This window comes from Oncorhynchus mykiss, chromosome 13 (genome assembly GCF_057628025.1).
Source record: "Oncorhynchus mykiss isolate SJ-2025 chromosome 13, ASM5762802v1, whole genome shotgun sequence".
NCBI classification, from domain to species: Eukaryota; Metazoa; Chordata; class Actinopteri; order Salmoniformes; family Salmonidae; genus Oncorhynchus; species Oncorhynchus mykiss.
The window spans coordinates 21,402,501-21,516,516 of record NC_143034.1 but is presented as its reverse complement, the minus strand read 5'-3'; the positions used below and the strand labels follow the sequence as shown (position 1 = coordinate 21,516,516).

Genomic DNA, 114,016 nt, shown 5'->3' with positions numbered 1-114,016 from the left:
GTACATAACACCACTGTACCTAACACCACTGTACCTAACACCACTGTACCTAACACCACTGTACCTAACACCACTGTACCTAACACCACTGTACATAACACCACTGTACATAACACCACTGTACATAACACCACTGTACATAACACCACTGTACATAACACCACTGTACATAACACCACTGTACCTAATACCACTGTACCTAATACCACTGTACATAACACCACTGTACATAACACCACTGTACATACCACTGTACCTAACACCACTGTACATAACACCACTGTACATAACACCACTGTACATAACACCACTGTACATAACACCACTGTACCCAACACCACTGTACATAACACCACTGTACCTAACACCACTGTACCTAACACCACTGTACCTAACACCACTGTACCTAACACCACTGTACCTAACACCACTGTACCTAACACCACTGTACCTAACACCACTGTACATAACACCACTGTACATAACACCACTGTACATAACACCACTGTACATAACACCACTGTACATAACACCATCAACTGTTTCTATGCCCTGTAAACATTCCTTACTAATTTGCATTGTGTTTAAATGCAGCAATTACATGCACATACATTATGCAACTTGTTGATGGTGGATGTGTAAAAGTTACTAAAATGGCAAGTTGTGTGAGCACAGCTCCAGGTGTCTAGAAACAAAATACTTGTTACCTTGGAAACGGTTGCCATGGCACCGTTGTGTGGGTTATTGGCAGCCTTGACAACAAGAGACTAGAGTGACACTTGACCTCACATGCTGAATGAGAGGAGAGATTGAGATAGGGATGGAGGGATAGAACAAACTGATAACCACTCATCATCGTGATCATAACTCATTGTCAATATCCACAGCTGAGAACCATGGGTACGCACACAATCACACAAAGGCATTGGGGCATACATACACACACGGTGCTCACGTCGGAGTTATGACGAGGAAAATGTTAAGGTTTTAGTGGTAAACTGTACCGTTTGGCGGTTTCCTCTAGCTAGCCTATTATCAGGAAATTAAACGGCATGTCTCTCCAGTAGCAACATGCTCTATATAGCTGGTTAACTCTCAGACCGTCGACACAGACACAATCATTGTGGATGTCAAAATACAACACTTTTTAATTTGTCACATTGAAAATAAAACTCATTACAATATCACAAAGGGCAACCAATTGCAAATCATTGGCAATTTACTAAAATAATCAGATCAATAATACTAATTTGGACCTACTGTTTATGTCCCATCCTACCTCTCCCTTTTAGTACGTTGTCTCTAACAAAGGAATGATGCAACATGTCTTCAGGGAGATACCGTAACCATTTCCACATTAAGAAAAAGGACCTGGCATATTCATAGAAAATATTTCAGAAACCACTTGAGAGTTTAGACTGTTCCAGAAAGCAGGATCAATGACTTAGCCAGCTAACAGTCCCAACAAAATCCAACTTGAAATCGTCATGGTATAATTGACTTGACAACCAACAACAACCCATATTCAAGTTTAGCTTTCTAAATATAAAATAAAGATATATTTAACTGCATATCAAAGTTAGCTGGCTAACTTAACAATCCTGCTTTCTGGAACACCCCACTAGGTTACTCTGCATAAACACACTCAGAGTCACACCGAATATACCCCAATGGAATGACCCAACACTATGGTATTGCTGTACACTGTGGTATTGTGTATCTCTGTACACAGGGGAGAGTAAAAACTAATTGTGGTAAAACCAAAACTAACCCAAGAGCAGCTACTAACTGTATAATCCTACCAGTAAGCTAGGAGCCATGACATCTGACCGCTAAAATGAAGTCTGTATGAATTAAAATGGTAATGAGTAGGGGAATAGGTTGACTTAACCAGAGTCATATATACCTCTAAGGTCACATCCCAAATGGAACCCTATTCCCTATATTGTGCACTATTTTCCACCCGAGCCCTACGGGAGCAGGTCAAAAGTAGTGCCCTACATAGGGAATGGGGTGCCATTTGGGGCGTAATCTATATAGGGCTCTGGACTGAACTATGGCTACGCAAGACAGTCTCGGTGGACGCCAGGTCACTAGTGTGGGAGATGTGCGGTGAGGTAAAGGTCAGAGGTTGCTTACCAGGCTGACTACATTGTAGGCATCTGCCAGATCTCACAACGTCTGGATAGTTGGTTCACATATCAGCTAACCACATGACACAGCAATATGATGCCCAACTGCAGTTGATGACGTGGCACGCAACTATTGGTTGATGCAATGCGACGTCTGCAATGTAGTCGGCCTGGAACGGGACCATCATCTTGAGCTGAAGACTGGCAGTGATTGGTGACAAACAGACGAGCGCCACCTCTAAATCAGCTTCCTGTTCCAACGTGAGGTCTTCCGCCCCGGTGAGCCTGGGCTACTGATTGGCTGCTTCACAAGCGTCTATCCAATCACTGTACACATCCACAGGCTCTGACAGATCTTAGAGAGTAAGGTAAGGACATGTAACTTATATACACACTCAACCTAGAAAATGTTAGCAACAGGAGATTGGAGTAAATGTGACTTGCATGCAACTGTCTAGTCATTGGTGTACTTACATTTGAGCCATTTATCAGATGCTCTTATCCAGAGCAACTTACAGTCTAACTGTGCTGTAGGCATTCCTGATGTTAAAATACCTATAAAACAGTCTTATAATAGCCAATCCCATTGGAATTGGGCATTACATCCTTAGGAAATGACCATTGCTGCAGCCTGATTGATTACGTATCAACTAGTACGGTTACATACACACTATAATGCGATTATTGTGGATAGTCAGATTAATATAATAGTTTGATTAAAAACTGCCTATATGCCCACACGTCTTGTCTCAAGAAAATGTCAAATGTTTCATACCCTCAAACACCAAGTTAGTCATACCTCATTTCAAAGTAGGCCATTATCACTGTCAATGGTGAATGGTAATTCTTCACGTTTTACTGGTGAAATGTTCAGACTGCCTGTCAATCATTTGATCTCAATCAGTTTCATGGGAATATGAATTGAGATCTTCTTGAATTACTGTTTTGTGACCAAATGGAAGCAGATGGTGTTAAAAAATGTCTTGTTATTTTGCATCAAAGCATTGCCTGAGGCGGGCACACTGTTGAGTCTTACATACAGGACTACTCAGCTTCAGATAAGAAACGACAGAAGAGGTGTTTCTGGTGTAACATTACAGGCCTGGTAAAGCAGCCTATATGCCATTATATTCAGATCTGCTATGTAAAACACGAATTACACATTGCGATCCTGCGAGACATTGACTTCGCTTTGTTCTAACGTTACTAAACGAGCACCATTGTGAGAAGTGATAATCTTCCATTTGTAATAAGTGATGAGAAGGACTATTAGTTGTCGGCTACATCTAGAGTGATTTTGAGCACTTAGAATCTTGGTGCTGAAAGGACAGTGGTCCTCGTGTCGTTCTGGGGCCCGTAGAGTTATGACCATCGTGACGGGCACACTGTGAATGTGGATCCTAGCTCTCGTTGGTGTCGTGGTAAAGGTCCATGTGGTGGATCAGTTTGTCTGCATACGCAATAGAGGGGGGCACGTTTCTGTAAACTAAGCACTCAGTAGGTCGAGTTCAAGTGCATTGTACAAGACTGTTTTGAGGACAGACGTTTTAGCGAACCCTGGTCAAGTTTTTGTCACGTCGGATTTGGCCTCTCAAAGTGGTCACGCCTCCGACCGACGGGCCTCTACACACACGCCTACAGTTCATCCTTCATGCCACCGTCAGAGAGAAAAACAAACACAGTAATACCACCATTTAGGCTACCTACCTATAGGCTGCTATAGACTACATATTGATTTAGTTTGTCATTCTATCGTTTATGGGACTTGTGGTCATTATAAATAAATAATATTTAGGCCTATCAGAGTTAATTTGACCATGCAGCCCCGTGTTCTCAATTTGAAAAATGTGAGGGAGATCCGCAAAAAAAGTATTAACATACTAACTTGAAATAAATAAATATTATTATTTTTGTATTATTACTTAGAATTAAATTACGAAACAAAATATGCCTTATTAGGCTATGCAATCATTCTACAGTGCCTTGGAATTCACTTTTAGAAACATGAGTTTGGCTGGTCTTTGGTTTGAGGATCATGCGGTGAGCTATGAAACTCTAGTCTGTTAATTTAACTTGTACTCCCATGCCCTAATCACAGTCTACACACATCTATTTTGTAACAATATCTTGGAATAAAATAGAATATATTTGAAAATGAGTTTCCCAAATGAATAGTTTACAAATGCATATAGGCCATACTTCCGTAGTGACTAGTTCAGTTGTGCTGAATATTGACAGTTGATAGACAACTTTAGTACTGTTCCAAACTTAAACTATCCTTCTTTTTAAAATGTTTAAATAGCCTGTAGAGAAATCACGTCGTCTCCAGTGCTGCAGCATGCGCTCAGGTGTTGTCCTGCTCTGTTGTGGTGTTAACAAAAGACTCTGATCGTCTCCAGTGATGTAAAATGATGTAGAATTTCATGAAATGTTTATAAAAAGCCAATTTGGTCTCATACCAAAATAAGAGATTCATGCAGTGCTTTTATTATAATGCATATCTTTTCACCCTCCTTGTCCGTGGAGGTCTGTGAATCCACCACCGTCAGGGTACTTTGTCATGTACAAAGTGAAGAAGAGTTTTTATAAAAACTGCATATGGGGTGGCAGGTAGCCTAGTGGTTAGAGCGTTGGACTAGTAACCCAAAGGTTGCAAGATCGAATCCCCGAGCTGACAAGGTAAACATCTGTCGTTCTGCAGTTTAATATCAAATTATTAGTGTGCATGTAAACACACTCAATGTGATTATGAGAACAACAGCTGTTGTGTGAGTTCAATAGACTTCAAAGGATACAGGTAATGGGGGTTTGGAACTCCTCCAGGCAAACTGTGCATGATATTATCCCAGTATTTCTGGTCCTTTCCCTGTTGGCAATACAAGAAAATCAAAAGTTTAAACAAAGTATAAAAAAATAGTTGCATCATTAAAATGTCAGAGCTACAGCCTGAGGTGCACTACCTCCTAGAGAACTACACTAACATATATAACATTACACACAAGTATGTGGATATCCCTTTGAATTAGTAGATTTGGCTATTTCAGCCACACCCGTCACTGACAGGTGTATAAAATTGAGCACACAGCCATACAATCTCCATAGACAAACAGTGGCAGTAGAATGGCCTTACAGAAGAGCTCAGTGACTTTAAAGATGGCACCGCCATAGGATTTCCAACAAGTCAGTTTGTCCAAATTCTGCCCTGCATGAACTGCCCTGGTCAACTGTCAGTGCTGTTATTGTGAAGTGAAACATCTAGGAGCAACAACAGGTCTGCCGCGAAGTGGTAGGTCACACAAGTTCACAGAACGGGACCACCGAGTGCTGAAGCGTGTAAAACCCATCTGTCCTCGGTTGCAACACTCACTACCGAGTTCCAAACTGCCTCTTGAAGCAACGTCAGCGCAATAACTGTTCGTCGGGAGCTTCATGAAATGGGTTTCCATTGCCGAGCAGCCACACAGAAGCCTAAGAGCACCATGTGCAATGCCAAGTGTCGGCTGGAGTGGTGTAAAGCACGCCGCAATTGGGACTCTGGAGCATTGGAAACACGTTCTCTGGGGTGATGAATAACACTTCACTGTCTGCAGTCCAACAGGCTAATCTGGGTTTGGTGGATGCCATGAGAACGCTACCTGCCCCAATGCATAGTGCTAACTGTAAAGTTCGGTGGAGGAGGAATAATAGTCTGGGGCTGTTTTTCCATGGTTTGTGCTAGGACCCTTAGTTCCAGTGAAGGGAAATCTTAATGCTACAGAATACAATGACAGTCTAGACGATTCTGTGCTTCCAACTTTGTGGCAACAGTTTAGGGAAGGCCCTTTCCTGTTTCAGCATGACAATGCCCCTGTGCACAAAGTGAGGTCCATACAGAAATGGTTTGTTGAGATCGGTGTGGAAAAACTTGACTGGCCTGCACAAAGCCCTGACCTCAACCCCATCGAACACCTTTAGGATGATTTGGAAAGCCGATCAAGCCAGGCCCCACAGCAATGCTCTAACATCTAGTGGAAAGCCTTTTCAAAAGAGTGTAGGCTGTTATAGCAGAAAAGGAGTGGACCAACTCTATATTAATGCCCATTGATTTTGGAATGTGTTGTTCGACAAGCAGGTGTCCACATACTTATGGTCACGTAGTGTGCTTTTGACCAGGGCACATAGGGTTCTGGTCAAAGTACGTATGGAATAGGGTGCCATTTGGGAGGTAACGTCTGTGTATGCTATCCTTGATGCAGTAAAAAATGTAAAACATTGAACAATGAAGCTTTATGCAACATATTTTTGAGTGCTAACCCATTACACCTCTTCCTTCGCGGAATTTATAGGTTTTACGCACCAGTCAAACCTTTGGAAGAGCGCGATGGTTCTCTTTTGATTTGCCATTTGGGAGATAGCCATACTGTACTTTATTTCTTTTTTCTTTAGGGAACAGATCAGCTTTAATATTGCAGATAGATTGTAGCTTCCATCAATGTATACACACACACACACACACACTATACTATAGGTCGACCGATTAATAGGTATGGCTGATTTCAAGTTTTCATTATAAAAATGGGTAATCTGCATTTTTGGATGACGATTATGGCCGATTACATTGCACTGCACGAGGAAACGTGGCAGGCTGAACACCTGTTACGCGAGTGCAGCCAAGTAGCCAAGGTAAGTTTCTAGCTAGCATTAAACTTCTTATAAAAACAATCAATCTTCACATAACCACTAGTTAACCTAGTAATATCATCAACCATGTGTAGTTTACTAGCTTGCCCTGCGTTGCATATAATCAATGCGGTGCCTGTTAATTTATCATCGAATCACAGCCTACTTCGCCAAACGGGGGATGATTTAACAAAAGCGCACTCACGAAAAAAGCACAATCATTGCAGGAATGTACCTAACCATAAACATCAATGCCTTTCTTAAAATCAATACACAGAAGTATATATATTTTTAAACCTGCATATTTAGTTATTTTTTTATTATGTTAGCAGGTAATATTAACTAGGGAAATTGTGTCACTTCTCTTGTGTTCATTGCACTCAGAGTCAAGGTATATGCAACTGTTTGGGCCGCCTGGCTCATTGCGAACTAATTTGCAAGAATTTTATATAATTATGACATAACATTGAAGGTTGTGCAATGTAACAGCAATATTAAGACTTATGGTTGCCACCCGTCTGATAAAATACGCAACGCTTCGTATTTCACTGAAATAAACGTTTTGTTTTCGAAATTATAGTTTCCGGATTTGACCATATTAATGACCAAAGACTCGTATTTGTGTTTATTATACTATAATTAAGTTTATGATTTGATACTTGATAGAGCAGTCTGACTGAGCTGTGGTAGGCAGCATCAGGCTCGTAAGCATTCATTCAGCACTTTACTGCATTTGCCAGCAGCTCTTAGCAATACTTGAATCACAGCACTGTTTATGACATCAAGCCTATCCACTCCTGAGATTAGGATGGCAATACTAATGTGCCAATTAGAACATCCAATAGACAAAGGTATATGAAATACAAATGGTATAGAGAGAAATAGTTGACACGTTATAATTCCTAATAAACTTCTTAACTGGGAATATTGAAGAACTGGGAATATTGAACCACCAGCTTTCATAGGTTCTGAGCAACGAACTTAAACGTTAGCTTTTTACATGGCACATATTGCACTTTTACTTTCTTCTCCAACACTGTGTTTTTGTATTATTTAAACCAAATTGAGCATGTTTCATTATTTATTTGAGAATCATTTTATTTTATTTCATTTATGCATTATATTAAGTTAAAATAAAATGTTCACTGTTCATTCAGTATCGTTGTAATTGTCATTATTACAAATACATTTAAAAAATTATATTTACAAAATAATAATAAATAATATATATATATATTTTTAAACGGCCGATTAATCGGTATCGGCTTTTTTGGGTCCTCCAATTATCGGTATTGAAAAATTATAAAATCGGTCGACCTCTACATGGTACCAATCAAAAGTTTGGACACCTACTCATTCCAGGGTTTTTTCTTTATTTTTCATATTTTCTACATTGTAGAATAATAGTGAAGACATCAAAACTATGAAATAACACATGGAATCATGTAGTACCCCCAAAAAAGTGTTTAAAAAATCTCATTATTTTGATTTGTTTAAGTGCCAAGAGTGTGCAACGCAAAGTGTGGCTACTTTGAAGAATCTAAAATATATTTTGATTTGTTCACTTTTTTTGGCTACCACATGATTCCATGTGTTATTTCATAGTTTTGATGTCATCACTATTATTCTACAATGTAGAAAATTTTAAAAAAATAAAAAGTATGCATATATAAACTCAGCAAAAAAAAGAAACATCCCCTTTTCAGGACCCTGCCTTTCAAAGGTAATTCGTAAAAATCCAAATAACTTCACAGAACTTCATTGTAATGGGTTTGAACACTGTTTCCCATGCTTGTTCAATGAACCATAAACAATTAATGAACATGCAGCTGTGGAACGGTCATTAAGACACTAACAGCTTACAGAAGGTAGGCAATTAAGGTCATAGTTATGAAAACTTAGGACACTAAAAGAGGCCTTTCTACCGACTCTGAAAAACACCAAAAGAAAGATGCCCAGGGTCCCTGCTCATCTGCGTGAATGTGCCTTAGGCATGCTGCAAGGAGGCATGAGGACTGCAGATGTGGCCAGGGCAATAAATTGCAATGTCTGTACTGTGAGACACCTAAGACAGCGCTACAGGGAGACAGGACAGACAGCTGATCGTCCTCGCAGTGGCAGACCACGTGTAACAACACCTGCACAGGATCGGTACATCCGAACATCACACCTGCGGGACAGGTACAGGATGACAACAACAACTGCCCGAGTTACACCAGGAACGCACAATCCATCAGTGCTCAGACTGTCTGCAATAGGCTGAGAGAGGCTAACATTGGAGTGATGGTTGCTGATAATGGGCCTCTGTACACCTATGTAGATATTCTATATATATATTTTTTTTTTAAATCAGACGTTTACAAAAATCAGACATTAACAATGTCTACACTGTATTTCTGATCAATTTGATGTTATTTTAAATGACAAAAAAAAATTTTTTCCTTAAAAAAACAAGAAAATTTCTAAGTGACCCCAAACTTCTGAACGGGAGCATATATACACTTAATATACTGTACTTTGTTACTTACATTTTCACATCACATGACTTTTCGTGATTGCAGAACGGACAGGTGAATTGAGTGTCCAAATTTCCAGTAAGCTTCTTCTTTGGGGGGGGCTTTCTCTTGGACTTGCGGCGACCCATATTAGGTAGTCTTCACGTGTACCGTAACGTTAGCTAGATAGTTGGCTAAACTCTGTGGAGCAAATGTACATCAAAAACAAATAATGCAATTTTGTAACGGAATGGATCGCAGTCGTTCAATCAACTCAACGTTTTGTAAACAATATAATCCTGCTAGCTAGCTAGGTGCATGTAGCTAGCTAGTTTAGCTACTACAACAACAACGTGTGTTGTCATAAACTCAGTCAACTCTCCAACATCTTTCCTTGCCGATTGTATAGTATCATGAAACCGAATGGTTCGTTATTAATCATGGAAAGAACAACATTATATATAATCAAGCTAGCTTCTATTATATCATTTTTCCATTAAACCATGTATTTGTTTAGCTACCTTTCCTAAGACCACACTCCGGCTTTTTAGCGAAGAAAGCAAGCAAGGAGAACCGGAAGTTCTTCTTCTTCTTTAAAGTTACGGTAAACTACACCTATTGGTGTATTGCCGCCACCTAATGTACGGAATATTGAAACAAAACACACAAACAGTCCCAGAAATCCCCAGGCACACACACAAAGATGCCTATTCTCTCCGATTTCCTCTCCGTTTGTGCTGTGTAGTTGAAAACCACAGTAATAAATGCTATAAAGTCCACCTTAGTATGCAAAATGTCATGATCCCTCTGTTAACACGGAACATATTGTTTCTACTACTACAATCACTTTTTCAACTTCACTCCTTCCACTCGTCTCAATGCCTCCAGATACATTATGGACAGCCCTTATTCTTGCCCATACGTCTCATTCACCCTAACAGGACACTTCAGAAATTCGGGTGCATGTTCACCACTACAATTGCAGCATTTAGGCTCAGCTGGCATAGAATACACCTCCCGTCCACATACACTTGGCCAAATAATTTATATTTATCACACTGCATGTGTTTGGGCATGAAGGCTCTTGCAGGAAATCCCATATAACCCAAATACACGTGAGAAGGGAGAGACTCTTCATTTAAAAAAATTAACACAATAGAATGGCTGGATGGAGTGGGTTTCCGCACCCCATCTTTCAACGCGGGTCCGTCGTTGTGCACCAACCACTTGACCCAATTCTTCCTTTTATATCCTTTGCATTTACTTCTAGCGCCACCCCAGAGATAACACTCATCGACGCCACCTCATCCAACGCATCCACAATTTTAATAGAGACTTCAAACGGATCTCCCAGGAAACAACCTCGAGCCAAAACCCCTATTCCAACCAAAAAAATACTCAGAACTAGATTTGGATTTACTAGGTTCCACTACCACTTTACTTCTCTTATTTCCTTTTGCATTCATCACTGTAATCAAATGATTCTCCTCTCCACTCGACACGCCATCTGATTCAAACAGAACATCTGCTTCCGCCATTTTTCCTCCTGCCTTCAGAACCGGATGTTAACATGAACAACTGTCGTCATCTTCTTCTTTGTCTTCTTTAAGTTTTATTGGCGAATCGCAACCAACTGATAAGTGCATACACATACACCAACTGTACAGGTGTGTGAATCCTTTCACGACCTATCTACACCACTATATTCTCTTAACTAACCCTGCATTTCTAATACTATAAAATTATTCCCTACAAATCTCACTAATCCCATCATCCCCATCCAACCTCTCTGACCCTGTCAAACAACCCCTCTTTCTACATCATACGTGTCACCAAATAATGTAACGACCCTGGGTTTATAAGCGCGGAAATCGACTCTGCCGTTTGAGCATGCTTTTGTGTCACAGTCGATAGCGCGCCGAACCTCGGGCTAGAAGGTCGAGGGTTCGAGACTTGCTCCCTGCTGTTTCATTAAATTCATTACAATAATAATACATGTTGAACCGTTTTAACAACTGTCTACTGATTGGTGGAAACGTTGCAAATATCCCGCGAGTTTTAAATTGATTGACAGCTCTAGAGCACTGGTCGACGTTCGTCTTCGAAGTCCACTCAATTAAAAGTCCATCGTGAAAACAGATGCACGACGGCGGTGAAAAAAGTCAAGGTAGCTAAAGTGGTTTAAAATAAGAGTTCATTCTAGCACACAGCATGTATGAACTGAGAAATTATGCTTACAAAAATAGCGACTGCATGAAGGTAGCTCAGACTTGCAGAGATAAGATAGTTAGAATAAACTAATTTAGCTGGCTAACTGTCGAAGTTACTATAGCCTCTTGCCTCTGCACCGGGCTGCAGTAGTGGTCCATTATTTGCTAGCGATGTCATTGTCCTTATAAAGCTGGTGAAAACGAGCTCCGTTCACAAGTTAATGGCTGTTTTGCATATCCAACAGACCTCAACTATCATTAGCTGTCAAGACTTCACCCTAGCTAGGCTAATCCTAACCAAGAGCTGAAAGGCAGGGGAAAAGGTGGGAAGGCCTACTGTATGTAATTTAGCGCTTCCATTCAACATTTTCATGACAACTTCTCCCGCTGCCCACAGATGTCAGTGGTTCAGATGGTGAAGATCGTGGGTCTGGGGGCTGTGGCCCTCACTCTCAGTGTGGAGTGGTTGGGCTGGCTCTTCTGTCGCCTCTGGCCCCGGAAAATATCCAGAGGGCCCCTGAAAGAAGTCTTCTTTTTCCCTACAGAGGTCGCCTGCACAGAGCGTCTCTTCACTCCTAACTCACCATTGTAAGTAATAGAATGCGTTCCAAATGGCACCTTTTACCAGGGCCCTGTAGTGGCCGAGTAGTGCATACTAGTGCCCTAGGGTACCACTTGGGATGCCAGTACAGTCAACATTAACTACTCACCATCATATTCATTAATAATATATCTATCCAATGTCTCTAAGAATGTGGCTGTTTTTTGATAGACTTTCTGTTGATTTGAGATGTTTTGCTATGGGATAGGAATAATGACTCAATGAGTGACTACTATACAGTAGATACACCTTCCACAGTAACTCCTTCTCTCTCCCTTTCCTCTCCCTCTTATCCTCCTCTCCTCTGCCCCCATCATCTTCCCCTGTCCCCATCATCTTCCCCTCCTCTCGCCCTCTCCCCATCCACCCCAGCCCCTGCCCCTGTCCTTTACCCCACAACATCAATACCTCCTTCACCCGTCTCCTGGTCCACATCCTGTCTGCCTCCTCCTCCTTGGACCTGTGTGTGTTCGCCTTCACCAACCTGGACCTGAGCCGGGCCATACTGGCCCTCCACACCAGGGGCATCCCCATCCGTATCCTCACTGACATGGACTACACCCTCATCACCGGCTCCCAGATAGGGGCCATCCGCAGAGCAGGTAGGCTGATGGCAGAGGCCCAATCCTAAAGCAGTTATTGGAATCTACCACCTAGCTATGTACAATCCCCCTATGCACTGACATCACTCATCTGCAAATCAGGTTGGGCCAGGGGTTCCCAAAGTTTTTCACTCAGGCCCCCCCTTCCAGCATTGGGGGACATCCCACGCGCCATGTCTATTTCTATGGGAACAAGCACTGTTCATGACACACTGTTCACCCCCCTCTTGTTGACGGGGAGAAAATGTTACAGGTTTGTTTGTTTTCTGCAATTATATACATTTTGCCTTCTCTAATATGTATTCATGTAATCTTTGTGTGACTCAAACATTACAACAAAATCTATGGGCTAAAAAACCTAGCTAAAAAATAATATAATAATAATAATGCAGAGTCTGAAGTCACTTGATCTTATTGATCAATCAATTCAGTCAATAAAGTTATTGCTGGAGAGTTATAACTAGATCCCAGAATGGTTCCTGGTTATAGCCTAATCATAATTCATGTGATTTACAATGTGGTTTTATCATGCTGCTCTGCACTCTACTTCTTCAGTGTAGTCAGTTACACACTGTCCATGCTCATAATGCATAGATAGATAGTGTGTGCATCTCAAATGGCACCCTATTCCCTATATAGTACACTACTTTTTGGTCGGAACTAGTGTAAGTGCAAGATGTGGGCAGAAAAGCTAATTGTGAATAAAACAGGTTTTTAACCAAATACTGTGATTGCTATTTGACATGTGATATAGATCAAACTCTTGGGCGGACTGTTGGAATCATAGAAATGGAATGATTTACATTAAGAAGAAAAGTGGAAAGCAAAATGTTCTTGTTTGGAACAATTGGTTGACTTAACAGAACAGCATGCGAACTAAGTGAATCTAATGGCGAGGAGGAGGAACTGCACCGCTTGAGTGACGGGGCGGAGCTTGGTGTGTGTGGGAAGCAGCCGCAAGAGGAGACAAATCACAGAGTAAACTATAAAAACAAACAAGGCTGAGATGCAAAAATATTGCATGCGACATGGATCTCTTGCGATATGGAAATATTTCGATGTGAATTCGATGAATTGGGCAGACCTACTATATAGAGAATAGGAACACATTCAGAATGCCATTTAGGAGAATAGGAACGCATTCAGAGGGATGATAGAATATGTTGCAAGCGTGGTCTGGCCCTAGTGGGCTTGCCAGCACAAGCACAGACGAGTCAGAAACCTGTGGATTTGCACATGGAATTTAGACTTGGGAGCACCAATGCAGCTCTGATAAATACATTGAATAGCACGTGGTTACATCTGTATTGTGGTTTCAAGTCCCGTGTGCTCAGGCTGTAGTTAGGCTACATTTTAATCATTTGAGGAGCGAGCATCACAAGCAAAGTAATTTTGTATCAATTTACTTCTCCCACGAGAACCATTAGCACAGGCAAATCTGATTGGGCTAGCTGTATCAAAGCCTCTGCCATAGAAACCAATGGAGCATGGCTTTGTGTCTGTGGTTGCACAACATTCACCTACACAATGCAGAAAAATCACTTGTCTCTAGCTCAACCCGTTCAAAACTAAAGACATATATTTTACCGGAGCTACACTGAACAAAATAGAAACGCATCATGCAACAATTTCAAAGATTTGACTGAGTTACAGTTCATTATAAGGAAATCAGTTAACTGAAATAAATTAGGCCCTAATCTATGGATTTCTCATGACTGGGAAAACAGATCTGTTGGTCACAGGTACCTTAAAGGTAGGGGCATAGATAAAATAAAATGACAGTATCTGGTGTGACCACCATTTGCCTCATGCAGTGCGACACATCTCCTTCACATAGAGTTGATCAGTCTATTGATTGTGGCCTGTGGAATGTTGTCCCACTCCTCTTCAATGGCTGTGCGAAGTTGCTGGATATTAACGGGAACTGGAATGTCCTGTCGTACACGTCGATCCAGAGCATCCCAAACATGCTCAATACGTGACACGTCTGGTGAGTATGCAGGCCATGGAAGAACTGGGAAATTTTCCGTATCCAGGAATTGTGTACAGATCCTTGCGACATTGGGCCGTGCATTATCATGCTGAAACATGAGGTGTTGGTGGGAGATGAATGGCATGAACATATGCCTCAGTATCTCTGTGCCTTCAAAGTGCCATCAATAAAATGCAATTGTGTTCGTTGTCTGTAGCTTATGACTGCCCATACCACAACCCCAGCGCCATCACTCTGTTCACAATGTTGACATCAGCAAACCGCTCGCCCACACGACGCCATACAGGCTTTCTGCCATCAGCCCCGTACAGTTGAAACCGGGATTCATCCGTGAATAGCACACTTCTCCAGCATGCCAGTGGCCATCGAAGGTGAGCATTTGCCCACTGAAGTTGGTTACGACGCCAAACTGCAGTCAGGTCAAGACCCTGGTGAGGACGATGAGCACACAGATGAGCTTCCCTGAAACGGTTTCTGACAATTTTTGAAGAAATTCTTCGGTTGTGCAAACCCACAGTTTCATCAGTTGTCAGGGTGACTGGTCTCAAACGATCCCACAGGTGAAGAAGCTGGATGTGGCTGGTTGGATGTACTGCCAAATTCTCTAAAACGATGTTAATGGCGGCTTATGGTAGAGAAATAAACATTACATTCTCTGGCAACAGCTCTGGTGGACATTCCTGCAGTCAGCATGCCAATTGCACGCTCCCTCAACTTGAGACATCTGTGGCATTGTGTTGTGACAAAACTGAACATTTTAGAGTGGCCTTTTATTGTTCTCAGCACAAGGTGCGCCTGTGTAATGATTATCATCTTCTTCATATGTCATGCCTGTCAGATGGATGGTTTATCTTAGCAAAGGAGAAGTGCTCACTAACAGGAATGTAAACACATTTGTGCCACATTTTTGGGAAATAAGCTTTTTGTGCCTATGAAAAATATCTAGGCTCTTTTATTTCAGCTCACGAAACATGGGACCAACACTTTACATGTTGCGTTTATATTTTTGTTTAGTATACATATTCTATTTCTAGCACGGATTTGCGGGACGCTCTTAAAGGGTTAAATACAGTGCTTGACTTGGGCAGGAGCTGAGTACTGGTACCTCAAATGTTCTACTGCTTGAGCTCACGTTCCCCTTTATAGAATATATGTTCAAAGTATTGTGGCGCTCCTCCACCTAAATAGAAACAGTACCGGCATGCAAAATGAGTACCTGAACCTATTTCAAGTCAAGCACTGGGTACACAAATAAATCATCTTTATTAAGGAACTATGAAAATAGTTCAAATAAACGCTATTTAATTAAAAAAATACAGTTTGGATCAGTTAGATTGAGTTCATTACTACTAAATACATTAACTGGGACATTTTAGATGTGCTGCAAAATTATTTATCCCATCAAGGTGTGCCACATTTTTTTTTTTTAAGAAGAAAAAAAAAGGTTGGGAACCACATTCTTAGACAGACAAATTATGAATGGCACAAGCTGTCTGTCTGTCTCTCTTTCTGCTTCTCTCTATTTGGAATCTCTGTGAGGTCCGACTCTGTGGGAGGTGTGACTCCACCACAATGCACCACAACTGTGACTGTATTCATAATATAGCATGGCCTCTCTCATCCTTTGTATTCCCCTTCCATTCCCCAGGCATCTGTGTGAGGTGTGACTCCGGCGCCGTCCACATGCACCACAAGTTCGCCGTGGTGGACGGCCGGCGCCTAATCACCGGCTCCCTGAACTGGACACTGACAGCCATCCAGAGCAACAAGGAGAACATCCTGGTCACGGAGGAACCAGATCTAGTCCTGCCCTTCATCACTGAGTTCCAGAGGCTCTGGGATGTCAATGACCCGGCTAGGAGACACCTGCCATCCATCGCTGAGAAACCTGCTAGTTTAGTACTATAGAGAGACAGAGAAACATGGCTGAAATGTTTGTATGGTGCAGTAGCTGGTGGTTACTTTTGGTACGGTGATTATGTAGAATGTTTTTTTATATTTTCCATTTGTGAGAAACCTGCTAGTTTAGTATTATGGATAGAAAGGTGTATGGTCCTTATCTGGGACAAACCTGTCCAAATAAAAACAGTATTTATATAAGTGTAGTGTGGTACATTAGGATTGGGCAGTACTGGTCAAGTACATGATGTATAATTTGGGTAGTTTTATATTTTTTTCAATCTCAGATAAACCTGCTCATCCACATCTTATCAGAGAAACCAGCTTTCTTCGTAATGTAGATAGACTGAGAGAAACATGGCTTTCATCTGTAGTAATCACTGCTTTAGACTGGTGTGGGGATGATGTAGAATGGGTAGTTTGATATTTTGTACTTGGAAGTTTATAGTTTTACATTGTTTACATTGAGGTATTTTGTTATTGTACACAATGTTGTATATATTTTAATACAAAGTCATTAGAATTGTTTTTTTGTTTTGTTTAATGTTATATTGGATAACTAAAAGATACAAAACAAATTCCTATGTTAAATGCTATATTTAAAGTAAGATTTGATTACAGTATTTAGATAAAGATAGAAATAGTGAGAATACTTAATGTTAACTCAGTCCATCCTATGGCTTATCATTAAGAACCAGACCAGTATGCCTAGTCAGAACAATTGCACTGAGAGATAAGTGGTGCATTGCAGTCACGCAGAAGATATTTGTAATGCTTCTCAGAGCACACAGCTCAAATTAAAAATCCACTCTACTGCAATATGGCAGGCCTCCTGCATCTCAATCCCCCAGAATCTGTGTCCCAAATGACAACTTATTCCCTATATAGTGCACTACTTTTGACCACAGGATCAAAAGTAGTGCACTAAATGAGTAGGGTGCCATTTGGCCTTGTGCCCAGGATCTATAGCGTACTTCCTTTTCTCATGCAGGAAGGAGCATTATTTATATGATCAGTCAGAGCCCTGGGTGGTACATGCCAGTCAGCTAGACCATACCTTTCATATTGCTCTGTATCAGCTAGACTGTACAGTATGCTAGACTGCCTTCATCACTTTGCTGTGGGGATGGACATTCAGAAGGCTGAATGAAGAATGATGCAGCATTCAGGTGCTAGTTGGAACTTCTCAGTAATACATAAGGCCCTATTCAATCAGAACTGTAATGTGGGTTGGGTATCCTCCATGATTAGATATAAATACATTCCCACGGTTTAGTTAGTGGTATAAATATATCAACATGTGTCTAATACACAGGGTTTCACCATTCTGGTAACTTTCCCCAAATTCCCCGGTTTTAAGGAAATCCTGGTAGGAGTTTTCCAGGATTTCTTATTCCCTCCTAATTCCAGGAATTTCCAACCAGGATTTGTGGAAAACCGGGGGATTTTGGTAAAGACACTGGCATTTTGAAACCCTACTCATATGCCTACATAGCACACTATCGCTGATACTAAAGCTGATTGGGGTTTTCTTTTAACTACGTTGATCCTTGTATGTATTCTCATCTATATCGATTTAATATTTAGTAATATAGGCCTGCAATATTTCAGTAACTGTTGTAGAGGAAAAGGTGGAGAATCTTGTATTTGTTTGCCTGGTTGACTATACATTCCCTCTGAACTGTAACAATGTAAACTTTGTTGAACGAGAGGGGGAGAAAATAAGAAAACAAACAATACATCAAAAAGCAACAATGTTGAAATGCACAACGCGCACCCCTGTGCGCACGGCACTCGTTAACTACCTTTGAAGTTCAGCAAACGGGCAACACTACATACAGAGGTTGCGTGAACGTGGATTCATCGCTGTGCTCTGGGTCGGTCTGTCGGTGACACTGGATTAATATAGGGAAACTTCCGCAGCCTTCCATATCGCAAAAATCTACGGAGGAACGAGCATGAGATCCGGGAGTACCGTACAGTAGGCGAGAGGAAAGAAAGACATCGAGTTGGAACGGGAGGAGGGAGTGGACGAAAAAACGATTCACACACTGGATTTGAGGTAAAGAACCCGACAGTATTTTCAGGAGCATTTCTTATGAGGTTTTGTGTTTTGGTTATTTTCTTATTTTTCATGTTGTACAGCAATGAGATATTGGCCATATGGAAGCCCGGAGATGCATCCCTTTCATGATTGTCAAACTCAAAAGTTATGGGTGTTTTTAATATTTTTTCGCAAAAGGCTACAATCAGTTTAGACTAGGACCGCTCGTGTGGTTTTGGGACAGCTGTTGCCTTCTCTATGTTAAAAGCTTTCAGCAAGTGCCTACAACCAGTATTCTCATTATTTTGTATGCCATAGGCCTACTATATCAAAGTAGAGTAGACTAGGCCTATTTGTACAGATCTATTACCGTCAACTAAATACATTTATAAAATAACGAATGCTGTTGGCCAACTTGAATTGGGAATTTATTGCCTTACTGTTTACTTTTTGAACAGTTCAACGGTTTACATTTGTATATTAGTCTTCTAGTCTATTGGCCGTACATGCATGAGATTTTAATGTTTGCGTCCCAAATGGCACTCCCTAGTGCACAACTTGAAATAGGGTGCCATTCGGGATATACATTTGGAACAGGGTGCCATTCCGCAGACAACCATAAATTGTTTGGGTCATCATATCCGGTTGGGAGGAATTAAAAGCGTCCCACCCATCACCTCAAACAAGTGACCTCCTTTACCGTTTCCATCCACATAAACAAACAAACACACCCCAGCTATGTGGTTGTGATCAGAAGTAGTGCACTCTAGACTAGGGAAAGTAGTATTTTTAGATATGCCCACTATGTACAGTGAGTGGAATGTTGCATCATGTTCTGATTCCTTCCTTCCTGCCTTCTACCACCACTGTGACTCAAGTCCCTCTTCTTCTGGGTCACATCACGTACACCTTGTCACATAGAACAATGATTCCAGCCTCAGGTTGGAACATACTGAAATAGACTTGTAATGTTCACAACTGTTAATAGTGGAATATGTCATTTTTACTTAATATACCTCAATTTTAAAGGGAAATGTGTAGTATCTTTGCTTTTGAATGTGCCTTTTGAAGGAGGGGAATATACCTGTGTGGTTTTATGATTGATAAAAAGGCCTACATTGAAATTGAATGCGTTGATATGGGTCAATTCTCCCCGTAAAAGCCACAAACATAGATGCCAACATGACCAACATGAATGCAGTCAGAATTGAGATCTAAGTGCTATTTTGGCAACAGTAACATGCACTGGTTTCTTCTAGTCGTGTTACTGTATTCAGTGTATGTGTCTGTTGGGTCTCTGTAATGCTTAGTTTTTGTTGGCCAGATTAGTTTTTATGGCCCTGGATGGTTTGTGCTGAGCTGGTTGCCAAGGAAACGGTCTTAATCAGGCAAAGAGCACTGCTCAGCTCAGTGTCCCTCATATGCTCCAGGCCAGGAGAGACAGAGAGATGGAGGAGAGCTAGAGAGAGAAGAAGTGGACATTCTGGGGTCTTTTCCATCTAAAAGGACCCATGAGCATCAACATGTGAAGTTTATAGGAGCATGTCAAATTGGGTTCCGAATCAGTCTATATTTTTGAGAAGTTGAGGCATATACACGGCCGTGAGGACACCGCGGTCTGGCTCTTTATGTGAAATGTTTTTTGGAATTCAGTCGGTGCATTTACATACTGTTGAGAGTTAGAATAATAGAATACAGAAAGTGCCATTTCCAAACTTGGTTGCTGCAGATTTCCTTTTTCCCCTCACTGACAGTCACTCAATTAACTCATGTTTGTAGAACAAAATGTAAATTGGTAAATTAGTCTAGTTAGTCTAGCCAGCTATCTAAACTTGTCGTAATCATGGCCGAACTGCCGACCGGGTGCGTGCCCCGGGCTCCTGACCTCCAGGGGGCAACCATTGATTTTGTTCGTCACTTTCACTACTTTCATATTAACCTTGCATAAGTCATGGCAAAAAAAGTAATGGTAGAATTGCAGACAATTTGCTTTAAAACAGTGACAATGTATCTCCACCCCAGAGCAAAAATGTTTTAGAATTGCAGGAAATGTTCTGTAAAACTACACAAAAAAAAGATGGTTCTGTAAAGCAAACATTTGTTTACCTTTTGTTAACAAAATACTTCTTCTGCTAACAGATCCCTCAGTATGTAATAAATGATGTTTTTTAATCCCGGTGCTGAGTGTAGCAGCTAATTGTATGGCTAATAGGCTGTGTTTGTAGATTGAATACGGTGAAGGAAGCTACAGTGAAGCACAACAATGGGCCTCAGGATCTCGTCACAGTATCTCTGTGCATTCAAATTGCCATCAATAAAATGCAATTGTGTTCATTGTCCGTAGCTTATGCCTGTCCGTATCATAATGGGCGGCAGGTAGCCTAGTGGTTAGAGCATTGGACTAGTAACAAAGGTTGCAAGATCGAATCCCCAAGCTGACAAGGTAAAAATCTGTCGTCCTGCCCCTGAACAAGACAGTTAACCCACTGTTCCTAGGCCGTCATTGAAGTAAGAATTTGTTCTTAACTGACCTGCTTGGTAAAATAAAATGGCACTCTGTTTACAACGTTGAGATCAGCAAACTGCTCGCCCACACGACGTCATACATGTGGTTTGCCAGTTGTAAGGCCGGTTGGATGTACTGACAAATTCTCAAAGAGTACGTTGGAGGTGGCTTATGGTAGAGAAATTAACATTAAATTCTCTGGCAACACAGCTGGTGGATATTCCTGCAGTCAGCATGCCAATTGCATGCCCCCTCAACTTGAGACTTCTGTGGCATTGTGTTGTGACACCACTGCACATTTTAGTGACCATTTTATTGTCCCCAGCACAAGGTGCACCTGTGTAATGATCATGCCGTTTTAATCAGCTTTTTGATTTGCCACAGCTGTCAGGTGGATGGATTATCTTGGCAAAGGAGACATGCTCACGAACAGGGATGTAAACATATTTGTGCACTACATTTGAGAGAAATAAGCTTTTTGTGTGTTTGAACAATTTTCTTGGATCTTTTATTTCAGGGACCAACACTACATTTTGCGTTTAGATTTTTGTTCAGTGTGTATTTAGTGAACTCTAAGTTTAAGAAACATTTCCCTTTGCCTTAATTCTGTTAACAAAAACCCACATATCTTTAATATATATCTAATGTCTCTCCATTATTAGGGGGGAGGATAATGAATGTTCACAAATGTAACAAGTGAAGGTATAGCCATCAATTAGTATTTTTACTGATAGCAATTTTGTTTGTGAAACTCAATTCCATTACCAAATCTGGAATTGGCTACAATGCGGGAAATCATAGTATTCACAAACTACAGTTGGGTTCACAAGTTTGCACAGCAGAGGGCAGTAAAGAAAAGTACAGTGAAGAAATAGAGTAGATCAGACTAGAGTTGAGTACACTAATGTACTGTACTCTTCTGCTGAACTCTACTCTACTCTATTCTACTGGTCTGCTGTGCTTTACTTTGATGTCCAAACTTGTGAAACATAGGCGTCTGTGATTGGTTCTGATTTGGTCCGGACCAATCAAATTTGCTGCTGTTTGGGGACAGAGCCCGTTAAAATAATAGCCATGTGTGTAGAATAATACCCAAGGAGGATATTTCATATTTATACCTAAGATACATCACCATGAAGAGAATGACGTTCATATCCATGATTATCCATTTCTGTGTAGTACATATCAGAGACCCATGATGAAATTCTGTTACCGGGTAGTAAGTAGACTCCACTTACTGTAGTTCAATAACCAAAATATATATATTTCTCAAGTCAATGTGTCATGTTATCGGTGACACGCCATTCTTTCTGCAGACATTGTTGAATCTTTATTTAGAGCAGATGTTTTTTAGAAAACGTGGACACAAACTATTCTTTTACCACACTTTGCATCTGCACAGTTCTTCCAGTGAATGTGTTTTTGTCTTCTATTATTGAAAGTAGTCCTTGTGCATAGAGTTGTATGGTTTGTTCAACTTTGAAATCAATGGTTTTTGTTTGGCATACATTTGACTGTGGAATTACCCTTGGCTTTTTATTCATACTGCAGGACAGGACTATAGCGACGGGGGACGGGGTACTCTGGCTTTCATTCACGATGCAGGAAAATAGAGAGGGCTAGCGAGAGTTATGGAGGGAACCTGCTGACTCACAACATTGTCATAAATTCACCCTGATGATCACATAGTCCAGTCCAATGACTGATCAAATATTGAATAGTTTTATAAAGTACAGTTGATGTCAGAAGTTTACATACACCTTAGCCAAATGCATTTAAACAGTTTTTCACAATTCCTGACATTTAATTCTAATAAAAATTATGTCTTAGGTCAGTTAGGATCACCACTTTATTTTAAGAATGTGAAATGTCAGAATAATAGGAGAGTGATTTATTTCAGCTTTTATTTCTTTCATCACATTCCCAGTGGGTCAAAAGTTGGCATACACTCAATTAGTATTTGGTGGCATTGCCTTTAAATTGTTTAACTTGAGTCAAATGTTTCAGTTAGCATTCCACAAGCTTCCCACAATAAGTTGGGTGAATTTTGGCCCATTCCTCCTGACAGAGCTGGTGTAACTGAGTCAGGTTTGTAGGCCTCCTTGCTCGCGCACACTTTTTCAGTTCTGTCCACAAATTGTCTATAGGATTGAGGTCAGGGCTTTGTGATGGCCACTCCAATAACTTGACTTTCTTGTCCTTAAGCCATTTCACCACAACTTTGGAAGTATGCTTGGGGTCATTGTCCATTTGGAAGACCCATTTGTGACCAAGCTTTAACTTCCTGACTGATGTCTTGAGATGTTGCTTCAATATATCCACATGACTGTCTTTCCTCATGATGCCATCTATTTTATGAAGTGCACCAGTCCTTCCTGCAGCAAAGCACCCCCACAACATGATGCGGCCACCCCCGTGCTTCACGATTGGGATGGTGTTCTTCAGGTTGCAAGCCTCCCCCTTTTTCCTCCAAACATAACGATGGTCATTCTGGCCAAACAGTTCTATTTTTGTTTTATCAGACCAGAGGACATTTCTCCAAAAAGTACAATCTTTGTCCCCATAGTCTGGATTTTTATGGTGGTTTTGGAGCAGTGGCTTTTTCCTTGCTGAGTGGCCTTTCAGGTTATGTTGATATAGGACTCGATTTACTGTGCATATAGATACTTTTGTACGTGTTTCCTCCAGCATCTTCACAAGGTCCTTTGCTGTTGTTCTGGGATTGATTTGCACTTTTCGCACCAAAGTACGTTCCTCTCTAGGAGACAGAAAGCGTCTCCTTCCTGAGCGGCCTGACGGCTGCGTGGTCCCATGGTGTTTATACTTGCGTACCATTGTTTGTACAGATGAACGTGGTACCTTCAGGCATTTGGAAATTGCTCCCAAGGATGAACCAGACTTGTGGAGGCCTACAATTGTTTTCTGAGGTGTTGGCTGATTTCTTTTGATTTTCCCATGATGTCAAGCAAAGAGGCACTGAGTTTGAAGGTATGCCTTGAAATTAGAGGTCGACCGATTAATTGGGATGGCTGATTATTTAGGTCCGATTTCAAGTTTTCATAACAATCGGAAATCGGTATTTTTGGGCGCCGATTTAAAAAAATATATATATATTTTATTTATATATATATAATCTATATATATTTTTTTTATATTTTTTATACCTTTTAACCAGGCCAGTCGGTTTAAGAACACATTCTTACTTTCAATGATGGCCTAGGAACGTGGGTTAACTGCCTCGTTCAGGGGCAGAACGACAGATTTTCTTCGAGGGTGGCTGTTGTCGTTGTGTTCCTGGTTCGAGCCCAGGGAGGAGCGAGGAGAGGGACGGAAGCTATACTGTTACACTGGCAATACTAAAGTGCCTATAAGAACATCCAATAGTCAAAGGTTAATGAAATACAAATGGTAAAGAGGGAAATGGTCCTATAATTCCTATAATAACTACAACCTAAAACTTATTTCCTGGGAATATTGAAGACTCATATTAAAAGGAACCACCAGCTTTCATATGTTCTCATGTTCTGAGCAAGGAACTGAAACGTTAGCTTTCTTACATAGCACATATTGCACTTTTACTTTCTTCTCCAACACTTTGTTTTTGCATTATTTAAACCAAATTGAACATGTTTCATTATTTACTTGAGGCTAATTTTATTTTATTTTTGTGTTATATTAAGTTGTCATTATTACAAATAAATAAATAAAAAATCAGCCGACTAATCGGTATCTGCTTTTTTGGTCCTCCAATAATCGGTATCGGCGTTGAAAAATCATAATCGGTCGACCTCTACTTGAAATGCATCCACAGGTACACCTCCAATTGACTCAAATTATGTCAATTAGCCTATTAGAAGCTTCTAAAGCCTTGACATAATTTTCTGGAATTTTCCAAGCTGTTTAAAGGCACAGTCAACTTTAGTGTATGTAAACTTCTGACCCACTGGAATTGTGATACAGTGAATGATAAATGAAATAATCTGTCTATAAACAATTGTTGGGAAAATTGCTTGTCATGCACAAAGTAGATGTCCTAACCGACTTGCCAAAACTATAGTTTGTTAACAAGAAATTTGTGGAGTGGTTGAAAAACAAGTTTTAATGACTCCAACCTAAGTGTATGTAAACTTCTGTCTTCAACTGTATGTGGGTGGGGTGAGGCCTAAACAATATGACCATTTGAAATTGCACAACTCAATTGGCCTCTGGGTCACCATAATCATAACGTTATTTAACTGGTGGTTCGTTACAGGACCGTTTCCGTGGAGCTAAACGTTATAACGGTGTGTGTCGTACTGAACGCACCCCTGGTCTAGGAGTTGCACTGCTTCAACTGTTTCCTCCTCTCCGCTCCTAGATGGCGCTGGCGAGCGACCCCGGTGCCGGCCAGCAGCAGACCCAGGCCCAGAAGGATGCCGCGGACCAGAACTTTGACTACATGTTCAAGCTGCTGATCATCGGCAACAGCAGCGTGGGGAAGACCAGCTTACTCTTCCGCTACGCTGATGACTCCTTTACCTCTGCCTTCGTCTCCACCGTGGGCATCGACTTCAAGGTTAAGACTGTCTACCGCAACGAGAAGAGGGTCAAGCTACAGATCTGGGTAAGATGGGGTTTGATTTTGATTCATTAGGATCCCCGTTAGCCGACGCCAATGGTGACAGCTAGTCTTACTGGAAAAAGACAATACTTTACAAAATATATACATTTAAAAACATGAACATGTAGTGTGTGTGCATCTGTCACTTCCACAGACATGTCAGTACATGCGCACAACCAGTAGGGCACATGTCAGTACGTACGCACAACCAGTAGGGCGCATGTCAGTACGTACGCACAACCAGTAGGGCGCATGTCAGTACGTACGCACAACCAGTAGGGCGCATGTCAGTACGTACGCACAACCAGTAGGGCGCATGTCAGTACGTACGCACAACCAGTAGGGCGCATGTCAGTACGTACGCACAACCAGTAGGGCGCATGTCAGTACGTACGCACAACCAGTAGGGCGCATGTCAGTACGTACGCACAACCAGTAGGGCGCATGTCAGTACGTACGCACAACCAGTAGGGCGCATGTCAGTACGTACGCACAACCAGTAGGGCGCATGTCAGTACGTACGCACAACCAGTAGGGCGCATGTCAGTACGTACGCACAACCAGTAGGGCGCATGTCAGTACGTACGCACAACCAGTAGGGCGCATGTCAGTACGTACGCACAACCAGTAGGGCGCATGTCAGTACGTACGCACAACCAGTAGGGCGCATGTCAGTACGTACGCACAACCAGTAGGGCACATGTCAGTACGTACGCACAACCAGTAGGGCACATGTCAGTACGTACGCACAACCAGTAGGGCACATGTCAGTACGTACGCACAACCAGTAGGGCACATGTCAGTACGTACGCACAACCAGTAGGGCACATGTCAGTACGTACGCACAACCAGTAGGGCACATGTCAGTACGTACGCACAACCAGTAGGGCACATGTCAGTACGTACGCACAACCAGTAGGGCACATGTCAGTACGTACGCACAACCAGTAGGGCACATGTCAGTACGTACGCACAACCAGTAGGGCACATGTCAGTACGTACGCACAACCAGTAGGGCACATGTCAGTACGTACGCACAACCAGTAGGGCACATGGGAGAGAGGCGGTTTTGTTTTTTGAAACCAGGTTTGCTGTTCATTTGCGCTATATGAGAGAGGAGTTCCATGCACTCTTGGCTCTGTATAATACTGTACGTTTTCTTGAATTTATTCTGGACCTTGGGACTGTGAAAAGACCCCTGGTGGCATGTCTGCTGGGGTAAGTGTGTGTGTGTGTGTGTGTGTAAGCTGACTAGGCAAACTATTTGGAATTTCCATTGTTCTTATAAAAACACTAAGTGATGCAGTCAGTCTCTCCTCAACTCTTAGCCAAGAGAGACTGGCTGTATCGTATTTCTATTAGCCCTCTGACTACAATGACAAGCAAGACGTACCACTCTGTTCTGGGCCAGCTGCAGTTTAACTAGGTCTTTCTTTGTTTGGTGCCAGCCAGTACAGGTCATTATTTCCCTCACCAACTTTAAACATCTGCTATCTGAGCAGCTAACCGATCGCTGCAGCTGTACATAGTCCATCGGTAAATAGCCCACCCAATTTACCTACCTCATCCCCATACTGTTTTTATTTATTTACTTTTCTGCTCTTTTGCACACCAGTATCACTACCTGAACATGACCATCTGATAATTTATCACTCCAGTGTTAATCTGCAAAATTGTAATTATTCGCCTACCTCCTCATGCCTTTTGCACACAATGTATATAGACTCCTTTTTTTTCTTTTTTCTACTGTGTTATTGACTTGTTTATTGTTTACTCCAGTTGAGGTTGAAAAGCCATAGGTTTTCTCAACAACAGGTTATGGTCATTAATATCAACGGCTGCGCTGAAAACAGAACAACCACAAACTTATTTCAGCCAATTATCAGTCATTTGTGTCATTGCATTGCATGTTGCCCTTCTCTATGTAAGGATGCTGAAAGTCTACAGAGAAATAGCACTGTATCTGGTCAAACATGTTTTTTCCTAAGAGCTGGCAGCAAGGGGGTCAAAGGTTATAGGGAAGGGGTGTCAAACTTGATGGAGGGTGTGTGTGTGTGGATCCTTGTTCACATTCTTGCTTGTTAATGTGCTTTTTTTCCTGCTATGTTCACCTGGCTTGTTTTACCAGCCAGAACAAGAGAGGAAGGAGAGGGAAGTTTTTGCTAATAATTACATTCATTCTCAGATTATTTTTTTACCCTTAGGTTCCAGCAGGCTGCTCTCACTGATGGTACACTGAGTGAGCAGGATGTTTGTCCACTGAAATAACAGCTATACAGATCAGAGGGGCCCACAGTTGCTTGAAACATGGTGCCTGTTTACTGTATTATGTACAAGTATCTGAAATGGCACCCTATTCCCTCATTCACTACTTTTGACCTGGGCCCATGTAGTGCACTATATGGGGAATAGGGTGCCATTTTGGACACAGACGTTAACCACACTTGACGTTGAACATCATCCCTGGACGTCCACTTCATAAAAGATGCAGAAGGCTGTGCTGCTGTCTCTGCTTTCTAATATGCTCACAGTGCAATCTGACACCCAGTACATTTGGGTCATTTAGCAGACTCTCTTATCCAGAGCGACTTGCAGGAGGAACTAGGGATAAGTACATGTTTCACCTAGTCAGCTCAGGGATTCGAACCAGCAAGCTTTCGGTTACTGGCCCAACGTTCTTGACTGCTAGGCTACTTGCCGCCCTATACATGCCTGTTACAATATTACCGTCTGTCGGATAGGGTTCTCACAAGAAGAAGATTGGGTCTGCGCCCCAAATGGCACCCTGTTACCTATATAGTGGACTACTTTTGATAAAGAAGTGCACTATGTAGGTATAGGGAAAAGGGTGCCTAGAAGATTCTCTCACAGTAGCTTACTCACCACTACACTAAACTACTGGTCATATCTTTATGACTGCTGATATGTTGCTTTCTAGATAAACCATCCACATTAGCTTAGTTGTAATAATGATTATTCGTTGAGGTGTTATTGATAGTGGCCTGACCAGGAACAACTTCCAGGTCCTAGTTACAGCTACTATAACTAGGGCCCAGAGTTTTTCCTGCTCAGGATGGAATAACTCCTTGCCCTATAGTTGTGGGTTCTGTTAGTCAGACCGGGTTTACAGTATTCTGCAGTGGTGCCATTGTATCCTGGTGTACATAGAGGGTGTGGAAACATGAGGGCTGTCTTGACATGGATTTCCCTCCGCTCTGCTGTGCTTATGAGTTAATTATTGTCTTCTTTCCTTGTGCTGAGTAGGCTACAGTTAACCAGTTAACCCCTAATACTCCCCCACTACTCACATAAGGTATGGCACGGCCCTCATGGCTTTTGCTGGGCTGGGGCAATGTGAACCCCCATAGAAATACCTGAACTGGGGTCCCTGTTTTCAAGTCAATGAGGTCATAATGTGTGATTTAATTCCTTAAGTTATTCTATTTCCATCTGGAAGGTGCTTCTCCATCGCTGCAGGGCCTACGGCGTGTGGGCTGCAGGGCCTACGGCGTGTGGGCTGCAGGGCCTACGGCGTGTGGGCTGCAGGGCCTACGGCGTGTGGGCTGCAGGGCCTACGGCGTGTGGGCTGCAGGGCCTACGGCGTGTGGGCTGCAGGGCCTACGGCGTGTTGGTTGACAGTGTTTCTGTATGCTAGGTGAACCATGGCGGGTACTCAGCTGTATGTTGCTGCAGTAAGACCAGGCCTATTGTGTTTTGAAACTGGGGGCGTCCATTTAAGCTGTGCTGTGTGTATTTATTTAAGTGGAGGGATAGACAACATGGTACTGACTCTTTAAAACAACCGTGTGTGTGTGACAGGACACGGCGGGCCAGGAGCGTTACAGGACCATCACCACAGCCTACTACAGAGGAGCCATGGGCTTCCTGCTCATGTATGACATCACCAACCAGGACTCCTTCTACGCTGTGCAGGACTGGTGGGTCATATCCCCTTCTGGATCAATAAAGTTTATTCAATTTGACACAGACATTCACACTAACTGTGTGTGTGTGTGTGTGCACAGGACTTGTGGGTACAGTACTCCCATGGGGCTCTGCTTTCTCCCTTACCTGTTGTTGGAAAATCGTGTTAAGTCATGAAACAGCTGGAATGCAAGGGTTTTCCAACACTATTTACCTCTGAGGTTATATACAGTAACAGATACATACTATTGTTATGGAAGTCGTATATTGATTGTTGTTGTCCGGTCTCCAGGGCGACCCAGATCAAGACGTACTCGTGGGACAACGCCCAGGTGATCCTGGTGGGGAACAAGGCTGACCTGGAGGACGACAGGCTGGTACCAGCAGAGGACGGACAGAGACTGGCTGATGAACTGGGTAGGAGAGAACACACACACACACACACTGTCTGCCTCTCGCTCTCTCTCTCTCTCTCTCTCTCTCTCTCTCTCTCTCTGAGGACGGACAGAGACTGGCTGACAAGCAGGGTGGCAGAGATGCGCGCGCGCACACACACACACACACGAGTGTATATACTTGTCTGTCTCCTGTCTCTCAACCTTAAAAGACAGACTAACATTGGTATATAGACAGTACACACCCAGAAAATAAACAAATACTGTATATGAATACTTCAACATATACACTCACAGAGAATACAAAACAAGTCAGTCTTTTGCTGGGCTTGTTGCTTCTAGTAATCCTTTGTTTCCCTGTTCTCCTCCCTCTTTCTCCAGGGTTCCAATTCTTCGAGGCCAGTGCCAAAGACAACATCAACGTGAAGCAGGTGTTCGAGCGTCTCGTCGACGTCATCTGCGAGAAGATGAGCGAGAGCGTGAATGGGGAGCCCAGCCCATTGGCCAATCACAAGGGCCCCAGCCTGCAGGACACGCCCCCAGACAAGGGTGGCTGCTCCTGCTGATAACGCCTTAAACATACATACCGTATACATGCTTGTACACACACACACACACACTAAAAAATTAAATACACAACCACTCCCACACACGCTCATTGACTTGCCAGAAATCTAGCGTTGTGAATGTACTTTTGGTTTTGTATAACATTGTTGCTACTATCCCTATTACCGACTGGTTCCCCAGTCTCTTGCACTCACTTTGCTTCTAACAACAGATTTCACATCAGTCCTCTTGTTTAGAATGAGCTGATGGAATGTATTTTGCTATAGGATAAGCTTCTCGGAGTAGTGTGAAGTTTCCCCTAGACGCTGATCTTGGGTCAGTTTTACCTTTCCCCCACTAATGGTTAGGATTGGGGAGGGTAAGCTGATCCTAGATCTGTACCTAGGGGAGACTTCATCTGGGAACCTTCCCACAACCCAAGCCTAGCCTGAGAACCGTTGTTCAGCGCTGTAGTTCAGATATGTTTGATTGTGTCTTGATCATACTGCCCCCGTGTGGATATTGAATGTTACTGCAGCAATAATGGAAGCACCCACTAATAGTGTCAATAGCTCAGGTGGGTCTGCCTAATGTCAACGACAATGTAGGGCCCTGAGTTTCTCCTGGCTGCTTGGTGGAAAAACTCAAGGCCCTATACTAAGGGAGCGTCTAGAGGGCTGGCTTATGAGGCTATTGCTTAGGAATGTTCATCTGTAGCCTATACACTGTAAAACCAAAATGTCAGGTCAACTATGACTAACCAACCAACTTGCCAAAGTTTCTTGACTCAACTAGATGTTGGGGGTCAATTAAATTTCAATGCAGTCAATTCAGAAACTGAACTTCCATTTTTATTCTCATGGAGTAACGTTGAGGAGAATTTAGAATTTCAGGTTACTCCCTGCATTGGCTGAATTGAAAAGGAATTGACCCCCAACCGTGCTGGACCTTCCTGCCCTGCACTGTCCCACTAACTACTGGAACTGAATGAGCTATTAGATTCTACATCAGACATTGAATGGAAAAACGACTTACTATATTTGTGTCTGGTTTGGTTGTGTTTTATAGGTTCATGTCTTAGTGCTCAGGTCAAATGTGAAAGTCATAGCATGATTTCGTTTGATTAATGTCAGTCAATGACTGTCTGCTCAATCCCCTCGAATGAATGAAATAAAAAATGTAATGTCAATTGAATGAAGTCCGGTCAGGTGTATCTCTCCTTCTTTCATCCCAAAATATCTTCATTTGCCTACGATCAATTACAGTAACTGTTTAGTAATATGTGACTTCCTCATTCAATGGTTGTCGTAGAAACGGCTTCTAATTACTGTATACTGTAAGGTGAATGCTATGAACTCCCATGTCAGTCCACAGGTATGAATACAGTTTACTTGTTGCTGTTTGTGGTCATTTGACATAGACCTAGTAGGTCTGTCTACCTTAGACATAATCTAATGTTTCTAATCTCCCAGATGTTCCATTCATAAAAGGGGTAAGAGTAGAGTTGAGGGATAGGTTTGGTTGTGTCCCAAATGGCACCCTATTCCCTATAGGCCCTGGTCAAAAGTAGTGCACCACATAGGGAATAGGGTGCCATTTGGGTTGTTGGCAGATATTTTTTTATACAGCAGTGCTTATTGGACTTAGCGACAGGTCATAACACTTGGCTGAGTGACGTCAACGTGTGCAGGTTATGACAAACGTCTTCCTGGTCTAGAAATAAACGACGAGCCACGCAGTGAACATTGAGGGAGTGCAATACCATACCTTTGAATGAAAGGGAGTTTGAAATACCTTGTCTTCTTGAGGTTCAATAGATCCTGAAGCGCAATGTGACATAAGTTCAGCATACAGTGTATTCGGAAAGTATTCAGACCCCTTGACTTTTTCCACATTTTGTTACATTAGACTTATTATAAAATGTATTAAAAAATGTTTTTCCTTCAATCTAGACGCTACCCCATAATGACAAAGCATAAATAGGTTTAGACATTTTCGCGAATGTATTAAAAGGAACTGAAAATAATATTTACATAAATACTCAGACCCTTTACTCAGTACTTTGTTGAAGCACCTTTGGCAGCGATTACAGCCTTGAGTCTTCTTGGGTATGACACTACAAGCTTGGCACACCTGTATTTGGGGAGTTGTTTTCATTCTTCTCTGCAGATCCTCTCAAACTCTGTCAGGTTGAATGGGGAGCGTTGCTGCATAGCTATTTTTAGGTATTTTGATCTTTTTTAACCTTCATTTAACTAGGCAAGTCAGTTAAGAACACATTCTTATTTACAATGATGGCCAAACCCGGACGACGCTGGGCCAATTGTGCACCACCCTATGGGACTCCCAATCACGGCCGGTTGTGATACAGACCGGGATCAAACCAGGGTCTGTAGTGACACCTCTAGCACTGAGATGCAGTGCCTTAGCCCACTGTGGTAAGTCAATCCAGAGATGTTTGTTCAAGTCCGGGCTCTGGCTGACGTCTACGGACAATTCCTTCGACATCATGGTTTGGTGTTTGCTCTGACATGAACTGTCAGCTGTGGGACCTTATATTAACAGGTGTGTGCCTTTCCAAATCATGTCCAATCAATTGAATTAACCACAGTTGAACGCCAATCAAGTTGTCAAAACATCTCAAGGATGATCAGTGGAAATCGGATGCACCTGAGCTCAAGAGTCTCACAGCAGAGATGCTGAATACCTATGTAAACAAGGTATTTTTAAATTTTTTATTTGCAAGCATTTCTAAAAACCTGTTTTCGCTTAGTCATTATGGGGTATTGTGTGTAGATTGAGGGAATTGTTTTATTGAATCCATTTTAGAATAAGGCTGTAACGTCACAACATTCTGAAAAAGTAAATGGGTCTGAATACTTTCCGAATGCTCTGTATAGTTGTGTTTTCACCCTCTAGAGTGTGTGTGTGTGTTTTCACCCTCTAGAGTGTGTGTGTGTTTTCACCCTCTAGAGTGTGTGTTTTCACCCTCTAGAGTGTGTGTGTGTTTTCACCTTCTAGAGTGTGTGTGTGTGTTTTCACCCTCTAGAGTGTGTGTGTGTTTTCACCTTCTAGAGTGTGTGTGTGTGTTTTCACCTTCTAGAGTGTGTGTGTGTTTTCACCCTCTAGAGTGTGTGTGTGTGTGTGTTTTCACCCTCTAGAGTGTGTGTGTGTGTGTGTGTGTGTGTGTTTTCACCCTCTAGAGTGTGTGTGTGTTTTCACCCTTGAGTGTGTGTGTGTGTTTTCACCCTCTAGAGTGTGTGTGTTTTCACCCTCTAGAGTGTGTGTGTGTGTGTTTTCACCCTCTAGAGTGTGTGTGTGTGTTTTCACCCTCTAGAGTGTGTGTGTGTGTGTTTTCACCCTCTAGAGTGTGTGTGTGTGTTTTCACCCTCTAGAGTGTGTGTGTGTGTTTTCACCCTCTAGAGTGTGTGTGTGTGTTTTCACCCTCTAGAGTGTGTGTGTGTGTTTTCACCCTCTAGAGTGTGTGTGTTTTCACCCTCTAGAGTGTGTGTGTTTTCACCCTCTAGGGTATGTGTGTGTTTTCACCCTCTAGAGTGTGTGTGTGTGTTTTCACCCTCTAGAGTGTGTGTGTTTTCACCCTCTAGAGTGTGTGTGTGTGTGTGTGTGTGTTTTCACCCTCTAGAGTGTGTGTGTGTGTGTGTTTTCACCCTCGAGTGTGTGTGTGTGTTTTCACCCTCTAGAGTGTGTGTGTTTTCACCCTCTAGAGTGTGTGTGTTTTCACCCTCTAGAGTGTGTGTGTGTGTGTGTTTTCACCCTCTACAGTGTGTGTGTGTGTTTTCACCCTCTAGAGTGTGTGTGTTTTCACCCTCTAGAGTGTGTGTGTGTGTTTTCACCCTCTAGAGTGTGTGTGTGTGTTTTCACCCTCTAGAGTGTGTGTGTGTGTTTTCACCCTCTAGAGTGTGTGTGTTTTCACCCTCTAGAGTGTGTGTGTTTTCACCCTCTAGAGTGTGTGTGTGTGTTTTCACCCTCTAGAGTGTGTGTGTGTGTTTTCACCCTCTAGAGTGTGTGTGTTTTCACCCTCTAGAGTGTGTGTGTTTTCACCCTCTAGAGTATGTGTGTGTTTTCACCCTCTAGAGTATGTGTGTGTGTTTTCACCCTCTAGAGTGTGTGTGTTTTCACCCTCTAGAGTGTGTGTGTGTGTGTGTGTTTTCACCCTCTAGAGTGTGTGTGTGTGTGTGTTTTCACCCTCGAGTGTGTGTGTGTGTTTTCACCCTCTAGAGTGTGTGTGTTTTCACCCTCTAGAGTGTGTGTGTTTTCACCCTCTAGAGTGTGTGTGTGTGTGTTTTCACCCTCTACAGTGTGTGTGTGTGTTTTCACCCTCTAGAGTGTGTGTGTTTTCACCCTCTAGAGTGTGTGTGTGTGTTTTCACCCTCTAGAGTGTGTGTGTGTGTTTTCACCCTCTAGAGTGTGTGTGTGTGTGTTTTCACCCTCTAGAGTGTGTGTGTTTTCACCCTCTAGAGTGTGTGTGTTTTCACCCTCTAGAGTATGTGTGTGTTTTCACCCTCTAGAGTATGTGTGTGTTTTCACCCTCTAGAGTGTGTGTGTGTGTGTGTGTTTTCACCCTCTAGAGTGTGTGTGTGTGTGTGTGTTTTCACCCTCGAGTGTGTGTGTGTGTTTTCACCCTCTAGAGTGTGTGTGTTTTCACCCTCTAGAGTGTGTGTGTGTGTGTGTTTTCACCCTCTAGAGTGTGTGTGTTTTCACCCTCTAGAGTGTGTGTGTGTGTTTTCACCCTCTAGAGTGTGTGTGTGTGTTTTCACCCTCTAGAGTGTGTGTGTGTTTTCACCCTCTAGAGTGTGTGTGTGTGTGTTTTCACCCTCTAGAGTGTGTGTGTTTTCACCCTCTAGAGTATGTGTGTGTTTTCACCCTCTAGAGTGTGTGTGTGTGTTTTCACCCTCTAGAGTGTGTGTGTTTTCACCCTCTAGAGTGTGTGTGTTTTCACCCTCTAGAGTGTGTGTGTGTGTTTTCACCCTCTAGAGTGTGTGTGTGTGTTTTCACCCTCTAGAGTGTGTGTGTGTGTGTTTTCACCCTCTAGAGTGTGTGTGTTTTCACCCTCTAGAGTGTGTGTGTTTTCACCCTCTAGAGTATGTGTGTGTTTTCACCCTCTAGAGTGTGTGTGTGTGTTTTCACCCTCTAGAGTGTGTGTGTTTTCACCCTCTAGAGTATGTGTGTGTTTTCACCTCCGTCATAAAGTTCCCTCTAGTAGGACTTTAGCCACCAGGAAGTTGTCCTAGACTAGAAACCAATCAGTGGTGCGCTGGTCACTTCCTCCTTCCCCTCGTGTGTGTTTGTGAGACCTGTGGGGGTGGGTGAGGATAAAGGGCCAGATAGAGACGCACACTCCTCTCAAACATCAACAGTCATCACCTCAGCACAGGTAAGAGACTCAATTATTCTACTCCATTTAAAATAATACACAATACACAAACTTGAATGATATAATCATATTTGTCTGATGTGCTACATAAAAACCCCATGAAAACCAGTACTTTCTTCAGTAAATAAACTAATACTCAATGTAATAAATTTTGTGACACAGGTCACATTTGCATCTAATTTGCAACAGAAAGTCAGATCATATACATCCAGGGAAATTGTTCTATTTAACTGATACATTGTATAACAAATATTTATTGTTTTGTCTGTAAGAAGGGAGATTATTTTTGGGATTAATACATTACTTATTAACATGAACCAGGTTACTGTTGTTTGAACCTCCCTGTATCTAAGGGGAGAACTTTGCCCAATGGATGAAAGACTGGTTCACATTAAAGCTCTAACAGTCATGAGATCAAATGGCATCTTATTAATGACGTGGTAATATTTTGATGGTGCTGCTGCATTCTCATACATTAGTCATGTAACGAGAGGGAAACTGAGACTCCTGGGATGGTGTTGTTGATAAGTCACATTTAGGGCCAGTTTCATGGACACATGCTATTTAGTCCAGGACTAGACGTAAATCCTCGTCCGGGAAACTCACCCTTACCTTTGTTTTAAGAACATGTCGTCCGGTAACATTCTGCCTCTCAATCTTGTTATTTCCTGGTCACGGGGATGTTTATGGCCCTGTGGGTAGCTGGTTAAAGTTGTCAAAGTACACTAAAGACTGACGCATAAACAGCAATAAGGAACAACCTGGTCATTGTGGCAATTAAAACTAGGCTTGGTCTCATCCATTGACACTTCTCCAGTTCACGGGAAGCCAGCGAGCTACTAGAGAAGAGGGTATAAACTAATACAGGATTTGACATAACAATTCAAAACGATACGTCTGCGTGTGTTGTGGAGTCTTTCCTATGATAATAAAGTATAATAGGCTACAATAGACAACTCTGGCCAAAACAACTAGGCTTGGACTCGTCCAGAGACACTTTTCCAATTCCCACGAAAGCCAACAAGCTACTGAAGAAACAGACCATAAAGATATTATGGGGGTTGATAGCTAGGTCTCTGTATCTCATGGAGGTGTTTTCTATGCTACTGAACGTCAGTGACTGCCAGGAAGATTCTGATAAGACTCCTTGACTGTTCCAATAATACCAACGCCTGTAAAATACCTCTAGTAATAAAACATCCACTCTGAGCGTGTCCCAAATGACCAGAACCCATTAATTAACAGTTATCTGCCAAGTAGCTCCGACTTCAAGTAAAAGAGATGGACTGGTACTTGCAAGGTCTTGCAAGGTGTGAAATCCACATTACCAGTCTAAGGGTTTTTGAGGGGTGTTGGACTGACAATTGAAATGAGGAAGCAAGCGACATTGTGATTGGTAGGTCTTAGAATTTGGCTGGCAAACAACACAGCTTTACAAAATGGAAATGTTGGTTCGGTGGTTGTCTTTTCTGATTGTTCATTTCAACTCCAAACCCAGTTTATTTCTCCGTGAAAACAAATAAAATGCTAAATTTAGAGAGCATTTATTTCGCCCCATAACCGTCTCCTTCTCCCTGGTTAATGTGTAACTAAAATGGATGCTATGCCATTGTAAAATGACTCAGACAAGCCTGGTATAACATTCTGTGGTCTTGTAACCAGACAGGTTGGCTGTCTAGTTACAACTCTACAGCTTTATGTACACACACACACACACTGGCCTGAAACCGTAACTGACTGAATATTCTGCATGTCCAAGTCCATCTCCTAAACTCACTGTTGAAGTTTTGTTTTGTTTTTCAGGAGTAGGAAACAACAGACGACAAAGATGTGTTGCTCCGGGTTTCTCAAGATTATGATGTTCATCTTCAATGGAGCCATCTTTGTAAGATTCAACTTCTATTCAGCTAACATTCAATTATCCCCCATCTCCTATATTCCATCAGAATACTCACACCAAAACAGTCTATAGAAAGCTTCTGTTTTCAGCATAATATGCTATTAAATTCACTAAGGTTCTATAGTACTGAAAGGAGTTTGATGGCTTTGAATTAAGTTGTCACTTCCCCTGTCCTCTTTAGCACTCTGGATTTGTAGATGTCCACATAACCGCCATTTTGAACCCAAGCCTCCTGACCTGTTAGGGTCAATGACCCCTTAGATATTTTCAAGGTCATTCAGAGAGCGAACAGGATAAGAAAGTGCACTTCAGAACAGGAATGTGTCACATCCAAGTTCCACAGGGACCATAAATGACAGTCATATCTTTGTGAGGATAGATTTGTGTATTGAGGAAAACTTTACCTAAACTCAGCAAAAAAAGAAATGTCCTCTCACTGTCAACTGCATTTATTTTAAGCAAACTTAACATGTGTAAATATTTGAGTGAACATAACAAGATTCAACAACTGAGACATAAACTGAACAAGTTCCACAGACATGTGACTAACAGAAATGGAATAATGTGTCCCTGAACAAAGGGGGGGGGGGGGGGGGGGGGGGGGGTCAAAAGTAACAGTGAGTATCTGGTGTGGCCACCAGCTGCATTAAGTACTGCACTGCATCTCCTCCACATGGACTGCACCATATTTGCCAGTTCTTGCTGTGAGATGTTACCCCACTCTTCCACCAAGGCACCTGCAAGTTCCCGGACATTTCTGTGGGGAATGGCTCTAGCCCTCACCCTCCGATCCAACAGGTCCCAGACGTGCTCAATGGGATTGAGATCTGGGCTCTTCGCTGGCCATGGCAGAACACGGACATTACTGTCTTGCAGGAAATCACGCACAGAACGAGCAGTATGGCTGGTGGCATTGTCATGCTGGAGGGTAATGTCAGGATGAGCCTGCAGGAAGGGTACCACATGAGGGAGGAGGATGTCTTCCCTGTAATGCACCACATTGACATTGCCTGAGTGACAACAAGCTTAGTCCGATGATGCTGTGACACACCACCCCAGACCATGACGGACCCTCCACCTCCAAATCGATCCCGCTCCAGTGTACAGGCCTCGGTGTAACGCTCATTCCTTCTATGATAAACGTGAATCCGACCATCATCCCTGGTGAGACAAAACCGTGACTCATCAGTGAAGAGCACTTTTTGCCATTCCTGTCTAGTCCAGCGACAGTGGGTTTGTGCCCATAGGCGACACTGTTGTCGGTGATGTCTGGTGAGGACCTGCCTTACAACAGGCCTACAAGCCCTCAGTCCAGCCTCTCTCAGCCTATTGCAGACAGTCTGAGCACTGATGGATTGTGCGTTCCTGGTGTAACTCGGGCAGTTGTTGTTGTCATCCTGTACCTGTCCCGCAGGTGTGATGTTCGGATGTACCGATCCTGTGCAGGTGTTGTTACACGTGGTCTGCCACTGGGAGGATGATCAGCTGTCCGTCCAGTCTCCCTGTAGCGCTGTCTTAGGCATCTCACAGTACGGACATTGCAATTTATTGCCCTGGCCACATCTGCAGTCCTCATGCCTCCTTGCAGCATGCCTAAGGCACGTTCACCCAGATGAGCAGGGACCCTGGGCATCTTTCTTTTGGTGTTTTTCAGGGTCAGTAGAAAGGCATCTTTAGTGTCCTAAGTTTCCATAACTGTGACCTTAATTGCCTACCGTCTGTAAGCTGTTAGTGTCTTAACAACCATTCCACAAGTGCATGTTCATTAATGGTTTATGGTTCATTGAACAAATCAAATCAAATGTATTTATATAGCCCTTCGTACATCAGCTGATATCTCAAAGTGCTGTACAGAAACCCAGCCTAAAACCCCAAACAGCAAGCAATGCAGATGTAGAAGCATGGTGGCTAGGAAAAACTCCCTAGAAAGGCCAGCATGGGAAACAGTGTTTAAACCCTTTACAATGAAGATCTGTGAAGTTATTTGGATTTTTACGAATTATCTTTGAAAGACAAGGTCCTGAAAAAGGGACATTTCTTTTTTTGCTGAGTTTACATACTCTCTGGTTATGATATTACCCAGAACTAATATTGTAAGTCATTTTTAGTCACAGTAAGAAGATGAATTACCTGCCTTGTCATACTAGCTAATTACTGTGGGTTCGGGATTTCTTTCAAAAATGGTGAAGTTAATGGTTGTAGAGATGACCATATTGTGTATGATGACAACATTTGCCCCACTTATTCTCCACGACGCATTCTAATGATATGGTTTAGAGTTTTCAAAGAACATTCCAAGTATACTCCCTGTACTCTTCATCAACATTTTCCCACACACTAAAACTATCCCCTCCCCCTATTTCTCCTCTTTCTCTCTCCCACCTCCCTGTTGTGTGTATCAGTTGGCAGGTGTGGCCATCCTGGCAGTGGGGGTGTGGGTGAAGGTGGACAGTGGCTCTCTACTGGGAGTACTAGACAACATTAAGGATGCCCCAGCAGAACTGGGCCAGCTGGCTAACGTGGCCTACCTGCTCATGGGGGTCGGAGGGGTCCTGCTGATCATGGGCTTCCTAGGGTGCTGTGGAGCCATGAAGGAGTCCAGGTGTATGCTGATGCTGGTGTGTCATCTTTGACCATTGAACATAAATATTCAGAAATCGATTTAATACAAATACCAACTTGACTTTTACTCTGTTTATTTTTGAATATTCGTACTGGTATGGAAAGATTAATTCATTATTTGTTACTTAAAAAAAATGTTTTGTGCAAAATTACTTTCTTTGTTGATATACACAATTATATATTTATAGAATTTTGACCTTTGATCTAATGTGATAGTTTTGACCCTTTGTTTTTTTCCCATCAAACCCTTAACCCCTGTATGCTTGTCTGTTCCTTTCCAGTTCTTCATCATCATCCTGATCATATTCATTGCAGAGGTGGCTGGGTGCGTGGTGGTCCTCGTCTTCCAACCACTGGTAGGTAGTTATTAACACTGTATGGGCCCTGGTCTTGTGATTATTGTGACTTTGCCATTGTAATTGTTTGTAAGCTTGTGTAGTCAAATGAATCTATGATCGTATGCTATCCATTTGTTGTTTGTATGCTGTTCTTTGTATGACATTTTAATATTTGATTATTAACCAATGATATTAGGCCACTCTTGGCCACGATTACAGACACCTGTGTCTTTTGACACTATATAAACGAGTCATCCCGCAGTGTTTGTGATTATACCCTGATGAAGACAGCTTGGCTGTCGAAACGTTGGTAATAAAATTTTTGCATCTGAGCTCCTAGAGTGTGCGGCTCTCTTTTATTTTCAAGTTTTCTACTCCGCTAGCCAGCACCTCGCCTAAATAGGTGTGCGTTTCTTTTTCTTCTAGATGGTTTTGTTCATATTGGCAGATGAAAACAGTTTTTATAGTTTATAGTTTTTACAGTAGTAAATCAAATAGCCTAATGTTGGGACAATAAAGATTTTCTGATTTTGTGGAAATGGGTTTGTGTTCTGTTTTGTATGTTTTAGGCTAAGGAAGTTCTTGAGGACCTTAGTGAGAAGGTTGTTGACAGCATTCAAAAAGACTATGGGAAGGATGAGAGCCTGACTTCACTATGGAATGGTACCATGGAACAGGTATACTTCATTCATTCACACTACTATATTAAGTAGTGAATTTACTGCCACTCTGCCAGTGGATGTTATTAGCGCCCTTCTGTGTACTCAATAAATGCATATGTTCTTATGCAGATTATTTACAGGTTTCAGAGAAGGCAGTGGTGCTCGGCTACGCTAGTTGCTTACTGTGTTCTGTAGATGCTACCATGTCATAATGATTTGTGTCTCTGTGCTTCCCTCCTAGTTCAAGTGCTGTGGATACCGCAATTACACAGACTTCGATGGATCCCCTTTCCAAGAGAACCCAACTAACCCTACGTACCCACCAACATGTTGCAGTAAAACTGAAACGTGTGCAGCTGCTGCTGCTGAAAGCTCGGTACAGAGATCTAACAGTACAATACAGGGTCTTCCGATGTGCTGTGTTTAGACCAGCAGGGTTTCCTTACACTTTGGTTGGGTCACATAGTCATGAACATCTCCTGCCCCCGGCTAGGTTTTACATTTAATAGCCTGTGTTTGTGTGTTTATAATCATTGAATCCCCATGCAGCTATCTAATTCTAATACTGGAGTGCTGTTTCCTCCCCAGAATGTCATTGGCTGCTTTACCATGTTGCTGAACCTGATAGAGGACAACGCTGTCATCATTGGAGCTGTTGGACTGGGCATCGCTGCGCTTGAGGTACAGTACACCTGTTACAATACTATCAGCATCCCAAATAGCATCCTATTCCCTACATAGTGCCCAACGTTTGACCAGAGCCCTATGGGCCCTCTTCAGGAGTAGTGCATTATAAAGGTGTTAGGGTGCAATTTGGGCCATAGTCAAAAGTAATGCACTATAAAGGGATTAGGATGCCATTTGGAACGTACCATTATATTCCGTTAACACTTGTGACGTGTCATCGTTTCAGATTGCTGCCATGGTGGTGTCAATGGTTCTCTACCAACAGATTGGTAACAAGTAGCACTGAGGACCCCGACATCCAGGACCACGCCTGTTTAACCATCATCATTGCCTCACCTTGACACCTTCAGTCGACATGTTTAATTTCAAACACCAAAGATTATTAAAATATTTCAATTATAAAAGAAAAACAAGAGAGGAAAGAGCGTTGTTCAAAACCCTGTTGTGACTCGATCACCTCCATGGTATATCAACAATATCTGGGCACATATACTGTATAGGGCCTACTGTATACATTCAGTACTTATTTATGTGTAAATTAGATTCCTTTATCTCTATCCTTATTTGTTTATTGCTGAAGCTGAAGACTTTACATGAAGGTATGATGTTTTGAGAAGGTAATTGCTTTACACTTGCTCTAACTGGCAAGACTTTTTATTTTATGTTTTATTCTACAGTCTTGAATGGATATACAGTGTCTCATTTTGTACATATAAATATTGAAGTTTAGAAATTACCACATTCAATCTGACTTGTTTATTTCTTGTTCTATTCTTTACGAGGAAATTAAACATGTTCTTATTTGCAATAGTTTCTCAATCATATTCACCTAAAGTTGGCATCTACTAGGCTACTTTTTAGATCAGACTTGCAGATTCGGTGCCTCTTTTTAAATCCCTGCTGAAGACAAGACTTTTATGAAGATGCTTTTAATGTATGATTTTAATTAACTATTTTTTAATTCTCCTTCCTCCTGTCTTTGTTAGTATTTATATTTTATGATATGAAGCACTTTTACTTGTATTGACAGCCTGGTCTCAGACTAGATGTAACATAGTAAATGTAAATCTGTGAAATGCAAATTAGTATGATATGTTACTTTTGGTATAGTTACATAACAGATGGTTAATTAAATGAAAGCAGGGTGGTTGACTGGGTGGGCGTATAAGGCGAACTTCTAGCAACCCAAAGGTTGAGCGTTTGAACCTCATCACGGACAACTTTAGAAACTACTTACTACTTTTTTGCTACTTTGCAACTACTTAACATGCTAGCTAACCCTTCCCCTAACCCTTTTAGCTAACCATAACCATTTTAGCTAACCATTTCCCTGACCTTAACCCTAACCCCTAGCCTAGCTAACATTAGCCAGCTAGCTAACGTTAGCCACCTAGCTATATTTTGTAACATTGTATGTTTTATTGTAATTTGTAACATATCATACGAAATGGGTGGTGAACATCCTTAAATTAATACATACCCTACAAAATGTAACATATCATACTATATACAGTGCCTTTCGAAAGTATTCAGACCCCTTGACTTTTTCCACATTTTGTTACGTTACTGGCTTATTCTAAAATGTATTACATTGCTTTCTCCCCCTCAATCTACACACATAATGACAAAGCAAAAATATTTATAAAAACTGATATCCAATTTACATAAGTATTCAGACCATTTACTCAGTACTTTGTTGAAGCACCTTTGGCAGCAATTACAGCATTGAGTTTTCTTGGGTATGACGCTACAAGCTTGGCACGCCTGTATTTGGGGAGTTTCTCCCATTCTTCTCTGCAGATCCTCTCAAACTCTGTCAAGTTAGATGGGGAGCATTGCTGCACAGCTATTTTCAGGTCTCTCCAGAGACTTTCGATCGGGTTCAAGTCCGGGCTCTGGCTGGGCCACTCAAGGACATTCAGAGACTTGTCCCGAAGCCACTTCTATGTTGTCTTGGTTGTGTTTAGGGTCGTTGTCCTGTTGGAAGGTGAACCATTGCCCCAGTCTGAGGTCCCAAACGCTCTGGAGCAGGTTTTCATCAAGGGTCTCTCTGTACTTTGCGCCGTTCATCTTTCCCTCATTCCTGACTAGTCTCCCAGTACCAGCCACTGAAAAACATCCCCACAGCATGATGCTGTCACCACCATGCTTCACTGTTGGGATGGTGCCAGGTTTCCTCCAGACATGAAGCTTGGCATTAAGGCCAAAGAGTTCAATCTTGGCTTCATCAGAACAGAGAATCTTGTTTCTCATGGTCTGAGAGTCCTTTAGGTGCCTTTGGGCAAACTCCAAGTGGGCTGTCATTTGCCTTTTCATGAGGAGTGGCTTCCGTCTGGCAACTCTACTATAAAGACCTGATTGGTGGAGTGCTGCAGAGATGGTTGTCCTTCTGGAAGGTTCTCCCATTTCCACATAGGAACTTTGGAGCTCTGACAGAGTGACCATCAGGTTCTTGGTCACCTCCCTGACCAAGGCCCTTCTTCCCCGATTGCTCAGTTTGGCCAGGTGGCCAACTCTAGGAAGAGTCTCTGTTGTTCCAAACTTCTTCCATTTAAGAATGATGGAGGCCACTGTGTTCTTGTGGACCTTCAAGGCTGCATATATTTTTTGATATCCTTCCCCAGATCTGTGCCTTGGCACAACCCTGTCTCGGTGCTCTACGGACAGTTCCTTCGACCTCAAGGCTTGGTTTTTGCTCTGACATGCACTGTCAACTGTGGGACCTTATATACATACACAGGTGTGTGCCTTTCCAAATCACGTACAATTAATTGAATTTACCACAGGTGGATTCCAATCAAATTGTAGAAGCATCTCAAGGATGATCAATGGAAACAGGATCAATTTCGAGTCTCATAGAAAAGATGCTGAATACTTAAGTAAATAAGGTATTTGTTTTTTATTTTAAATACACTTGCAAACATTTCTAAAAACCTGTTTTCGCTTTGTCATTATTGGATATTGTGTGTAGATTGCTGAGGGGATAAAAAAATATATATTTTAGAATAAGGCTAACGTAACAAAATGTGGAAAAAGTCAAGGGGTCTGAATACTTTCCGATGGGCTGTAGCGTGTCATACATAGATTTACATACAGAATAATATGAAATGCTCTGATACCAGGTTCCTATTGAAAAGCACAATAGAAATAAAGTTAACATTGTATCCTCGAGCTACATCTATTGTTACAAAATGTTAATTGTGACACCTCTGATTATGACCTTATGACCCAGAACTGCCTTGCCCTGGGAAACGGGTGCGCATTGCCATGAAGAAGGTTCGTGCTCGTGCCCCTGTCAAAAGAAGATACCAATAGCAAGTTAGCTTGTCAGCTGGGCTAGCTAAATACAACTTGTAGCCTACAAAAAGGTCATTAAGAATGCAAGCGCAACTCATTAATTTGCCAATTATTGAACAGCTAATAAGGAATTTCATAACTTTTAGCTTTTGCCTTTGGCCAATTATGTATACAGTAGCTAGCTAGCTAACGTTATTTAACTAGCTAAAAATGCAAATTTTTCAAAAGGAATATGAAATATCCAAGCCTATAGTAGCTAGTTAACTTCTAGCTAACTTTGGATAACATTATTTTTGCATGTAATGAGTGTTTGTCATGTCAATGATGGATAACAATTCAACAACAACGTTGAGTATTGAACATTTCCAGATTATTGGTCTATGTGAAAAATGTTAACCTGTATGTATGGTTTCCGTAGATTGAACGAACCGGTTCATGACATTACAGCGCTGTCAGCCATGTCCAGACTACATCACCTGTATGGCCTGTTGAGGTACCTGATGATGTTACTCAGTGGCATCATATTTGTAAGTGCATCGTTTTTTGTGTGCTTTTTGGGGGGGTTATCTGTAGATTATACCAAAAGAGGCTATTAGGCTGGACCTCAATCAAACCCACACTGCAGAACGAATACATTCACTACAACATGTAGGTTGGAGTGAAAGTTCGATAGAATCATCAGACCACAGGGAATCAGAGAATCTCCTTTGAATCTCCATGGTGCTGCTTTTTAGGATGTCAATATAAATGAATGTATTTATGGTTGTTTGTAATTTGAACTTGCCTTTTAATCATTATGTGTTATTGTTTTTACCATTGAGGACCACTTTGGAAACAAGCGTTTTAATTAATACATTCAAGTGATATCCTCTGGGTCCATATTGTACACTTTGTTGTATATGTCTGTTACCCAAAATAAATTCAATTCAAATAGCTTTTTAGTCCAAGACTATGCTTAATCGGTTCTAGGAAACTGGCCCTATGTGTTACAGATGGTATGCTCAGGATAGTCCAACGTTTTAAATTCAATATAGTTTAGTTGAGGCCCTGCATTCATTTCAGAATCTAGTTTGAACAACTCTTAGCCTGTGTCTACAGTAATTGTTGGAGAAAACACGATAATGATGCATCAATAAGATCAATCTCATGTTAATTCACCCAATCAGTATGTCCAATGTCAATACACTCTATCAATACCCTTTACATTTTTTTTTATTTTTACCTTTGTTAAGAACAAATTATTATTTTCAATGACAACCCACTGTTCCTAGGCTAACTGCCTGTTCAGGGGCCGAACGGCAGATTTGTACCTTGTCAGCTCAGGGATTTGAACTTGCAACCTTTCGGTTACTAGTCCAACGCTCTTAACAACCAGGCTACCCACAATCTCATGGATGCGCATCTCATTCTCTACACCAATATGGTCGCCTGACCAGTTCCCCCACGGGACACTGTCTTAAATCAGAAGGTTCTACAATCTAGTCATTCTAACTCTATGGTCCATCTCTTCCCCCATCCAGGTGAGTGGCCTTGTGCTGTTTGGCCTAGGCGTGTGGATTAGGTACGGGGCGGCCACCTTTGTCCAGGTGATGGGCTCTTTCTCGGCACAGCTGGTGACCATCAGCTATGTGTGTATGTGCCTGGGGGCCATCCTGTCTCTGCTGGGGTTCATTGGCTGCTATGGGGCCTGGAGCGAGAACCGCTGCCTCATCTTGCTGGTAAGAGACCGTGAATCCCAAACCACCCCCTCGCCCCTACCAATTCGCTCTGAGGGCCCTCTGTTGACGCGTGTTGTTGTCAAAACTCAGAGGGTGACTTCCAGAGGGTGACAAGGGGGTCAATAAACTCTAACTTCTGGACAAACTCGTGACTTGAAGGAGGCAATTCATGTTTCACTTTTAAATAATAAAACAAACATGAAATTCAAATGAGCAAATTCCCCCTGTCGTTTTACAAGATATAAACCTCATCGACAGTATAACATGGGGGGGACTACCATTTGGGGCTCAGTCTAGAAGAAAGGTGGGTCACTTTTGTGGAGTGTAGTCTTCATAAAGTCTTGGTAATGGTTGAGAGTCTGTTAGAAGGAGCCATTTTGGCCTACTTATTTGGTTGTTGTGTTGTGTAGTCTATACCCTTGTTTCTCAAACCTCTCCTCGGGGACCCCCAGATGTTTCACAATTTTGTTGTAGCCCTGAACTAGCACACCTGGGCCACGTTCAGTTGCCAAATGTTGTCGAACATTGCAGATAGTGAAGCCATGAGTATAGCCGACATGATTCCTTTTTCCACATGTTGGAGAGGCATGTTTGTTCTACATAACATATTTCTATCTGAACGTTCCAAGATGTTGTGTCCTTCTGAACGGATTTAAGTAGTCAATCAAGGGCTTGATTATTAGTTGAATCAGATGTGCTAGGCAAGTTCCACAGAGAAATGTGATGGTTGCTCTATAGTCTTTGTGTATTCCACTTAAAGAGATTGAACGGGATCTTAAGCATTTACGAATTCGTAACATATCGTACGAATTGGAATTGCTAACATAGCATAAGAATTGCATGATTTAATTTTTTAAAAATTTTTTTTAGGACGTTGTAAGGATGACGTTGTACAAAATTGTGCACACTTTTCAGACGCCTGTTTTGGCTCGTGAGCTCTACTTTCAAAACTACTGGGTGAAATTATACAAAACATCTGTAGCGTCACTTTAATTTGTACACTAGATGGAACTATATGTTGGGTCACAGGAGACCAGGAAGTGGGAATGCACAGGTATAGAGAGTGTACAGTTCTTACCCTGCTCACCTTTGGAACTATGATGTGGTTCATTCTAACCCTCTCCTTGATCTGACAGTATTTCTTCATCGTGTCCATGATGTTTACAGCTGAGGTTACTGGGGTTATTTTCATCTTGGTGTACAAAGATCTGGTAAGCACAGACGATCCATTCTCACGCCCTCACTGGCTCAACTGTAACTATAATAATGTGCAAAACACAGATTATCCACTCACCCTCACTGTTTAAACTGTAAAGAAGATGCCATACAAAGCACATACGATCCACTCACACCCTCACTGTCTAAACTGCAAAATAAAAACTGTACGAAGCACAGACAATCCACATTGACCCTATCCTCACTGTCTAAACTGCAACAAAGATACTGTACAATGCACAGATGATCTATTCACTTTCACTATCTAAACTGCAACAAAGAAACTGTACAAAGCACAGATGATTCATACACAGCCTTACTGTCTGAACTTCTACAAAAATGCTGTAAAGTTTTCTTGGTGGGATTAACAGTCAAGCACTGGGGTAAATGATTGGGCGACTTCCTGTGTTTCAGGTGGAGGTTATGATTCGTGGAGCCAGTAAGGACTCTTTACGGATGTCCTATATGGGACCAACGGCTTCAGACCCCATATCAACAGCCTGGAACACCATCATGGTCCATGTGAGTGGGCTATGTGAACTCTGACTTTAAAGGGGCAATCAGCAGTTGCTACATTCATTTTTTGGACTTATAAATTATTTATAAATAACCATTGATTCTTGAAGTTTATAACTTATAAATGCCTCATGAGCTTAGTTCAGAACCCAAAATATACTGTAAGCTTGTTTTACTCCAATGTTTGTGAACAAAGTAAATGTAAACAAACACTACATAGCCTAAAAACATTGTTACAACTATGATGTTGATATCATGGATGATCAGTTCTTGAATCCATATCTCTGTTTATGAATTTGAGAGTGGTTATATTTCTCCAGCCTCATCCCTCAGCTTTTTACCAAAACGGGTGGGGGGGACGCTTTGTCATTTTTTTACTGCTGATTGCCGCTTAATACCAGTAGGATCTACCATACCCTGGGTACCAGTCTATCATTCCACTCCTTGCCTCTCCTTGTCATGCCAAACTTTGGCATATGACACGAACTACAAGGAGTGCAATGTTTGCACTAAACAGGTCTGGTTTTCAGACTAGAGCTACCATTCTTCACTGTATATGTGCAAAAGCTCCGGAAGAAACATGTAAGCCCATCGAAATTGTCAATGGGAACCAATAGAAGCCCACCTGTTTCACTGTCTCAACGCTCTGCCTTTCTCTACTGTGTGCAGTACAAGTGCTGTGGCTTTGACAACTCCACGGAAGACTTCAAGAACTCCGTGTTCAGTGCTAACACTGGCCTGTTGTACCCCAAGACGTGCTGTGTTGACCTGACGAGCACCGCCTGCGATGGCCTCGACACCACCCAGGGCCTGATACACCCAAAGGTAGGGTAGACTTTTCCACATGAATAAGCCGAGCCAAACCAAGCTGTACCGAGCTGGCCTGGTTACACATCCACCATAGCTGGAACGACTTTGACCCCTTTCACTCTATCGTGTTGACCCACAGCAAACTGTTCTGGTTTGGATATTTTCTTACATTTGTCTTTTTCAGCATGGTTCCAGAAACTATGGTGGATGTAGCAGTGTCAAAAGTCATTACTCCGTTGCCTATTTCTAACGGCCAAATCCTAACTTGGGTAGTGGCCATGTCTTGTGAAGGAACAGATGGTGACGTCCTCTTTATCTATCTGTCGGTCACCAGAGCTGCATTACCAAACTGATTAATGTGATCCGGGACCAGAGTGTCATCTTTGGCTCCACTGCTTCTGGGATCTGTGTCATGGAGGTAAGGGTCGTTTCAGATTAGCCCAAATTTATATGGTGAGATTTGCCCAAACTTACACTACCGTTCAAAAGTTTGGGGTCACTTAGAAATGACTTTGTTTTTGTCCATTAAAATAACATAAAATTGATCAGAAATACAGTGTAGACATTGTTAATGTTGTAAATGACTATTGTAGCTGGAAACGGCTGATTTATTTTAATGGAATATCTACATAGGCGTACAGAGGCCCATTATCAGCAACCATCACTCCTGTGTTCCAATGGCACGTTGTGCTAGCTAATCCAAGTTTATCATTTTAAAAGGCTAATTGATCATTAGAAAACCCTTTTGCAATTATGTTTTGCACAGCTGAAAATTGTTGTTCTGATTAAAGAAGCAATAAAACTGGCCTTCTTTAGACTAGTTGAGTATCTGGAGCATCAGCTTTTGGGGGTTCGATTACAGGCTCAAAATGGTCAGAAACAAAGAACTTTCTTCTGAAACTCGTCAGTGTATTCTTGCACCATGTACAGTAGGGAATAGCGTGCTATTTGGGATGCAGTCTTATGCTATTTGGGATGCAGACTTATGCTATTTGGGATGCAGTCTTATGCTATTTGGGATGCAGTCTTATGCTATTTGGTATGCAGTCTTATGCTATTTGGGATGCAGTCTTATGCTATTTGGGATGCAGTCTTATGCTATTTGGGATGCAGTCTTATGCTATTTGGGATGCAGTCTTATGCTATTTGGGATGCAGTCTTATGCTATTTGGGATGCAGTCTTATGCTATTTGGGATGCAGACTTATGCTATTTGGGATGCAGATTTGCCTTTGCATCCACTATTGAAATGACTCCATTCATGACACTGTTCTCCTGAGCGACTCCAGAACCACTAACACCACCCCAACACAAATTAACCGAAACATTAACTTAGCCTCAAAGTTAGACTTTTGTGGTAAAACATAGGTACCACATGCAGTGTGTGTGTGTGCGTGTGCGCATGCTCGATGTGAACAACCCCATTACCACATGAGTGAACTCAGCAAAGCCAGCTAAACCTATTTCAGAAGAGTCAAAGTTAGACAGAGATATAGTTTCCCTTCCGTGGCCTGTGGTATGTTAATGACCCTTCAATGTGTTTCCCGTGGCCAAATACGTGTGTGTGGTTTTTGTTGTGTGTGTCTGTTTCAGTTGGCGTCCATGATGGTGTCAGTAGTGTTGTTCGTCAGACTAGGCAACACCTATTATTAGACCAGCAGCAACACAGAGAACAGAGCCTGACCCAGGCATGGTAGGTCAACCAGACCAGAGACAACACCATAATAAATGAGACTTGCAGATGAAGCCTCCTTGTCAGTAGACTGTGGTTATTGTGGTGCTTAGGGACTGCTTAGGGTTTATGGTGGATGTGGGAGGGTGGGTGTGTCTCTCTGTATGTGAATTTGTGATGATTAGCAGTCTAGTGAACAGGAAAACTCTTTGACAACTACTCCCTCTTGTGGAATATATCTGTCAGTGTCAGAGGCAGAATCACAGTATCATGGTCAGTCACATGTCTGGGAACATTAAGTAACATTGAGTTATAATATAATAATATATGCCATTTAGCAGACACTTTAATCCAAAGGGGTTTACGGTAGTGCGTGCATACATTTTTGTTCTCCTTTACAGTTACTTCACTCAGTAACAGTTATTCTGAACTTCACTTGGTCAGGTGTCTAACAGATAGAAGCTGCCTATGGGAAAGTGGTCGAGGGGGGGGTGGGGATGGGAATGTGGTCGAGGGGGGGTGGGGATGGGAAAGTTCATGTGTCAATTAACACAGAGCCCATGGGAACTCCTAGCAGGGTTCTAGAACTCCAGACAGCCAGTGACTGATCAGGTCATGGGTGAGAGAACACAGGACTCTAATGGCATTATGATGGGCCATAACAAGGGAGCTGGGCTTTATACCCACGGAACATAAACACATTATGACTTTACCACCACATGTAGTGAAAGCCCCTTGTTTGGCTAGGTATTATTCTGTTGATACAGGGTACCTCTCAAACTCACATCCTCAGAGCTTAGCAAAACTCTATAGGACTACTTCAAATGTCTTCACCACCTTTCAAACACTCACCTGTAATAAACGTAAACCCTTTGAAGTTGTCAATGTCAATGGATCTTATGACCCAGCAGGTGTAGTTCAGTCTGGGCGGTTCTTGATGTTTAAAGAAAGATGTTTTTATGGTATTATGTCATGTTTTGTGTTGATCCCAGGAAGAGTAGCTGCTGCTTCAGCAACTGCTAATGGGGATCCTAATAAAATCCTAAATGCTAGGTGTGATATACTGACCATTATCATGGGAATTATGACACCTTCCAAGAGGTGAAGGCTGGGTTGGTTGGTTATTTCTTATAAAAGGCTGCCACCAACTCCAGTGTCTCGTAGCCCAGACTGACAGCAAGGTTTTCATTTGGAACCTTGAATCACTAAAATATAGACAACCAATTGATTATTGATTTATTTGCTGTGGAATAATTAGTGTTTTCTGAATCTGGAACAAAATATCAAAGATTTTCTCTTTTTGTTGGGGAAAAATGACTTTCTTCATCAACTTTGTGTTTTTGTCCACATTTTCTGCCGTGGCTTTGTCTCTTCCATTCCCTCACAACTCCATCAAGAGCGTTCCTAAGAATGGCGCGAGCCGGGACTTTGAATCATCCGGTAACGGTCCAGTCGACGAACAGGAGCCTATTCGGGGAACGGTCAAAGTAGTCAAACTCAACCCCAATAACCTGGGTCTGTCGGGTCTTTTTAGACGAGGCGGGATTTTCCCCCGTGGTGCGCCCGGTCCGAGGATGCCTTTCCCAGCCTTCTTGTCCACGGGTCGCCCTGGCCCTCTTGCGCTCCCTGACAAAGCAGCTGCGGTGCCTCTGCATCCACTGTCACATCTGCACCACGACAGTCAGGGCAATGGCGGGGTGGGTATGAAGAAGAGGCAAGGATTTGAGATGTGGCAGAGGGCCATAGATAAGAGCGCCCACAGTAAGACCATGTCCATGTCGCTGCCCCTCAGTCTCAAAGACTCTGCCAACAGACAGAGCTGCGCCGCGGTGCCTTTTACTCAGGTGAGGCAGACCTTTCAATTTTGGTTAACAATGACAAAGATGGTGTAGGACAGTAGGCCTAATGTTTAATCAAATTATTAGACTAAATTAGAAAGTTAAAAGGGATATTTTTTAATAAGTAGGGCCTAATGCTTGAAACATCAAAATACGAAATGTTTATGCGAGTCTAATTTTTTTAAATCGATCTTCCTTGTACAGCGGATAACGTCCGATGGCTGCAACGCGGTGACAGTCCACAACAAACTGTGCTTCGGTCAATGCAGTTCGCTGTTCATTCCCTCTGGTTGGGAGTCTGCCAGGCTGACGGGTGCAGGGGGACACCGCCGTGCGCCCTGTTCCCGCTGCGCTCCATCCAAGGCTCACACGGTGACGGTGCCTCTGCGCTGTGGGATGGAGGTGCGGGAGAAGCGCGTGATGGTGGTGGAAGAATGCAAATGTGAGACTGGTCGTGAGGAGGGGAATATCGAGGCTGTGGCCTCCATGCACTTGTAACTGAAGATACTGTAGTTTAAGGGCGACATTTTCCAGGTGCAAAAGCTCTGTGCGAATTAGAAAACGCACACTGCGAAATTATAATGAAGTTTATAGTATTTTTTGCACATTGCAACGCAACATTCTTGCACTACGAAAATATCGCCCTAAATACTTGTTTCCCCCCTCACAGCACCTGCTCTAGCCTATTTTGATGACTCTATTCATCGTTTTTGGACAGAAAATATTTATATTGTGATGTCAGATGTGGACATTGATTATGTGTATTGTATGTGTGAGTCTGAATTTCTAATTCAGAGAAAAACGATTTGGAGGCAAGTGCCACCAATGATTGTTGACAAGTGACTAACATTTTTAGTCATGAACATTTCTGTTCAACCCTGTGGCAGAATGAGTCATCCACTCCACAGTGTAATCATGTTGAATAACTTGTTTAGTTTCATCTGAACTGAACTGCATTTTGTTTTTGTGAAATAAAAATGTCAATCTATTTTTGGCTTGTTACTTGGTTTTACCCTTGATGTGCTTTGATTCATGCAAGAGAATCTACATAGAAAACATGTAGTATTCCAAGAGAATCTACATAGAAAACATGTAGTATTCCAAGAGAATATACATAGAAAACATGTAGTATTCCAAGAGAATATACATAGAAAACATGTAGTATTCCAAGAGAATCTACATAGAAAACATGTACTATTCCAAGAGAATATACATAGAAAACATGTAGTATTCCAAGAGAATATACATAGAAAACATGTAGTATTCCAAGAGAATCTACATAGAAAACATGTACTATTCCAAGAGAATATACATAGAAAACATGTAGTATTCCAAGAGAATATACATAGAAAACATGTAGTATTCCAAGAGAATATACATAGAAAACATGTACTATTCCAAGAGAATCTACATAGAAAACATGTAGTATTCCAAGAGAATATACATAGAAAACATGTACTATTCCAAGAGAATATACATAGAAAACATGTAGTATTCCAAGAGAATATACATAGAAAACATGTAGTATTCCAAGAGAATCTACATAGAAAACATGTAGTATTCCAAGCGAATCTACATAGAAAACATGTAGTATTCCAAGAGAATCTACATAGAAAACATGTAGTATTCCAAGAGAATATACATAGAAAACATGTAGTATTCCAGGAGAATATACATAGAAAACATGTAGTATTCCAAGCACTAAAGTATTCCAGTAGTATCGGCCTCCATGTTTTATTAAAATGTTTTAGTGCAGTTTCACCACACTCCAGTTACATCTGAAAGCAGTGACCTGCCCAAATGGCACCCTATTTCTTATTTAGTGCACTATAGTCAGACGTAGTGCACTCTATAGGGGATAGGGTGCCATTTGGGATGAAGAGCTGGTGTGTACACAAGCATTGAACATGGGCACTTTAGAGGAGCAAACAGAGGGAATTGTTTCAGCATGAGACACTGCATTATGTATCAGGCATCTTGTCTCTTTCTCCCCTGGCTCTTTCACTGTGGTGGGAATTCTTCTTGACATCCTTAAAGCCACAATCTGGAGTTTGTGTTTCAGCAAAACGGTGGCCCCGCCACACTACTTGGTTTGGTATAAAACTGAGGGATAATGTGACCACTCTAAAATGAAAATCTGTTGTACCAATGATTCTTTAAGGTTATACTGAGCTTAAGTTCCATTCCTCAACAATCAATGGGTATATAATTAGTTGATATTACTATTGAACAGTGTCCCAGATCTCAGACTGTAGCTTTTAAACCTGCAGATGCACTTGAATGTTTTCAGTTAGGGGCCTAAAACAAGTATTATTCATTTATTTCCTGGAACCTGGACCTTTGTGTGTGAGTGTGTGTGTGTGTGTGTGTGTGTGTGTGTGTGTGTGTGTGTGTGTGTGTGTGTCTGGTAAAATGAACTCATCCCACACATCCATACATCCCCAGTGGAATATAAAGGAGGCTCTTCTTTACATTGTGTAGCCTGGCCTTGGCATGCTGTCAATAACACCGCTTACTTACTTACTCACAGCAATTTGCATTCAGTGTTTTATAAAGCTATGGGGGATGCTTGCATTGATTGAGGCCCATGGATTTAGGCCTACATTTGCATTTGCAAAGGGTTGACGGCTATATTTCCACAAAAGAGTTTGACGAGAATAATATTTGCTCTGGACTTAACATATAGAATAAAATAAGGGGGTCTGGTTAGTAAGGAGGGGAAGGTCTGGGCTGTTGTTATTTCTCATCTCCGTTGAGTGGGGAGGTTACGAGGGTAAACTAACACATCCAATCAGAGTTGCCTCAGCTCTGAGGCCTACATCTCCATCATCCATCTGACGTGCTAATGATCAAGATATTTAATCAACAGACTGACTGGATATTCCAAGACTGAATGTTGCATGTTTGCATGCTTAATTTACATAATGTTGAAAGGGAGGTAATCTCGGCATATAGTGGGTGGGGGGGAGGGGGGGGGGTCGTGCAGTATATGCTGGGAAGTACTGAGGGATCTTGAGATTGTGATCTCATGAGCAAAAAGCTTCATATCTCTTCACCCTATATCTTCCCCTTCTCCTCCTCTCATTCCATGTGACTCATCTTCCTTCCTCTCTTCTCTGGAGAGAGGGAGGAGATAGAAGAGAGGTAAGGGGGAGGGTGATGGGAACACAGGAGGAACACTAGAGTATAGAGGGGGAGAGAGAGAGGGGGACAGAGAGAAGGGGGGAGTAAAAGAAAGGGTACAGGATGGAGGAGGGGGGTCGGGCGTGATTGGAACAAACAAGGAGCACTAGAGTGCGCCCACTTAGCGAGACAGATGTCAGCCCTCTTGCATTGTGGGAGCTTCGTTGAGCACTCCTGCGTTTTTAAAGATGGCCTGGTTCCCATGGCGAGGGAGGGAGGGAATAGGGGCAGAGTGACGACGATGGGGGGGCTTATTCGTTTTTTGGTGTGGGCACGGCGACGCTGCCAAGTTCAACGCCTGGGGGATCCGATCATCGTCATGGCGGATCGCTAAGTGGCCTAGTTAACGCCAAAAGACAAACAATGAGGCTCAGAGTTTACACTTTCTTCAGGGGTCCCAGAGTTTAGTGGGAAGAATTGTAGTGAAGTGATCACATTTCAAGTGCTCCGTGCAATTAGAATAGGTTAGAATAGGTTCATTGTCCCCATTTTAGAGTCAGCGATTAGAAGCCCATTCCATTTGCATTCGTAGTCATTTATACTGAACAAAAATATAAACGCAAGATGTAAAGTGTTGGTCCCATGTTTCATGAGCTGAAATTAAAAGATTGCAGACATTTTCCGTACGCACAAAAAGCTTATTTCTCAAAAATGTAATGCCCAAATTTGTTTACATCCCTACTAGTGAGCATTTCTCCTTTGCCAAGATAATCCATCCACCTGACTGGTGTGGCATATCAAAAAGCTGATGAAACAGCATGATCATTACACAGGTTCACCTTGTGCTGGGGACAATAAAAGGCCACTCTGAAATGTGCAGTTTTGTCTTACAACACAATGCCACAGAAGTCTCAAGTTTTGAGGGAGTGTGCAGTTGGCATTCTGACTGCAGGTACAGTGCCTTGCGAAAGTATTCGGCCCCCTTGAACGTTGCGACCTTTTGCCACATTTCAGGCTTCAAACATTAAGATATAAAACTGTATTTTTGTGAAGAATCAACAACAAGTGGGACACAATCATGAAGTGGAACGACATTTATTGGATATTTCAAACTTTTTTAACAAATCAAAAACTGAAAAATTGGGCGTGCAAAATTATTCAGCCCCTTTACTTTCAGTGCAGCAAACTCTCTCCAGAAGTTCAGTGAGGATCTCTGAATGATCCAATGTTGACCTAAATGACTAATGATGATAAATACAATCCACCTGTGTGTAATCAAGTCTCTGTATAAATGCACCTGCACTGTGATAGTCTCAGAGGTCCGTCAAAAGCGCAGAGAGCATCATGAAGAACAAGGAACACACCAGGCAGGTCCGAGATACTGTTGTGAAGAAGTTTAAAGCCTGATTTGGATACAAAAATATTTCCCAAGCTTTAAACATCCCAAGGAGCACTGTGCAAGCGATAATATTGAAATGGAAGGAGTATCAGACCACTGCAAATCTACCAAGACCTGGCCGTCCCTCTAAACTTTCAGCTCATACAAGGAGAAGACTGATCAGAGATGCAGCCAAGAGGCCCATGATCACTCTGGATGAACTGCAGAGATCTACAGCTGAGGTGGGAGACTCTGTCCATAGGACAACAATCAGTCGTATATTGCACAAATCTGGCCTTTATGGAAGAGTGGCAAGAAGAAAGCCATTTCTTAAAGATATCCATAAAAAGTGTTGTTTAAAGTTTGCCACAAGCCACCTGGGAGACACACCAAACATGTGGAAGAAGGTGCTATGGTCAGATGAAACCAAAATTGAACTTTTTGGCAACAATGCAAAACGTTATGTTTGGCGTAAAAAGCAACACAGCTCATCACCCTGAATACACCATCCCCACTGTCAAACATGGTGGTGGCAGCATCATGGTTTGGGCCTGCTTTTCTTCAGCAGGGACAGGGAAGATGGTTAAAATTGATGGGAAGATGGATGGAGCCAAATACAGGACCATTCTGGAAGAAAACCTGATGGAGTCTGCAAAAGACCTGAGACTGGGACGGAGATTTGTCTTCCAACAAGACAATGATCCAAAACATAAAGCAAAATCTACAATGGAATGGTTAAAAAATAAACATATCCAGGTGTTAGAATGGCCAAGTCAAAGTCCAGACCTGAATCCAATCGAGAATCTGTGGAAAGAACTGAAAACTGCTGTTCACAAATGCTCTCCATCCAACCTCACTGAGCTCGAGCTGTTTTGCAAGGAGGAATGGGAAAAAATTTCAGTCTCTCGATGTGCAAAACTGATAGAGACATACCCCAAGCGACTTACAGCTGTAATCGCAGCAAAAGGTGGCGCTACAAAGTATTAACTTAAGGGGGCTGAATAATTTTGCACGCCCAATTTTTCAGTTTTTGATTTGTTAAAAAGGTTTGAAATATCCAATAAATGTCGTTCCACTTCATGATTGTGTCCCACTTGTTGTTGATTCTTCACAAAAAAATACAGTTTTATATCTTTATGTTTGAAGCCTGAAATGTGGCAAAAGGTCGCAAAGTTCAAGGGGGCCGAATACTTTCGCAAGGCACTGTATGTCCACCCGAGTTGTTGCCAGAGAATTTTATGTTAATTTCTCTACCATAAGCTGCCTCCAACTTCGTTTTAGAGAATTTACAACCGCAGACCGTGTATCCACACCAGCCTAGGACGTCCAAATCCGGCTTCTTCACCTGCGGGTCGTCTGATACCAGCTGATGAAACTGAGGAGTATTTCTGTCTGTAATAATGCTCTTTTGTGGGGAAAAACTCATTCTGACTGGCAGAGCCTGGCTCCCAAGTGGGTGGGCTTGGCTCCCCAGTGGGTGAGCCTATGCCCTCCCAGGTCCACCCTTGGCTGCTCCCCTGCCCATTTATGTGAAATCCATAGATTAGGGCCTAATGAATTTAGTTAAATGTACTGATTTCCTTATATGAACTGTAACTCAGTAAAATCATTGAAATTGTTGCATGTTGCGTTAATTATATACAGTACATCTGGAAAGTATTCAGGCCCCTTGACTTTTTCCACATTTTGTAACGTTACAGCCTTATTCTAAAAATGATTAAATATTTTTTTCCCTCATCAATTTACACACAATATTGAAATTTACACACAATACACCGCATATTGAAAAAGTAAAAACAGGTTTTTAGAAATGTTTGCAAATGTATCAATGTTTTTTTTATGGAAATATCATATTTACATAAGTATTCAAACCTACTCAGCCTGATATCCCCATGTCTTTGAGCTGTGTGGTGGGTTCTGCTCCTTGAAGCACCTTTGGCATCGTTACAGCCTCTCTCTGTACTTTGTCCTTTCATCGTTCCCTTGATCCTGACTAGTCTCCCAGTCCCTGCCACTGAAAAACATCCCCACAGCATGATGCTGCCACCACTATGCTTCACCGTAGGGATGGTGCCAGGTTTCCTCCAGATGTGACACTCAGCATTCAGGCCAAAAAGTTCAATCTTGGTTTAATCAGACCAGAGAATCTTGTTTCTCATGGTCTGAGAGTCCTTTAGGTGCCTTTGGGCAAACTCCAAGCGGCCTGTCATGTACCTTTTACTGAGGAGTGGTTTCCATCTGACCACTCTACCATAAAGGCCTGATTGGTGGAGTGCTGCAGAGATGGTTGTCCTTCTGGAAGGTTCTCCCATCTCCACATAGGAACTCTGGTGCTCTGACAGATTCACCATCAGGTTCTTGGTCACCTCCCTGACCAAGGCCCTTCTTCCCCGATTGCTCAGTTTGGCTGGGTGGCCAGCTCTAGAATGAGCCTTGGTGGTTCCAAACTTCTTCCATTTAAGAATGATGGAGGCCACTGTGTTCTCGGGGACCTTCAATGCTGCAGACATTTTTTGGTACCCTTCCCCAGATCTGTGCCTTGACACAATCCTGTCTCGGAGCTCTACGGACAATTCCTTCGACCTCGTGGCTTGGTTTTTGCTCTGACATGCACTGTCAACTGTGGGACCTTATATAGACAGGTGTGTGCTTTTCCAAATCATGTCCAATCTATTGGTGGTGGACTCCAATCAAGTTGTAGAAACACCTCAAGGATGATCAATGAAAAGAGGATGCACCTGAGCTCAATTTCAAGTCTCATAGCAAAGTGTCTGAAATACTTATGTAAATAATAAAAGGTATTTCTGTTATTATTTTTAATACATTTGCAAACATTTCTAAAAACCTCTTTTCGCTTTCTCATTATGGGGTATTGTGTGTAGATTAATGAGGAAAAATATTATATTTATTTAATCAATTTTAGAATAAGGCTGTAACGTAACAAAATGTGGAAATAGTCAAGGGGTCTGAATACTTTCCGAATGCACTAAATTTGTTCAGGAGATTGTAAATCTCACTGTGTACCTTACTGAATATTGGTGGTTAATTAGTTCACCTCTCAGTTATCCCAAAAACATGAGTTAACCAGAACCACCAAGAAAACCAGACCTGCGATCTTTGACCTGACCAGCTTGGCCCTCAGAGCCTTTTGGAGCAACCCGTTTTATTGGTAGTTAGACCTACTCAGCCTGATATCCCCATGTCTCTGAGCTGTGTGGTTGGTTCTGCTCCTTCAGACCTCCGACAGTGGGGCTAATTAAAAGGCTCCGGATGGCATGGCAGAGGACCGGACCTTCCCCAAACGCCTGAGGCTTTCCTGGGCTTTAGATGTTGAAATGCCAGGCTAGAGGAGTCAGTTGCTAGGTCCTGGGCAGTAGGCGATAGCTGGTAGAATAACTGGTCTTTACACCAATACAGTGGTAGATACATTCTATGGCACTAACAACAGGAGCAGCTGGGCAGGGAGACAGTGCCTGGGGGCTGTGCCAGCTTGCCGGGTGCTGGGGGGGGGGCAGAGATGGGTGTAGCCGGGGGGGGTGGGGATGGGCACAATAATGAGTAGGACTTGGAGATGTGTGCCAGTAATGGTGCCAGTCTGCCAGTCTATGAAACCTCTTTCACAATTAGTGGAGCAAAGAGACTTGCTGTGGATAGTATTATACTACATCCTCACTTATTGTCAGATGAGATCCTCGCACTCTGCTAACAGTATCAAGCTGAGACAGAAGAATCCCTCTGGTTGTTAGTGAATTGAAAGAGAAGGGTTCATTCATAGATGCTATCATGGGCCAGGTTCTAGTGGGTCTTACTGTGTCCGATAACATTCTCAAACCATGGATTCATCCCAAATGCCACCCTATTTCATATGTAGTGCACTACTTTTGACCAAGGCCCATAGGGTGGGCCCTGGTCAAAAGTAGTGAAACAAATATAGTGTGGGATTTGGGCCACACGCGCCATGTTCCTGGACAGGTGACCACTCTTCCATATATCCAGTGGAACTGGAGTGTAGGATAGAATAGAATCAGTATTTTGGATGTCGTCAGTCGGCTGTTCAGGAGCTGCCATTGTCCCCCTGTCTCTCCCTCTCCTTCCTTCCCTGTGTGTGTGTGTGATGATAATGATGTTGTCATTGTGGTGGCAGGTGCAGGGCTGTGTGAGCTGCAGGTGACGTCTCTCGTCGTTCCCTTAATGATTCCAATTAACATAATCAAGACCTGGCAGGGCGAAGAGAATGGAGACCGCTGCACCTCCTCTCTCGTCTTGCCCTGTTTCTCCCCCTCTTCCTCCTCCTCCTCCTCCTCCTCCTCCTCACCCTGCTGTGGGCTTTCATCACCGCACGTCGCCATGGCGCCCTCCCCATGCCATCATCCATCCATCGGGTTCCTGTCACACACGCACACACACATTAGATACACACAGACACACATGCAAATACACACACACACCACTCACCATTTCTCCTCATGGGCAGAAAAACAGGCACAACTCTCTCCCCCCTCCCCTGCCAGTTGCCACGACGATCGCTACCCGCCACCGCTTTAAAAAAACATGCCGTCTAAAAGCTCCTAAACGGTCTACTTCAGAAGCACTTAAGAGAATCTCCACTCAACTTATTGTCTAACGACGACAGGAAGGAGAGAGGGAGGATTGCCAGGTTCTAACGAGGCGGGATAAGATCGTTGTTTTGTTCTGGTTTTTCTTTCCCCTGTTTTTTTTTTGCAGAGGGAGCTGGGTAGTGGCTCTGGGTAGTGGCTATGGGTAGTGGCTCTGGGTAGTGGCTCTGGGTAGTGGCTCTGGGTAGTGACATGTCACACATGGTTTTAGGACAGAGACGGCGAGCGCTTGTTGGCACGGGAGCAAGGGTGGCAGGGATAAAAGGGTCCTATCGTTTTGGATACGGGTGTAGTGTGGGTGAGTCTGGGATACTGTAAAAGCCTCCAGCTGGGTCGGTGAGTGACAGACTCAGGGGATCCAGGGGCGATCTCCTTCTGCTCAGAATGTGGAGTTAACTGTTGTAAGTAAGTGCAGAGAGAAAGTAGTCTCGCTTTGCCAAACTCAAGTGTTAATGGATTGGGTGTCAGACTCAGCAGGTGGGGAGAAGAGACTACAGAAAACGTCTCTTCCACTGATCCCCTGCATCCATCTGTGTCGCTCAGATAAGAAACAGGGAGACTGTATTCATTCATTTAGAATATGCGTGACACATACCGACATGCATCATGAAGGACTAGTTCAGCCAAATGTCAAGTTCACCTTATTTTCCGTAACACTAGCAAGTATCCAATCAAGCATAGTAACGTGTAGAAGCACAACATTCCAGTCGGAACATACAGGACCATTCCAGATCCATTACAACATTTATTCTACTCTATTTCTCATGATGCATCAAAATAATGGGTTTCACCATCCAGATTCATTCCTCCAAATCTCTCACAGAACAAAGTGAAGGACAGAGTGGGAACGACCGAACAAGGCCAAGACGGAGACATTGATCTGGCCGACTAAGGTGATCTAAATTATAGGAACATATGAAACCCTTTTGGTTTCCTGGTTTCATCTAACCAAGCCTGGTTCTAGCTGACAGCAGTGTGTGTGTGTGTGTGTGTGTGTGTGTGTGTGTGTGTGTGTGTGTGTGTGTGTGAGAGAGAGAGGGAGTTGGATTTGTCTATTTGTTAGTTGGCATGGGGGCACTTTCACTCGTCCAGACCTCCAGAAAATCCATCATGACGTCTGTGAGAAAACCTTTGATGAGTTTATGTCTGTGTTCCAAGTGACTCCTTATTCACTTTAAAGTGCACGTCAAAAGTAGGGAATAGGGTGCCTTTTGGGACATCTGTCTACCCGCAGCTCCATTTTCCTGCATTTCTCAGCCAATCCATTCCAATGTCTTCCTCTATCCATGGTTCAGAGATGTCCCAAGACCAGAAGCCAACAGTGGGAAGGGTTGTGAGGACCCGCCAAACATGGTAGATACGGTAGGTGTAGTAATCTGACTCCAGACACTTTTAGTTCTTTTGAAGTGGGCTTTTATGTGATGGCACACACACATACACACACACACACTTTTACGACATTGTAAAATGCGTCTGATTGAAATCAAATGGAGTGGTTGAGTGGAGTAGTTTGGTGATCTGGCCACCGGCAGGGTTTGAGCGGGAGAGAAAGAAAGAGAGAGGCAGAGAGAGTGAGGGAGGAAGGCAAAGTGAGAGAGGCAGAGAGAGAGAGAGAAGCTTAGAGTGAGAGAGGGAGGGAGGAATGGAAAGAGAGAGAGAGGGAGAGAGAGGCTTAGAGTGAGAGAGAGAGGGAGGGAGGAACGGAAAGAGGCAGAGAGAGAGAGAGAGGGAGGGAGAGAGAAACAGAAAGAGAGAGGCAGAGAGAGAGAGGGAGTTATAATCCTGGTGGAGCGCTGATTTCGCCAGGCCAGACGAATCGCCTCCAGGATCCTGTCACCATCTCTATGAAGATAAATGGTATCATTAAACAGGCTCTGTCATCGATTAAACATCCTGTTGGAATCCTGTTTTTTTATGTGGAAATACAAAATTGCAATGGATAATGTTCAACATGATTCAACGTTTCAGGGTTTGTAACAGAGGGGCCAATAACATTCCAGAATTCAGATAAAGCTGCAGCGGTTTTAACCTTTACTTGTGTTACTGCCAAAAAACGGTGTTTCACACCAAGCAAGTTGAGTTGAATACATGTTGTTATTACTGGGACTATGTCATAATGGCTGATTATGATTGTTACAATACCCACTACTAGCAGCTACAATACTATTAGTACCAACGGCAATATGAGATCCATTCATGATAAATACACACTGAAATGCCATGGAGATGGATGTGTGTCTACAAAAGCTCACAGGCATTGTTGCGTTGGCCGTGAGGTGTGTGTGTTTGTGAGGGCCTGAGTGTGTGTGTGGTGTGGATGGGAGAGTACACAGAGAAGGAGTAAAAGTGTGTGAGTGAGTGATTAGATTAGGTCTGTCTGTCTTTGTGTGTATGCATTCATATGTGTGTATCTGTAGTGTGTGTGCTTTCTTGCCTGCATGTGTGTGTGTGTGCCACAGAGAGAGGAAGTATAAGGGGGTGCAGGTGGCATGGAGCAGGCTGGCACGGGCGGGCACGGGCCCACTGTCCCCTGGCAATGCCAACACCATCTGTCATGGAGAGGAACATCTGCAGCCCAAGGTGCCCTTGTCACCCAGCGTTAGAGTAACCAGTTTGGCGTTTCCATTGGAAGCGACCTGGCATAGCCAGAGCCACGCAATTTATGTGTGTGTGTGTGTGTGTGTGTGTGTGTGTGTGTGTGTGTGTGTGTGTGTGTGTGTGTGTGTGTGTGTGTGTGTGTATTAGAGTACCAAAGCCAAAACAACATGGCTGTGCAAAGCGTTGACCCAGCTGGACCCCAGTTGCATGCAGAGTCATGTCCCCTCCTGATGCTAGTGTGCCACTACATCCACACCACTGCCAGACTTAGCCCTGCAAGCCCTCTCTCCTACCCTCCTGCCTCTCCTCTCCTCTGATGTCTCCTCTCCACTGGTGTCTCCTCTCCTCCGGTGTCTCTCCTCTCCTCCCGTGTCTCTCCTCTCCTGTGTCTCTCCTTTCCTGTGTCTCTCCTTTCCTGTGTCTCTCCTCTCCTCCTGTGTCTCTCCTTTCCTCCTGTGTCTCTCCTCTCCTCCTGTGTCTCTCCTCTCCTCCGGTGTCTCTCCTCTCCTCCTGTGTCTCTCCTCTCCTCCTGTGTCTCTCCTCTCCTCCTGTGTCTCTCCTCTCCTCCTGTGTCTCTCCTCTCCTCCTGTGTCTCTCCTCTCCTCCTGTGTCTCTCCTCTCCTCCTGTGTCTCTCCTCTCCTCATGTGTCTCTCCTCTCCTCCTGTGTCTCTCCTCTCCTCCTGTGTCTCTCCTCTCCTCTGGTGTCTCTCCTCTCCTCCTGTGTCTCTCCTCTCCTCCTGTGTCTCTCCTCTCCTCCGGTGTCTCTCCTCTCCTCATGTGTCTCTCCTCTCCTCATGTGTCTCTCCTCTCCTCATGTGTCTCTCCTCTCCTCCTGTGTCTCTCCTCTCCTCCTGTGTCTCTCCTCTCCTCCTGTGTCTCTCCTCTCCTCCGGTGTCTCTCCTCCTGTGTCTCTCCTCCTCTTTTTGTCTGTAATGTATTTTTCGTTATGTGTCGGACCCCCCAGGAAGACTAGCTGTCATCATTGCGTCAGCTATTGTGCATCCAAATCAATCTCCTCTCCTTTCCTCTCCTCTCATCTCCTGCGTCTCTCCTCTCTTCTCCTCTGCTATATTCTGGCACTCACCACTTCTCTCTCCAGTTCTATCTCCCTTTTTTTCGTCCCTCTGAAAAAAAAACAGATGGTCCCTCTTTCCCCACTCCTTCTTTTCATCCCCCTCTCCATCTCATACATCTCCCCCCTCTTCTCATCCTTTCATCTACATCTAGCAGGTGTATGACTGATCCTGACTGGCTGACCACCTGTCCATCCTCTTCTCTCCTTCCTCTCTCCCTCTTTCTCTCTCCTCTCTCTTATAAAATATATAGTCTAGAAGAGTGTATGTGTTTGTTAATGAGTGTGTGTGTGTTTGTTTATGTCCCTATCATGCTCAGTGCATCATACTTCAATCCTCTGTACTGTGGTTAGATGAGATCTCTACTCAACCAGAACCCACGCCCTTTCATGTTCATTCCAAATGGTTCCCTATTCCCTATGGAGGCATCCCAAATGGTTCCCTATTCCCTATGTAGTGCACTACTTTTGACCAGGGCCCATAGGGAATAGTGAGCTATTTGGGACATATCATCAGTGACTCATTCTCAGTGACTATCAGTATTCTCTGAACATTACCAACTGCTGAAGGTCCCGAAGATTCTGCACATGTTCGGAATTCTCTATTTGCAAAGTCTCTATCTACCAATAGTAGAGAACAGGCTACTCTGGCGATTGGTACTTGTTTAATTAATAAAGTTAGACCAAAGCTGAATAAATGTCTGCAAGAGCACATAACGATAGTATTGTACATAATAGAACCAAATCATAGCATAGGTTGTCACTGTAAAATAAAAAAACAGCACATCATTTATTTTGACATTTTAGGATGATTGTGGGAACCTACTCATTTTCCTCTCATGCAGCCTCAACTCAACAGGGCGCGCCAATAGGAAAAATAAGTGGTTTGATTTGAACAAAACGAAGTTAGGCTATGTCACAGTTTAACAGCATCTGTTCTAAAATCAGCTCACTGTACATAACCAAACAATATCCAAATGCATATTCCCATGAAACTGATTGATTTCAAATGATTGGCATGAAGATGCTGCATGGGCGTTTCACCGGGAAAACTTGAACAAGTGTCGTTCACGATTGACAATGAAAAATGTGATAATAATAATAAATTCATCATCTGAAGGGAGGGTCAACAAAAATGTGTGCGTAAAGTAGAGGTAAAGAAAACACATGCGCATAACATGATATGAATCTTTCCAGCGGGATCCTGGGGGGAAGAACGAGGCGGTGACCTACGGATCCGCAGCCTCGGCCGATTAAAAATGACTCACCGGTAGTTACTTAAGGAAACCACATGGCGGCAGTATAAAACACTGCACTGTGTTCTGTTTTGACATAGATTAACAAACTTCTGGCTGTGATTGTATGGTTTAGTGGTAGTAGCAGCGTGTGTATATGTATTTGTCCGTGTTCTTTTTCACATAAGTGTGTGTTCTTGTGTATCTAAAGCACTGACTGATTCAGAATACTAAACACTGTCTCACAAAACAGGTCAAGTTTCAGAACGAGATAGCATGTTGAATATTTACTCATACAGGCGGCTATTTTTGAGGCAGAAAAATCATTATGGAAATGTATCTCATAACATGGTTTAATAGGTAAGCCTATAGAGCCGGTGTTTGGCCTAAAGGCATGAAGGGGTGAAATAAGAGAGGTGTTCATGTTAGACTGACGCTTTGGCCTAAAGCTAGCTGGTCTGGACAAAGGTAGAGATTCTGCTGCCACGTATACTTCCGTTGCACACACACACACACACACGCACACACACACACATGCACATACACACGCGCACAAGTAAGGAAGCAAACACACGCCCTGTCACACTTATTAATTTCAAACGCCAAGTCTCACTTAAAGCAGCGTCTTTGTTCTGTACCACTTCAAGCACACTCACTTTCTCTACAGACCAGAAGGTACGTTTTCAGTTTAACGTTTAGTTTTCTCTTCCCCAATTTTTTTTGGCTTGGCATACAAAGGTTTTGTTTTTTTCTCCCCCCCCCCCCCCCCCCCCTCGACACTTTAAAAGTGGAGCAGAGAGAGTGTGTGAGAGAGAGACATAAAGAACAGAGACAGGGAAGCGTAGTTCATTGCTAATCAATACGATTTCTCTCCTGCAACCCAAGTTTTCCCCCGTGGGCCCTCTGCATTCAAGACGAGCCAAGGCGAGCAGAGCTTGGCATTGTGCAGCACGCCTTAAAACGAAACACCTGCGAGGTGGTGGAAGAAGACGTGAAAAAAAAAAATAGCCCAGTTATTTCGTAGCTCTTAAAAATGTTGGCACGTGTTCCATGAGATTTTCGGGGGAACAAAAAAAAAAGCTATCAAATCCAACTGAAGACAAAAGAAGGTTGTTTTGCTCTGCAGATAGAGGTGCCTTTACACTAAACATAGTGGACAGTTGGACTTCAGTTTGTTATCATTCTCATATCGAAAAAACATATTTGTCCTGTGTCAGCCCATATTTGTCCTGTGTCAGAGATTTTGTTATTTAGGATTTGACAAATATGTACAGTGTAGATAGAGAGATTTGAGAGATGGGTATGGGGGAATTTGGGAGTGTATGAGAGGGAAATGAGATTGGGAGAGAAGGAGAGGGGAAATGAGATTGGGAGAGAAGGAGAGGGGAAATGAGATTGGGAGAGAAGGAGAGGGGAAATGAGATTGGGAGAGAAGGAGAGGGGAAATGAGATTGGGAGAGAAGGAGAGAGAAAGAGATTGGGAGAGAAGGAGAGGGGAAATGAGATTGGGAGAGAAGGAGAAGGAAAGAGATTGGGAGAGAAGGAGAAGGAAAGAGATTGGGAGAGAAGGAGAAGGAAAAGAGATTGGGAGAGAAGGAGAGGGAAAAGAAATTGGGAGAGAAGGAGAGGGAAAAGAGATTGGGAGAGGAGAGGGAAAGAGATTGGGAGAGAAGGAGAGGGAAAGAGATTGGGAGAGAAGGAGAGGGAAAAGAGATTGGGAGAGAAGGAGAGGGAAAAGAGATTGGGAGAGAAGGAGAGGGAAAGAGATTGGGAGAGAAGGAGAGGGAAAGAGATTGGGAGAGAAGGAGAGGGAAAGAGATTGGGAGAGAAGGAGAGGGAAAAGAGATTGGGAGAGAAGGAGATGGAAAAGAGATTGGGAGAGAAGGAGAGGGAAAAGAGATTGGGAGAGAAGGAGAGGAAAAGAGATTGGGAGAGAAGGATGAGGTAAATAAACCAGATGGTCGTTATTGGCATGCATTTCTCTCTTAAATCTGTTTTCTGCTGTTTATCATGTAGGGAAAGTTTAACCCTCTTATAACCTCTGTCCCTATCTGACCCCCGACCTATCCCAGAACCTCCTTATTCTATCATCACTTTCTTCTCGCTCTTCTTCCCACCCATCTCTGCATTCCTCTAAAACACCATCCCTGTCTTTCCTAATCCCCTCAACCAACTGACATGATTGAATGCACACGCCCACACACACACACTGCTGCCTAAACTAGCGCATCCCCCCCCTCACACACACAGGTCCAATTCAGACACAGGAGGGTGAACAGGGTCTATTAAAGCCCCAGTCTATTGATTTACATGCCACACTGTGACAAAGCCCCAGTCTACACAGCCTGACCAACCAGTAGCTACAGACCACATATAGACCTCAGGGTGAGCATGGTGTGTGTGTGTGTGTATGGGGGGGGGGGGGGGGGGGGCTAGTTTAGGCAGCAGTGTGTGTGTGCGTGTGTGTACAGCCCGCTAACCAGCCAGTATGTATGTGTGAACACCCCCTGCAGCCAGCACCAGTATCAAACATCCCAGTCTCTACTATAGACAGACTATATGAACTGTGATCTATAGACAGACTATATGAACTGTGATCTATACACCAGTATCATACATCCCAGTCTCTACTATAGACAGACAATATGAACTGGGATCTATAGACAGACTATATGAACTGTGATCTATAGACCGACAATATGAACTGTGATCTATAGACAGACTATATGAACTGTGATCTATAGACAGACGATATCAACTGTGATCTATAGACAGACTATATGAACTGTGATCTATAGACAGACGATATGAACTGTGGTCTATAAACAGACTATATGAACTGTGATCTATAGACAGATGATATGAACTGTGATCTATAGACAGATGATATGAACTGTGATCTATAGACAGATGATATGAACTGTGATCTATAGACAGATGATATGAACTGTGATCTATAGACAAACGATATGAACTGTGATCTATAGACTCCTCTGAATGAATCTCTTATAAGTGGGCTTCTGTCACTGTGGTGGCATGAGAGCTAATCTGCATAATCTCCCCCGGTTAAAGAAGGATGCCCGGGATGCTTTTACGGGGGGAGGGGTGTGACGGGGGTGTTAGGAATGGTACGGGGGGTTGTGGGGACACACAATGAGGACTTTGTGCGTCTCCACTGGTACAGGGTTAGACAGGGCCTACAGGACTACTGTGGGAGACACCTGTCAGGATAGGAGCCTGAGGGAACTGGTACTGAACCCATGAAGAGGCTTCTTTAATGAGGCGTTGTGGGGGGGGGGGTGGTGGGTGTATGAGTGTGCGTGTGTGCGAGAGAGAGAGAGATTGAGTGTGTTTCAGATCAAATCAAAGTTTATTGGTGGCGTACACAGTTTAGCAGATGTTATCGCAGGTGCATCGAAATGGTTATGTTTCTATCTCCAACAATGCAGCAATATCTAGCAGTACAATAACAATGCACACATTATCCACAAGTAACAAGTGTGTGTGTGTGTGTGTGTGTGTGTGTCGGCCTTAAGAACAGTGGCATGTAAAGCAGATATTGTGTTAATGGGGTTTTTATGGCATTAAAGATATCCATTGTACTGACACAATATACAGTTTACCAAGGCGTTTCAGATCCATACACATATTTATTACAGTGATAGTTGTTAGCCAAGCATTGATGTTGTCATTCTCTCTCAGGTCCTGTCTCTTATGATCACAGTAGAGGTGCCAGCACAGTTGTAGAGCAGCAGCATGATATGATTACTTTATTGAGCATTTATTACTTTATTTTTACATTTTAAATGGACCAAACTGTCGGGCACGATTACAGACTTGGATGAATGGGCAAAATCAGATTTGGGGTGTTCGAACACACATACACACCTACAAACAAACACACACATGCAGACAAACAGAGACAGACAGACACACACACACACACACACACACACACACACACACACACACACACACACACACACACACACACACACACACACATACACAAACAAAGTGCCTTAAGTGCTGGTAATGTCTGTCATGCTGCTCTGACAGCAGTAGTTTAACGCAGGCAATCTGCTTAATATGCCCAATGTGAGACATTAGATTCGAACAACATTAAGGAGGTTGGGAGATTTGGACTATATTGTTTTCTCACGGCACCGTGGAGAGAGCGATAAAATTACAAGGAACTAGAAATGTAGGTTTTAGCCCCAGCAAACATGTCCACATTGTCTCGGTGTGGGCCCAATTTGGGCTAAAATATTGGCCTCATCTAGGCTGCCCACATTGGGCCGATGCGCCTTTGCTCATTGGGTTGGATTGGTGTAGGCTATTCTGTGTTTAGTTGGTATGGGCTAGCCCGTGTTGGACTGGTGTGGGCTATTCTGTGTTTAGTTGGTATGGGCTAGCCCGTGTTGGACTGGTGTGGGCTAGCCCGTGTTGGGTTGGTGTGGGCTACCCTGTGTTGGGTTGGTGTGGGCTAGCCTGTGTTTAGTTGGTATGGGCTAGCCTGTTTTGGGCTGGTGTGGGCTAGCCTGTGTTGGGATAGTGTGGGCTAGCCTGTGTTTAGTTGGTATGGGCTAGCCTGTTTTGGGATAGTGTGGGCTAGCCTGTGTTGGGATAGTGTGGGCTAGCCTGTGTTTAGTTGGTATGGGCTAGCCTGTGTTGGGATAGTGTGGGCTAGCCTGTGTTGGGATAGTGTGGGCTAGCCTGTGTTTAGTTGGGATGGGCTAGCCTGTGTTTGGTTGGTGTTGGCTAGCCTGTGTTGGGTTGGTGTGGGCTACCCTGTGTTGGGTTGGTCTGGGCTAGCCTGTGTTGGGTTGGTCTGGGCAAGCCTGTGTTGGGTTGGTGTGGGCTAGCCTGTGTTGGGCTGGTGTGGGCTAGCCCATGTTAGGCTGCTGTGGGCTAGCCCATGTTGGGCTGGTGTGGGCTAGCCCATGTTAGGCTGGTGTGGGCTAGCCCATGTTGGGCTGGTGTGAGCTAGCCTGTATTGGGCTGGTGTGGGCTAGCCCGTGTTGGGTTGGTATGGACTAGCCCGTGTTGGGTTGTTGTGGTGTGGACTAGCCTGTGTTGGGCTGGTGTGGGCTAGCCCGTGTTGGGTTGGTGTGGGCTAGCCTGTGTTGGGTTGGTGTGGTCTAGCCTGTGTTTAGTTGGTATGGCCTAGCCTGTGTTGGGCTGGTGTGGGCTAGCCTGTGTTGGGATAGTGTGGGCTAGCCTGTGTTGGGCTGGTGTGGGCTAGCCTGTGTTGGGCTGGTGTGGGCTAGCCTGTGTTGCCTGTGTTGGGTTGGTGTGGGCTGGTGATGGGTTGGTGATGGCTTTCACTTCAGCAGTAATAAATTCATGGACTTCTTTGAGGAAAAGATTAGAAAGCAAATTACGGACTCCTCTTTAAATCTACGTATTCCTTCAAAGCTCAGTTGTCCTGAGTCTGCATAACTCTGCCAGGACCTAGGATCAAGAGAGACACTCAAGTGTTTTAATACTATATCTCTTAACACAATGATGAAAATAATCATGGCCTCTAAACCTTCAAGCTGCATACTGGACCCTATTCCAACTAAACTACTGAAAGAGCTGCTTTCTGTGCTTGGCCCTCCTATGTTGAACATAATAAACGTCTCTCTATCCACCGGATGTGTACCAAACTCACTAAAAGTGGCAGTAATAAAGCCTCTCTTGAAAAAGCCAAACCGTGACCCAGAAAATATAAAAAACTATCGGCCTATATCGATTCTCGCATTCCTCTCAAACATTTAAAAAAAGGCTGTTGCACAGCCTTCCTGAAGACAAACAATGTATACGAAATGCTTCAGTCTGGTTTTAGACCCCATCATAGCTCTGAGACTGCACTTGTGAAGGTGGTAAATGGCCTTTTAATGGCATCAGACCGAGTCTCTGCATCTGTCCTCGTGCTCCTATACCTTAGTGCTGCTTTTGATACCATCGATCACCACATTATTTTGGAGAGATTGGAAACCCAAATTGGTCTACACGGACAAGTTCTAGCCTGGTTTAGATCTTATCTGTCGGAAAGATATCAGTTTGTCTCTGTGAATGGTTTGTCCTCTGACAAATCAACTGTAAATTTCGGTGTTCCTCAAGGTTCCGTTTTAGGACCGCTATTGTTTTCACTATATATTTTACCTCTTGGGGATGTCATTCGAAAAACATAATGTTAACTTTCACTGCTATGCGATGACACACATCTGTACATTTCAATGAAACATGGTGAAGCCCCAAAATTGCCCTCGCTAGAAGCATGTGTGTCAGACATAAGGAAGTGGATGGCTGCAAACTTTCTACTTTTAAACTCGGACAAAACAGAGATGCTTGTTCTAGGTCCCAAGAAACAAAGAGATCTTCTGTTGAATCTGACAATCAATCTTAATGGTTGTACAGTCGTCTCAAATAAAACTGTGAAGGACCTCAGCGTTACTCTGGACCCTGATCTCTCTTTTGAAGAACATATCAAGACTGTTTCAAGGACCGCTTTTTCCATCTACGCAACGTTGCAAAATTCAGAAACTTTCTGTCCAAAAATGATGCAGAAAAATTAATCCATGCTTTTGTCACTTCTAGGTTAGACTACTGCAATGCTCTACTTTCCGGCTACACGGATAAAGCACTACATAAACTTCAGTTAGTGCTAAATACGGCTGCTAGAATCCTGACTAGAACCAAAAAATTTGATCATATCACTCCAGTGCTAGGAGGCTAGGCTAGGCTCCCTACACTGGCTTCCTGTCAAGGCAAGGGCTGATTTCAAGGTTTTACTGCTAACCTACAAAGCATTACATGGGCTTGCTGCTACCTATCTCTCTGATTTGGTCCTGCCGTACATACCTACACGTACGCTACGGTCACAAGACGCAGGCCTCCTAATTGTCCCTAGAATTTCTAAGCAAACAGCTGGAGGCAGGGCTTTCTCCTATAGAGCTCCATTTTTATGGAATGGTCTGCCTACCCATGTGAGAGACGCAAACTCGGTCTCAACCTTTAAGTCTTTACTGAAGACTCATCTCTTCAGTGGGTCATATGATTGAGTGTAGTCTGGCCCAGGAGTGTGAAGGTGAACGGAAAGGCTCTGGAGCAACGAACCACCATTGCTGTCTCTGCCTGGCCGGTTTCCCTCTTTCCACTGGGATTCTTTGCCTCTAACCCTATTACAGGGGCTGAGTCACTGGCTTACTAGGGCTCTTTCATACCGTCCCTAGAAGGGGTGCGTCACTTGAGTGGGTTGAGTCACTGATGTGATCTTCCTGTCTGGGTTGGCGCCCCCCCTTGGGTTGTGCCGTGGCGGAGATCTTTGTGGGCTATACTCGGCCTTGTCTCAGGATGGTAAGTTGGTGGTTGAAGATATCCCTCTAGTGGTGTGGGGGCTGTGCTTTGGCAAAGTGGGTGGGGTTATATCATTCCTGTTTGGCCCTGTCCGGGGGTGTCATCGGATGGGGCCACAGTGTCTCCTGACCCCTCCTGTCTCAGACTCCAGTATTTATGCTGCAGTAGTTAATGTGTCGGGGGGCTAGGGTCAGTTTGTTATATCTGGAGTACTTCTCCTGTCCTATGAATTTAAGTATGCTCTCTCTAATTCTCTCTTTCTCTCTTTCTTTCTCTCTCTCGGAGGACCTGAGCCCTAGGACCATGCCTCAGGACTACCTAACATGATGACTCCTTGCTGTCCCCAGTCCACCTGGCCGTGCTGCTGCTCCAGTTTCAACTGTTCTGCCTGTGATTATTATTATTTGACCATGCTGGTCATTTATGAACATTTGAACATCTTGGCCATGTTCTGTTATAATCTCCACCCGGCACAGCCAGAAGAGGACTGGCCACCGCACATAGCCTGGTTCCTCTCTAGGTTTCTTCCTAGGTTTTGGCCTTTCTAGGGAGTTTTTCCTAGCCACCGTGCTTCTACACCTGCATTGCTTGCTGTTTGGGGTTTTAGGCTGGGTTTCTGTACAGCACTTTGAGATATCAGCTGATGTACGAAGGGCTATATAAATAAATTTGATTTGATTTGGCTAGCCTTTGTTGGGCTGGGTGCTGATGTAGGATATTCGATGTTGGGCTGATGTGGGATTGGTGTGGGCTAGCCTGTGTTGAGCTGGCTTAGGCTAGCCCACCTTGCCCACCAAATACTCACATGGGGCCAATCGGTTCATGTTTTCTGGGGAGTCAGAGAAAGAAAAGAGAACCTTCCCTCACAGCTATCTACCTGAAGCGTGAATACACATATTACTCAATGCAGGTTGGACTGGACTGAGCCAGCCCAGAGAACATTTTGATAAAGGGGACTTTTCTGAACATTTTGATAAAGGGGACTTTTCTAACGCCTTCAAAGGCCTGCCTTAATGAATTGGACCCAGAGTTCCAATCAGCTCAAAACAATTTGTTTTAATGTCGTATATAGAGCTGGTCTTCATTCTATTTGAACAATCTTAAGAGCTGTCATTTTATTGTGAGGAACTGGAGTTTTATCAGACATTTTTTCTGTTTTGTCCTCTGTGTGAGTGATCCTTCAAGTTCAGTATGAGAAGCCTTAGTCAGTAGTCACAGTAACACTGTCTAACTTTTACTCGAACAGTAGTACTACTCACTTTTAATAACTAAATCCTATCTGGGCTCGGGGAGTAGCTCACTTACACTGTATGAACCTATGAGGCTGTGTGTGTGTGAACCCATGAGGCTGTGAACCCATGAGGCTGTGAGTGTGAACCCATGAGGCTGTGTGTATGTGTGTGCGCGCGCGCGTGTGAGAGAGAGAGAGAGAGAGAAAAAGAGGAAGAGAGAGAGATAGAGAGAGAAAAAGAGGAAGAGAGAGAGATAGAGAGAGACTTGGCTTGACATAGAAGGGGTGTCCTCCACTGTGATCACCAGGAAAGCAATGATGCCTTGCCGGGAATGGGATTCAGGAGCGGTATCAGAGCTCAGAGGCCCTAATTCTGTACTGGGAATTCTGCCATCAACACCAGTAACAAAATAAGTCCACTTTGGCTTAGAGGGGAGAAAGGTTTTGCTTTGGCCCCTGACTATCAGTTAGTCAAACATAAACAGATTTTTAAAAAACAGCAATGTTTATAATATACAGTAGCTGCAATAGGATGGTTTAATGCAGACTTTAAATGAAATAATATCAGTTTTCTTTCAACTACATTGAATGAATCAATTCCAGCCTCGTACCTGAGGTTGAATAAAAATGTAATTACATACAGTGACCAATAGAGACCACCAGAGGCCCAGAATATAGAGATGTGAGATTTTATTTATTTTTTATTTATTTTACCTTTATTTAACCAGGCAAGTCAGTTAAGAACAAATTCTTATTTTCAATGACGGCCTGGGAACAGGCTGTTCAGGGGCAGAACGACAGATTTGTACCTTGTCAGCTCGGGGGTTTGAACTCACAACCTTCCGGTCACTAGTCCAACGCTCTAACCACTAGGCTACCCTGCCGCCCCGAGATGAGAACTCACCACACATAGTCCATGGTTGCATGGGCCCAAGACCCTCAGTCCATTGTGTGTGTGTTTGTGTCTGACAGAGGTTTGTGTGTGCGTGTGTTGAGTGGTGTCTGAGTAAAGCATTCTGGGCATAGAGGAAGAGAGCCTAAGGAGTGGGTAGTGTGGGGAAGGGGGAGCTACAGGAGATCATTGTTAGAGAAGGAGGAGTTGGCACTGAGAGAGAAAAAACTATTTTAGACACTACTTGTTAACACATAGGCCTATATCGCCCCTAACCACGACATTTTATCTTATAGAATTATCGTAGTTTAGTGTGAACGCTGTATGTGTAACCTTTCAGTTGTGTGTGTCAGAGGGAGGGAGAGTAACGGAGAGAGAATGTGTGTGACTAGTCTGGTAAGCATGAGTTGGCCAGTATAATTGTATTCTCTCCTCCCTGGCATAGGCAGCGTTCTGCGTTTCATATGAGGAGCCTGAGCGTTTAGACCAAGCTGGCACGCCTGACACACACACACACACACACACACACACACACACACACACAAACACATATACACACAAACAGCAACAATGGTGTGCTTTATAAGGTGCCCACCGATGTCATGGCAACCCCCATATCCTCAGAAAGAGGGAAGATGTTGTGTGCCAAATAAATGCCATGGTTACTTTTTTTAAGAAACCACGTTGCCCAGAAACCCTTTGAAGCTTATTAAGTGAAACCAGTGGGGAGAGAGAAATGGAGAGAATAAGAAAGAGAAGGAAAAGGAGAGGGGGGAAGGAAAGAGAGGGTTGAGCGAAGGAGAAGGGAGAAAGAGAAGCAGAGAAAGAAATAGGGAAAGAGTGACGGGGTGAGGAGGGAGAAGGGGAGAAAGAAAGTGTGAGGTGGAGATTGAGAGAAGGAGAAAGGCAGAGAGAGAAGGAGGAGAAGTGGGAGTGTATCCGGTTTCTGGGCCAAAGTGAGTCTTTGTTTTAAGGAAAGGACACTGAACCTGCCTAGAGAAGCAGGGAGGGGCAGCTAGGCTAGTTAGTGTGCTAACACTGTGAACCTGCCTAGAGAAGCAGGGAGGGGCAGCTAGGCTAGTTAGTGTGCTAACACTGTGAACCTGCCTAGAGCAGCAGGGAGGAGCAGCTATGCTAGTTAGTGTGATAACACTGTGAACCTGCCTAGAGCAGCAGGGAGGGAAGCTAGGCTAGTTAGTGTGCTAACACTGTGAACCTGCCTAGAGCAACAGAGGGGAGCAGCTAGGCTACTTAGTGCGCTAACACTGTGAACCTGCCTAGAGCAGCAGGGAGGGAAGCTAGGCTAGTTAGTGTGCTAACACTGTGAACCTGCCTAGAGCAACAGGGGGGAGCAGCTAGGCTAGTTAGTGTGCTAACACTGTGAACCTGCCTAGAGCAGCAGGGAGGGAAGCTAGGCTAGTTAGTGTGCTAACACTGTGAACCTGCCTAGAGCAACAGGGGGGAGCAGCTAGGCTAGTTAGTGTGCTAACACTGTGAACCTGCCTAGAGCAGCAGGGAGGAGCAGCTAGGCTAGTTAGTGTGCTAACACTGTGAACCTGCCTAGAGCAGCAGGGAGGGAAGCTAGGCTAGTTAGTGTGCTAACACTGTGAACCTGCCTAGAGCAGCAGGGAGGGAAGCTAGGCTAGTTAGTGTGCTAACACTGTGAACCTGCCTAGAGCAGCAGGGAGGAGCAGCTAGGCTAGTTAGTGTGCTAACACTGTGAACCTGCCTAGAGTAGCAGGGAGGACCAGCTAGGCTAGTTAGTGTGCTAACACTGTGAACCTGCCTAGAGCAGCAGGGAGGGGCAGCTAGGCTAGTTAGTGTGCTAACACTGTGAACCTGCCTAGAGCAGCAGGGAGGACCAGCTAGGCTAGTTAGTGTGCTAACACTGTGAACCTGCCTAGAGCAGCAGGGAGGGGCAGCTAGGCTAGTTAGCGTACTAACGCTAATGCCAATCAGCTTTTCACTGATTATGCCAGTATTTTTTTTATTATATATTTTATATATTTTTATAAATATAATTTGAATGAACTTTTGTGGCTTTTACAGAGAAATACAAATACACTAAATATATCATAGAAGAAAACAAGGCAAAAAAAACACTAGACACAGGAGAATGAAGAGCACAATTGACAGACAGACAGACAGACAGACAGACAGACAAGACAACGATAAAAAAAGAAATAAAATACCATTAATCAGTATACAGATCATAGACCCACAATAAGCGTCAGACTACACAATCCCAGGGGTCAAGTATGAGTACAAACCGCCTACATAAAGTAGATTTGTCCTCGAGTAGCTGAATCGCGCCAGGCCAGGCCTGACAGTCCTGAAATGAACACTTTGTTTTGACGGAGTTGGTTCACGAAGGGGTCCCACATCTTAAGAAATTGATGAGGCTTATTTAGAGTAGAGAAAGCCTCATTGGGAATTAAATCAATGACCCTTTGTTCCCATTGACTTCTTGAGGAAGCCTTATCAGATATCCACAGCAGAAGAATACATTTTTTGTGCACAATGTAATAAAATGTGTAACATGTGCGTAAGGAAATCTAAGAGGCAGCTCCTCTCTAGTTTCCAGTCTACAAAACGCTGCTCCCAGCTGGAGAGAGCATTCAAAAATGTTATCTATCTCCTGTAGAACCTCTGACCAGAATGTTTTTTATGTAACAACAATCCCAGAAACAATGAATAAGGGAACCTCCTGCTTCCTGAGACTTACTGTAAAGACAAGACACATTAGGTTTCATTCAAAGGGGTCAGTAATGAGGAACAATCATTGTGCCCTTCTAACTTTCGGACCTGTCCCCAGATAGAGAGATGTTCTTCAGCATGTAATGAATTGTCTTTAGTTATTTGCCTATCTTTGTCTGCGATATGTGTAAACGTTTACGGAGTGGGATTGTCCCAATAGTAGCTGATTCACCATTAAGCCAATAGGCTTTTGAGTTTTCAATACTCTCAATAAAGCTCAGTTGAGATGCCAGTTGATAACATTTAAGAGAAGGGGCTGCTAGACCAGCTAACCTGGTAAGTAGAGTGAGATAGCGGTACTTCAGCCTAGGTCTTTTCCTTAGCCAGAAGAAAATGATGATAGCACGGTCTAACTGGGTAAAGGTTTTTCTGGGAAGTAAAAGTCGGACCATTTGAAAACGGTATAGCAGGCGAGGGAGAATATTCATTTTGATAAGGTGAGTACGGCCTAACCACGACAGAGAGGCAGGCAACACCACCTATCAAGATCATTTTGATAAGGTGAGTACGGCCTAACCACGACAGAGAGGCGGGCAACACCACCTATGAAGATCATTTTGATAAGGTGAGTACGGCCTAACCACGACAGAGAGGCAGGCAACACCACCTATCAAGATCATTTTGATAAGGTGAGTACGGCCTAACCACGACAGAGAGGCAGGCAACACCACCTATCAAGATCATTTTGATAAGGTGAGTACGGCCTAACCACGACAGAGAGGCAGGCAACACCACCTATCAAGATCATTTTGATAAGGTGAGTACGGCCTAACCACGACAGAGAGTCGGGCAACACCACCTATGAAGATCATTTTGATAAGGTGAGTACGGCCTAACCACGACAGAGAGGCAGGCAACACCACCTATCAAGATCATTTTGATAAGGTGAGTACGGCCTAACCACGACAGAGAGGCAGGCAACACCACCTATCAAGATCATTTTGATAAGGTGAGTACGGCCTAACCACGACAGAGAGTCGGGCAACACCACCTATGAAGATCATTTTGATAAGGTGAGTACGGCCTAACCACGACAGAGAGGCAGGCAACACCACCTATCAAGATCATTTTGATAAGGTGAGTACGGCCTAACCACGACAGCGAGGCAGGCAACACCACCTATCAAGATCATTTTGATAAGGTGAGTACGGCCTAACCACGACAGAGAGGCAGGCAACACCACCTATCAAGATCATTTTGATAAGGTGAGTACGGCCTAACCACGACAGAGAGGCGGGCAACACCACCTATGAAGATCATTTTGATAAGGTGAGTACGGCCTAACCACGACAGAGAGGCGGGCAACACCACCTATGAAGATCATTTTGATAAGGTGAGTACGGCCTAACCACGACAGAGAGGCAGGCAACACCACCTATCAAGATCATTTTGATAAGGTGAGTACGGCCTAACCACGACAGAGAGGCAGGCAACACCACCTATGAAGATCATTTTGAATAGAGAGCAGGAGTGGGGTCATCTATACATGCATTTTAGCACAGGAGAGATTTTAATAGTCAAGTACGTAAAAGCAGAGGCAACCCTACCTGGTTCCATGTCCTAGTGTGAAATCTGACCCCTTTGGTGAGAACAGCAGCAATAGGACAGGTGTCAAATACCCCTATCCATTTGATGAACTCATCTCCTAGTGTCATAATCAGATAGGTCCACTCGACCCTGTTAAAGGCCTTCACTGCATCAAGTGAGATCACTAAGGCCTCCGGGCTATATAGATTTGCATGTTGAATAATGTTTAGAAGTTTCCTTATATTATGCTACGAGTATCTGCCCTCGACAAGCCCCGTCTGGTTGATATTGATGAGTGAAGGGAGCAACGCTTCTAGCCTAGTGGCCAAGGTTTTGGCCAACAGCCGTACATCTAAATTCTGGATAAAAATTAGCCTGAATGAAAGAGCCAATCATCAGCTGGTTTGCCCTTCTTTAGAATGTTATGATATGGGGGGGAAGGTTAGTGCTAGGACATAGACAAACACACTATCTAGGACACACTCCATTCATATTGAACCTTCAACACCTAGGCGCATACGCTGATTTCTCACACATTTACAAGCTTAAATCCGGTTACAGACCAGTTAACTAGGCTTGAGACCCTAGACTTAGTGAGTGCAACAATATTAGCAGGCTAGTTATTGGTTTCGTAACAAGAATCAAAGAGATATTCACCTCCTTCACCATCAAAAAGGACCGTTTAACTACAGATTGAACAAACGCTGATCATTTTATCCTCAACTGTAACTCTCATGCTGTCGTGTTATGAAGCTACTTAAAGCAGCAATCAGCAGCAGAAACAACAACAAAGCATGCTCCTGTTTCTGTAAAAAGCTGAGGGATGGTACTGGAGAAATGTAACCACTCAAATTAACAGATAAAGCTATGGATGCAAGGACTGACCCTCCATGATATCAACATTATAGGTTTAACCATGTTTTGAGGCTATACAGTGTTTGTTTACAATTTACATTGTTTGCAAACATTGAAGTAAAACACGCTTACATTTTTGGTTCTGATGTGGTACGACAGTTGAACTAAGCTCATGAGGCATTTATACGTTGTGTTCTTCAAAAATCTATCGGTATGTATAATTAAGTCCAAAAATGGATGTAGCAACTGCTGATTGCCACTTTTAAGTTAGCTTTGGCTTTGTAGCTTAGCTTTAACACATGTCAACATCACACCAGTCAGCACCCACTCAGCTCCCCATTGTAGCCTCCTAACATGCTAACATGAACAGACTGGCTTGAAAAAAGGTGTGTGTTTATGAACTTTGTTTAAAATCTGTGCTCTTTGAGTGCGAGTCTGTGTGAAAAAAAATCTGTCTGTGTGATAGCCAGCCTGTGTGTGTGTGTTTCATCTGTAATTAAATCAGTCCATTTCTCCTCCCTGGGTTAGCGAGGCGCCAGTGGATCTGCCCAGGGAGAGACACACACACACACACACACACACAGCGAGACAGTTAGGCTCTGCCAGTTTCATTAGAGGTGATGGATGACCTCATGAGAAATTGGCCTTGTCGTCGACACTGCAGTTACACTTACCCACACTTCAAACAGAAACACAAACTTCTGTGTTTGATATAAAAAGACAGTGAAATAATGCATGCGTATGCATATGCGTGTGTGTGTGTCTGTGTGTCTGTCTCTCTCGCTCTTTCTATGAATACAACTATGCATACATTTAATTGCATGTGCAAGCATCTGCGTGTTGTGTGTGTGTGGTGGTGTGGTGTGGTGTGGTGTGTGTGTGGTGTGGTGTTGTGTGGTGTGTGTGGTGTGGTGTTGTGTGTGTGGTGTGGTGTGGTGTGTATCTCTATGCATCTCTGAGCTTCAGTGCAGTGGGGGGATGGTATTAGGGTGTGTTCCCACTGTGTACTGACTCTACCAGAGGCAGCCTGGGCGCTTAGTTAGTGGTTTTGGTGGACATTTCCATATTGCCCAGGGTCATATGGGCACCGTGCCCACTTCTGACGCTGTGTGTGTGCGTGTGTTTGTGTGTGTGTGTGCGCGTGCTGTGGGTGCCCGCTGAGGCGTGGGGAGATTAAAGCGGGCGCGCAGTGGCACAAAGGGCCTGTCTAGTGCTTTTTAATTCCCTAAATTAGGGCTTGTTGCCAACGCAGTGCCAACCGAGGCTGATAGGAGGGCTCCTGGTAGGGCTAACACTCCAGAACTGACTGGTACTACTACTACTAACTACTAACTAGATAGGAGGTCCAACACTCCAGAACTGACTGGTACTACTACTACTAACTACTAACTAGATAGGAGGGCTAACACTCCAGAACTGACTGGTACTACTAACTAGGTAGGAGGGCTAACATTCCAGAACTGACTGGTACTACTACTACTAACTACTAACTAGATAGGAGGGCTAACACTCCAGAACTGACTGGTACTACTACTACTAACTACTAACTAGATAGAAGGGCTAACACTCCAGAACTGACTGGTACTACTACTACTAACTACTTACTAGATATCAGGGCTAACACTCCAGAACTGACTGGTACTACTACTACTAACTACTAACTAGATAGGAGGGCTAACACTCCAGAACTGACTGGTACTACTACTACTAACTACTTACTAGATATCAGGGCTAACACTCCAGAACTGACTGGTACTACTAACTACTAACTAGATAGGAGGGCTAACACTCCAGAACTGACTGGTACTACTACTACTAACTACTAACTAGATAGGAGGGCTAACACTTCAGAACTGACTGGTACTACTACTACTAACTACTAACTAGATAGAAGGGCTAACACTCCAGAACTGACTGGTACTACTAACTACTAACTACTAACTAGATAGGAGGGCTAACACTCCAGAACTGACTGGTACTAATAACTACTAACTAGATAGGAGGGCTAACACTCCAGAACTGACTGGTACTACTAACTACTAACTAGATAGGAGGGATAACACTCCAAAACTGACTGGTACTACTACTACTAACTACTAACTAGATAGGAGGGCTAACACTCCAGAACTGACTGGTACTACTAGAACTAACTACTGCTCACTGACAGACAGGAGGACATACAGTGGGGCAAAAAAAGTATTTAGTCAGCCACCAATTCTGCAAGTTCTCCCACTTAAAAGATGAGAAAGGCCTGTAATTTTCATCATAGGTACACTTCAACTATGACAGACAAAAATGAAAAAAATAAATCCAGAAAATCACATTGTAGGATTTGTAATGAATTTATTTGCAAATTATGGTGGAAAATAAGTATTTGGTCAATAACAAAAGTTTATCTCAATACTTTGTTATATACCCTTTGTTGGCAATGACAGAGGTCAAACGTTTTCTAAGTCTTCACGAGGTTTTCACACACTGTTGCTGGTATTTTGGCCCATTCCTCCATGCAGATCTCCTCTAGAGCAGTGATGTTTTGGGGCTGTTGCTGGGCAACACGGACTTTCAACTCCCTCCAAAGATTTTCGATGGGGTTGAGATCTGGAGACTGGCTAGGCCATTCCAGGACCTTGAAATGGTTCTTATGAAGCCACTCCTTCGTTGCCCGGGCGTTGTGTTTGGGATCATTGTCATGCTGAAAGACCCAGCCACGTTTCATCTTCAATGACCTTGCTGATGGAAGGAGGTTTTCACTCAAAATCTCACGATACATGGCCCCATTCATTCTTTCCTTTATCAGTCGTCCTGGTCCCTTTTCAGAAAAGCATGATGTTTCCACCCCCATGCTTCACAGTAGGTATGGTGTTCTTTGGATGCAACTCAGCATTCTTTGTCCTCCAAACACGACGAGTTGAGTGTTTACCAAAAAGTTATATTTTGGTTTCATCTGACCATATGACATTCTCCCAATCTTCTTCTGGATCATCAAAATGCTCTCTAGCAAACTTCAGATGGGCCTGGACATGTACTGGCTTAAGCAGGGGGACACGTCTGGCACTGCAGGATTTGAGTCCCTGGCGGCGTAGTGTGTTACTGATGATAGGCTTTGTTACTTTGGTCCCAGCTCTCTGCAGGTCATTCACTAGGTCCCCCCGTGTGGTTCTGGGATTTTTGCTCACCGTTCTTGTGATCATTTTGACCCCACGGGGTGAGATATTGCGTGGAGCCCCAGATCAAGGGAGATTATCAGTGGTCTTGTATGTCTTCCATTTCCTAATAATTGCTCCCACAGTTGATTTCTTCAAACCAAGCTGCTTACCTATTGCAGATTCAGTCTTCCCAGCCTGGTGCAGGTCTACAATTTTGTTTCTGGTGTCCTTTGACAGCTCTTTGGTCTTGGCCATAGTGGAGTTTGGAGTGTGACTGTTTGAGGTTGTGGACAGGTGTCTTTTATACTGATAACAAGTTCAAACAGGTGCCATTAATACAGGTACCGAGTGGAGGACAGAGGAGCCTCTTAAATGAATAAGTTACAGGTCTGTGAGAGCCAGAAATCTTGCTTGTTTGTAGGTGACCAAATACTTATTTTCCACCATAATTTGCAAATAAATTAATTAAAAATCCTAAATGTTTTTCTCATTTTGTCTGTCATAGTTGAAGTGTACCTATGATGAAAATTACAGGCCTCTCTCATCTTTTTAAGTGAGAGAACTTGCACAATTGGTGGCTGACTAAATACGTTTTTTGCCCCACTGTACATACACAGAGAGATTGAGGCTCTTGTTAACATTTCCACTCACTCACTTGAATTAATTTGACTGTAGATGTTGTATATGGTATACAGCCTTAGCTAATTTCAGCAAGCGCATGTGCCACCCTTATTTACAATCTTGGTGTCATCACCATCTTCCCCCCTAATACTAATGTGGCTCTTCGACTGTTTCAGAACAGTTCAGCACCATCCTCTGTGTCCTGGCAGAATGATGTCACAAAGAATGCCCAGTGGAATGAGTGTCAACTGTATCCGCATACGTATACTCCGAGGGTGTGTGGACACTGGTGTGTGTGTGCGCGTGCATGACTGCTTGTCACTGTGTATACATGCAGTGCCTTCAGAAAGTATTTGTACCCCTTGACTTATTCCACATTTTGTTGTTACAGTCTGAATTCAAAATGGATTCAATGTATATTTTCTCTCACCCATCTACACACACAAATTGAAACATGTTTTTAGAAATGTGATTATTATCCTGCTGAAAGGTGAATTTGTCTCCCAGTGTATGTTGGAAAGCAGACTGAGCCAGGCTTTCCTCTGGGATTTTGCCTGTTTTGCTATATTTCGTTTATTTTTATTTTTAAAAAACTCCTTAGTCCTTGCCGATGACAAGCATACCCATAACATGATGCAGCCACCACCATGCTTGAAAATATGAAGAGTGGTACTCAGTGATGTGTTGTGTTGGATTTCCCCCAACATAATGTTTTGTATCCAGGACATAAAGTTTTTGCAGTTTTACTTTAGTGCATTTTTGCAAACAGGATGCATGTTTTGGAATATATTTATTCTGTACAGGTTTCTTCTTTTCACTCTGTCATTTAGGTTAGTATTGTGTAGTAACTACAATGTTGTTGATCATTCCTCAGTTTTCTCCTATCACAGCCATTAAAATCTGTAACTGTTTTAAAGTCACCATTGGCCTCATGGTAAAACCCCTGAGCGGTTTCCTTCTTCTCCGGCAACTGAGTTAGGAATGACGCCTGTAACTTTGTAATGAATGGGTGTATTGATACACCATCCAAAGTGTAATTAATAACTTCACCATGCTCAAAGAGATATTCAATGGCTGCTTTTTTTTTATCTACCAATAGGTGCCCTTCTTTGCCTGGCATTGAAAAACCTCCCTGTTCTTTGTGGTTGAATCTTTGTTTGAAATTCACTGCTCGACTGAGGGACCTTACAGATAATTGTATGTTTGAGGTACAGAGATGAGGTAGTCATACAAAAATCACATCCAACACTATTATTGAGTCCATGCAGCTTATTATGTGAAGGGTTGAATAGTTGACTCAAGTCCTTTCAGCTTTTAATTTTTAATTAATTTGGTTTGTTACAATTTTTGAAAACATAATTCCACTTTGGCATGATGGGGTATTGTGTGTAGGCCAGTGACACAAAATCTCAATTGAATCCATTTTAAATTCAGACTGTAACACAACAAAATGTGGAAAAAGTCAAGAGGTGTGAATACTTTCTGGAGGCACTGTATGTGCCTGAATGTATAAGCGTGTTTGTCTCCAATCTCTCCATGCCCGCGGGGTATTGGCACCCAGCTAAAGGGCCAGTGTGTGGACACAGGGGTGTGTGTATGTCAGGTCTCCAAGGCCCCTCCCTCTCTCTCTCTCTCTGTGTAATCCAAATCCACTTTCAAAGGTGCTGCTCTGGCATTAATACACCATGTGACGCCATTGCCAAAGCCTTTTGACTTGCAATATATTTAAACCACTATATTCAAATGATTCATGTTCTCTCTATCGATAAGTAACTAACTTATTTGTGCAAAGTACATTACAAATGCTTTAGCAAGCTGCAGTGATACTGCACAGCAGTTGTAATACTAACATAAATGGTAGCAATAACTTACTTTCATGGATGATCGTGTGTGTGTTACGTGTTTAGCACGGGTGTGTGTTACGAACATTGGGGCAGTGACATTAGGACATCTGGGCCTTCCTCAGTACAGAGAAGTCTTGTGGATGTATGGAACGTTGCGCTTAAGTGTATAAATTGTGTATTCGTATTTGAAATGTATGTAGTTCTGTCGTTGAGTTGATACCTTTATGTACTGGTATGAGTGTGAATGGTAGAGCAGGGAATTACCAGGGACCTCACGAGACCATATTATCATCAGACTTTGGTGCCGATACGATTGTCACAATTCAATGTGTATTGTGGTTCGATATTGTGATTTTTATTGTGATTGGATGTTCCAGACATATTGCTCACCATGTCTGCTGCAGAGGGACAAGAGAGAGACATTAAATCAGGAGTTTGATCAGTCATGGAAACAAAAGGGCTGAAAACATTTGTGTCCCTATTTAAAAAAGAAGATGGAGAACAAGCTATTAAGGAAAAATACTGGAGTTCTGGTACAGGTACAGCCAACGAGCGCAAAAATAATATTGTGAAATTGTCGAAATGATACGATTTATTGTCAAAAAACGATGTCCCGATATGTAACTGTATCGATTTTCTCCCCCCATCACTAGTGACTGGTGGACACTGCTGGGTGTGAATGTGGTGTAGCGGAATTAAGATGGAAATGTACGACAAGCTGTTGAGGTGGAAACCATGAAATAGGAAGTTTAAAGGGAGGAAACTCCAACCGATTCAAGGTTGCTGCGTTCACGTCTGTTAACTCTGATCACGGTGGCTGAGGTGAAAGCCTCAGTGGGAGCCAAGGACCTTTACCCTTTATGGGTGGTAGACTGCAACCCATTACACTATCTCAGCTAACCCGTTAAGGGTGGTAGACTGCAACCCATTACACTATCTCAGCTAACCCGTTAAGGGTGGTAGACTACAACCCATTACACTATCTCAGCTAACCCGTTAAGGGTGGTAGACTGCAACCCATTACACTATCTCAGATAACCCGTTAAGGGTGGTAGACTGCAACCCATTACACTATCTCAGATAACCCTTTATGGGTGGTAGACTGCAACCCATTACACTATCTCAGATAACCCGTTAAGGGTGGTAGACTGCAACCCATTACACTATCTCAGATAACCCATTAAGGGTGATAGACTGCAACCCATTACACTATCTCAGATAACCCGTTAAGGGTGATAGACTGCAACCCATTACACTATCTCAGCTAACCTGTTAAGGGTGGTAGACTGCAACCCATTACACTATCTCAGATAACCCGTTAAGGGTGGTAGACTGCAACCCATTACACTATCTCAGCTAACCCGTTAAGGGTGATAGACTGTAACACGGCTCAAGATTCAAGGCCTGGTTATTTCATGAATGTTGCATTGTACCTAAAGAATTCCATAGCGGGTGGTATCTGTAACAAAAGGCCTACAAATTTAAGAGATGACATGTTACCCCAGGAAACCCATTGCGGGTGGTAACTGTAAAAAGTCTATACTTTACCCCAGGATACCCATTACGGGCGGTAACTATAGAAACAAGGTAGCTTCATTCACATCAGGGGAATTTAGCCAAAAGCCTATTTGCAATGCACCTCCCTGTTAGTGCATTTTAATGTGTTACACTGGCATTCAGTAACATTATGACTCACATGATTATGAAGGCAGTAATGTATGAAAGCATGTATATTTGTATTTTAAATGTATATAGTTCTGTTCTTGTCTATTAATGTTCTGTATTATGTCATGGTTCATGTTCTGTGTTGGACCCCAGGAAGAGGAGCTGCTGCTTTCGCAACAGCTAATGGGGATCCTAATACAATATTAATGTTGGTGTGTGTGTGTCCACACGGATGCCTGTCCGCCTGTTCTAATCCCAGTCTCTCTCAGCATCTGGAGCATTGACACAGTTTAAAGGCCTGGCGATGCCCACATAGGGCTGGCCCATTGCGCACACACTCACACACGGCCTATCTGGGGCACCAGAAGGCCCGGGAACCGCCAAGGCAGAGGCTGCCCACGTTGGCACTGCCACTGGGGGGGGGGGGGGGGCACTGCTGGCGCTCGGGGGAGAGAGGGAAATGGCAAGGGTGTGTGTGTGTGGTGGGGCTGAGGGAGTGAGGAAAGGAGAGGGGGAGGAGGGGGCACCTGGCATGGGATAATCACCCTGGGAATGGTCCCATGCCCTCTGTAGATATCAGGGAGGGAGGGATGGGGAGGTGTTGGGGTGTTAGAGAAAGAGGGATGAAGAGAGAGGGGGGAGATATAGAGATAGAGCGAGGGGGTGTGGGGAGATGAGAGAAAGACACGGAGAGAGAGAGAGAATGGATGAGGTTGTTAGTGTATGTATTGAGAGAACTCAACACTTCACATGGGACTGGGAGTATGGATGGTTTTATCATGCTAATGCTCCGCTCTGCTCTTAAAGGACAGGTGCTACTTTTCACCCATAACAAGCTGGCATGGGATGCTTGTGATGCCCTCTCTCTCCCTCTTTCTCCCAGTCTCTCTCGCTCTCTCTCTTTCCCTGTCTCTCGCTCTTTTTTCCCCTGTCTCTTTCTCCCTCTCTCTCCCTCTTTTTCCCTGTCTCTCACCCCCCCCCCCCCCTCTCTCATTTTCAATGTCTCTGTCACTCTACCTTTTACCCATAGCTGGCATCGGATGCTTATGGCACAACTACCCCCCTCTCTTTCCATCTCTCTACTTTTCACCATACAGGCTAGAATTGGGTGATTATACCCCTCTCTCTCCCTTATCTCTCCTTCAGTCCAGGCCTCAGGTTGCATCAGGGTCATCTCCCTCTCTCCCTGCTCTCAATGTCCTGGCCCACTGATGGCCTATCTGTCCCTGCCCTGCCCTGGCCCTGGCCCACTGATGGCCTATCTCTCCCTGCCCTGCCCTGGCCCACTGATGGCCTATCTCTCCCTGCCCTGCCCTGACCCACTGATGGCCTATCTCTCCCTGCCCTGCCCTGGCCCAACTGATGCCACCCCACGCCTGCCTCCTTCCTCGCCTGAACTCTCTCTCTCTGTAGTGGGCACAGATGCCCATGTTGGCCTGCAACAGCTGTCTCACCATGTGGCACTACCAAGTGTTGCCACCCAATGGAGTGGGAGTGGGTGAGGGGGAGAAAGGGTGGTGGGGGAGAGGGTGTGGGGAGGGGGTCTGAGTTGGGATGTGAGGGGCTGAGTTCATGAATATTAATGTTGTGATCACAGCCGAGTTCTGCCCAGGCAGGATCAAAAATCTCTGTATTTTTCTCCCTCCATCTTTCTTTATCTTTCTTTATTTTTCTAATGTTCTGTCTTTCTAGCTCTTTTGCACTCTTCTTCTCTCTCCCTTCTCTCTTTCTCTCTCCCCCTCTCCTTCTCTCCTTCCCTCGCTCTCCCTACCTACCCCCCCTTCCCCCCTTTCGCTCTCAGTCTCTCCCAGTAGAGTCAGTAAAGGTGATGGCCAGCGCCCATGTCTCCCCCGGTCACAGACAGGAAGCCCCTGGAAACAGAGAGAGGGAAGGAAACGTCAAACGCCTGGTTCTCATTGGTCGAAGAGTTCAAAATACACAAACCGTAACCAATAAGAAGACAAGCAGTCATCTAAGGAGTGGGACACAGAGACAGAGTAGTTTCATCCAAAATATTTTAATCCAAAAAGCTATACACGAGAAGTGCCGAAAACAGACTAGAGCCAACAAAATGGTGGCCATCGAGTGACGGGCGGCGTCCATTTTGGGGCGAGATAATTTCAGCTTCCAGAGTATCTTAAATAATCCTCCTCCTCGCCTCAAATAAAAATTATATTCAGAATTCCTGAACTAACGCTTACACTTGACTCCCCCCGACCCCCCCCCAATCTCTGATTTTGCTGATAGGTCCTTTATTGAGGAAAAACGTACTCACTACGACTGTGATGTGGTTGTCCCACCTAGCTATCTTAAGATGAACGCACCAACTGTAAGTCCCTCTGGATAACAGCGTCTGCTAAATGACTCAAATATAAATGTAAGTGAGTCATCCAAACAGCTAAATAAGTGGCATCATGAATTCTTATTATTTTTTAACATGACTAAATCTACCAGGTGGTCGCTAATTCTAGCTACACATTGACAGTGGATGGGGTGAGTTAGCTACCACCACACAATGTAAAGCATTATAATCTTGGTCACAGCTGAGTATATGCAATATTCAGAGACACACTTGTCTGGTTACACAAGACTAAGCACTGTGACAGCCTATGGCTTTACACAGTACATACATGCATTCTGTTGTAATAGAAAACAGATTTGAAGGAAAAGTAATCAAAAGTGAGTGATGTGATGATGGCGTCACAGTTCTATAGCTCCGGCATCAGGAGAGGAGAGGGGCTGTCAGAATGAAAAGAACACACACACACACTGGCCAAAACAGCAGGGGTAAAAGCTAAAGGGACCGCGAGAAGGATGGAGAGATGGAGGAGAGAAAGAGAGAGAGAGAGAGAAAGCGAGGGATGGGGCAGCAGATCAGAGAGTGTCTCTAGTGTCGTGCTCTCCCTTTAAAGAAGAGCCAGGAAAACAGATTAGGAGTCCACTCTTTTTCTCCTGGGGGAGCAGAGCACCCCCCCCGAACACACACACACACACCACACAGACAGACACACAATCTTTAACACACACACACACACACACTGTAGACCCTCCACTGCACCAGTCCTCCTTACAAACAACTGTGTTGGCTAAGAGTAGCTGAAGCTAACTCTAACTGACCCGGCCCACTGCTTAGTTAATTAGCTTGTTTTCTCACGGCTGAACCGAAGACGGTTTGTGTGTTCCATCTCCTCCTTTGACCAACATGTGGACTTAGAGGTGTAATTACTGGTTTCTCTGCCCTGTGTCACGTTTGCAAACAGTTTATGGCTGTTTAATGGGAGGGAGTATTTACTTAGAAAGCCTACTGAGGTACACACTGCCGCTGTCGATGGCTCGGTTGCTCCATTTCAGGGGCAGGTGTCTGTGCATGAGTGCATCTTGTGGTTCTATTTCGGTGTATGAATGTTTTTATATAAAATAAAATTGTATTTGTCACATGTGCCTAATACAACAGGTGTAGTAGACCTGGCAGTGAAATGCTTACTGACAAGCCCTTAACCAACAATGCAGTTCAATAAATAGTTAATGAAACATTTACTAAATTAACGAAAGTTTAAAAAATATAATCAATCAAAAAGCAACACAATAAATAAATGTACATAACGAGTCACTGTGCAGGGGTAAAGGTTAGTCGAGGTCATTTGTAAAGTGACCATGCATAGATAATAAACAGAGAGTAGCAGCAGTGTAAAAACAAAGGGGGGGGGGGGGGGTTAATGTGAATAGTCTGGTGGATTAATTGTTCAGCAGTCTCATGGCTTGGGGGGTAGAAGCTGTTAAGGAGCCTTTTGGTCCTAGACTTGGCGCTCCGGTACCACTTGCCATGCGGTAGCAAAGAAAACAGTCTATGACTTGGGTGACTGGAGTCTTTGACAATTTGTTGGGCCTTCCTCTGACACTGCCTACTATATAGATCCTGGATGTCAGAAAGCTTGGCCCAGTGATGTACTGGTGTGTGTGCATGGCTATCATTTGTTTGTTTGTCTGTCTGTGTGTGTGTGTGTGTTGTCTGTGTCTGTTTGTGTGTGTGTCGTCTGTGTCTGTGCCTGTGTCTGTGTCTGTGTCTGTGTGTGTGTGTGTGTGTGTGTGTGTGTGTGTGTCTGTGTGTGTGTGTGTGTGTGTGTGTGTGTGTGTGTGTGTGTGTGTGTGTGTGTGTGTGCGTGCGTGCGCGCGCGCACGCGCCAGCCTGCGTCTCCTAATATCTATTCAGGTTTACAGAGCTGCCCATGGCAGTAGGTGATAAGCACCGGTCCAACCAGACTGTACAAGCCTGGACAGGCCTGTCATTACCAGGGTAGTGTTCCGTTTTCAACTCCTGGTCCTGTAACCAGAAATCTAGCAGCCAGGAACTCAACTCACTTTTTTTCCTTTGAGTATTAGTTGTGTATTGGGTTTAGTGGAGTTTCACAGCCACGTGGTATTGAGTCTCACAGCGATGGGGACATACTTCATACGCTCTAAACCTAACTGTATCAAGCCCAGCCAGGTCACCTGTGACACAATCCGTATTCGATGTCCATCCATGTCTGAGGAGGTCGGGAGCTGACATGTAAAAAGACCACTAGGGGTAACAGCACTGTTACCTTCAAGTAGGTTTGGGTTTTGCTAGGGCCTTGTGGACGAGGATGGGCGTAAGCATCTGCCTCTGGTGACAAAGGTTGCATGTTCGAATCCGGCGATAGAAAGTTGTTGTTGATTTTTGTGTTCAGCCTGTCCCAAACCTTAACCCTTACATGAACTATTCAGACTTAATGCCTAACCTTAAGAATTCTGAGTTAATGCCTAAACTTAACCCTAACCTGGAAAATTCTGAGTTAATGTCTAAACTTAACCCTAACCTGGAAGATTCTGAGTTAATGTCTAAACTTAACCCTAACCTGGAAGATTCTGAGTTAATGTCTAAACTTAACCCTAACCTGGAAGATTCTGAGTTAATGTCTACACTTAACCCTAACCTGGAAGATTCTGAGTTAATGTCTAAACTTAACCCTAACCTGGAAGATTCTGAGTTAATGTCTAAACTTAACCCTAACCTGGAAGATTCTGAGTTAATGTCTAAACTTAACCCTAACCTGGAAGATTCTGAGTTAATGTCTAAACTTAACCCTAACCTGGAAGATTCTGAGTTAATGTCTAAACTTAACCCTAACCTGGAAGATTCTGAGTTAATGTCTACACTTAACCCTAACCTGGAAGATTCTGAGTTAATGTCTAAACTTAACCCTAACCTGGAAGATTCTGAGTTAATGTCTAAACTTAACCCTAACCTGGAAGATTCTGAGTTAATGTCTAAACTTAACCCTAACCTGGAAGATTCTGAGTTAATGTCTAAACTTAACCCTAACCTGGAAGATTCTGAGTTAATGTCTAAACTTAACCCTAACCTGGAAGATTCTGAGTTAATGTCTAAACTTAACCCTAACCTGGAAGATTCTGAGTTAATGTCTAAACTTAACCCTAACCTGGAAGATTCTGAGTTAATGTCTAAACTTAACCCTAACCTGGAAGATTCTGAGTTAATGTCTAAACTTAACCCTAACCTGGAAGATTCTGAGTTAATGTCTAAACTTAACCCTAACCTGGAAGATTCTGAGTTAATGTCTAAACTTAACCTTTAAGACGTTTGGAACAACTTGTAAAGAGACTGTGAGAGCCTGTTGGTCAGCCAACCAGGGGGCAGCTAGCAACCCTTGGTTGGCCAGTAGTGCCTCTGTTTCACTTTGTTTTGTTTTTTCTCTCCCTCCCTCTCTTTTCTGTTACTCTCACTGTCAGACTGTAAAGGAGATGCAGACAGAGAAAAGGAGAAATGGCCAGAAAAGCCGTCCAAACTCCATCCAGCCAGAGAGTGAGATTTGTAATGCTAGACAACACTCAGTCAGTCGCAATGCGATGCTAGAATAAACCCCTCTCCCTCTCAGCCTGCAGACAAACAGGCCCTTGTGTGTTCCAGCTCCTTGTGTACGCCCCAAATGGCACCCAAACCCTGTGTAGTGCACTACTTTTGAACACTGCCCTATGGGGGATAGTGTTCCATTTGGGACGAACGACCTTGTGTGGGATATGGCACTTCTCCCTTCTCACAGCTCTGTTGACCAGTCCCAAACAGAGGAGGAACACACAGTATAGGCCTGCTAGGCAGATCAGATTCAGGTTTGGGGTTTTAATGTTGAAGGCTGAACTCTTGTCTTTATCTTGATTTGATTGCTTGAGGGAATTTTGAGATAGGCCTGCTAACATGACTGTGTCTGTATGGATCTGTAATGTCAGGGTGGGGATTCTGTATGTCGGAGACCTCTTGTCAAGGCCACATCGGCAGTCATCATATCTCCTCATATCCGTTTGGTCTCCTGTGTGTTTTACGTTTGCTCTTAGTAGGTCCATCGATATGAAGTTCATGTTAATAATTCAACTCTAGATAGAAGATGTCCTGACCGAAGGCCCAGTTTGAGGGCTGAGTCTCAGTGTGGACACCTGGATGAGATTAGTGTGGATCTATATTGTTCAACTGCTCACCTATACTAAATGATATGATGAGCAAAGTGGTGAGCCAGTTCCTGGTGTGAGGGAATATGTAATTCCGTAATTAATACATCCACGTGGTTTAGGAAAGGTGATAGAAATATGTCTTTCTCAACACTGACACTTGCCCTCTATGCTGCAATAACTGGGCCCGCCTAACATGTTGTGCCTTGTTTTTTCAGAACTACAGGCCACCTATCCCATAACTTTTTCTTCCAGAACTAATTTGTCTAATCGATAAAGAGCCAGAGAAGTTGAAAGAGGGTCCCAGCTGAACGTTCCGCTCTGATCGTTCCATATACCGCCGTCACTCGAGCTTCCAGCCAGTGAGGTTTTTAAGACTCATAGCCCACATAATGACTGGTCTTAAAACAATGCGGTCGCGAGAGATGGGGGCTGCGGTAACCGCTGTGCACCGCTAACCCTTAATTACCTTTAATTAGTCCAAAGCTTCCTCTAATTGACGCGTAGAGGGCTCGCGTTAAGGCTTGCCTTTGCTCTTGCTGTGTGGAGACAATTAGGCCGTATTGCGTCGGCACGGCAACAAAAGTTCAACTGTTTGTTTTTTAACTCCCTGGAACATAGTATTATTTCGATATTTTTTAAGAGAATGGTTTGGCCCCATGTTGTCTCCGTCCAAGTGAAAACAAACTATTTGAAGCCGTTTTTACCAGCATTGAAGGCTTACAGTCTTAGTGTTGGCTAGGCGGCCTAGCCCAGGCCTATAGTGTTTGATAAACCAAATCAAGCAAATCCCAATTAGTTTATTCTGACTTTATCCCAACATCTTAAAAACATTATTTCAATGTTTTTATAAACAAATAGTTTTCATCTACCAAGTTTCAAGTAAATACTGTTAATCACATATACATAAAAATAGGGAATGATTAGTATAATACAAAGGTTATGGACCTACAGCAACAGCCACTGAACAGGGTAAAACTGGAGGGGGGCATGGAGACTTCATATTGCAGGAATATATTATATTATGCCTAGATTAGAACATATTATAATTATTGATTCTATTGTCAAATCATGAAAATACAATTTTGAGGGCAGTTTCATCCCTGCCACACTGAGTTGTGAATATAGGACAGCCAGCTTCGCGTGTATGCATGCCATCAACAAGCCTTGGCCACTTAAAAATATATATAGTTATTAATTATTAATCTGTCAGTTGTCATATTTTTGAGAGAAATTTCACTACGTTTTTCATTGAAATTAGTGTGTTTATTTCCATATGTGACAGAGGTTTAGTATTTATTTATAAAAATATAAGCTAAGCGACAAGAGTCCGACTCATTGCAGTGCCCTCTTGCACAAAGCACTGCAGAATTTACCACCATAATAGGTTCCTATTTTAGATGCATTTCTATAGCCCCGATACTGCAGGCATATCCAGTCCTATTGGTCCAAGTTCTTGCATTCATTTATCGTCATACTGAACATTTTTCGATATAGCTCGTCATTATTCGTTTTTCTTCGTTCGTTTAGTCTTAATGCGATAGAAATTTTTTAACAATATTATTTTCAACAAAGTGTTTATCTTTCAGATGGAATATTTTACGAATTGATTGGCACATTTTTTACTTTAAAATGATTTTCTTCTGAACAGTTTTATTATACCTAGAATTGTGCATATTTGTAGTCTTTTTATTTATTTTTATTTAAATTAATACAAAGAATAGATAAGTGTTTAAAAAAAGACCATAAGAATGAACCATGATAACACACATGACAAATTGCTTTGGAGGTAAATTCGGTTCCTCAGCTCTTAACCTTGAAATATTTTTCGAACAAAAGTCATTTTCCGTTTTTAGATTTGTCACCGTTCTTCTGAAATGTGTAACAGTAATCATTTGTTTACTAAATGAAAACTAATGTCAAACCGGTTTCTAGGGGGTTAAATTGAAAACTGGTTATGCTAAATTGATATTGTGACCATGAAGAAGTATAATTTGTAACAATTATATATATATATATATATAGTATATATTTATATATATAAAAGTAGTATATAAAAGTATTCATTCGTAGATATGCTTTACTGTGTGAACGAAGAGGCAGCTTCTCAATTAGTACCTGCGTGTGAAATATAATATGATGTCCGACATTCTGTAAAGAATGATAAAAAAAAGACTGAAATAACTTATAAAACACTATGTGCCTGTTAAGATGAAAAACCAATGCATTGAAAATGAATTACTAAAATAATCGAATGCCCTTATTGTAGGCTTTGGGAAGTATGCAAATCAATTGTTATAAAATAATACTGTATATGAATTAATAAGGACTTGCCCTAGATAATTAAATGGACAACATATTTTGAAAAGAAAATTGTGTATAGTTATTCCAAAAAAAGGCTATAGCTGATAGACTATTGCAATTAACAGTTAAACTAAGTGACATTTTCATAAATCTGATACATAAACAGTGGGTCATCTCATCTTCATAACTAAGATCCTATTGTCAATATATCATCATAGCCTACCCTGCATGCTATTTAGTGATCGAAGTTGTATTTATTAGCCTACTTATTGTTTAATATCTGTTATTGTGGTAAGCTATATTCTATCGGTGAAATGACCTACAACAGGCGGCAAAAGAGAAACGATTGGAATTTGGAATCTCTATTCTATTTTGATTGCTTCAGAGAGAACATTTGTCTAAGGCCTGTGAAAATCAATATTACCATGGTAAAATAATGTTGACAAAGATAGACATATTTGAGAGACATTTATCACAATGTTTTTGTTTTGTTTGTTAAAATGAGTTAGGAGAAATAACTGGCCTAACTGTGCGAGGATTAACTCTGTTTGTCTTTCGTTTCCAGGCTACACACTGCAGTCTCTTTCTTATGTTCAAAAGCAGAGCATAAACTTTGAGCGAAATGTTTTGTAGCGTTCTTGACAGACTTTCTCCCGCACCACCCTCCCCCCACACCTTTTAACCCTCTCGTGTTAAATGATAACTTAAATCATAATTCAATTAATGAATAATAGATGAGGCCAAATGCGTTGGGGGGTCAATGTTCAATAATTCATCACGCCGTTATGTTACTCCTGATGTGATGTGCTGCAGGAATGTTATTGCGCGTCTGATTGAATAGCTCCAAATTCTTTCATCTCAAACAAACCAAAAATTTGACCTCAACGTATAAAGAAAGATATATTTAGCTTATCAAAAACAAATACACGTATTGGTCCCCACCCATGTTGATGGTTGTATTTCTTAGGCCTAGGCTATATGTGGCATGTCTGGTTGACTAGCTCCAGATTGTAGTCCGGATAGTATCAACCCCAAAATAATAACAAAATCAGTGAACATTTATCGTTAAAAGGGATTATCGTTTTTTAATCAAAAGTACATAAATAGCCTATTTAGAAGTTGTTGTTTTTTTACGCATTTTTTTACGCATTGGGGCGGCAGGGTAGCCTAGTGGTTAGAGTGTTGGACTAGTAACCGGAAGGTTGCAAGTTCAAACCCCCGAGCTGACAAGGTACAAATCTGTCGTTCTGCCCCAGAACAGGCAGTTAACCCACTGTTCCTAGGCCGTCATTGAAAATAAGAATTTGTTCTTAACTGACTTGCCTAGTTAAATAAAGGTAAAATTAAATAAAAATGTGGGGAGGACTTTTTGTGGTGTGTGTTTTTTGTGTCTTCAACCTGCGTTGCAAATTTGATTATGACTGCAAATGAGCGGCATATCAGTCCTATATAACCTTTTGAAAAACTGCACGAACTCCCGAAAAGTATAGCCATGCAGGACAGACACAGAACAATAAACCATTTATGTGTTAAAACCCAACTGAATGGGTTAAATTCCATCCCTGAATTCAGTAATGTCACATCAATTGTCCTGCACCTGTTAGCTAAATAAACTTAGGTGGATGGCCTAAACTTTCCTCAGCTTGTGTCTTGATAGTCAACTTTTTTTCTGTGATACACTCTTAGAAAAAAAGGTTCTGGATAGAACCAAAAAAGGGTTATATTGCTTGCTTCATATGGCACCCCTAAAGGTTCTATATAGAACCGTGTTGTAGGGTTCTTTGATCAGAACCCCCAGTGGTTCTTCTTTACTGAACCAAAATTGGTTCCATATAGGGTTCTATGTGGAACCAACTTCGGTTCTAGAACCTTAAGGGGTGCCATATATGAAGTAAGCATATAACAATTTTTGGTTCTATCCATAACCATTTTTTTAATATTCCAATGTGGGATATTCCAAATTCAATTGCTATTGCATCCATGATCCATACATATTACATATCATTTTCTATTAGGCTCGGAACTTTGAGGCGTTTTTATGAGAAGGCCTCGGAGCGCGCGCTGCCTCATCTCACCAAATGTGTGGCACTGCCAAAGGCCGCGCAAGGCCGTGCACTCTGGCCACTTTAGAAACTGTCGCTGACCCAAATGACCTAGAAATACGTCATTATTTTGAATGTTGGCATAGTTATTAGGTTTCTATCGACTGCAGTTCACGAATGTCACTATGAAACACAGGGAAAAGTTCCAAGTTGAACTAACTACCTGTCCTGGCCTGACCTGGACTATTCCACTAGCCTACACCTGACACCTCTATCCTTTACTCATCTCCCTATTTCTCTCTCCGTTCCTCTGCGGCTGGTAACGGTAGCGCAAGACAGTACAGGCAGCCCGTAATCCCCGCTGCCCGTGATTTAGCCCGAGCCCGCATAATGCTCCTAAACCCCCAGCTGCTACCCTGGCCACTTGCTCCCCGCGACAGACTGCGAACAGTTCGCGTTATTAATAATTCAACCAACTCGACGCTTCCACGAGACCACGACCGGCTGATCGCTCTGACCGGCCCCGACGCTAATAAGGCTATACAACTGCCATCATTCTTATTCCATTTTAAAGGGACATTAACCTCCTTTTGTGTCGCTGATATTGGGGAATAAACCGCTATCAGTATTGATATTGGAACGTAGGCTACGGCTATCGCATCAGTAGTCAGCATTTTTACACGAGGATTTCTCGACAGGTCTTTGTTGCTGCGGTGTAGGCATTTTGGTATCTCGGCAATGCAATAACGATTTTGAAGACGTCTCTTTCATCTCGTACGCTTTGAGGAGGAGGAGGCGTGGGACCAGGGGACTCTCCGATTGTGGATCAAGAGTGAGAGAGGGGGACAAGGGGAAAGCAGAACGAGAAGACAGACAGTTGGAGGAAGAGATTGGGGTGTTGGTGTTAGTTTGGATACACATTTTGGAAACGGGAGCAGAGAGCTGTTATTTTGAAGGTGGAGAAAATACACAAACAAAAACTTACTTTCTATCTTATCTCCGTCCACACAGTATTTTACCTATTTGTGAGACGTTTGTTGGTGGTTCGGTGTCTCTCTCACGTCACTGATTAGTTGCAGAACTTTCTTTCACTGCTCCGGTGTTGAAGGCAGCAGGACTTGGACTCGAACGTCTCCCGAACTTCTTGGGCCGTCGAGGAGCGTTGACGATGGGATGCAACTTGTGCTAACAAGTGAAAAGAAGAATCCAGAATCACTAGGGGAAGTAGGGAGTCTGCTGCTACGCTGTCCTTCCTTTCATTTTCTCTCGCAGAAGAGAAGACTAACTTTTTCAAAGACCGTTTTCTGGGCCACAGGCCGACTTGTTTAAAGGACTTGTTTTTGCTTCCGGTAACACCGAAGAAAAAACAGAGTCGCGCTCTCTCGCCCTCTTCTCTCCCTCTCGCTCTCTCTCACTTTTTTTGGAAGCAGAATTTTTAAAGTAAAATGGGTCTTTGAGAGAGTTGGCACATCTCCCTGCGCTATAATGGTACGTGCTATGTAAATTAATATCATCACTGGAGAAAGCCTTTCAAAGCATTGCCATATTATTTCTAAGTTTGATATGTAGAATACCTTTACACTTTAACAATATGTTATAATTATGTTACAATTAATTTAAGAGGGGACTTATTTGATTCACGTCAGTCAAAATCTACATCTCAGTCAAAAGAGGAGTATTTGTTATTGATTAGACTAAATACTTTAGTGCCTACATGTGTATTATTGTATTATTTAAGTAATATTATTTTATTTCGTGTGTGACACTAAACGGTCAAAAGTGAAGCACCACAATGCAAGCAAAGCTCACCTGTATCCCCGATGCTTGTCTAGCTAGACAAGTGGTAACTACTCCGTTTTGTTACTGTGATGTGTCTGACTATCATAAACAGCTTATTATCCCACATTTATTTTCTCACACTCTTTTTATTTAAACCACGAATTTTAATTAAATGTAGGCCTGTTATTATTTATATTATTATTTATTATAATACATTATTTTACATGTATTATAACATTTATAATATTTTGCCTATATGCCTATTATTTGTTATTATCAAAGTCAAAATAAATATGAGGCTATATAAAAAAAATATTAAAAAAACATTGAGAACAAAATAGTCGTCTGAATATAAAACCCATGTGATGACGAAGTGGCGGGATGCTGGGTCTATTCTGCGGTGGTTAGCCTACATCAAAAAGAATAACCAACGACGACAGCATGTTTTATCGTTCTAAGAGAACAGTTTGACAGGCCAGAATATGGGACAGTGCGGGTGGTTCTTGTGTGTCGGAGACCAAATGTTCAACCTTTTAGAAGCTTCATTGTCTGGGGTGCATCTCTTTCAAATCAAATAAATGTGTATTTGTTGTGTATGTATACACAGATTAGCAGATGGTAAAGCAAGTGCAGCGAAATGCTTTTGTATCCTAGCTCCAGCAGTGCAGTAAATGTCTAACAGTACAATAGGCCTATAAATACACAAGTAATCCCGATCTCTTTCTCCTACTTGCGGAATTGTCTTTTTTCCCCCTGTAGCCTGTCGGTTGTATTTTCATCAATGGGTCGGCTAATTGAGTTGCGTAGTTGATGACACTTCATATAGGCTCCCGAAAAGGGAGGGGGAAGCGGGAATAGATTTCCCCTCAGTATTGGTGTGTTTATAGTTCATAGGCCCGTTCAAACCATCCAATGGATATCAGACTTGTTTTTTTTGCCAGAAGCATGTGGTTACTTTACCACAAGCTATAATAATAATATGCTAATAATAACGATAATAATATATGATATGAAATCAAATTTAAATTAATAATCTAAATTAATAATATAGCCTAAGATATATAGCACATAACATACATTGTGTGTACAAAACATTAGGGATGCCTGTTCTTTCCTTGACAGACTGAGCAGGTGAATCCCGGGGAAAACTATGATTCCTTATTGATGTCACCTGTTAAATCCAATCAATGTAGATGAAGGGGAGGAGACAGGTTAAAGAAGGATTTTTAAGCCTTGAGACAATTGAGTCATGGATGGTGTGTGTGCCATTCAGAGGGCGAATGGGCAAGACAAAATATTTAAGTGTCTTTGAACGGGGTACTGTATGGTAGTAGGTGCCAGGCACACTGGTTTGAGTGTGTCAAGAACTGCAACGCTGCTGGGTTTTTCACACAACAGTTTCCTGTGTGTATCAAGAATGGTCCACCACCCAAAGGACATCCAGACAATTTGACACAACTGTGGGAAGGAACGGAGTCAACATGGGCCAGCATCCCTGTGGAACGCTTTTGACACCTTGTAGAGTCCATGCCCTGACGAATGTAGGCTGTTCTGAGGGCAAAAGGGGGTGCAACTCAATATTAGGAAGGTGTTCCTCTCCTTAACTCTGACTGTTCCTAACCGCATTGGATTACCATTGTAATCTCTGTATCATAACTCTTCCTTAATATATGATTTGATATGTAAAAGGGACAGATGCATTACACTTTTGATAGTTCTGTTTAGTTTTTAAATGCATTGTCTGGATTGTATACACTCAGTGTATATAGAAAAGTCATTATTATTCAAGAGGTCACTGATAATAATATATTTTAAGTCCATAGTTAACATCAATTAAAAAATGCTATTTTCTGTGTATTATTCAGGAAGCATCAGTAATAATACACTGTAACCTACACTCCAGTCACATTAGGAGTTATATTAGTGTAGTCCTAGGCCTTTTCTTGAAGCCTGCTTTCTGAGGCAAACACCCACTTCTGAAATGTACTACTTGATAGGGTGTGTGGTGTGTGTCTGATGTGATTATTCAATCTACACAGCCCGTCAGTCTGACTGGCTCTCATCTGCACACATGGAATCTCACATCACTGACTCTCAAACGTACAAACATAACATGATCCATTAACAGGTTATACTGTAGGGCTGTGACGGTCATGGCATTTTGGATGATGGTAATTGGCCAGTCAAATGACCGTTGTCACTGTAATAACCGTTCAAATAGCCCCATACGAGCAAATAGGAGCAAAACAGGAAGTAAATATCTGTGCTAAAATATGCGGTGTGATTTGTTTATTCAACTCAACTGAAATGACAAAAAATACACTCCATTTCATGAGCCACATCAGTTAACCAAATTTGATTGAACATTCTACATTACCATAGAAATTATTGAGTGTACCCATGAGTTTGACAGTCAAATTGCCAGTGTTAGAGGTTCCAAGCCTGTTCTATTCATTCTGTTTCTATGTGCTGCTGCTGCATTGTGGACACTGTTGCCTAGGCAACCGAGACTAGTTTGCTTGTTTCAGCAAGGAGCAACAAAGTCTCATCAGGTTGTTAAGAGTCCATGTTAAGCCCAAAACAGACTCAACTTCCCATCTTCAGTCAGCTGTTCGTTCCACACAGAACTTTTATTTTTAAAAACGGTTATGACGGTTATTTTACTTTCATGAGAGGTCTTCATCCATAACCATGTGGTAGTTGTGCCAGCACTACGTTATAGGGTACTTAGTAAATACTGTAGAGCAGCATTTCTCAAACTCCATCCTCGGGACCCCAAAAGTGCACCCTCGGGGTTCCGATGACAGAGTGAGGAAACTCTGCTATAGAAGGACAGGGATGTAAATACAAGTTCCTGGGGGATAGAAAAGTTGATCCTAACAAATGGTTGGTTCATGCATCAGTGAACACGATAATACAACACAAAACATCATTACCAGCATTGACAAGCTTCCCTGTAGTCTATGTTGTGGTTATTATTAGCCTCCGATTGGAACTTTGAGCTGTCTCGTCTGTCAAGTGCATTATTGTAATTGGTGAGTTGGCAAGGGGGCGTAAACCTCGACATCACATCATCACCATGACATTTGACTGATTTTAATATCTGGATTCTATTTCTATGGGCTCACCGTGTGTTCCGTTATATGTCCCATTGAAACGTGTGTTACCGTTATATGTCCCATTGAAACGTGTGTTCCGTTATATGCCCCATTGAAACGTGTGTTCCGTTATATGTCCCATTGAAACGTGTGTTCCGTTATATGTCCCATTGAAACGTGTGTTCCGTTATATGTCCCATTGAAACGTGTGTTCCGTTATATGTCCCATTGAAACGTGTGTTCCGTTATATGCCCCATTGAAACGTGTGTTCTGTTATATGCCCCATTGAAACGTGTGTTCTGTTATATGCCCCATTGAAACGTGTGTTCCGTTATATGTCCCATTGAAACGTGTGTTCCGTTATATGTCCCATTGAAACGTGTGTTCCGTTATATGTCCCATTGAAACGTGTGTTCCGTTATATGTCCCATTGAAACGTGTGTTACCGTTATATGCCCCATTGAAACGTGTGTTACCGTTATATGCCCCATTGAAACGTGTGTTCTGTTATATGCCCCATTGAAACGTGTGTTCCGTTATATGCCCCATTGAAACGTGTGTTACTGTTATATACTCCATTGAAACGTGTGTTCCGTTATATGCCCATTGAAACGTGTGTTACTGTTATATGCCCCATTGAAACGTGTGTTCCGTTATATGTCCCATTGAAACGTGTGTTACCGTTATATGCCCCATTGAAACGTGTGTTACCGTTATATGCCCCATTGAAACGTGTGTTCTGTTATATGCCCCATTGAAACGTGTGTTCCGTTATATGCCCCATTGAAACGTGTGTTACTGTTATATGCCCCATTGAAACGTGTGTTACCGTTATATGCCCCATTGAAACGTGTGTTACCGTTATATGCCCCATTGAAACGTGTGTTACCGTTATATGCCCCATTGAAACGTGTGTTCTGTTATATGCCCCATTGAAACGTGTGTTCCGTTATATGCCCCATTGAAACGTGTGTTACCGTTATATGCCCCATTGAAACGTGTGTTACTGTTATATGCCCCATTGAAACGTGTGTTACTGTTATATACTCCATTGAAACGTGTGTTCCGTTATATGCCCCATTGAAACGTGTGTTACTGTTATATACTCCATTGAAACGTGTGTTCCGTTATATGCCCCATTGAAACGTGTGTTACTGTTATATACTCCATTGAAACGTGTGTTCCGTTATATGCCCCATTGAAACGTGTGTTACTGTTATATACTCCATTGAAACGTGTGTTCCGTTATATGCCCCATTGAAACGTGTGTTCCGTTATATGCCCCATTGAAACGCTTGTGTTTTGTAATCTAATGCGTTGTGGTAAACTCTCCCTGTGTTAGAGCTCAGAAGCAAATTACTCCCCATGATCAGCCTATTGTGGGAAACAATGAGGTTATTGTAACCAGGAGAAACATTATTGTTGAGTGCACATACCACAGTGTGGTTTCACGTTGTTAGAGAGTGTGGTTTCACTAGTAAGTTACCACACTGTGGTTTCACGTTGTTAGAGAGTGTGGTTTCACTAGTAAGTTACCACACTGTGGATTCACGTTGTAAGAGAGTGTGGTTTTTCTAGTAAGTTACCACACTGTGGTTTCACGTTGTTAGAGAGTGTGGTTTCACTAGTAAGTTACCACACTGTGGTTTCACGTTGTTAGAGAGTGTGGTTTCACTAGTAAGTTACCACACTGTGGTTTCACATTGTTAGAGAGTGTGGTTTCACTAGTAAGTTACCACACTGTGGTTTCACGTTGTTAGAGAGTGTGGTTTCACTAGTAAGTTACCACACTGTGGATTCACGTTGTAAGAGAGTGTGGTTTTTCTAGTAAGTTACCACACTGTGGTTTCACGTTGTTAGAGAGTGTGGTTTCACTAGTAAGTTACCACACTGTGGTTTCACGTTGTTAGAGAGTGTGGTTTCACTAGTAAGTTACCACACTGTGGTTTCACATTGTTAGAGAGTGTGGTTTCACTAGTAAGTTACCACACTGTGGTTTCACGTTGTAAGAGAGTGTGGTTTCACTAGTAAGAGTATCTCGGTAAAGACAGACATGTAGGGACAGAGTTAATGTGTTACATACATTAATACCACCCTTCTACTGTGTAACTAGGTGTATAGTGTTGGCCTATAGGTGATCTCCCTCACTACTGTGTAACTAGGTGTATACTGTTGGCCTATAGGGATCTCCCTCACTACTGTGTAACTAAATATATAGTGTTGGCCTATAGGGATCTCCCTCACTACTGTGTAACTAAATATATAGTGTTGGCCTATAGGGATCTCCCTCACTACAAAATGCTGGAGATACTGTAAATTGTGTGGGTTATGCAGGGTTTTGTTCCAGCCCACTTACACACCTATGCTGGGATGAAGTTGGAGACATGTGAAGGGAACAAGGACAGAAAGAAAGGAACATCTTCCTGGGATGAAACACAGCTACAATATATCTGGTATAAATACAATATATCTTTATTGATACAATACAGCCTGGTATAAATACAATATATCTTTATTGATACAATACAGCCTGGTATAAATACAATATATCTGTATTGATACAATACAGCCCTGGTATAAATACAATATATATTTATTGATACAATACAGCCCTGGTATAGATACAATATATCTTTATTGATACAATACAGCCTGGTATAAATACAATATATCTGTATTGATACAATACAGCCCTGGTATAAATACAATATATCTTTATTGATACAATACAGCCCTGGTATAAATACAATATATATTTATTGATACAGTACAGCCCTGGTATAAATACAATATATCTGTATTGATACAATACAGCCCTGGTATAAATACAATATATCTGTATTGATACAATACAGCCCTGGTATAAATACAATATATATTTATTGATACAATACAGCCCTGGTATAGATACAATATATCTTTATTGATACAATACAGCCTGGTATAAATACAATATATCTTTATTGATACAATACAGCCCTGGTATAAATACAATATATCTGTATTGATACAATACAGCCCTGGTATAAATACAATATATCTTTATTGATACAATACAGCCCTGGTATAAATACAATATATATTTATTGATACAATACAGCCCTGGTATAGATACAATATATCTGTATTGATACAATACAGCCTGGTATAAATACAATATATCTGTATTGATACAATACAGCCCTGGTATAAATACAATATATATTTATTGATACAATACAGCCTGGTATAAATACAATATATCTTTATTGATACAATACAGCCTGGTATAAATACAATATATCTTTATTGATACAATACAGCCTGGTATAAATACAATATATCTTTATTGATACAATACAGCCTGGTATAAATACAATATATCTTTATTGATACAATACAGCCTGGTATAAATACAATATATCTTTATTGATACAATACAGCCTGGTATAAATACAATATATCTTTATTGATACAATACAGCCTGGTATAAATACAATATATCTTTATTGATACAGTACAGCCCTGGTATAAATACAATATATCTGTATTGATACAATACAGCCCTGGTATAGATACAATATATCTGTATTGATACAATACAGCCTGGTATAAATACAATATATCTGTATTGATACAATACAGCCCTGGTATAAATACAATATATCTTTATTGATACAATACAGCCCTGGTATAAATACAATATATATTTATTGATACAATACAGCCCTGGTATAGATACAATATATCTGTATTGATACAGTACAGCCCTGGTATAAATACAATATATCTGTATTGATACAATACAGCCCTGGTATAAATACAATATATCTTTATTGATACAATACAGCCCTGGTATAAATACAATGTATCTTTATTGATACAATACAGCCCTGGTATAAATACAATATATATTTATTGATACAGTACAGCCCTGGTATAAATACAATATATCTGTATTGATACAATACAGCCCTGGTATAAATACAATATATCTTTATTGATACAGTACAGCCCTGGTATAAATACAATATATCTTTATTGATACTATAGAGCCCCACATTAGAGGTGTCATAATACCCATTAAACTTAGCGGTCAAACAGGGAAATGGTTCCAATCCTTTTTCCATCATACATTTTTCCCATAAGAGACTTTAGTAACACTTCAAATAAGGGCTGTGTTTCGTGTAGACTTACCCTGGCGTGACATTTTGATAACCATGTAAATCTCTCTCGGACAAGGTGACTTTAATCAATATATTAGTCTCTATTTACTCTCAGATTAGAAAATGCTGATTAGCATCAAAGTCGACATCAAGGAAAACTACCAATCCCTGCAAGCTCCTGCACATCATCTCTAGCTGACACCTTTGCTAACAGTTATTGTGTCAATTTAAAACTTGCACAAGACAGTTCACAGAATTGCCATTTAAAGAAATGTAGCCAGGTTTTATGGCTATTATGACTCATACTGTGGTACTCGATACAGACCTAGTATGAATACAATGCATCTTTATTGATACAATTACAGCCCTGTGCTAGAAGTTAGCTATTTGTTCTGTGGTGACGTTTCCTTCAGGGACAAATCTAGGATCAGCTTTCCCTCCCCCAATCCTAACCTTAACCATTAGTGGCGGAAACGCTAAACTGATCTAAGATCAGTGTCTAGGCCGTGGGAACTTCACCCTACACCTAGCTACCTGTCTTGTCTAATATTTGTCACCATGCCAGGTTTATAGTGCATCTCTGGGGCTGTCTGTCCCACAGCCATGCAGTTCTGTATGAACTTGTTCACCCTGTCCTGTCTGCCTTGAACTCTTAGGATGTGAGGGATTTTCTACCCTGTGTCTGTCAGTCGGTTAGTCAGGGTAATTGCTGGCCTGGGCTGGTCTCCATTGTCAATGCTTTATTCATTCAGCCACCCACACACTGTCAGTCACACACACCACTCACACTTGTTATGGGTAACGGTACTTGTCGTGGCCACACAACACACATCCGCGTATGCACGCACGCACGCACACACACACACACACACACACACACACACACACACACACACACCCACACACTGTCAGTCACACACACCACTCACACTTGTTATGGGTAACGGTACTTGTCGTGGCCACACAACACACATCCGCGTATGCACGCACGCACACACACACACACACACACACACACACACACACACACACACACACACACACACACACACACACACACACACACACACAGCTATGTCTTACTATACTTGTGTGGACCAACAATTGATTCCCATTCAAAACGTGAACCTTATCCCCTAAACCTAACCTTAACTCCTAACCCTAAACCTAACCACTAACCCTAATTCTTACTCAAACCCTAATCCTAACCCACATTTTGTTTTACAAATGACGACTGGCAAAATGTCCTCACTTCTCACAAATGTAGGTGGTTCACTATTCTTTTGAAGACTTCTGGTACTCACAAGTATAGTAAACGTGTACACACACACACACACACATAATGAATTGACACTGAAGTGAAGTCAGTCATTTTGTAGAGGAGTTTCTATACACCTACAGAATGTGTGTACTACATATTGCTCTAACCACAGTTTACTGTTGTGTAAACCTGCTATGCTATTAAGCAGAAAACAACATTCAGCACCACTCTGTCTTGGCTTCAACATCTGAACCCATTAAACTAATGTTAAACCCCCTAAAAGTGAACTGAAATAATTAGCACAGGCCCCATATCCATTCCAAAACCACACACACACACACACACACACACACACACACACACACACACACACACATACACATACACATACACATACACACAACCAATACTCACCCCCTCCACCCTCCTCTTTCTCTGTTTTTCTTTTGTCCTCATCCCTCCCTCCTCCCTTCCTCCCTCCTACTCCCTTACTCCCACCTCCTCCCTTCCTCCCTCCCTCCTGCCTTCCTCCCTCCTCCTTCCTTCCTCCCTCCACCTCCTCCCTTACTCCCTTCCTCCCTCCTCCTCTCTTACTCCCTCCTCCTCCCTTACTCCCTTCTCCCTACCTCCCTCCTCACCCCCCTGAGATAGCGGTGTGAAAAATCAAGTTTTCTCCCTGAGGTGGCTCTGGCAGGGATTCACATGCCTTTCATACACCCCCCCCCCCCCCCCCCACCACACACACACACGCACACACACACACACACACACACACTGGAACAGACCGGTTTCGGCCCAGCCTTTGATGTGCTTGCCATCTCATGCAGGTTGGCTTCCTTGGTTTATTGGTGTCTGTACATACGGCTCTGTGTGTGTGTGTGTGCGTGTGCGTGCGTGTGCGCGCGCATATGGCTCTGTGTGCGTTTATTTGGCATCGGCATATCCCGGCCACCAAATTCATAATAATAAATAAAAACAATAATTCTGATAATAATTACTGGTTGTTAAAGAGAGAAACTGACAACGGTTGGATAGTTGTGATGATTGTTCTGCAGCCAGAATAACTGGTTTGGGAGAGCAGCATCTATCAGGTGTGGTGTGTAGCATGTGTGTGAACATGGAAGAGGATGTGTGGGTTTGTGGCTGTGTGTGCATGGGCACATGTGTGTGTGTGTGTGTGTGTGTGTGGCCATTTGTGTAATTATTGATACGGTTCCAATAATTCACTTTTAAACTGAACTATCTGAGGATCAATCCCAAGGCTCAATGGAGGTGTGTGTGAGAGAGAGAGAGAGTGTGTGTGTGAGAGAGAGATTGTGTGTGTGTGTGAGAGAGATTGTGTGTGTGTGAGAGAGAGATTGTGTGTGTGTGATTGTGGTTATTAGTGTGTTCCAGTACAGGTTTTTGGAGATCTCACCTCCAGTTGGGCCATATGGTCCACAATACATCCCCACAAAGAATCCCTCTTTTGTTAGTTATACCAAGCCGGATGGCGATTTATTTAACCAACTGGATCTTCCCACAAAAGCATCCATCCTATATCCATCTCACGTCTTTGATATCAGATGGTTAAAAAAAAAATGTCTCAATTAACACATTTGCATTGGGTTGGTGTTGGTGATCCACTTCCAAACAGGTCAGAGACTCTGAGTTCGTCCCAAGTGGCACCCTGTTCCCTTTATAGTGCACTACATTTGACCGGGGTCCATAGGGGTCCTGGTCAGAAGTAGTGCACCTTAAAGGGAGTAGGGTTCCATTTGGGACGAGGCCTCCGTTTCCAACGCCTTGGTCTCTTCCCTCTAAAATGTTAATTAGCCTGTGCTTTGAGATATTTCCGCTCAGGGCTGGCCATATGGACCAAGCATATGTTCTGTATATACAGTACAATATATCATTCATACATGGCTCAGGGATGAACAGTGATAAGGGGAGATACATTTGGGACAGAACCGAAGGGGGGTTGGTTCAGTACAAAGGGAGACAGTATATTGTGGGGTCTGTGTTATCCCTCCCTTGACATGAGCATGGTATTGCTTCACCTTTATTCTATTGTGTAATGACAAGGTTTCTATGTGTTCCCCAATAGAAGGACGAGAAAGGTTTTCCTGTTGCAATCATTCTCCATCCAACTGCAGGACACCATCTTTCACCAGGCCTAGTAGCATCCTCACACACACACACACACACACACACACACACGCACACGCACACGCACACGCACACACATGCAAACAAACACACACACATGCAAACACACACACACACATGCAAACACACACACACACCAGTAAACGAGCCAGCAGCCAATTGGACCAGCCCATGTGCCCAGTGCCAACACGTAGCATTTTGGGTCTGGGCTTAGCCAATCAGAACAACTGACACTGTCTCTACCCGGGACGTCCAATCACAGAGGGCCTGTGCACCTGGTGATGCATTAGGGGCCGGTTACAGTGTTAACAGTGGGCTTCAGCTCAGACAGTCAGACCCCCAGACACACACACACACACACACACACACACACACACACACACACACACACACACAGGTGCTGTGGCTAAGGTCCATGAGGAGCACAGGCCAATAAGACCTGCTATCTAACACGTGTCCTGGCACTGGACTGGGTGGCAGCATCCCTTTCCCATCATGCATTGTGTTATCAGTGAGCCGCCTCTCCCTCCTTCTCCCTCTCCTTATCCCAGCTCAGTGTTCTCCGCTCTCACTCCCTCTCCCCCCCCCTCTCTCTCTCTCACTCCCTCTCCCCCTCTCTCTCTCTCTCCCCTTCTCTCTCAACAATGAGAACAGTGTGCCCACATTAAAAACGAGGGCCTCACCGTAAAAATAAGTTTATGTGCTAATAAAGATGATTAGAAATCACACAAGCCGCAAGAAATGAAAAAAAAAAAAAACGTTGTGGGCACAGATTATACCTCCAAAAAATGTAAGTAGGAGATAGAGAGTGAAAGAGAATATTTACATGTTAGTAGACGGTCTTATGCAGAGGAAGTTACAGGCACAATTAGGGTTAAGTGCCTTGCTCAAGGGCACATTGAAATATTTTTTTACCTAGTTGGCTCGGGGATTGGAACCAGCAACCTTTCGTTTACTGGCCCAACCAGTAGGCTACCTGCCGCCGAGCGAGAGAGTGGGATAGAGAGAGGAATAGAGAGAGGGAAAGGCGAGAGAGGGAATGGAGAGAGAGGGAATGGAGAGAGAGGGAATGGAGAGAGAGGGAATGGAGAGAGAGGGAATGGAGAAAGCGTTCATTCCGAGTGGAGGGATATGAATAGCCTTTGTTTTCACCACAACTCAGGGTTGTGTGGTCTGCCAACGTCTGGCTCTTATTATGGGCTTTGTGTCGGCACTGCAAGTGGTGCGCACGTGTGTGTGTGTGTGTGTAGTGTCAGAGGGCATGTACAAATGCATATATGTGTTAGTGATTATGTTTGCACTCGTGTGCTTATATTACATAAATATAATCTCAGTCTACCAGGTAGGCTGTGGATATATACAAGGGGGGTGGAGGCCAGGTTGGCAACAATGTGTGTGTTTCTTTCTGCTGGTCTATCTGGGAAAGTTGTGAAATTGAAAGAGGATTTCACAGAACTGTGCGGCTAGCTACCTGGCTGTGGGATTTGGTCTCCAGCTAAACTAAGTGGAGTGGAGTGGGTTAGCCTGATCCAATCAACCACAGCAGAACTGGAAAGAAATGGAGCTGTATCTCAC

At 42.9% G+C, this 114,016-nt stretch overlaps 7 protein-coding genes and 1 long non-coding RNA gene across 17 annotated transcripts in view; 6 read left to right on the top strand and 2 right to left on the bottom strand.

The window, feature by feature from the left end:
* Positions 1 to 1,121: 1,121 nt before the first annotated feature.
* On the bottom strand, positions 1,122 to 9,906 carry LOC110485656 (transcription elongation factor 1 homolog). Its single transcript, XM_036949318.2, has 4 exons — positions 9,808 to 9,906; positions 9,320 to 9,487; positions 4,928 to 4,998; positions 1,122 to 2,487 (listed from the first exon to the last, which is right to left on the bottom strand). The coding sequence occupies exons 2-4, from the start codon at positions 9,433 to 9,435 to the stop codon at positions 2,423 to 2,425; spliced, it is 252 nt and encodes an 83-aa protein (XP_036805213.1). The 5' UTR covers positions 9,436 to 9,487; positions 9,808 to 9,906; the 3' UTR covers positions 1,122 to 2,422.
* Positions 9,907 to 11,195: 1,289 nt separating this feature from the next.
* LOC110487512 (mitochondrial cardiolipin hydrolase-like) lies at positions 11,196 to 17,410 on the top strand. Its single transcript, XM_036948324.2, has 4 exons — positions 11,196 to 11,453; positions 11,894 to 12,084; positions 12,470 to 12,699; positions 16,341 to 17,410. The coding sequence occupies exons 2-4, from the start codon at positions 11,894 to 11,896 to the stop codon at positions 16,598 to 16,600; spliced, it is 681 nt and encodes a 226-aa protein (XP_036804219.2). The 5' UTR covers positions 11,196 to 11,453; the 3' UTR covers positions 16,601 to 17,410.
* Positions 17,411 to 17,590: 180 nt separating this feature from the next.
* Positions 17,591 to 31,804, top strand: LOC110485655 (ras-related protein Rab-3D). The gene is made up of 5 exons (XM_090195707.1): positions 17,591 to 18,653; positions 25,499 to 25,744; positions 29,561 to 29,679; positions 29,958 to 30,082; positions 30,442 to 31,804. The coding sequence occupies exons 2-5, from the start codon at positions 25,499 to 25,501 to the stop codon at positions 30,624 to 30,626; spliced, it is 675 nt and encodes a 224-aa protein (XP_090051833.1). The 5' UTR covers positions 17,591 to 18,653; the 3' UTR covers positions 30,627 to 31,804.
* A 3,981-nt stretch (positions 31,805 to 35,785) lies between these two features.
* Positions 35,786 to 42,956, top strand: LOC149978769 (tetraspanin-1-like). Its single transcript, XM_090194426.1, has 8 exons — positions 35,786 to 36,001; positions 37,805 to 37,886; positions 40,304 to 40,519; positions 40,805 to 40,879; positions 41,431 to 41,538; positions 41,765 to 41,899; positions 42,112 to 42,204; positions 42,437 to 42,956. The coding sequence occupies exons 2-8, from the start codon at positions 37,830 to 37,832 to the stop codon at positions 42,488 to 42,490; spliced, it is 738 nt and encodes a 245-aa protein (XP_090050552.1). The 5' UTR covers positions 35,786 to 36,001; positions 37,805 to 37,829; the 3' UTR covers positions 42,491 to 42,956.
* A 999-nt stretch (positions 42,957 to 43,955) lies between these two features.
* LOC110516103 (tetraspanin-16) lies at positions 43,956 to 51,511 on the top strand. Of its 2 annotated transcripts, XM_090194425.1 has the most exons (8): positions 43,956 to 45,578; positions 45,926 to 46,034; positions 47,028 to 47,225; positions 48,362 to 48,436; positions 48,855 to 48,962; positions 49,626 to 49,781; positions 50,101 to 50,184; positions 51,359 to 51,511. In XM_090194425.1, the coding sequence occupies exons 2-8, from the start codon at positions 45,966 to 45,968 to the stop codon at positions 51,416 to 51,418; spliced, it is 750 nt and encodes a 249-aa protein (XP_090050551.1). In that variant the 5' UTR covers positions 43,956 to 45,578; positions 45,926 to 45,965; the 3' UTR covers positions 51,419 to 51,511. The 2 variants fall into 2 exon arrangements, with proteins under 2 accessions (XP_090050551.1, XP_090050550.1); XM_090194424.1 differs by lacking the exon at positions 43,956 to 45,578 and having other exon boundaries at positions 45,817 to 46,034.
* Positions 51,512 to 52,641: 1,130 nt separating this feature from the next.
* On the top strand, positions 52,642 to 54,263 carry LOC110511666 (DAN domain family member 5-like). The gene is made up of 2 exons (XM_021592482.3): positions 52,642 to 53,281; positions 53,480 to 54,263. The coding sequence occupies exons 1-2, from the start codon at positions 52,751 to 52,753 to the stop codon at positions 53,771 to 53,773; spliced, it is 825 nt and encodes a 274-aa protein (XP_021448157.2). The 5' UTR covers positions 52,642 to 52,750; the 3' UTR covers positions 53,774 to 54,263.
* A 36,580-nt stretch (positions 54,264 to 90,843) lies between these two features.
* On the bottom strand, positions 90,844 to 101,416 carry LOC149978768 (uncharacterized). Its single transcript, XR_016485734.1, has 2 exons — positions 100,995 to 101,416; positions 90,844 to 91,051 (listed from the first exon to the last, which is right to left on the bottom strand). It is a non-coding gene; the product is annotated as an uncharacterized LOC149978768 (long non-coding RNA).
* The window catches only part of LOC110485647 (nuclear factor 1 X-type), a 146,499-nt gene continuing 132,779 nt past the window's right edge, over positions 100,297 to 114,016 (top strand). For 7 of the 9 annotated variants that reach the window (XM_090195680.1, XM_036940270.2, XM_036940276.2 and 4 more), the window contains exon 1: positions 100,324 to 101,497. In XM_090195680.1, the coding sequence (XP_090051806.1) occupies positions 101,495 to 101,497 (3 nt within the window). In that variant the 5' untranslated portion in view covers positions 100,324 to 101,494. Of the gene's footprint in view, positions 101,498 to 114,016 lie in introns of all 9 variants that reach the window. The other 2 variants (XM_036940264.2, XM_036940268.2) reach the window with 2 other exon arrangements.

Bases quoted from the DNA above. Each gene is read 5' to 3' on its own strand.
- LOC110516103 (XM_090194424.1), top strand. From the start codon at position 45,897: ATGTTAACCTGTATGTATGGTTTCCGTAGATTGAACGAACCGGTTCAT. The intron at 46,035-47,027 runs GTAAGTGCATCG...TCCCCCATCCAG, and splicing joins TACTCAGTGGCATCATATTT to GTGAGTGGCCTTGTGCTGTT. The intron at 48,437-48,854 runs GTAAGCACAGAC...CCTGTGTTTCAG, and splicing joins TCTTGGTGTACAAAGATCTG to GTGGAGGTTATGATTCGTGG.
- LOC110511666 (XM_021592482.3), top strand. From the start codon at position 52,751: ATGACTTTCTTCATCAACTTTGTGTTTTTGTCCACATTTTCTGCCGTG. The intron at 53,282-53,479 runs GTGAGGCAGACC...TTCCTTGTACAG, and splicing joins CCGCGGTGCCTTTTACTCAG to CGGATAACGTCCGATGGCTG.
- LOC110485656 (XM_036949318.2), bottom strand. From the start codon at position 9,435: ATGGGTCGCCGCAAGTCCAAGAGAAAGCCCCCCCCAAAGAAGAAGCTT. The intron at 4,999-9,319 runs GTAAGTAACAAA...TATTGCCAACAG, and splicing joins AAGTCATGTGATGTGAAAAT to GGAAAGGACCAGAAATACTG. The intron at 2,488-4,927 runs GTATCCTTTGAA...TTACTCTCTAAG, and splicing joins GTTCCAAACCCCCATTACCT to ATCTGTCAGAGCCTGTGGAT.
- LOC149978769 (XM_090194426.1), top strand. From the start codon at position 37,830: ATGTGTTGCTCCGGGTTTCTCAAGATTATGATGTTCATCTTCAATGGA. The intron at 41,539-41,764 runs GTATACTTCATT...CTTCCCTCCTAG, and splicing joins GGAATGGTACCATGGAACAG to TTCAAGTGCTGTGGATACCG. The intron at 42,205-42,436 runs GTACAGTACACC...TCATCGTTTCAG, and splicing joins TGGGCATCGCTGCGCTTGAG to ATTGCTGCCATGGTGGTGTC.
- LOC110485655 (XM_090195707.1), top strand. From the start codon at position 25,499: ATGGCGCTGGCGAGCGACCCCGGTGCCGGCCAGCAGCAGACCCAGGCC. The intron at 29,680-29,957 runs GTGGGTCATATC...TCCGGTCTCCAG, and splicing joins TTCTACGCTGTGCAGGACTG to GGCGACCCAGATCAAGACGT. The intron at 30,083-30,441 runs GTAGGAGAGAAC...CTCTTTCTCCAG, and splicing joins GAGACTGGCTGATGAACTGG to GGTTCCAATTCTTCGAGGCC.
- LOC110487512 (XM_036948324.2), top strand. From the start codon at position 11,894: ATGTCAGTGGTTCAGATGGTGAAGATCGTGGGTCTGGGGGCTGTGGCC. The intron at 12,085-12,469 runs GTAAGTAATAGA...CATCCACCCCAG, and splicing joins TTCACTCCTAACTCACCATT to CCCCTGCCCCTGTCCTTTAC. The intron at 12,700-16,340 runs GTAGGCTGATGG...TCCATTCCCCAG, and splicing joins AGGGGCCATCCGCAGAGCAG to GCATCTGTGTGAGGTGTGAC.